Consider the following 131466-nt stretch of genomic DNA (forward strand, 5'->3'; position numbering starts at 1 on the left):
ATGTTCCCCACTTTGAAGGACCAGGAGGCATTTCCCAGCAGGATGGGGGGTTGGGTGTGGGGAGAGAAGCACGCAGCAGTGTCTGTGAGCAGCATCAAGGAGGGACTGATTGACGTCTTGTCTTGGCCCTAGAATTGTGGGTGGAGTCAGACTCACTGGGTGGACTTGGAGTCGGGTGGGGAGGTTCTCAGCGAGTTTCCTGGTCATGGGGAACCACCACTGAAGGTTTTTGAGCAAGGGCAGGACTCGATTTTAGAAAATCTCCTTTTTTTTTTTTTTGGAAAGTTCTAGAGGTTTAGCTTTCTCCCTTCCTTCCTTGGAACCCCCAGAGAATGAGGGGAGCCCACCCTGGATAGCAGCCTCAACATACATGGAACTCTTGCTAATGTGCTGAACACTTCATTCATTGGGTCCCTTCACCTAAGCAAGGCACCTCTTTATAAATGGGGAAACTGAGGCATAATGTAGGACCTCAACTAAGGTCCCATGGGTAGGAAGTAGAAGCACTGGGTTAGAAACTGGGCTTCTCTGGTTTTTAACCCCATCTTCTAAATTGCCCCATGGCCCTGTTTCTCAGAGATTGGAGGGCTCCAGGGGCCACCTTCTCTCCCCAGCACAGCCAGGGGATGGAGGCAGAGAAGGGGCAAGCAGCCCAAGTCACAGCCAGGGACAGAGGTAAGTGTGGCTTCTTCAGGGAAATTAGAGAACAAGAGGGTTATTCTGGGCTAGGAAGGCAAACAGGTTTAATCTTGGCTCTAATACTCAGTAGCTATGTGATCTGTGGCAAGTCACATCCTTTCTCTGTGACTCAACTTACTATCTTTGCTTTCCATTGCTATAACAAGATACTGGAGACTAGGTAATTTTTAAAGAAGAGAGGTTTATTGACTCCTGGTTCTGGAGGCTGGGAAGTCCAAGGTCACAGTGCAGGCATCATGAGGGCTTCCTCCGGGCAGAAAGCAGAAAAGCAAATAGGCAGGTACAGAAGAGGCAAACGTAAGGGGCTGTGTCACATGGCAATCTGCTCTCTTGGTAACTCATCTAGTGCTATGAGAGTGAGAACATGCAGCCAGGAGGATTGACCCAGTCCTGTGGGAAAAGCATTAATTTTTTTTTTTAATGATCAAATCACTTCCTTTATTTTCTATTTTTAAAAAATTTTTGGTACTGGGAATCAACCCCAGGGGTTCTCTGCTGTTAAGCTATAGCCCTTGCCCTTTTTATTTTTTATTTTGATATGGGTTCTCACTAAGTTGCCAAGGCTGGCCTCAAACTTGCAATCCTCCTGCCTCAACCTTAAGTCATCCTCAAACTTTTTTATTTTTTGCAGTGGTGGGGGTCAAACCCAGGGCCAAGCTCCACGACTGAGCTACATCTCCAGCCCCTCCAATCACTTCTCAAAGTCCTCATCCCCCACCCCCTGTCCCCCGACAGCATGCGATGGCAGTCAGATGTCAGCATGGGTTTCAGAGGGGACAAACCATGTTCAAACCCTAGCACCCACCCATTTGTAAAATGGAGCCCCCTCGTCATCTCCATTGTATAAGGTAATTCTAAAGATTGGCCTCATCAAAGACTGAAGTTCTCAGTACACCATGGGGCACAGGGGAAAGGCTCCAAGGGTCTCCCCACTTATAGAGGAAGTGGGGCAAAGCACAATCTCTGGGCTCAAATCCCCAGCCTATCAGTGACCAGCCCATTTGTGACTAGGGTCACAGGACTTCACCTTTCCACGTCTCAATTTGCTCATCTGTAAAATGGGATCGTGACGGTACTCCTTCCTCATTGGATTGTTGTGAAGGGTAAAGAGGACTGCATATGGAAGTGCCCAGCAAGGCGCTCTTCTAGTGGTCTCTGTTGGTGTCCCTCTTGTTATTGGGTACCTACTGCATGCAATGGCCCCACACAGGGAAGCCAGCCTTCATAGCCCACTCAGTCCTGGCGTCACCCAACAAATGAGGTAGGCACTTTCACGCCTTCATTCCATTGATGTGCAAACGGAGGTTCAGCAAGGTTTGGAGGCTGCCCAGAGTGTGACAGCTGGTAGGGGTGGTGCTGGGATTGGAACCCCGGCCAGGCTGACTCAGACATCCCCAGAGTTGACAAGGCAGCTGTGACTCAAGTTTGCAGGAAGAGGAGGAGGTTAGGGTGAGCTGAGGGGAAGCCATGACTTCCATTTTCTCAGAAATGGGAGTGAGGCCTGTCTTCGTCGTGGTTGGGGCTGGCCGAACCGAGAAGCAGTCGGTGACGGAGCCTAGAAATTTTTTTTTCACACAGCACATTAACAAGGTCCCACGGAATCTTCTGCCCTCTGCATCAACAACTGGATGGCTGCTGGGGTTCTGATGCCTTGGCTTAGACACAGCTGCAATTTGGAGGTCAACCCCAGGGCACATAGGGACACCCCTGACGGTATAGGAGTTCCAAGTCCTCTCCAGCTCTGCCCCAACTTGCTGTGTAACTTCAGGCCCAGTCATGGACCTCTCTGGGCTCTGGTACTAAAGAAGAGACAAGTTACTTGGGTGAGTAGGCCTCTCCTGGTCCTTTACTGCCCAGAGACCTGTCAGTGGATTCAGATTTTGGAGGGCTCTGGGGAGAAACCAGAGGACTTGGGCTACCAGTTAGCAGGGCATCCTGTAACTATCAGCAAAGGAATGCAAGATATAACCACACTCTCCTATGAGAGCTAGAGGCTCATCCCTAAACCCAGCCCTGCATACCACGAGCAAAGGGTAGTTAGTTGTCTTGGTCCATCTGTCCTATGGATGGGGCATTTTGCTGCTCCAGGTCCTGACTCTATCCAGCAGCCAGAACCTAGACTCCTGAAGAATACAGTCTCAGTGGGGAGGCTGAGAATGCAGTTCCTGAGCTCCTCTCTGGGCCATTCACTTACTGAATTGCTCGCTAAATTTTGAGTGAGCACCCACTGTATACTGAGCCTTCATTTAGGTTTTGGGGGACACCACCAGGAATAAGACAAATCAAGCCCCTGCCTCCTGGAGAGGAGAAAGTGAAAAGATCCGTATATGACAGGATATGGGGTGTGGATGGATGCTCTAATGCAAGGGAGGGGCTGGAGGGGGGGGCAGGCTGGGATGTGGCGACACTGTCTTAGTGGTCATGGCCTGAAGGGTGGAGGATGGGCACTGAGATGTCTAAGAGAAAGGCATTTCAAGCAGAGGGTCATGTAGGGGAAATAGTTTGCAAGGGGAAGAAGGGAGGAGAGAGCGTGAGGTGGGAAGGACAGGGAGTTTTCTGGCCATGGAAGGGAGGTGGGTCTGATTCTGACTGCCATCAGGGATTGGGAGGGGCCAACATGATCTCATTTGCTCTTTCTTGTAAGCCCTGCCAGCCAGAGAGGGGGGCCCCAGATTCAAAACGAGGAAACTGAGGCTCAGAGCACATTCCAGCTCTTGTGCCTGAGATTCAGCGTCACTAGCAGTGAGGCTGAGACTGGAACTCAGTTCTGGAATCCCTCTGTCTCCAGCCTGCAGTGACAGGCTGTGGGGTGCCAGGTGCAGCCCCCAACTACATCCAGTTAACCTGTGGCTCACAGAGTAGCTCCCACCGGGGCTGTCTTGTCCTCTCCCTTGACTCCACACACATACTCAGGCATTATTCTCAGTGACCAGAAATCTGCAGGGCTCAGAAAGGCAGATAAGTAAGAGCCAGCCGCCACCCTCCCTCACAGACCTTCTAGATCCCAGGGTGACAGAATCTAAACAGCGTGTCACCATTGGGGGGTGGGGGTGAGGCTCCCTGGGCGGGATGCCTGCCTGAACCCTAAACCCTGTTAGCCATCACCCAGGTCAAATGAGGGAGTAGAGAGGTTGTTCCAGGCAGAGGGACTAGCACACATGAGAGCTCAGAGGTGGGCTGTCTCAGGGGTCCTAGGACTGGTGCAGAACATCCGGGAAACAGATGAGCCAGAGAGGCTCACCCTGGAGCTCGGTTTCCCCATCTATTCAATGGGTAGTCGTGAGGAACACTTGAAACCAGGGATTGGAAGGGGCTGGCGGGGGAGGGGGGGGACAGGTGCCAGCTGGCTGGCCTGTCCCTTCTGCCTTTGCCTGGGTGTGTGGGAGGCTCATATCTAGCAGCCCAGATGGAGAGGATGGAGGTGTAATTTCGTTCTTATCTTTCTGCTCAGAGCCTCTCAGCGAAGCACTTTTACAAAAAATTAATAACAGCATTTGCTTTATGTGTCTTCAACTTGGATTTCTTTTGGATTAAAGAAAGAAATGAAGATAAGGGAAGAAGAAAGGGAGACGAGTAGGGAAGGAGAAAGGGAGGGAGAGAAGAAATCAGAAAGGGGACCAAGAGGCAAAAGAAAGGAAAAGATCTGGTTTAAAAAAAAATTGTCTAGGTTGAAATAGTCCCAATAGGTGCATTTTCTCACCTCGTGACTCATTGGCCTCCTGCCCTCTTTCTGGACTCCTAAATGTTAGTCTTTAAGCATCCATGTTTGTCTCAAGCTTTCCTAAAGCCTGATGGCCCCTGGGACAGACCTGTGGCTTCAGCTCCAGGTCCCCAGCATTGAAGAAAAGAAGCTCAGGTAGGGGTGGTTGCATACATGAGCAGAGACACAAAGGAAGCAGGGAGGGCTGGCCTGGAGAAATGTTTCATGGCTTCTGGCTTGACTGGTAGTCTGACACTCCACTCTACCAGCCTTTTTCTCGAGCCTCTTGCAGCACAAAAAGTCTAGCCCTCTTGGCAAACCTCTTACCACCCTGACTCATAAATTTATAAGTGCCTTCTCTGCATTGATTCTCTGTCCATCATCTCAGTGGAGTGAAAAGGGTAGCTCGAGGCTCAGAGGGGAACGATGACCTGTGTGATCTTGGTCACACAGCTGGGAAGTGGGTGACACTAGTCTAGATCTGAACCCAGAGACCTCTTGGTTCTGAGGACCCGAATGTTCAACCATCTATAAGGAACCAGATTACGGCAGTGTCTGCATAGATAAGCATCCAAATCAGGAGGCTGGAGAACTCAAGAATTTTTTTTTTTAATATTTATTTTTTAGGTGTAGATGGACACAACACAATGTCTTTATTTTTATGTGGTGCTGAGGATCGAACCCGGGTCCCGCCCGTGCTAGGCGAGTGCTCCACTGCTGAGCCACAATCCCAGCCCCTGTCAAGCAATTTTTCCCAACATATCAGACAATATTCTTCCTATTTTCCTTCAAAGATATCTTGGATTCGTGCTGGGTGTAGTGGTACATACACACCTGTGATCCTTGTTACTCAGGAAGCTGAAGCAGGAGGATTACAAATTCAAGCCCAGTTTGGAAAATTTAGTGAGACCCTGTCTCAAAATTTAAAAAGGGTTTGTCGTGTAGCTCATTGGTAAAGTGCTCCTGGGTTCAATCCCAGGACAAAAATAAATAAATAAAAGGAAGAAAGAAAGAAGTCTTCAGTGACACTAGCCTGACCCTGCTGGCTCTAGTCCCCTGGTTCCTGGGCTTATTTGAACAGGAGGTGTGGAGAATTATTTCTGTGCAGTGATGAAGAGGATTGCTGGTAGCTCCAGGCGTCCAGGGTCTTTGTTGCCCACAATCTCAGAAGCAGAAAGGGCCTCTTTCCCAATGATTTTTGCTAATATCTTAGAGAAAGCTCTTATTGGCTGGCCTTTGGTCACATGCCCATCCCCAGACCACTATAGCCAGAGAGATGGGGCATTCTCTGCCAGGACTATGTCCACCTGGGAATGATAAAAAGAAAGGTGCCCTCAAAAGCTGCAACTTCAGTCCATCTCTCCTGAGTTTCACTTCCTTCTCCTATCCATCCCACAGTCCCCTACACTGCATCACTGGTTCATGATTTTGTGCCTCCTGGTCTCCCGCTCAGCCTGTTCCCTCTGCCTAAATTGCTTCCTCCTCTCTGCTTAGCTAATAATTAGCCACCCTTAAAGGCTCAGCTCAAATCCTTTTTTTTTTTTTTTTTAAGGTACTGGGGTTTGAACCCAGTGGCACTCTACCACTGAATCACACCTCCAGCCTGTTATTACTTTTCATTTTGAGACAGGGTCTCACTAAATTGCTGAGGCTGGCTTCTAACTTGAGCTCCTCCTGCCTCAGCCTCTCCAGTGATTGGGATTAGAGTCATGCACCACCATACTTGGCTTCCAACCTACTCTTCTGAGAAGACTTCTTTGGGTCATAGTTTTGGGTGGCTATGTTTTAACTCTACCCAAACTGGAAGCTTTAAGAAGTGTGTTCAGTTTGTCTGCAAATTTTCTGAGAAAGCACGCACAGTACCTTTCTGAAGCCAGAAAGGAACTATGGTCTTCTCAGATCATACCTCGAGTCTCTAGCAGATAGTTCCCATGTATGTGCGTTTCCAAAGAAGGGGTTCACAATAGTGCATATTGGGGAGAAATTCAAACTGACTTTTTAAAAATACCTTTATTTTATTTATTTATTTTTATATGGTGCTGAGGATCGAACCCATTTCCTCACACTTGCTAGGCATGCTTCCTACCACTGAGCCACAACCCCAGCCCCTTGAACTGACTTTTGTGAAAATCTCAACCTCGCAATCATTAGCAGGGCCACCAGCTAATGGCCCCTGTCTGCATCTCACTTTGCTCATCTGTAATATGGGGTAAGTGTGCCTTTTCCATAGGGTGTTTGTGAAATAATGGTCATAAGATGTTTAGTCCATGTAATAGTTCAAGGTAGATCTTGGAAAAAAAAAAGTTTAAAAAATGATCTGTCTTGTTTGGAATCTTCTCTGTAGGGAAAAAAAGCCTGAAGATTAATGGTCAGAAAGAAACAGAAAAGGTGCACCATGAAATCAGAAAGTATGTCTTATGTGGATGCTATTTTTATAATTACACATTACACTCTAGGGAGGAAAACTGATGAAGATCATTGACACTTGTTTATCAGGTGTGATGAATGCTCTGGAAAAAAAGCATTGTGTAAATTCAAGCAGAATTATGGGTTTAGTGGGCCTAGGAATGTAGCTCAGTGGTAAAGCAGGTGGTTAGCATGGTCTTGGCCCTGGGTTCAGTCTCCCACACTTAAAAAAAAAATCATTTATTTATTTATTGGTGCTGAGGACTGAACCCAGAGGCATTTTGCCACAAAATATCCTTTTTTTTTTTTTTGAGACAAGGTCTCACTAAGATGCCCAGGCTGCCCTTGAACTTGCAGTCCTCCTGCCTCAGGTTCTAAGTGGCTGGAATTACACTTCCACACCGGGGTTGAGACCCCCTGCTTCACCAGGCAATGCTTTCCGCTGGGCAAGCAGCCTTTCCCTGCTGTCTGCCAATCTTTCTTCCAAGTCTCTCCCTCCTTGAAGTCCTCCCTCCTTAATCTCAGAGAAATCTCTGGCCTATATCTTCTTCTTCACCCCTCTGGCCAGTCCCAGCCATTCCACCTCATTCTTCATCTGAACAAACCTCCAAATTCTTGAAAGCCCTTGTAGGCTTGAATGTTTTAGGCACAGGCAAAACATCTGGCTTATCCCGTACCCTTATCTCCAAGAATGCTTCTACTCTCTGGACTTGGCAGAAACTGAATTTGAATCCCAGGACTGTCATGTGCTGCCTCAGTTTTCTCACCTGGCCAAAAGGCTATTAACCTCAAGGAATTTTTATGGGGATGAATTGAGAAAGGGAACAAGAGGAAAGGTGATGTGCTTCCAATGGGGGATTGGGAAAGGGGAATGACTTGGAGGAATGTAGGAATGTTGCCTCTGACCTTGTGGGAGGGTGGTGGCCTTCTGGCTGGATGCAGGAATCCCTCCCCTCACCTCCTCAGGCTGGCCCAATCCTTTTCTCTCCAACTCACTTTCCTATCCTGTATGTTAGTCCATCACCTCTTTATCTGTATCCAGCTCTGTTTCCAAAGCACACAGCTTATCTTTGTGGCTACACACACTTGCTACTTGCTTGCCGGGGGTGGTGTATAGAGAAAAATCTATCCCTGTGGCCAACAGCTCTTCAAACACCCTCCCCCTCCCTTTTTTTTTTTTTGGTTTCTTAAAATGTGGACAATAAGAATGTGCACCTTGTAGAATCCCATAAGGTTTTTTTTTTTTTTCCACCAGCATTGTTCAGTATGATAGCATTTAGCTACAGGTGACTAATTTAAATGTAAATGAATGAAAATTAACTAAAGTTTAAAAAAAACTCAGCTTAATCACACATGACAAATTCGGTGCTTATTTGATCACCCCACTGGATGGCACAGAGAGGGTATAGTTTCATCATGGAAGGATGTTCTAGGGATGGGGTGTGGCTCTGTGGTATAGCCTCTGCCTAGCGTGTGCAGGGGGCCCTGGGTTTCATCCCCAACACTACCAAGTTGGCTGGTGGGGGAGCTCTGTCATACAGATCACAGAGTGCTGGTTTGGGATAATACATGTGGACTCCGGACCACACATCAGTTATGTGTTATAACTCATTCAAAGTTGTAAAATGAGGCAGCTCTGTGATTTCTGTGCACAGTTCTGCACTCCTTGAAGTTCTAGCAAAGACCAGGGGCTCATAAGGAATGTTGGGCTGGATGGGGGCATTCTTCCTGCATATGGGTTTTGGGGGCTTAGAAAGTGATACCCTGAAGGATGGCACTTTGGCATCCTGAGTACTTTGAACTGAAGGATATTGGAGAGACTCATAAGCAGTCTCTCTCTCTCTCTGAACTTTTTCTGCCTTTCTTTCACCAGCTCCTTCCTCTTCCACCCTCCAAGGCAGGTCATAGGAATTAGTACCCCTCTCCACCAAAGCCAGCCATAAACCCCAGACCCACTACTCTAACTTTCTCTTTCGTGTGTAAGAGCTGGCTATTGAGAAATTTTCTAACCTATCTTATCTGACAGTAGGTCATAAAACCCTCATTCTAGAGGGCATCCTGTCCTATACCTTGGAGGAAGGAATGCTACTCAGAGACCAAGAAGAACCTGGACAGCCTTTGCTACTTGCTGCACTCAGTCGATTACATTAGGTCATTTCTACAGGGTCACATTTTTACAGGGCTGCTCATTCTTTATCAAACTTAAGCATAAAAATAAACAGCTTTCCCTGGGCCTTGCAGTTTTTATTCTGAAGGCTATCATGTCACGTAAGACATTGATTAAATAAATTTGTTATACTTTTCTCTTGTTAACCTGTCTTTTGGAGCATTGACTATGAACTTATGATGGGGAGGGAAAGCCATGTATACTTCTCTGTCCTTACCTGGTAGATCAAGTTTAAAATGGAGTGACAGTTCCCACTGCAAGGCAGTGATATGAAGTGTGATTCACTGTTCTGGTGAAGAAGGGACACTGAACAGTGGGAGCCACAGCTAATCCTAGGGAGGGATGTCTAGCATCTAAAACTTCCCAGTGTTGGGATTTTTCAAAGGAAAAGTGGTCATGTGGGTTTGCAGATGTGTTAGGATCCCTCCATCCCCATTTTTTTTATTGTATTTTTGCTAAAGAAAATATTTCTAAATCTCAACTTATAAGACCCATAAGGGGTACAATTGTCCATTTGACTTCTTTATAGGAAAAATAAGTGTGTCGCTCAGAGAAGTCCAGTGACTTGCCTTAGTGAGCAAGGGCAGAATGAGCCTTCTGGGCACAGTTTCCCTTTAGTCTGAGCTTGGTAAAGTGTGATGTCACCTTGGTAGCAGGGATGGTGTCCTCTACTCCCTTAAAAGCCCTGATTCATGTCCCAGATCCGCCTGAGAGGGGGTCTCTGCTGACTCCCACCTAGGCTGGAGCAGGTTAGTCAGCTTTAAAGTGCAGCCTCCAGCTCCACCCCTCTATGAGCCTCCCCCCAGTAGCCTTTCTCAGGCTCCCTCTCATTCCAGGCATTTGAGGTTGTCCCTTCCTGTGTCCCAGTACACTGGTTGGGCACGTAGCAGGAGCCTTGTTGGGTGCTGGTGGAACCAAGGAGGAAAGGTGATTTGCTGTTCTTGTGCACCCGTGTGTACGTGTACACACACAGACACACACACACACACAGACACACACACAAACCCCAGGCGGGCCTGCAAGAGGGGTGTCTGTAAACCTCTGGGAAACCCCTTTGGCAGTCTACTGAAGCCTATGGACCCCTTCCCAGAGTAGTTTTTAGTATATTTTATTGAAATATGAGACACGTTTAGAAGTATACAAATCGAAAGGGCCGATGAGTGAATTTTCACAAAGCGAACACAACTTGTAAACTCAAGAAATCATCCATGACCAGGGTGCCCTGGGAGGCTCCCCTTTCAGTCTCCGCCTCCCCAGAGAAGGCTGAACCCTTACAATACTTTCAATTGCAAGGATAAGAAGAGTTTTTAAGAGTATTTGGTGGGGCAAGGGTCTATGCGTGTGGGTGTCGGTCATGCGTGTGGGGCGTTGAGGGGACCTACCGGGGCGGCGGGACTTACAAGGTTCTCAGTGAAGACTGCAGAAGATTTAGGTCTGGGTAGGAATTTGCCGGGGCTTGCGTGCGAGTCAGGGTTTGGGGGGGGGGTCGTCTATGGGATTCGGGCGAAAGTAGTGGGGCGCCGTGGGAGTGTGGGGCGGGCCGTGGTGGGTTCTGTGAGCACAAAACAAGGGGTGGCGCGTGAGTGGGCGGGACCTCCGCCCCGGCTCTGGCACGCCCGGCCACACGTGGGCTTCGCCCTCGGAGCGAGCGGGTGGGGCCTCTCGGTGGGGACGCCGGCGGGGTCTCAGGGGCGGGGCCTCGGCGGGCTCGGAGGGGCGGGGCCGCCGGGCGGGGGCGCGCACGCCGCCGGCGCGCCCCCTCCCGGCCGCCATGTTGGCTGGTGTGTGGGTGTCAAACGGAGCGAGACGCGGCGGCAGCGGTGGCTCCGCGGGTTCCGGTGGTTCCCGCCTCTCCAGCGCTGCCACAGCTCCAGCCGCGTATTCGCAGCGGCCGGGAAGAGCGGAGGTGAGTGGGACCTGAGGGACTCGTGAGCTGGAGGGGGACCACAGGGTACGGGCCCTCCCCCGCCCAGGGCGCGGACGCCCCCAGAGCGCAGGCTCTCCTTAAGCTAGCAAGACCCCCTCGAAGCATGCACCGCTGCCGCCGCCCCGGCTTCTTGACACCACTTCGGGCGGGACCGTCTTCTTTCTAAGTAGGCCCGCCCCACAGGCTGGAGCGTGGACCCCTCCTCATCTGGATCCCTCTTTCCGCTGCAGCCCCCCCCCCCTCCCCTCCACCCCGGTTCCCTATCTGGAAGCTCTTCCTTTTATATTCTTGGGAGTCCGGGGCTTCCTTCCCTTCTCTTCAGATCTGGGAGCTCCCTTGGGTTTGGAACAACCCCGCCCCTCTCCCCAGAGCACATTCCTCTCCTCTCTGGGGCCAGGCAAGTCCCTTCCTCCGGAGCCCAGCCAGGTCTCCCTCCCGCCCCCAGGCAGAGCACAGCCCGGCCTCCCTCTAGGAATCGGGGGAGGGTCCCCTTCTCTGTCCAGGATCCCGGCTCATATCCTTCTCTTGCAGGCTGGAGCGGGGGGGCCCCCTTTCCTTCCCGGAGGACTAGGTTCCCCCCACCCCAGCCCCCACTCGCACGGCACAGAGGGGACGGGGGCGGCAGAGCCAAGCTCCAGCTGCCTTTTGTTCCGCGTGGGATGGCAGAGACCTGGCCTTGGCGGTCTTACTCGGCTAATCAGGGTGGGTGAATGGTGGTGCGTGGGGGCCAGCCATCTCTTTTCCCTTGGGGCGGCTCCCTGGGAGCAGGAGTCCAGTGCGTTGGGAGAGGCAGGCCTTTCCTAGAGGAGTCCATGCCAACAGGTTTTTGTTTGCGACCTGAAGTTGGCCCAGTGGCTTTGCAGGGGGGGAGCTTAAGCTCCCTAGATACCCCAGCGGAGCCTGTGAAAGTTCATTCCGTGACCCGTGACTGAGTCCGGCAGGTCCCTTCACTGTGTGCTGCCTTGGGGACGCATTTGAAATCTGTGTTTTAAAAGAAGAGAGGGCTTAAAAACCCTCACTGGGTTTCTGATAGAAGAAACTGAGGCCCAGATATACAGTGATTTGCCCAGGGGCACACAGCGATGCTGTGTCAGTGCCAGAGCTCGAAGCTAGCTCCTCATGACAATTAAGAAAATTTTAGAGATGTTTAGACTCCCCCCCCCCCCCCCCCCCCCCGCATCCCACCACCTGCCTTTTATTTTTAACATTCACACAAGAAAATGTGCAGGAAAAGACAGAGAGGTATGAATGCTTTCTTTCCACTTGCAGAAAATACCCTGTGAAAGAAGAGATTGGAAGAGGGGATTGAAATGTTTGAAAAAGGTGAATTTTAATTATCTACACCCCTCCATTATATAATGTAATGAAGATTTGGCATCTTGTAGTTCTAGAGATGGAATGATAGGTACTGACAGAATCGTATACTGAATCCTGCACAGTAGTGATTGAGTTTGCACTGATAATTAAGTTTTCATCTGTATTTAAATAAACATCAAAACGAACTACAATTTGTTTCTGAATGGTACTTGTACAGTTGCTTGTGTTTGGGACAAATGATTGTGTTGGTGAAATACAACTAGATGTCAGCTTTTACTTGTCAGCATTTTTACTTTGACATTGTCAAAGTTTGTTTCCTTATTTTAAAAGTGGGCTGGTTATCTTTATCAGTCTGCCTGGGCATTGGCTATTAAAAAGTTTGGTAAGCTGGGCAAATTGATGTACACCTGCTACTGGGGAGGCTGAGGTAGTAAGGATCACAAGTTTGAGGCCAGCCTCAGCAATTTAGCAAGACCTTGTCTCAAAATAAAAAAATTAAGAAGGGGTGGGGATGTAGCTAGTGGGAGAGAGTGCCTCTGGGTTTAATCCCCAGAACAACAACAACAACTACAATCTATGAAGAGTTTGGTAAAGTATAAATTATTCTAAGGCATGATTCAGGCTGCCTGCATCCTACAAGTCCCTGGATCCAGAGCAAGTCCTATGGGATGTACCTGTCTCTCCTGAGGCTTTTTGCCTCCCTGAACCCTGAGCTGGAGGGATGAGTAGCTCTGTGGGCACTCTCTTCCACCAAGCATTTGAGGTGTGAGGAAATGTGAAACTTTTATGTGATAATACCTAGCATGGTTAGCAGTCTTGAAAAGTGACCCATCCTTTAGAAAGTGTAGAAATATGGTTGCCTCTTATGTAACTTTCTTTCATAAGGAGACATGGATTTCCCAAGAATGAAGATTCCTGCAAAAGTAGTTGAAAAGTTGTTGGGACACTGATTTATTTTGATGTTTTGGCTTTTCTGAAGTTAAAGGGTCTTTTGTTTTTTTTTTTTGAAAATATATTAGGAGGACTTGTAACTTTCAGTTCTTTGTGGACTAAAGTGCTAAGAGAGTGAATTCCATGAAGAACCATGGAATTGTCATTGTCATGCTTTTGGGATGCGCCAGAAATGTTTCTAAGTGTTTTGGCAGTTGTTCTCACTCCTTCCCAGAGCCTTTCTCTCATGTTGATGGGGTATGAATAATTATTTAGTGCCATCAATACCTGGTGATCCTGAGCCTTGGGGAAGTCAAAGAGCGTGGATTTAGCGGTTTGAGATTGGAGAGGATGTGAGGAATTGTAGTTCTACTCCCATTTGTCTGTTGAACTTTTAACTCATACGTTCAGTTCAAACAAACCTCTCTGTCAAGCCTTTGCCAGTGAACTCCACTGGTGTTTGGGTCTCTCTCCTCTGCTCTCCTAGATTCCTCACCCCACATAGTGTTGGAGCACTTTGCACCTTTGTGTCTGAGGCATTTGTGATACTGTGACATCTTTGAAGCCAGTGGTTGCCCTCTCTTTCCTTACTTCTCTAGGGTCTGGATCAGCCTGTGACATATGGCAAGTGCTTAGTAAAAGTCTGTTACAAGTAGTCCTTGGGGCAGGGGAACACATTTTTATTAATCCCTTCTGCAGGCTCCACTGTTGTTTTGCTTTTGCATAAACCACTACAGTTGGTCCAGCAGTCATGTATCAGTCACACATTCTCCTTCTACAGATGAGTTAACTGAGACCCAGTGGGCTTAAGTCATGTGCCCTAGATCACATGGCCAGTGACAGGACTGGCATTCGAACAGGTGTGTTGGACTCAAGAATATTATTATACCTGTGCCCTCAATTGAGAAACCCAGTCTCAGGGAAGAAGAGATGTACTGCAAGTAATGCAGGATGTTATAATTGAAATTCTCACATTTTGTTTTTGTCAGATGCATTCGTGAAATGACCATGTCCATCTGTTGTGTTTTTAAAAATTGACAAGCTTTTTGATAGTCTGTGGAGTTTTCTTTCTTTCTTTCTCTCTCTCTCTCTTTTTTTCCTTTTTCTTTTTTTGGTACTGAGGATAAAGCCCAGGGTGCTGTACTGCTGAGCTATATCTCTAGCCCTTTTTATTTTTATTTTTTGAGACAGTAGTTGCTGAGACTGGCCTCAAACTTGTGATCCTTCTGCCTCACTCCTGAGTTGTGGAGATTGCAGACATTTATGTGCCACTGTGCCCAGCAGAATTTTATTTCTTAAATAGCTTGTTCCATGGTGTCTAAAAGAGAAATTTAGAAAAACAAATACTTTGACATGAGTGTATGTGAAAGTAAGTGTGTATTGAATATTGCTTCCATCTATGGATGTGTTTGCTCATACTTATTTCCAGATAAGTGATTAAGTCTTCTTGCATTGTAAAAGTCTTCAAAGCTGTTTCAGCAGCCTTTAAAAGAAAGCAACAGCAAAACAAACAAAAAAACTACCTATGATTTCACATCAGCATTTAGCATAGATATTACCATCCATCTTTGAGTGGCAAAACTGAGACTCAGAAAGATTAAGTAATGTAGGAAGACCTGCTGGGCATAACCAAGGATTCAAATGAGGTCTGTATGATTCCCAGACCTGGGTCCCTTCTATTCTAGTAGTTCCTGTAGAAACTGCCATAGAATAATGACTGTTCATTTATATTATAGGGTAAATCTGTGATCTGGAAATCACCATCATATTTTCTCAGAAGATTGGGAATTGTGAATGAGATTTCTGGCTTTCTCCTAACGTTAGGATATATGAAAGCACTGCAGTTTGAATGTCAGTAATTTAATGGGCCACTTTATCAGACAGACTCTAGATTAGAATTTGATTGGGGGGGGGAGCCTCCTTTTTTGAACCAGATTTGCAGCATTGTTACAATGTTCTCTATATGCATTGGATTCTTTGGGTGACTCATCCCCAGTGCTTCCAGGTACTGGAGCCTGCTTTGTTGCTGGGCGCAAAGGCCTTTAGCTGTTTCCATTTCCTGTTGGTCCTGGTCTAGGCAGTGTGTATAGCAGCACTTTTAAGCCTATTCTAGACACAGAACAGGTAACTTAATTCTATTCAAAGCAGTGTAAGGAATTGGGCACACAGAGGGCTAAAATATAAGGGACTCCTATCTCCTGTTCATGTAGCCCAGTTGATCAATAGAACAGGGAAAAATAGGCTCATCCTGGCGAATGGCTGGCCATCTAGGGCTAATGCATGGTGTAGATTTAAAGTCATTTATAATTAATCGCTTCTAAGTGCAAGACTGCATCTTTCCTCTTGCTCCCACTGCTTTTTGGTATTGTCATTGTCACAACGTGGCAGTTTTGTATCTGAGAGCACCAAATGGCACCCATAGTTTGTCTACAAAGGCCAATTTGGCAGATGGCTTTGAAATCAGATATGGGTACTAGGGGGCCTCTTGGCTAGGTGACTTGTGGCACTTCGATCATTGAGCTTTGGTTTCCTCATCTGTAAAGTGAGGCTGGGAATGACCACTTCATGGAATAGACATGCTATGTTTCTCAGACTGTAGTGTGCATCAGAATCACCCAAAGGCTGGCTGGGTCAACACATTGCTGGGCTCTACTGCAGTGTTTCCATATAGTATGTGATGCCTTGGAGTGTGTGTTTTTAACTAGTTTCCAAGTGCTTCTGATCCTTGGAAAGGATCAGACTTGGGAACTCTGGCCTGAGGACTGACGAAGCAGGCACGTTAGGTGTCTAGCACCAACTAGTAGTGCAGAGGAAATGCAAAATGACACTTTTCTACTTCTGAAATGCTTCTAAATATTCACTCTGAAGATGGTGGTAAGGAAATTTGGGTTCTCAGAGAGATGTTTTCACTTTGTTATTTCTTGATTGTAACTTGGGACTGTGGTCACAGGCATTATTAAGCATTATGTACATTAGTTGGAACGTTTTCCTTAAAGAAGGGAATGTTGGTGGCCTACCAAAAGGCAGTTAGCCTTTCTGTTGGAAAAGCAGGTTCATCAAACCTACACATCAGGCAAGATGTTCGCTATTGAGGCTTTTTAGAAATGCAGCTTGGAGAGAGGTTGGGGAAAATGGTGGTGGTGATGCTTCTGAGCAGAATCTCATGGGGCCATTAGTGATGGGCTATTGGTGTTTAATGGAAAGTCACTCCTCCTAACAATTCAGATTGATTTCATATTTTTTGATGTTTAGAGTTTGGGAAAAAATATACCTTTTGCCTAGTAGTAGTTAGCTTATCCTTCAAAAACAAACATTGGGGGTGGTATGCGTGTGAGCTCTGTTGGTTTTTTAATGTCTTCTGTGTGCTAGGCCCTAGTTATGCCTTTTATGCACAGTATCTGATTTAATTATCCCTGCCTGTCCTGTAAAGCCTATCAAGTTTCTCTTTTTGCATTTGTGGCCCCAGGCCACACAGCCTTTGAGTGCTCCAGTTAGTATCAGTGCCCTACCTGTGTCAGACTCATAACCACATCATTTCCACTCCTTCACTCTGTATTGTGCTCCCATTATCTCACTTCACCCTCATAGCAGCCTTCATAAGTAGGAATTTCACAGGTGAGCCTGCTGAGATTTCGAGGGGGTGAGTTTGGCCATGTGCACCTACCCAAGTGACTCACAGGACCTGAATTCAGTCCTATACCTGTCTCATTTTGGAGCTTTATGAAGTCATTTCTATGACAACAGCTCACCTCCCTGTCTAGGATCACAGAAGTAAATTCAGAGATGCTCAGCAGCCTGGATGTGTGCAACAGGGACCTGGGGGTAATCCAGCTGGGTTGACTGGGAGGAACTCTGTGTGGGCTGGTAAGGGTTTTATGTTTGCAAAGCTGTGTTAAAGTAATTGTCTAAATTGCTGTTTGAGGGAAGGGGACTTTTCTTTTTTCTTGGTAAGCCTGAAGCTCTGTACACTGGTTCTGTAAACATTACACATGGGTACCAAAGGACTAAAATAATGCTTTGGTAATGCTGTTGTTAAAAAGGTGATCAAATTCATGCAGAAGAACTTGGTGTGCTTAAAAAGTTCCATGTAAATAAAAATATAAAGAATCCCCTTCCTTGGTAGGTAGTTACCACGTGTGTTCTAGCCAGTGGGTAGTTTTCTCAGCAGTGTCCTAAGGAGGCTGTGGTGTGGGCACTTTTCCAAGATTTGAAAACTGCCTGCAGCTCTTGATCCAAGGATGGTAAATAGCTTTATGTTGGTGCCTGTCCTGCACTTGTGAGAGGCTCTGGAGATTTGGATTAGTTTGTTTTGTAAACTCTTTAGGACTCTGAAGTGAATAAATCAGTGTGAGCAGAATGTTGCTGTTAAATGATAGCCCCATCCCCCACTCCAGCAGTCATAGCAGTGAAGGAATGCTGACAAGCTAAATGCGATTCACATTTTTTTCTTGAAAGCAGGTCCTCCCTGTGGTGTGCCTGTTTGATACCAGAGCTGTCCTGGGATATAGTGACTCTACTTTGGATCAAAAATTTGGGAAACCATGTCAGAGAAAGAATTTTTATACTACTTTACAAGAGGTAGCCAGGAGACGTAGAAGTATAGGCATTTCAAAGACAGTTTTGTGACAATAGGGCAGGATATCTGAGGTCAGTGTAATACATGGCCTTTGGAGTCAAATTGCTGGGTGTAAATGAAGAACCATGTTTCTGGCCACTAGGAGCTTAGTCTAATTGAGAAGACAAAATTAACATTTGTGAGACAGAAACTAGCAATGTGTTGAGCTGTGAGTTTGATTCTTTGTCAGGAGGCCAAGAAAGGAGAAAAAATCTGGAAGAGTAAGGGAGAAGGTAGGATTTAAGTTGAGTCTTGAGGGACAAGGAAAGGGAAAGAGTCAGATAGGAAGGCATTTCAGATCCAGGAACAGCAGGAGGCAAAGCTTGAGGTGAGTCTGCGCATGGTGCAGGTGGTGGTGTGTTTCTCTATCCATCCACCTGCATGTGTGCAAGCTCCTGAAGCAGCTCTGCCTGGTAGTATGCCTTCTGAGTGCAGTGAAGACTGACTGAGATGGCCACCAGCTCTGATGAGGCAGCAGCCTTGGGGGTTTTGTTTTGTTGGCAGTAGATAGTTTGGTAGTTCTTGAGTGTGTGCCACCTCTAGTGTTTGAGGAAGGGTCCTCTGGCAGGCCCAGTGGAGTGGAATACTTCCTGAGTGAGAGTCTGGCTATATTCAGATTCCAAGATAGGGTGTGCAGGGAGGCCAGAATCCAGCTTTGTTTGGGGAGAGGTGAGGGCCTCAGTGCAGGCTGGGAAATTTGGATTTGACACATTGGGAGCCTGTAGATCTTATCTCTGATTTGCACCTGCAAACCACATGGCCTGGAAAGCTTTTTAAAAATGCCCCATGGAGCCCCACCCCAGACCAATCAAGGTGGAGCCAGTAATTTTTAGAAGTGCCCCAGACAAATCTAATGGTCTGTGTGGGTTGAGAAGCAGATCTGTGTGCTCAGGGGAGCCTCTGGGAATGTCAGAGATTGGAATGTGGGAGTAAATGGAGCCAGAGAGGAGGAAGCTTTTGCAGTAATGAGTTGTGGGTGCTGGGGCTCTGAGTTGTCTTGGAGTAACTGTGATGGGTCCAGAAAGGAGGAGGGAAGGCCACCAAGGAGGTGGGATCTGGCTAGAGCCAGACTTTGAGCCAACTTTGAGGGATTGAACCCAGGGGAGCTTAACCACTGAGCCATATCCCTAGCCCTTTTCATTTTTAAAAAATTTACTTGTAGATGGACATAATACCTTTATTTTGTTTATTTCCACAGTGCCTCACACATGCTAGGCAAACGCTCTACTACTGAGCTGCAACCCCAGCCCTCATTTTTTTTATTTTGAGACAGGTTCTTACTAAATTGCTTAGGGCCTCCTTAAACTACTGAGACTGGCCTTGAACTTGCAGTCAAATCCCAGACTTTGAGCCAACTCTGAGCCAGCTTTGGAGGAGGGGGTTAGTTTAGTGGTGTGTAAAGAAGGCGAGAGAGAGCAGGAGGAGAGATTGTGAGCCATCTGTTTGGTAATCCTTTCTACCTGAGCCCTAGGCATGGAGCAGGCAGAGCAGGTTCTTATCTGTTCCTTCAAGCTTGCCAGCCAGGTTCCTTCCCACACCCTGAATTATAATGACCATAGCAAGCAATGCTTATAAAATTAAAAAACTGTGTTTCTTTAAGGTAATTTTATTAAAGATGGTTGTATTATAGAGTTCTTTTTTTTTTTTAAGAGAGAGAGAGAATTTTAATATTATTTTTTAGTTTTTGGCAGACACAACATCTTTGTTTGTATGTGGTGCTGAGGATCGAACCCGGGCCGCACGCATAGCCAGGCGAGCGCGCTACCGCTTGAGCCACATCCCCAGCCCTATTATAGAGTTCTTAATTCAGATAGATTCACTTTACTAGATAAAGGTTGGAAGTGAGGTTCTACCTGGTACATTTAATACATGTAATAAGGTCATGCATAGGATTTTTTGGGGAAAAAAATCATTCATAGTCCAATTCAGGTTATTCACTATTTCATGCTTATTGAGCACATATATATTATGTGTACCAGGTTGGGATATGTGAATGAATAAGATGTAAATACTGCCTTCAGATAGCTTTGGGTCTGTAAGAGGGTGTCTCCTGATGTAGGGCAGGTAACATTATCCCTAGCTTGTAGAGAAGTTTAGGAACTGGTATCTGACACTAAGGATGGAGTCTGGGAATCAGAGAAGGCTTCAGGGGAAATGATCTGGAAGTTGAATCTTGAAGGAAAGCTATGCGCAGTGGTGCATGCCTGTAATCCCAGGGACTGTGAGGCTGAGGCAGGAGCATTGTAAATTCGAGGCCAGTTTCAGCAATTTAACAAGGCCCTAAGCAATTTAGTAAGAACCTGTCTCAAAATAAAAAAAATGAAAAGGGCTGGGGATATTGCTCAGTGGTTAAGCTCCCCTGGGTTCAATCCCTCATACATCCCTGCCCTCCCCCCGCAAAAAAAAAATCTTGAAGGAAAAGTGGAGGAGAAATTTGAAATGAGAATAGAGGAACCCAGGTCATTGGTGTTGTGTGGTGCAGAGACCTGGAGGCCTGCTATCCAGCCTGGGCTGATTTAGGAGGAGAAAGGGCTGGACATGTGACAGAGGCCCAGGTGTGGGCTGACCAGGCTGTTCAGGCAGGACTGGTGAGAGCTGGGTGAGATTTGACTTGTGGGCCATGTTTTCACACGGTCATTTTGTGGTGAACGGGCAGAGTTGCAGGTCCTCCACCCGACTCCTAAGCAGAGCAGCTCTCCTCTGATGAAAGTGGGGAACTCAAAAGAGCTTTGGAAAGTGTTTCTGTATGGTTTGAAAACAGCCAAAGTGGCCTCCTTGCTGAGGGTACTGGGGAGCCAGGATGAGCAGAGTGCCCTTTGGGTGGCTGGGAGGGAGGTGCTGAGGCTTCTTTCAGAAGACCTGAACAGTGCTTGTGCAGTGAGAAGGGTGGAGTTGAGAGAAGTTCCTGTCCCACCCTCTCCTCGGGGCCAGTTTCTCTGGGCCAGGTGACGCCTCTGTGATTTGCTGGTGCTTCAGTGAACCAGACCCTTGGGACTAAAACTCCTGTGGTTAAACAGCTCTGTTTTCCAGAACTCCCTGGAGAATTTTGTGACTAAGGTAAAGATAAGGGAAAGCATGTCAGAGAGCCACTGTTCCTGCTTGTGCTGAGGAGATGGTCCCAGCCCTTAACTTTCCTCTGTCTGGATTGGAAAAAAAGGTGTCTTTTGGTGAATCTAGACCACAGAGGTGTCTTGTTTGCCTGTATGTACTGTATCTCTTTTTAAACATTAACCCTGGGTGCTATATTCATTTCCTATGGCTACTGTAACATGCTTTTGTATAGGGTAGAGGAAGCTAAGATCATGCTGTCATCAATGGCTGCATTCCTTCTGGAGGTTCTAGGGGAGAATCTATCTCCTTGCCTTTTCCAGCTTCTAGGCCTTCTGTGTTTCTTGGTTTATGCCCCTTTTGTCCTCACAGCTCATTTTTACTGTCCTGTCTTTCTCATGGCATCACTCTGATTCTTCTGTCTCCCAATTCCACTTTGAAATTCTCTCGGGATTACATTGGGTCCACTGGGTTATCCAGGATACTTTCCCTATTTTCAAGTCAGCTGATTAGAAATTTGTAATTCTGTCTGCTACCTTAGTTCCTCCTTTGCCTTGTAACCTAAAATATCCTCAGCTTCCAGGATTAGGATGTGGACATCTTTGAGAGGTCATCATTTGCCTACTGTACTTGCCAACATGAAAATCAGGAGATCTCGAATAGCTATCCACACTTGCGGTTTCATAGACAAATCAGAACACTTGGCAGCTGGGGGCTGCACTGTTGCCTAGTAACAGTGGGTTGGAGCCAGTGTTGGCGCCATTTCTAGATGGGTCTATATGTGTGCTAGTTCTCTGTGGGCCCCAACTCTCCTCCTGGTGCCCACTCATTTCCTTTAGTTTTCTGGTCTTCACTCTGGGGATAAAGGAACTTATAGAGTTCAGTTGTGGTAGGGTTCCATGTTCAGGACAATTGAGTTCTCCACCTTCCTGTTTTGTGCCCTCCTTCTCTCCCCCAGTATCTCATCCCCACTGATGCCCCTTCTTCTGCCTCTGCCTGGCAATACCATCTCCTCTCTTGACCAAGGGCTTTATGCTCCACAGCATCTCTGATGCTATTTTAGGTAGTATTGTTTGTGCCATGACTCCTGGTCTCCTGGTTCTCTCCTTTTTTGGCATCCAACTCTAGTACATTCTGGTACCTTCTGCTCTGTCTTGCATTGGAGTTTGTAACAAGCAAGTCTTTAAATTAACTTTAGAGCCAAATCCATCAAAAGAATGACATAACAAGCATGTAGTTGAACATCTCTCTGCATGCACTCTCCTGGACACTGGGAATGCAACAGAAAACAAGGTAGAGACTCCCTGTCTGGCTCCTCTGCAAGTCTGGTCCTACTAGAGGGATAGGGAGAACCAAGTGAAATGGCAAGTACATTGTCTACTTCCTGTTGCATCTAGGAGTCTCTGCTTCTTTCAGTCCTGAGTCTGGAGGTAAACTCTGTTTGCACTGGGTTAAAGATATTTTGTTGAAAGATCCAATGTCCTTTCTAGACATTGCCTGGACCCAGCTGATAGTTGAATTTTCAGCAGGCATCTCAGAGGCCTGGGTATCAGGTTAGTTTGCAGTGTGAAGTTCCAAGCCAAACTCTCAGAACTGCTGTTTGGTGGTATGAACTAGGGTTCTGGTTATAAGGAACCCTTTGTATGATCTCCTGTGGAGGGATCTGCATCGAGTGAGCCAAACTCTTTGGCTTTTCACTTTTCTTGTCTGGCCAGCTTCAACAGTTTAGGGTTTCTTGCCCCAATTCTCATCACTCCCCCCTTAAAAAAAATCCACGTTCATTAGTTATTCCCCAGTTCAGTCTTCCCCGACCCCTGGTAACTAATCTACTTTTTATCTCTATGGGTTTGTCTAATCTGGACATTCATATACATGGAATCTCATTGTAGCCTTTTAGTTTCCTCTTTTAAAATAATTTATTTATTTATTTAAAAATTTTTAGTTATGGGCTGGGGATGTGGCTCAAGCGGTAGCACGCTCGCCTGGCATGCGCAGGGCGCTGAGTTCGATCCTTAGCACCACATAAAAATAAAATAAAGATGTTGTATCCACCGAAAACTAAAAAATAAATATAAAAAAATTGTAGAGCTTTTAAAAAAATTTTTAGTTATACACGGTTAAATTTTTAGTTATCTTTATTTTGTGTATTTATTTTTATGTGGTGCTGAGGATCAAACCCAGTGCCTCACATGTGTCAGGCAAGTGCTCTGCCACTGAGCCACAACCCCAGCCCCTAATATTTTGTTTTAGTTGTGGTTAGACACCATACCTTTATTTTTATTTATTTTTATGTGGTGCTGAGGATCAAACCCAGAGCCTTGCACCTGCTAGGAGAACGTTCTCCCACTGAGCCACAACCCCAGCCCTTGGTTACCTTTTACCACGTAATCATCATTTTATTTCTATTTATGGACCACAGTTTTTTTTTTTTTTAATCCATCTGTTGGTGGTCATTTGGGTTGTTTTTACCTGTGGCTATTGTGAATAGTTGCTATTTTAACTTAACTATTCATTGCTTATTTTGAAATTGGTGATGGGGTGTGGATCATAAAGAAAATGTAATGTGTGAAAAGGCAGGAGAGCAGTTTTCCATTTATTTAAGCAATCACATTTACAAAGAACTAGTTTAGTGTATGTGACAGAAAAGTCCACTCCTGGATACGTAACATCAGTATCTAAGAGACTCAGGCTTTTTTTTTTTTTTTTTTTTTAAGGTACTAGGAATTGAACCCAGAGATGCTTAACCACTGAGCTAAGTCCCCAGCCCTTTTTATTTTTTATTGTGAGACAGGAGCTCATTTAGTTGCTGAGGCTGGTTTTGAACTTGTAGTCCTCCTGCTGCAGCCACCTGAGCTGCTGGGATTACAGGCATGTGCCTGGTTCAGAGGCCTCTTCTGTCTTTTTGTTGTTTAATTTGGTGACCATTAGGCCTGCTTGTCTGATACACAAGTCCTACCCTTCTTGGTGACTTGAGCAGCCATAGCTGCAGGTGTGAGGGTGGACAGTGGCCCTCATGGGCAGTGGTGTAGAGGAAATGCTTGTCAGTCTCTGGGACTTTGCCTTCCTCCTGAGTTATGGGAATAGATTTGTGTTTTCAGAAGAGCCATTGATAGAAGAGCTTGTTTTCCTGGATATGGAGTCAGTGCTGTTAGTCATCTAACAGGCACTGCAGTAAAATAGTCATTGTCTGCCTGAAGTTTGAGTTTTCATTACATACCGGAGTCCAGGAGGGATTGTTACCGTCATGGAACAGAACTGGGTTTGGTGTTTTCTATTCAGGGCATTGATTTCAGGAGAGTTAGTGGGCGGCTGTTAATAGTAGCTGGATGCTGACAGGTGGATACCCTTCTCAAGGCTGGTTTTGTGGAACCATCTATATTTTGAGAGACATGGTAAAAGTGGCCCATGCCACAACTTTGGTAGTTATAGTTATGGAACTGGGGTGGGGCATACTCTGCTATACCATGCTGTATGTTCTCTTTTTGGAGGGCCTGAGGGAGCATTCATCTATGGTCCCAGACAAGGGAAATCTCTTGAATCTGGTTTATCCGTTGTAGACAAAGTGAATCCTTTTCACTTTAAATACCAGGAACCTCAACTCCGAACCAGTCATTTATTTATTCCAGCTGTAGTGTGACCTGCAGTTTGGCTTTCTGGCCCAACTTTTGTCTTTTCCCCACTTCCCTGTTGCTTGGGTTCTTCATTTACTTGCTTATGTTCTCTGAATTTCTTTAAGCCAGTGATTGCCAACTATGGTTGTATTTTAATCAGCATGACCTGGGGAGTTTTTTTTTTTTTTTTTTTTTTTTTTTTAAAGCACCAGTGACTAATGCTTGGTCCCTACCTCCTCCTGTTTTGATCATTCTAGAATGGGGGCTGAGTATAAGTATGCTTCCAAAGTTCTCAAAGTTCACTCATCTGGCCTTGTTTTGAACTGTTCCTTTTAGGTTATTTTGAAAAGGGTGGAGTCTGGGAGAATAGCCAAACCAAAGGATAGTAGTCTGAGCCTCAGAGATGCTGAATAAAGAGGATTATATAATTTCCAGTGGTGTCCTGCCTATGGCACTGCAGGACAATGCTGAGATACTCTTCTCCTTGTCTATAACTGCTGGAGGCTCAGCTCACAGCATATTGGGTAGGAGCAATTCTTGAGATTCAGCTCCAAAGCCTTTGGGCCTGTCTTCCAGTGGTATGGCTTTTTAAACAAGATCTTTTGGGCCATTCAGGACCCACTTCCCTTGCTTGGAGCCTAATTTATGCTTTATATCATTTAGTATAGGTTGTAATTATAAAGAAGACCTTTTAAAGAGAACATTTAAAACACGGTCTTTGCATCTAATCTAATTCCTCCTATGCTTTAAAAAAGGAAGAAAAAAAATCCTGTTATCCCTCTTTTAAAGAAAAATAAGAAATTATGAAATAATGTGTTTTTTCTTTGTTCATTTAAAAGAATGTATTTTATCAGTATAAAAAAAAGGCAGGTAGCACAACAAATTACTATGTAACCTGATTGCAAAGTATTGAGTAGGTGTTCTTTAAACAAACTAAGTCCCTAATTCCTCTCTCCTCCAATCTCCATTTTCATTTAGTTCTTTTGCCTTTGAAGAAACATCTTGCTAACTTTATTTCTTCCCCACCATCTTATAATCACTAGTTTCTAAAGACTAGTTAAAGTCAGCTGTACTAAAATAGATGATATGCAGTATAGTATTTCTAGGCAGATTTCATTTTTTTTGTGCTAAATGCCCTGAGATTGTTAAGGATATCTGTTTTAATGGTGGAGAGGCAGAGAGGAGCTTTAGCTTCCCTCCTTATCATAAGGGTCACTACTGTCATGCCATAACAAAAGACAGGCTTACAAGAGAAAAACAACTCCTTTCTATAATCATTGTTTTAAGTGACAAGGGAGCCTTCATAATGACCGGGGGGAAATGGGGAAAATGTCTTTTTCATGCATAGGTTCTGTGAAGCAGAAACAGCTATGAGAAATGTGATTGGACAAAAAGGGTAGATCCCAATAGTAATAGATTGAGCTGGGAAACCTGACAAGATTCAGATTATTCTTGTCCTCTCAGTTGTAGTATTCCTTCCTTCACGTTTGGGATGAGACCTTTGGAATAAGGGTGTTGTGATCTATTACTGGACAAAATAGGTCAGAGAATTTCTCTCCCCCCATCTACCACAAGGAATTGAATGTAAGGGCACTCTATCCCTGAGCTGCATCCTCAAGTACCCCTGCTTTTAAAAATTTTTTTATATTTTTAAATTTTGATTCTGCTAAGTTGTGCAGGCTGGCCTAGAACTTGTGGTTCTCTGTTTCAGCCTTCTGAGTTGCTGGGATTACAGGTGTGTGCCATTATTTCTGGCCAGATAATTCTTTATGGCCAGCATCTTATAATCACTAGACAGAGGGATGTGTTCACTGGGGAGGAGGCTAATCTTTCTAGTTTTTATGGCTGGCTTTGGGGAAAAAGGCTCTCTAGTTTCTGCAACCTGACTTGGGGAAGAGGAATCCTGATTTCCATAACTCACTCTGGGGGAAAAAGTGTCCAACCAACAGCACCACCTCTACAGGAGACTGCTACTAACACTAAATCAGAGAGATTTTGGTTCTGAGGCTTTCCAGTGTCTTTTGGTTCAAAGTACCCAGCATGCCAAAGTGCTATATTTTGGGGGTATCATTCTTTGAGCCCAGTGATGGTCACCAGAAAATTTAGAAGTACATGTAAGTAGAAAGGACTAAACTACAACTTGATCTTATCACTGTAATTACTATTGCTATTTTGGTTTATTTCCTTTACATTATTGGTGTTTGTTTTTTACTACCCCGAGGTCTTTGTGATCTGTTTAACTGTCATGGCAAGGCTCAGAGTTTCCCTTGAATGGCCATGCTGGGAGAGGTCTGTCATCTTTTGTGATTTGTGTTCTTTCCAAGGAAGCTATTGCTCCCCACCTCCCATGCTCCAGGTGCTGGGGGATCTGCATTCTTCTTCAGGAGGCCTGGGGGAAGCTGTCTAGTAGGGGTGAGGCTTTGCTGGACTGAGAGAGTTTGATAAGTACCTGCATGCAGGTGGGGGAGGGTGGAGGAATAAACACTGACCTGGGTGGGTGTTGGTACTGTGCAGAGACAGGGAGTGTGGAGGAAGAGCCTGTCTGGTGGAGAAGATGATTTCAGGGCTGGACAGTGGAACCAAAAAAGTGCCAGCACTGTCTGCACTTTGAAGGCTTTCAGAATGGGGCAGACCAACTCCTTGGTCAAAGTCATTTAATGTTCTCTGGGCCTCAGTTTACCCATATTTGATATAAAAGAATGAATAGTCCTTCCCACATCCTTCTCAGTACCAACAGGCTGTGGTCTATGTCTCTGAAGACCTTCCATTCCTAGATAAGGGCAGCATTCCAGCTGACAGCTATCTGGTTTCTGGCAGTATCTTTTCACTTTGTTAAGGTTGGATTGGATTGATGATGAGATGTTGATGATGGATCAGCATGTTCTTTCCACACAGTTTATTGTCTCACTGTTCAGGAGCCTGCAGAAGAGAAAACAGGCTAGTTTCTCAGAAAATGTGTTTGCTTGGGGCTCAACAGATAAGTCTGAGGCAACCCAGAGAGCAGGAGCAGAACCTTAGTCAACCAGGTCACTTCAGAGAGACCTGTGATATGCTCTCATCTAGAAATTTTCTTTTGGAGCCCTTGGCATTGACACTGTATGTGGGTAGTTGAACAGATTGAGAGTCCCTGCAAGCAGGTCTTCCATATTGGAAAGGGTAGGTGCACTGCCCAAAGGGGTCAGGCCTACCTTGCCAATGAGTCACAGAGCCAATCCCATTAGAAGATATGAATCTTTCCAAAAGGCTGTGGCCACCAGGAGGGTGGCAGCAAGCTCTTCTGTGTGCTTTGTGTTTAGCACAAGTGTGCATTTATTTGTATGCCACATTACATGACCAACTGGTGGAGATTTAAGAATTTTTTTTTTTTTTTTTTTTTTACAAGGCTGGGGGTATAGCTCAGTGGTAGAGTATTTGCTAAAGCATGTGTGAGTCACTGGATTCTGACCCCAGCACCATGGAAGGAAAGGGAAGGGGCATTCTACCACTGAGCTACATCTCCAGCCCTTTTTATTTTTTATTTTGAGTTGAGGGGTCTCATTGAGTTGCTAAGATTGGTTTTAAATTTCTGATTTTTTCTGAGATTGTAGACGGGTACCACCATGCTTTACTTTTTTTTTTTTTTTTTAAATTAGAAGAAAATCAGTTTAAAACTTGGAAAGGAGTGGGAAAAATGTTGTCTATCTTAAAAGAAAAACAATCTGTAACACACTGGCTAGTGAATCAAGCTCTTAGAAATTTGAGATTTTAAAAACTGCCCTTTTTGTGAGGCCCATGGAAATACAATTTGGAATTGGTTGGTCTGAGGTTTTCTCCTTCTGGTGGATGATGTGGAAATACAGTTTTGCTGTTGTTTTTGTTGAATGTGAAAAGTAGTTACTGGCTGATCTGGTATCTTGGAGCCTTGGGTCATTTCAGAGAGAAAGTTCCAGAAAATCTCATTCCAAGGGCCAACCAAAGCCTTTTATCTTTACAGCTTTTGTTTTTCCTCTTCTGCACTTTTCTTATTACCTGATTTAATGAAGGCCAGGTTTGCAAGGCTCTGGGGGAAAAACTGAGTCAGAGGGGTGGGAAAATCATGGAATGGTGACCCCTCATCCCTGCATACCCAGGGGAAAGGCCCAAGTCCTCTGTCATAGGCATTCAGGGCTTATTCTGATTTGATCTCTCTTCCCTTTCAGCTTTACCTCTTGCTGCCTTTTTCTTTTCACTCTTTCCCCAGCCAAGCCATGTCCTGAGCCACCTATTTTGTTTGGAATGTGCTTTGCCCATGGCTCACCTACATTGTTGGGCTCCTCAAATGCTCCACACAAATGCTGGCCAGCTGCTGTCCCATGTCCTTGTTATCATCTGTTTCACTTGCTGTGTGTGGTGTCACTTGAGCTCTTCAGATATAGGCTGTGTCTCATGAATCTGCATCCTCCAGCATCATGCCCAGAGCCTGGCAGGACTGGTGCTGGGGAAGGGACTGCTGCATGAGTGGCTTCTTGGAGGGCTTTATTGCCTGGCTTGACCTTGCCACCTTATGGTGGAGGCACAGACTTGCTCAGGGCCACACTGGGTGGCCCATGGGAGAGGAAAAGCTCATATCAGAGTGGATGGTAGGTTGGATGTGGATGTTGATAGTGGGGGAAGTCACTGAGATGGGAAACATGGAGGGGAGTCCTAGAAAGAAAGGGACAGCTGCAGGAAAACCTGGGGTCTTTCTCCTCTGGTCTTTCTCCAGTGGTTGGTTTCTTGGCTGTCACACAGGTGAATACAGAAGGATACAGGTGGGCTTTGGCTGGTGTTCACTCGTGGGCTGCTGTTGGCCAAAAAAGCTTTCATGATTTTGTGATTCTGGAATAGATATAAATATAAATATTTATATTTATGTATTTATATATAAATATGTATATTTATACTATATAAATATAAATATATAATATATATACATATAAATAAATAAATAAATAAATAAATAAATAAATAAATATATAGTAAGGATTGATTTTTTTTTAAAGATGAAAAGCTCATTTGAATAGGCAAGATATTAGGCTTGGTACGCATATCCATAACCTTAGCTCCTTGGGTGGCTGAGACAGGAGGATGGAAAGTTCAAGGCCAGTCTGGACAACTTAATGAGACCCTGTTTCAAAAAAACAGGGGAGTGGGCTGGGGCTGTAGCTCAGTGGCAGACACTTGCCTCTCATGTGTGAGGCACTGGGTTCTCTTCCTAGCACCACATAAAAATAAACAAATGAAGGCATCCTATCCATTTACAACTACAAAAAAATTTTTTAAAAAAGAGGAGGGGGAGGCCAGGGTTGTGGCTCAGAGGGCAGAGTGCTTGCCTAGCATGCATGAGGCCCTGAGTTCGATCCCCGGCACCACATAAAAATACACAAATAAAATAAATGTATTAAAAAAAAAAGAGGAGGGGAGTGCTGGGGTTGTGGCCAAGCGGTAGAGCACTTGCCTAGCGCGTGCGAGGCCCTGGGTTTGATCCTCAGCACCACATAAAAATAAATAAATAAAACAAAGGTTTTGTGTCCAACTAAAAAATACATATAAAAAAAAAAAAAGAGGAGAGGGAAGGATCTGGGGAGGTAGCTCAGTGGTAGAGCACCCCTGGGTTCAATCTCTAATAAATCAAAAAATTAAGTAAAATGAAAGGATCTTAAAATTTACATTGGAAAATATTGCCCTTCACCTTTATGTGTGTGTGTGTGTGTGTGTACACACACACACATATATTTTGGTTATAGGTGAACACAATACCTTTATTTTAATGTGGTGCTGAGGATCGCACCCAGTGCCTCACGCATGCTAGGCAAGTGCTCTACCACTGAGTCATAACCCAGCCCCCCCTTGCCCTTCACTCTTGATCTTGTCTGCTCTGTCTCCCTTTCTTCTTAATAATCATCTTTGCAGTTTGAATATCCTTCCAGTGTTTCTTTGCTAATACAAATGCAAACATAAGATAGCTTTTATTTAATAAATAAAATACAGGCTCACCTATATATAGTGCATACACTTCTATGTTTTTTTTTTAAATATTTTCTCTGAATACTACAGATTTTCTCATCAGAATATGAAGGATCATTGTCATTCTCTTCAATATAATATCATGAAGTTGTTTCTTTTTGAAATTTTAAAAAAGTTAATATAAATAAATAAAGGTGTCCGGGTCATTTTCAGCATGCTGTTTCATGACATACCTGCAGTGCATTGTCTTCCCATGTACAGTCATTTCTCATGTGTATAGGTGTTCCACAGGGACATTAAAGAGTCAGAGGGAAGACAGTTTGTCATTTTGGCAGATTTTCCCCTCCATAGCGCTCCATGTTGCCCTCTTACCAGCAATGTAGATGACTGTCTCCCCACAGTCTTGCTAACAGCAGGTGTACTCAAATGTTTGGATTCCTGCTAATCTGACAGGTAAATAGTATCTCAATATAATTTTAATTTGCATTTTCTTAAGTGTGAACTGATCATGCTGTCATGTGTTTAAGGACCATTTATATTTTTTTGTGAACAGCTCTGTTCCCATTTTTCTCTTGGGTTCTCTTTATAATTTTGGAAGGTTGGTTCATTGTATTATGAGTTGTAAATATTTTTTCGGGCTTGAGCCAAAATTCTTTTTGTAATACCTTCCTCCCCATCTCCTTGGGTTTAAATCAGACCATGGCTTTGGGACAGAGCCTAGTTGGTTCCTATTGGGACAGAACCACAATCTTGGCTTCCTTCCAGAAATTTATGTTAATCAGCTACAGGCTCATTTTGAATATGAACATATGATAGTATAGGCATGCTTGAGTCAGGTCTGGCTGGATTTCATAACCCTGAGAGAAAGAATATCAGTTTCTAGTTGTGGGACATGGTGGTGCATGACTAGTTCCAGCCACTGTGGAGGCTGAGGCAGGAGGATCACAAATTCAGGATCACAAGTTTGAGGCCAGCCTCAGCAATTTAGTGAGACCCTGTCACAAAATCAAAAAAATAAAAAAAAAACCTGGGGCTGTTACTCAGTTGTAGGGCACTCCTGTGTTTAATCTCCAATATGTGAAACAAGCAAACTAACTAGTGGCCTGGCACAGTATGGATCATTTCTCCCTGGTGCCGTGTGTTTAGGATACTTTGCTCTATGATGATGGAGATGTAAGCTTCTTTCATTCTGTTTTTTCTTTTTTTGGTTAAGTGTTTTATTGGTACATGATTTATGTTTCATGCAATAAAGTTCACCCATTTGAAGCGTGCAAATGGTATTTAGTAGTGTAAATGGTTCAGTGGTTTTAGTATAGAGTTGTGCAACCATTAGCATAATATTATTGTAGAATATTTCATCACCCCAAAAAAGAAACCTTGTATCTCGTAAGCAGTCATTCTTCCTTCTACCTCTTCCTGTCTCTTGGCAACTGTCAGGCTACTTTGTGTTCCTGTGGATTTGTCTTTTCTGAATGTTCCATGTAAGTAGACTCATAATATGTGGCCTTTCAGGTTTGACTTCTTCTACTCAGCATCACATTTCAGCGTTCATCCATGTTGTAGCAGGTGTCAGGACTTCATTCCTTTCTTAAAGCTAAATAGTAATCCACCATAAGGCTAGACCACTTTTGTTTATTCATTCCTCTGTGGGTAGACAAAGTTGTCTCCATTCTGGCTATTGTGAGTTGTATAGTTGTATATGTACATGGTGAACAAGTCTGTGTGTGGTTGTGCCTTCCTTTCTCTGGCCAGATGAGGAAGCTCCATGTTGACACAGGCATCCGCTGTCACCTCCATGGTGGGAAGGGAATGTGGAGAATGGCACCTTGCTTTTTATGTTTGATAGAGAATGACACACCTTACTTCTCTCTCGTCTTATTGTCTAGTCCAGTGCCATGACTGACTTCAGAGGGGTTGGGAAAACTGTTGATGGCCCTAAAGGAAGTGAGCTGGAAATTCATGGTAAAGAGAACTAATACAGGCTGGGGCTGTAGCTCAGTGGTAGAGCACACGCCTCCCATATGTGAGGCCCCGAGTTTGAACCTCAGCACCACATCAAAATAAATAAATAAAAATAAAGATATTGTGTCCATCTACAACTAAAAAAAAAAAAAAAAAAAAAAAAAAAAACTAATACTTGGGGCTGGGGTTGTGGCTTGGGTAGGGTCCTTACCTAGCGCTGGTGAAGCACTGGGTTTGATCCTCAGCATAAAAAATAAATAAATAAATAAAAAGGCATTGTGTCCACCTACCACTAAAAATATATATATGTATACGTATACACACACACACACACAGTCCCCCAAAAAGAAAGAGAACTAATATTCTAGAAGAGAAGGGACATTTCCAGGCCCAGAATGACTTGTTCTGTGTACACAGGTCACTCTGAAAAAGGTTCATTAGTAAAATTGGGGTTCCAGGACAGATATTACATGGGTTGACTGACCTTGAAAGCTGCTTGGTGAGAAGACTTTATATCTGCCAAGGTTCATCCTAGGTGAGTATGATGATTTGGGAGCAGAGAAGGGCAGCTACATGGAAGTAATACTATACTGGACTGAGGTTGAGGATTGGGCCATTTTGCATTTTTATTGGAGGCCATGTGACTTAGTGGAGCCCAGAACCTCATCCTAGCTCTGTAGTTTGTCTCTTCTCTCTTCACTTATAAAATGCTTCACCAACAGAACTATAGCAAGACTGATGCTGTGAGCCACCTGGGCCAGTGCTGACCACTCAGAGGATTACAGCTCTAATCTTGGTATATTTCACCAGCCACAGTGGAGCCTTTGGGCACTGCATGACTAGGCCTGGACAGTCTGGTTCTTTTGGCCTGGTTATCTCCTTGGTGGCCGAAGGAGGAGGGGACAGCTGGAGGTGCCTGAGGTGGGGTGGGGTGTTGTGTTGGTGGCAGCCATGTGGCCAGTGCATATTTCAAGGGCAAATGAACAGTTCTTCCTCAACCTCTCAGCACAAGAAGTTTCTAAAGGAGAACATTTTCTGGGCATGGGAACAACTGGGCAGATCCCCATGATGTACTCAGTTGTCAGTGTTGGAAATGCACCCCTCAATTATTATTTTCCAAACAAAGCAGGACAATGGCAGTGAAAACACTGATTGAATAAAAGCATTTGGCTAATGGAGATAAAACCAGAAGGAAAATAACAACTTTCATTTCCTTTTGTTTTTTGTGTTTTGACATTTGGCAGCATACTTCTAATCTTTTAAGAATTAAAAAAATTATATGGTATGCAAACTTCTGTTTGTTTATGCTTGTTAAATTTAGTGTGAAATAGACTAAAAAATTCCTCTCCTGTTCCATGTCAGCTTGCTCTGTTTTGTTTTTCTTGTAAAGCTGTGTGGTCAAGGGACTAGTGGGATGTAAGAGACCAATCAAAAACCTGTGGGGGCACATGGGAACCCCTATAGCAGAAGTAAAAACATTTAGCCTTATTTCCTACAGCTCTCTCTGGTCCTTTATCTTGATGATGCTCACAGGCTGCCATTCCTACTTTACGGATGAGGACACTGAGGTTCATGGAGGTGACTAAAAAAGTGGTGGTGGGCAGACCTGTGATCTTTCCACTGATTTGTTTTTTTAGGGCTATAACAGTGTTGATAGCACATGTCTTATATTTAGTGTGGGCACTCGAAGGGTCCTTGCTTTGGAGGTTTGGTGAAGGTGTGGAGGCTCAGAGAGCTCAGAGGAGGGAGAGTGAAGTGAGGAGGTAAGGGCTTTGGGCACTGCAGAGTCATTCATTCCTATAGCAGATGTGTGCCAGGCATTGTGCTAGGCCCAGCATGTAGCGGTGAGGAGATAGTCGGGGACGCTGTCCCCCAGGAGCCTGCAGTTCACAGGTTGTGGAAGGAAGGAGGGAGTGTGGATGGAGAGCCAGAAGTTCAGGCTAGCTCCAAGGCTTCTGACTCTGTCAGCTGGACAGCAGATGGTGGATTCTGGGCCCCCTAGAGGGATAGGAAATGGGTGGATGGGCTGTATAGTAGTCAGGGGGTGGTGGGTTCAGTTTCCTTCTGAGACTTGCATGACGCAGAGATGTGTACAATGGCATCTGAACCATTCTTGGTGGTCATTAGTAGGAGAAGGCATGGTCCTCCGGAGCCTTGCACTACTCTGCACAGGTGCAAAAAGCGGTGATCCTCTTGCCTTCTGCTTCCCTGGCCATGAATGGATCTCCTGTGTCCACCTTGTTCCTGTCCCTTCTTGGGCTTTGCTATCACTCACTCTTTCCTGATTTGTTTCCTATGCTCCCTCCCCTGGCCCTCAACATGATCCACTTGGATAAACATGCTGGCCCCATTTCCCCTCCTGCACCTCTTAGGTGCCAGCTGTCTTCATTCTCCTTGTCTGTTTTGCCAGCACCTCCAGCTACATTTGTCTGAAATAAAACGCTAAATAGTCTGCCTCTTCCCTTCCCCTGAAACCTCTCCACCTTTACTTTCTGTTAAGGGAAATTTTTGTCCTCCTTGCCACTCCCTTCCCTTCACTCCACCCATCCTGACTTTTGGTTGTCAGTGCTCTTTCTCCTACTCTGTGTTTTTGGCTATCTCCTGCTCTTTCTCATTCCTTTGCCACACCCAGATTCAGGCCCCAGTGTCTTCTCTTTCTGTTCTGGCGACTAAGTGTCTTCCTGACTTCACTCCTCCCCCTGTCCTTTCTCCCCCATTGCTTGATGAGGATTTCAGAAATACCGTTCTGACCACGTCAGTTCCCTGCTCCCAAACAAAACAAAAACCAGCTTTAGTAGCTTTGCCTTCAGCAGTATTTCCCAACATAATTTTAAGTGGCATGCAATTGAATGTTGTTAGTTTTAGTAGTTCTTTATCTTAAAAATGCCAAGGTACTTTGGCAATTCCTCAAAGAATTACACATCTAGTTAACATAGAATACAGCAATTGCAGTATATGTATATACCCAGGATTGCTGAAAACACATATATCCATCCTCAGCACCACCAAAACAGATAAAAAACTGGAAATAACCCAGTGTCCATCAACTAAAGAATGGATGAACAAAATGTGATATATCCATGCAATGGAAAATTATTTTGTCATTAAAAGAAATATGGAGTACTGATACATAATGCTACATGGATGAACCTTTAAAAGATGATTCCAGAGGCTTGGAATGTAACTCAGCAGTGGAGTGTTTGCCTGGCATGTGTGAGGCCTTGAGTTCAATCATTAACACCAATAACAAAAAACAAATAACGAAACATGATACTAAGTGAAAGAAGCTGCACACAGAAGACCATATATTATTTGATTCCATTTATATAAATGAAATATTCAGAATAGGCAAATCCATAGTTTCAGAAAGTAGACTTGTAGTTGCCAGGGAATCTGGGAGTGGGCAGTGACTAGTGCCTGATAAAGCACATGGGTTTCTATTGGGGATGATGAAAATGTTCTGGAATTAGTAATGATGGTCATGCATGCTGTAATCCCAGCGACTTGGGAGGCTGAGGCAGAAGGATAGCAAGTTTGAGCCAACCTGAGCAATTCAGTGAGACCTTGTCTCAAAAAAATAAAAAAAGGGCTGGGAGTACAGTTCAGTGGTAAAGTGCCCCTGTGTTCAATCCCCAGTACCACAAGGAGAATTAAAAAATCAAAAAGTCATGATGCTTGCACAACATTGTGGATATACTAAAGAGAGGGGAGGGTGTGGAGGGAGAAAGAGAGGGAAAACACTGAATTGTGCACACCTTTATTGAATTTTATGCAGGGTTATGTCTCAATAAAAACAAAAAGATACCTCCTAATATCATAGTAGTGATACCTGATGTCAGATGTTGTCATTCAAATGAGTATTTAAATTTAAAAGCATATTAACTTAAAAATATTCAGCAGACAGTGGTATGGCTTGTAGTAATGATTCACTGACAATGATTCCCAAGAGTGTAGGGCATGCAGTAAATGCTTTATCAATGGTAGCTGTTTAATTCTCTGGAGGAGAGGCAAGAATCTTTTTTTTGTGTGTGAATTTTTTAGTCGTAGTTGGACACAATACCTTTATTTCACTTATTTATTTTTATGTGGTGCTGAGGATTGAACCTAGGGTCTTGCACATGCCAGGCGAGTGCTCTACTGCTGAGCCCCAGCTCAGCCCAGAAGGCAAGAATCTTGAAGGTGAATAACCAGAGTTGGCAAGTCTACATTTCTTAGCATCTCTGGTGAGGAGGCCCTGGCCATGCAACCTTGGCCTATATCTTGGTGTGTCTGTCCCATTCTGCTTTCTCTGTGTCACTCCCTGAGGGCTTCTGCTCTGCCTCCTCTTTTATTCTTCTCATTCGTCCATAGTATTGCCACAGGTGCACTTGATGGCCCCATGTCTATCCAGGTCTTCTCATGAGCTGCCTGGAGCACCCAGTTTGGAGTCTCTTTTTGTTGTCCTTTGAGGGGTTGCTGTTCCCTACCCAAATTGGAGTTCACATCTTGTGCTTCTGTAAATACCCTGAGCCTGCTGATGTTGCCTTCTTAACACACTTCTTTGAGTGTGTGTAAAGTCGTATCTAGTATCATCTTAACTATTGATACATCTTTGTGATGACAAAACAATGTTATAAAATAGGACTGCAAAGATAATTTGAAGATAGGGTGCAGGGGCTGAAGCTATGATAGTGGTGGAGCGCTTGCCTACCATGGGTGAGGCACTGAGTTCCATCCTCAGCACCACGTTAAAAAATAAAAAACAACCCCCCCCCCAAATAAACAAAAAATAAAGGTTAAAAATCTATTTTAAAAAGATGCAGTGCAGAGCCTTGTGGGGTGGTGTAATCCCCCCAGTGACTGCTAGGGTGTAGCTCAGTGGTAGAGCACTTTTGGGCTCAATTCCTAATACCCAGAAGAAAAAGATAACAGTATAGAGAGCATTTGTCCTCTGTGAATGAGCAGTTCTCCTCTTAGGAACATACTCCTAGAAAACCTTGTTACAGGTATCCCAGGAGACACACCTGTATATTACAGAGGTATTTGTGATTGTAAAAATCTGTAGGTAACGGAGATGTCATCCATAGTAGCAGGAGAGGCACATCATTAAATAGTAACACAGTCATATTCTACAGCGTGAAAGTGGATGAGCTGCAGCTTCTATATGGAGCAATAGGGAAGAAACACAAGAAAGTGGTGAAAGACCATATGATGTTTAGGTTTATAATGTTTGTGATCCGGTTATTCTTTTCTTTTCTTTCTTTGGTACTGGGGATTGAGCCCAGGGGTGCCTATATCCCCAGCCCTTTTTGTTTTAACACGGGGTCTTGCTAAGTTACTTAAGGCCTCAGTAAGTTGCCGAGGCTGACTTTGAACTCGTGATAGTCCTGCCTCAGCCTCCGGAGTTGCTGGAATTACAGGAGTGTGCCACCACCCCCAGCTTTTTTTTTTTCCTTAAAAGCAAAGGACTAACTGGGCATGGTTGCGCATGCCTCTAGTTCCAGCTATTCAGGAGGCTGAGACAGGAACCATCTTGGGCAACATAGCTAGACTCCCACCTCAAAATAATAAAAATAATAAGTAAATAGCAAGAGTGAAAACCTAGAACTCAGACTGTTTGCTCTCTGCCCCCCAGAGGAGGTGAGGAGAGAAGGGGGCCCCATGTGAACGCTGGTTGGTATTCTAGATCTTGAGGGGTTGTGGGCTCTTTTCATTTGTGCTTCATATGTGGCTTGCACTTATTCTCTCTCTCCCTCTCTTTTTCCGTGTTGGGGGTTAAGTACTCCCACTGAGCTACATCCCCAGCCCCACCTCCTCTCTTTTAAAAATTTTGAGACAGGGTCTTGATCTCCTGCTCCAGCCTCCTGAGAAGTTGGGATTATAGGCATGCGACATTGTGCCTGGCTTCACATATGCTCTTAAATTACCCAATAGTACCTAGTAAAACATTTAAGCAAACAGAAGAGCAACAAGAAAACATTAGGGCTGACTCCCGCCTTTTCTGGGGCCAACTCTGACGTTTAAGACTTAGGAAGGAACATTTCCTCCCAATGTAGCCAGTCAGTGTTGCAGAGTAAATAAAACACTGGGAATGTCTCCAGCAGCAGAGGAATGAGGGAAGTAATATTTTTATCCTGTACCAAAAAAGGAAGTTTACCTTGTAGCATAAAAAGGACCATTTTTTTTTTTCTTTTTTTCTTTTTATTCTGAGTGACAAGGACCATTTCAAAGGAGTAATGCAGACTTCTTAGGTCACTAAATTTGATGTGCCTGATCTAGTAGAAGACATTATTATAGCCAAAGGGACATAATTTATTGAAGAATGGAAGCTTAGAGAAATACATTTTTAAGAACCATTTTGGAGTCTGTATGGTGGTGTCTCAGACTCTTCCTAACTGAGACCACAGTATTGCCAGTCTATAGACCTTACGTATTTTGAGGGAGAGCCTTCTTTGAAGAATGTCACAGCCCCTTCACCTTTGCAGCTGCCCTGGAAGGAGCTGGGAATGCCAGGTTCTGATCCTGGTCTGGCACTAATCAGCCCTGGGCCTTGTTGTCTGTACACGGTGAGTCCTGAGGCCCAGCCCACTGCAGAGGTTTGCTTCTGTTTTCTGGACTTGGTGAGCTAGCTGGGGAAAGAATCTCCTGTGGCTTGTTGAACAGACTAGGAAAACTTTATGCTTCCCTGACATCTTCTGGCTCCAAACATCTAGATAAGAGGGGCCTTTTCAGGCTTGAAGATTTAGCAAGGAAAAATTTGTTGTTTTTTGCGACTTTTTTTTTTTCTTTTTTTGGGTACTGGGCATTGAATCCTGGGGCACCAGGGTCTCACTAATGTGGCCTCAATCTTCTGATCTCCTGCCTTAGCTGCTTGAATTGCTGGGATTACAAATGTGCTCCATTCTATCTGGCTCTTACAGTTTTCATTGCCGGATTTATTTAAAGCCAGAAAGAATAAGAATAGGATTTGGGCTGGGGATATTGTTCAGTGGTAGCCTGTTTTCCTAGTATATGCCCTGGATTCAATTTCCAGTACTGGAAACAAACAAACAAAAACTAAAAAAGAAAAAAGAATAAGGGTTAAGAGGGTGAGACCAGAAGCCACAGAGGTGGGATCAGATCCTGGTCCACCATTTGCTGGCAGTGCAGCCTTGGGCCAGTTGCTTAACCTTTCTGTTAATTTCCTTTTCTGTAAAATGCAGATAAGAATAACTTCCTGTAGAATTGTTATGAAGAGCCAAAGAGTAAATACCTGTGAAGTGCATAGTAAGGGTTTAGTTAGAATTTGCTTGCTGCTGCTTTTTTTTTTTTTTTTTGTACTAAGTGTTGAACCCAGGATGCTTTACCACTGAGCCATATCCCCAGCCCTTTTTTTATGTTTTATTTTGAGACAGGTCTCTCTACGTTGCTGAGGCTGGCTTAGAACTCATGATCCTCCTTTTTAGCCTTCCAAGCCACTAGGATTATAGGTGTGTCCTGCCACAGCCAGAGAATTTGCTATTTCTACTTGGAGAACCCCTTCTATTTTCTAGTACTCTTCTAGTTCTGATCTGTTACTAATATCAGAGAGCTAGCACACTTGAGACTTTGGGAATGCCAGCTGCAGAGAAGACCAGGCAGGAGCACTGAGGGTGGTTAGCAGGTTGCGTGCATGTCTGGAAGGAGAGACTTGCATGGTAAATCTACTGTGCTGCCAGGCCAGTTCCACCTTGCTTCTTGTCAGGGAGAAGCCTCTGTGGGCTTCAAGTCCTGCCAAATTGGCCTCAGGGACCTGCTGAGAAGCAACCCTATAGACATATGTACCTGGACAGGCCAGGGAAGAGGAAGCAGATATTTGGATGCCTATCATTTGTCAGTCCCACAGCATCTGGCACAGCAGCTGATGTTCATTGCTTCTGCTTTCCAGATGTAGAGATAGAAGCTCAGAAGAGTGCATCCTCTAGCCTCAGGCCACACAGCTGGAAAGGCAGGATGCTGGTCCCTGTAGTGGGAGGAAAGACTACCCATTTGAGTCCTTGGATGCTGTCCAGGCCAGCTGGTGTTGCTTCCGAGTGCAGGCTGGGAAGGGCAGTGGGTGGCTGCTCCTTGGTGCCCCAACCTTGTTGGGTGCAGGCTTCAGCAGCTGTTTATTTTGTAGTCAGCACTTATTAAGTACCAGGTGTGACCATGCCTGTTTCCTGGTGGTGTATTACTGGGCAGGCATTATAGCAGCTATTTTCTTACTTGAGAGAGAGAGACCAAAGGAAAGCAGAACTAGGAGCATAGCATCAAGGTGTACCTGAGTAGGTGGGATAATGTATTTTTTTTTTTTTAATCTTTGGCTACTGTGTCATTCATATGGTAGGTGCTTATTGAGCACTTACTGTGTGCCAGATGCTCTTCTAGGCATTGGAGAGACAGTGGTAAAGAGGCAGGTGGGGCTCTGCCCTCATGAAGGCAGGTAGAGCCAGAGTGACATGAACAGATAAATAGGCACATAAGCAAGAAAATGTCAGATAGAGGAGGGGCTCTGCTGAAAATGTGAACTGGTGAATACGACTGCCTCTGAGGAGGCAGTGTTTAAGCTGACATCTGAGTGACAAGGAGCCAGGCCGTGACAGTCCCAGGAAGGACAAGGACTGGCAGAAGAAAAAGGAGGTGTGGTAGAAGTCAAGACAGAAACCTGACTGGCAGGCAGGTTTCTTTGGAGCGACAGCAGCATATTGTTCCAATAATAAGAAAAGTGACTGGAGCAGGGTGAGTGGCACACACCCTGTGATCCCAGCAACTTGGGAGGCGGAGGCAGGAGAATCACAAGTTTGATACCAGCCTCAACAATTTAGCAAGGCCCTAAGCAACTTAGCAAGATCCTGTTTCAAAATAAAAAGGGCTTGGGATGTGGTTCAGTGGTAAAGCACCCCTGGGTTTAATTCTCAGTACCAAAAAAAAAAAAAAAAAAGTAAAGTGACTGGAAAAGAGAGTATAGCACACAGGTGGCACAGAAAGAGTTAACTTTCAGGACCAGCCCTTCCTCAGGGAACCCCAGGGGCCCAAAGTTAGGATGGTTTGGCTCATTTGAGCATATCTGAGATGAGCCTGTACTTTTGATCTCTGAGGTTCTGGCTCATCCCTCCAGCCCCAGTGATGGTGAGATGAGTTGGGAACCAAGGTCAGCTTGTGAGACATTAGCCATCATTACCAGAAGTCTGAGGAAGTAGCTCCCTTTGCTGCCTGCAGAAATCTACCTGGCTCCTTCTGGCTTCTCCACAGCTGCTGTGGGGAATCCAAGCCCTTCCCATAAGTACTGGTTGCAGGGTAGAGGTGAGCTGACCATTCACTTTTCTTGAGCTGTGGTCTTGTGCACACAGGGTGAAAACACCTGCTCCTTGGCAGATTCCTTCTTGGCTCGAATCCTGTGCTCCCTCTGAGAAGAGTGAAGTCACAGTGTTGTTGGAAACCCAGAGACAGTGGACGTCTGGCTGAGGGCCCTGTGGCTCACCCCCTTGTACTTCCACATTCTCTGGCTTCTGGAGATGGTGACAGCCCAGCACTTAGCACCACCACAACCACTAGCCAGGTCTAAATTAAGCACAAAATCATGGGAACTTGAAAATTTCCCATGCAGCTTGTCATTTTTTTTTCAAACATCTCAGGCTGGAAAGTTGTACTGCCTAGCAATGGTAATCCATAGCATGGCCTGCTTTGGGGAGGGGACCCAGTCTCTGGGTGTGTGTGGCCCCATTGTCTTCCATCAGTGATGTTTCCAGTGGCAGAGTCACTGTGTATTAAAAACGGAAATTTCTTTGGGGGTCGCATGCTGCTTTCCTGGGAGAGGAGAGGAATTCTGAGGGCTGCTCTTCACACTTCCAAAGCCCAAAGGGAAGCCCTCCTTTGCCCTCCCACGGAGCCCTGTAGGCCTACAGAAACATCTGTCTGATTGGCTCGTGGCCTGAGTTTTAGTCCCTTAGACTATGACTTGTGGCTGAGCTCCCCATGATACCATGGAGATGGCAGGGAACAGGGCCACTGGTCAGAACCGTGGCTTTTAGAACTGAAAGGTTTGGGAAGAACATCTGGTTTACCTCTGTCATTTTAGAAGCAAGGACCTGGTCACTGGCTTCCTTGATGCTGCAGAGCAGTTATAGCATCGCATCTTGGTCCGCATATTTCCCTGTTTCTCCTAAATCTGGTCTCTGTACCACTGCATATCATTTGCTTTTTTGCATGATTTATTCTCCCCTCCCAGTGCTGGGGAGAACCTAGGGTGTCCTTCATGCTAGACAAGCACTCTGCCACTAAGCTTCACCCCTAGCACCTTTTTCATGATTTTAAAAGAATATTGTCCTTGATTTGGTCATTTGTAAAACTATTGAATAAGGGTGAAGGGTGGAAGGGAGGTAGAGGAATATTAAAAGTTTGCTTGTTTTCCTTGAATGTCTGCTTTAGGTGTCCCCTTTGTGCAGTTGTCAGGGTGTTTGATCTTCGACTCAGGAGGTTGCAGCTCATCATGCCCCATTCCCTGGGTCAGCAGCAACAACCAGAACCAGGTCTCTTGACCCTGCCCTTGCTTCACACAGTCTTTAAAAATAACCACATTTTGCAGAGCACGGTGGTGCATGCCTGTAATCGCAGTAGCTCGGGAGGCTGAGACAGGAGGATCGTGAGTTCAAAGCCATCCTCAGCAATGTCGAGGCGCTAAGCAACTCAGTGAGACCCTGTCTCTAAATAAAATACAAAATAGGGCTAGGGGTGTGGCTCAGTGGTTGAGTGCCCCGAGTTCAGGCCTTAGTACCAAAACAAACAAACAAACAAACAAACAAACAAACAAACAAAAAAACCTCCAGAAAAACAAAAAAACAAAACAAAAAACCCCCACATTTCACCACTAATATAATCTGTATTCATGGGTGGCTCTTCCCAGAGACAAAACGGTTGGTAAAGAACAGTGAAATTCTTTGGCATGTTTTTTGGCACTTGATTGCTGCTTTTAGGAAAATTAAGGTCACTTAAAGTTTCAGGAGGCCATCTGATATATACTTGAGCTCTCTTGTGCTTGTTGGAATGACTGACGGATCTTGGGAGAAGCTGCCCAGGTGGCTTCTTGTTAGAAGGCCTTCTACTTACCTGAAAGATGATGTTGATTAGCATGGGGCTTGGCTGTCCCTACACAGTCAGCCCTTTACATCTCCACCTTGATATAGGTGGACTTATACTCCAGAGAAATGAGTGTGGGCAGTTTAACTTTACCTGGCCTACCATATAGAAGGCAAAGTCAAATGTTTGTTTTCCCTCAAAAATTTTTAAGTATATGAATGCAAAGGTTTTTTTTTTTTGTTGTTCCAATTAGTTATATATGACAGTAGAATGCATTTTTGACACATCATACATAAATGCAGTATAACTTCTTATTCTTTTGGTTGCTCATGATGTAGAGTCACACTGGTTATGTAGTCATATATGTACATAGATTGATAAAGTCTGATTCATTGTACTATCCTTCCTACTCCACACCCCCTTCCCTCCCTTCTCTTCATTCCCCTCTACCTAATCCATTCCCTATCTAATATTATTCCCTAGCACACATACCCCCTTATTGTGAATTGACATCTGCATATCAGAGAAAACATTTGGCCTTTGGTTTTTTAGGATTGACTTATTTCACTTAGCATGATATTCTCTAGCTCCATGCATTTACCAGCAAATGCCATCATTTCATTCTTCTTTAAGGCTGAGTAATATTCCATTTTGTATATATGTCACATTTTTTTTCTTCATTCTTCTGTTGAAGGGCACCTAGGTTGCTTCCATAGTTTAGCTATTGTGAGTTGAGCTGTTATAAATATTGATGTTGTTGTGTCACTATAGTGTGCTGGTTTTAAGTCCTTTGGGTATAAACCAAGGAGTGGGATAGCTGGGGCAAATGGTGTGGTTCCATTCCAATTTTCGGATACTAATATAAAGTTTGGTTTTGGTTTCTCTAATCAACATAAAGCCATTGGAATGAAGATGCTCAGGTTCCATTAGTGAAGAAGGTGTTGCATTTGGGCTGAAGCTCATTGTTTTTCCTGGTGAGGGAAATAAAGGAATTTCTCCCTGCTTCTACATGAGCCACAGTTCTTAGGCTTTAAGTTAATGCTAATGTGGCTGAAGCAGAACCATAATAGTCCTTTCTCTTTAGGCTGAAATGATTACTGTTGAAAAGAATGTGGTACTGTCCATATTGTCCTGACTGGGCTGTTGTCTTCTGGAGGGTCTGTCATGTGAGCTGCTGTCTCAGCTACCCCTGACTGGGCCTCCTTATAAAGGGCCTTGTACCCTTTTCCCCAGGAGGAAGATGGAAGTGTTTGCTTTCTCATAGATGGCACATAAAGGGATCAGAGCCAGTTAATCAAGGATTGCAGAGTGTCACCCACATTTCCGGTTCCTGTGCATCATACCCCGGACCCCTAGCCCCGCTTCAGTGTGCCTAAAATCATCTGGGGAGCTTGTTAAGAATGCAGCATCCTCTTGGTTCTACCTCTTTTCTATCTCTGGATTTTCAAACAGGCTCCTAGGGTGTTCTGATAAATATGGGCTGTGGACTATACAGATGTGACACTGGGGGAAACATGGACATGTCCGTTCTCAAGCTCACTCTCATCTGCTTTTAGAAGGATGAAGTATGTGTGAAGTCATAGGAGCTGCCATCTGATGTGGGATGTTCAGTCAATCCACTCAATCATATGTATTGATTGGGACTGATTTGCTACAGTCACTGTTGAGTCCTGTAACTGTTAGGTTTAGGGAGAGGGTATTGAGGGACAGATGTTGCTATTTCTTCACAGCAGGGCTTTATCCTTGATAATGGAACTGAAAAGTAACTGCCCAGAATTTCCTTAGGAAGCACAGGTGAAGTCACCATGTTTTGACAGTGTCCTACCTGGGTGATTCAGAACCTAGAAGAATCTGTCCCTCATGATCAGGAGTATCAGATTTGAAAGGAATTTCCCTATTCAACTCTACATGTCCTTGGAGCACATTTTTATAGACTTCTTGCCTCCAGGGGCATATCAGCCTTGGGTTGTTATTCCCCTATTAGTTGTTTAATTCAGTTACTTTATGGTTCCCATCATACATTGCTCTCGTGAAAAAGTAGATGATCCCAGACTTTGGGGATGCTTCATCACTGGGGAGTGCTGAGAATCCCTGGGAATACACAGCCCTCTATGTCAGTCTGCTGCCGGGGAGCCTGGCATTGTCTTTACACTTCTGCTTGAAGCCCACTGGGAGCTGAAGGAACAACCATGCTCTCTTTGGCTGTTGCTGGCTTTCCTCCTCTTGTCCTCTCAAGCACTTGTTGCATAGGACATGCAGTTGCAAGTGACAAAAACCCCACTGAAAGTTACAAATGACTTCTCAGTTACATGAGAAGGGATGAATGGCTTCAGATATAGATGAACCTAGAGGTACAAATGATGTGATGTCTTTCACCCTTTCTTTCACCCTCTTCTTGCTTTCTCCTGTACTTATTTCAGTTTTAGGTAACCTCTGACCCTGGCCTTGTGGTGGCTTCTAGCAGCTTAGCAACCTCCTGGCTTCCCATTTGTCTCAGGTCCCATCCAGAGAGGGTTCCAGGTGGCCTAATCTGGATTGTCAATATACCACCAGGCTGGGGTACTTTGGTGCTTTAATTGACCCTGCCTGAGACCAGAGCCTCCTTCTGGCCAATCCCTGAGAATGACTGAGGCACCCTTTCCAAGACAATTGGAGATGTTTGTTGCACAGGTAAAACCAGCAGATTCCATTAACAGGCTGAAAATTAAATATTTGGCTTAGAAGAAGGCTTTTAGTTCTGGAGACAAAATGTAGAGAAATGAGTCTTTCTTTCCATACTGAAAATATTGTGGATTTTGATGATGGAGTCCTTAAAACTCTCAAGGACTTCCAAAAAGGCTAACAAATCATTCTTTGTGTTTGTTTGTGGTGCTAGGAATTAAATGCAGGGCCACCCAGTACACCAGGCAGATGCTCTGCCAGTGATCTTTACCACCAGCTCTGGGCCAAATTCTAACTTATCTCCCCCTGCAACATCCCCAGGCCAGCTAGGATGTTCAGTTTCTTTGCTGTTGGTTGGAATTTTATTGACTCACAGTGATTAAGAGTGGCTATCTCAGCCTGGTATGGTGGCACACGCCTGTAATCCCAGCTACTTGGAAGTCAGAGGCAGGAGGATCACAAGTTTGAGGCTAGCCTGGGCAACTTAATGAGGCCTTATCTCAAAATAAAAAAATAAACAGGACTGGGAATATAGTGCAGTATTAGAGTGCCCCTGAATTCAGTCCCTGGTACCATAAATAAATGTATGTATGTATAACAGAATTGTACAAATTCACACAGTGACATTGTCCCTTTACTTTTCAGTATGTAATTTATAAAAAGAAGTTCTCCCACCTTTCAGTGGGGGAGTTCTCTTTTATGTGAATTTTTAACAAAGTTTATTTTTCTCCCGTTTTCACAACTCCTCCTTGTCCTGCTGTCTTCCCCATATCTGGCCTGGAGTCCTGAAGATGTGGTTCACATTTGTGAACTGGTCATAATTCCTAGGTTTAAATCAAATAAGGATCCCAGGAGGTAACAAATTCCTGTTCTAGTGGCTTTTGCATGTGCTCAGCAGGCTGGAAATGGAAGAACTGGCAAACTGGGAAGGCAAGTTTGGAAAGTAGAGCAAGCAAACTATTGAGAAGAGAGAACAAAACCAAAAACTCAGGTTTTGGAATAATAGGATATGTCCTTGGGAGGTAGAGGAACACGTGTTGGAGGGTGGGAGCTTGCTTTTGGGAAGGTGTCTTGGCAGATATTTGCTGAAGAAGAACCACTAAGTATTTACAATACAGTCCTGGGGTTGAAGAGGAGAAGTTTGAAATGGGAAAATTAGAGTCTGGGGTGTACATGGCTCAGTTTGCCAAAGTCATGGAGGTTCAGGTGTTCTGTGCCTGTGGTCATTGCCAGGGTCCTGCAGCTTGGCTTAGGTCACCCTAAGTTGGAATTGGAAGTTTCAGTTTGCAGCATCTTGCTTGGATAAGGTGCATAGCCCTGTTGACCTGGAAACACGGTCCCTGAGGCACCTCTGGTGTCTTTTCAACTAGTGGGCATTTCTTATCCCCAGATCTCTCCCTTCTTAGCATCTGCTAATTCTGAAGGCTGCTCTTTCTATAAGCTTTAAGAAGATAGCAGAAAGTTGTGTCAATTATATGGTCTTTATTTTTCAGACTGCAGTGCATATTTTATTAGCTTTTTCCTTAGGAAGCTTGAATATTTCAGAGACCACCAACAGGTGTCTGTGCAATTTGAACCTGTTAAAGAAAGACCCCCACCTTGGTCAACAGACCTGACATCTGAATTGTTCAGCATTCCTTCCTTGGTCAGTGTCAAGGAAACAGGCACTCTGGCTCTTGCTCACAGGAGTCACTGTCTTTTCTTTGTCACAGGCTTACTAGGCCCAGTGGAAGCCCTGATGGGGCTTCACAGTTTACCCCAGTCTGCTGGAGGATGCTGGGCCCAGCTGTTAGACTTCTGCCACGTGGCACTCTGTAAGATGGTGGGACTAGAGGAGGGTAGCAGAACCCAGGGTTGTTTCTCCCTTGGGGAAGTATTCTTTTTTCCTAAGATATTCTCAACCATTCAAGGTCTTTTTACCAACATTATTTGCTCTAGTGCTTAATTGAATTATGGAGAGAGGTGTTGAGGCCTCTGCAAGGGAGAATCCCAGGTCGGCCCACTTCTCTTGGAGTGGAGGCAGTCATCCCGCCCAGCTGAGAAGTGTTAGGGTCCCTTGCATATAGTAGGGCCCCTATAAGTGCATCTGAACATTACTACTGATTTTGACACATAGCTATCACCCCTCCCCCCACCCCTTTTGTTGATACTGGGGACTGAACCTAGGGGCAGGGACATTTTACCACTGAGCTACATCCCCAGTCCTTTTAATTTTTATTTTGAGACAGGATCTTGTTAAGTTGCTGAGGCTGGCCTCAAACTAGCCATCCTCCTGCCTCAGCCTCTCCAGTTGCTGGAATTACAGGTATGTGTTACCATACTCATCAACACAATATGTACTCTGTAAGCTGGGAGATACTCACTATAAATCAGAGTGTTCTTTTTCCCTTTGTCAGACCCGTCCCATTTCTGCCAGCAGTATATGTTGCCCTATGAATGAAAAGCCTACTTAAAGCAAATATGCAGGTCACTATAAAAAAATATTTTTATCTCTGGTTCTCTGATAGGCTTTGGAGGATTCACAAGAGCTGGCCAAGTGGGCAGAGAGGCAGAACATGCCTGCCTTCAACCAAAGCCAGTTCTGTGGCCATAGACAGAGTCAGAGACAGAGTCAGAGACAGAATCCTGAGCGTACTTGAGGTCATGAGATGGTGGATGAAACTTTGTGAGCTGTCCCTTTCTTGTGTGGTGAGATGAAAAGTGGCCATTATATTTCCTGTGCCATCCTTTTGTTTACTTGTTTATTTTGATAGGTTCATTGCCCATCTGAGCTTTAGATGAGAACGGAGACTGTCTTTGTTTCTCTAGTAGAAATAGCACAGCAGCATGGTGGAGAGGAAAGGCCATTTCAAGAGGAGGTGGCAGGTCCTGGACTACACAGGGGATATATCTAGAGAAGGATGCTGGCCCAGCTGGGTGACTTTTTCTGCCAGACAGTTGACAGTGATTTTCTTTTTCTTTTTTTTTTTTTTTTTGTTATAGAAACAGATTATTTATGAGACAGTAGTTTTCACAAGCTTGATAAGCAAGACAGAGATCCTGGCCTGAAGGAACCCAAATGGCCAAGAAAGTGGTAGTGATGATTGGAGCCCCTCACTTTCTGTCTAGTCTCCAGCTGTTCTGCTTAATCTGTGGCCATCTCTGAAGTCTTCTGGGCCTTAGAATCCTCATTTTGTAGATGAGGAACCTTTATCCTCTGCAGGATTATGGCCTTCTTGAGGATAAGGACACTTTCTAATCTCTAATATTATTTATTCAACAGTGTTATTTCGTGTTGGGCACAGTGCTTGCTAGGTGCTGGGTACTCACTGTGAACGAGGCAGATGGGGGTCACCAAACTTGAGGACCAGAGCCTTGTGTCGGAGATGTGGACCCCGCTTTAACTCCGTAAGTGTTTCTCATCTGGAGGAAGAGGGGATGAATGTGTTTGGAGTTAATGGAATGCATATCTCTGGGCCTCAGTTTTCTCCTCTATTGAGTTGAGGGGGTTGGGCTCCAACTAAGAAGTTTTAAGGCTGTGTTAGCTGGGTCAGATGCCTAGGGTCTTGAAAGTGGCGGAGGGAAAGTTGGTTGTCATCCTTGCTCTAGAAGACCAGAGATAACCCTCATTAGTTCTCGAGCAGGGAAGGTCAGAAAAGAAGTAGCTCTTGAGGAAGAAGGCCAGGGGACCAAGGCCAAATGTTCAGCAGTTTTAGAGGTATAAACGAGCATTTTGGATTAAGATAGCCCTAAATTGAGAGGCTACATATAATTTTAAAACTATCAGAATTGAGCTTGGGGTATAACTCAGTGGTAACTGAATGTGAGGCCCTGTATTAAAGCCCCAGTGTAAAATATAAAATACACATATCAGGACCAATTTCCCCAGCATCCTGATTCTTTCACAGTACCCAGCAGTGAAAATAGAACCCACCAAATAGCCATTTTAGTGGAAGACTTTCTTGGAAATGGAACAATAGTTACAATGTTTACTTGAGTTTAGGTTTTACTCATTATTAGCTGACATTATCAATTTTACTTATTATTACTGGCACTATTGATTTTATCTGTTTTGAAAGCAAAATGGACTCTCTCACATCGTAAGGAGGCAAGAATATGTTAACTATATACACAACCTGCCCATTCTTACCTAATACCTGCAGTTTATAGAAGTGTCTGGGCAAGGATCTCCCACCGTCACAGGGTGCTCATATCAGCAACCAGATCACCGTCACAGGGTGCTTTTTCTGTCTCTCTAGGTCATGGCTTCCAGCTTCTTGGACCTGAGGCTCCAGAGGAGGAAATGACTGTTCCGGGCTCTTGCTCCAGCTCAGTTACGGAAACTGGACCTTCATAGGGTGTGGACTTACAGAGAGAACAGGAAAGTTTCTCTTTGAAGGGCTTTAAATTTGTAACAAAGAAAATAAAAATGACGACTTCATCTATCAGACGACAGATGAAAAACATTGTGAACAATTACTCAGAGGCTGAAATCAAAGTCCGGGAAGCCACCTCCAATGACCCATGGGGACCATCCAGCTCTCTGATGACCGAGATTGCTGACCTGACTTATAACGTGGTTGCCTTCTCGGAGATCATGAGTATGGTGTGGAAACGGCTTAATGACCATGGCAAGAACTGGAGGCACGTGTATAAGGCACTGACCCTGCTGGACTACCTCATTAAGACAGGCTCTGAGCGTGTGGCCCAGCAGTGCCGTGAGAACATCTTTGCAATCCAGACCTTGAAGGACTTCCAGTATATTGACCGTGACGGCAAGGACCAGGGTATCAATGTGCGTGAAAAGTCTAAGCAGCTGGTGGCCCTTCTCAAGGATGAGGAGCGACTGAAGGCTGAGAGGGCCCAGGCTCTCAAAACCAAAGAGCGCATGGCCCAGGTGGCCACTGGCATGGGCAGCAACCAGATCACCTTTGGCCGCGGCTCCAGCCAGCCCAATCTCTCCACCAGCTACTCAGAGCAGGAGTATGGCAAGGCTGGGGGGTCACCAGCCTCCTATCATGGCTGTGAGTAATCTAAGCCCTTCCTACCCTGACTCAAATGGGCACCTTATGTAGATGCAGTACCCAGGGCAGCAGGTAGCCTGGGTTGCCTGGGGCTGAGGATGTGGCAGCCACTCTAGGTCTTGATTCTGTCCTCAGTTCTCAGCTTTTGCATACTAGACAACAGTGCCCTAGTCTGGGTTGAGTTATGCTCACAAAAGGGCTTTCAGTCCCTTGGCTGCTCTGTGGGTTTCATTCTGTGCATCTGGGCAGGGTGGCTCCTGTGGCTTCCTGGGTTCTCAGGAGAAGATGGGCACCAAGGCAGGTCTCATTAGCTTTTTCTTCTGAGAAGGTTTGCCAGCATAGGAATTGCCTACTACTACTCAAGTAATGGGGAGCTGATTGGTAACTAGGAGGAAATGAATGCTCTTTTTTGGTAATCTTGTTTCCTTAATCTGTATTAAATTTTTTTTTCTGTTGACTGAGCTGTAGGTCTCTTGAGTGGCTCAGTGTATTCTACTTCAGCATCACAGAGCATGGAAATTGGGTGTTTCTGTTTTGTGTAGAGAGGGAAAATTGCTAAAAAACCTCCACAGGTTGTTAATGTGAGCAAGGCTTCTTTTCCAAACATGCAAAAGGAGTGCTCTGTGATTTGGTTTTGTGGTTGGCTCTGCACTGGACAGGGCTGGTCTTTTTTCTGGTTTTGCTTGTCAGTTCACTTTGGGTATTTGTCCTGTGTTCGGAAGTGATTTCAGGGAGCAGAAGTAGAGTTTAAGGCCTGTTAGAAGCTAATGTCCTGAACCACGTTTGGCATCCTGGCCAAGGTCTTAGGAATAGTGCCCCTTCTCCACCCTTCCAGTGCTCTGTGGCCATGGTGCGAACCCCACATCGAGATAGTTGGCTTTGGTGGCTTTATATAAGGATAGGGAGGTATAGAGCTGGGGGAGTGCAGAAATTGTATTTTCTGACTACAAAAACAAAAATGCAGATTTTTATGCCCATGCTTTCTGGAATTAGTAACACTATATCAGCATAACAGTAAACATTTTTTTTGAAGAGTTATTTGTAGTTTGGCAAGCCGGTCAACTCTTGCTTAGTCAGTGGTTCTGTCATCAGACCACTTGCCAACATTTCCTGCTTTTGCAGGTTTCAATTTGACTTTGTCCCCTTACCACAGCATTTTAAGAAATGTGTCAAATGAGAAATTTGCATATCAAAGTCAGATTTTTCTGCCTCTAGGAATTCTAAGTTATCATCAAACTTGGAGCAGTTAGAGTTTTCTTGTCCCATTTTTAGTTATTGTCATTTTCTCTTGGTTTAAACTGTTCTTTTTAAGCAATGGTTGTAACCTTCATGAAACCACTAGAAAATAAATGGTTTATAATGTACAGAAGTTTCCTTTCGGGTTAAATTTGCACGTATATACAAAAATAAATAAATAAAAAGAAAGTCCTTTGGTTTCCTCTGTCAAAAGAGGTTGTGGTTGAGATGCATGACCGAGGGGCAATGGCCCTCTTCTTTTCTGTGCCTCTCACAGCCAGTATTCTTAAGAAGCCAAAGGATACAAAGCAGAGCTGAAACAGTGTCACGTTTAATGAACAGTTTGTGGAACATTCCACGGGCAGGGGTGAGATGGCAGCATAGGAGCCTGGTCATTTGATTGGGCCTCTCCTTAAACTAAACCCTGGGTCTCCAACCACAGGCCCTACCAAACTAAATAATGTTCCAGGTCTAAATTTTTCCTGTTTCCTCAAACCTTGAGCTTCAGCTGCATATGTAGGGTTAGAATGTGGTCAGTGGGCTCTTCACAGCTTCTGAGCAGAGGGGACCACCGTGTGGTGATTGGGACCCTGGATGGTCTTGTCTTACACCCCCTGCAGGGCTGCTGCGCATCCTCTAATGGTGTGTCTCTCTCTGTGTGTATGTGTGTGTGTCCCTGCCCAACAGCGCCTGAGGCCTCGCTGTGCCCCCAGCACCGCACAGCGGCCCCGCTGGGTCAGAGTGAGGAGCTGCAGCCACTGAGCCAGCGCCACCCTTTCCTGCCGCACCTGGGGCTGGCCTCCCGCCCAAATGGCGACTGGTCCCAGCCCTGCCTCACTTGTGACCGCGCAGCCCGAGGTGGGACGGCGGTTTGCTTTTCTCCTTCCTAGAAATGCCGGGGGGGGGGGTGCTTGTTGATCCAGTACAGCCAACTCTCTCTTGACTCCTGTCCTGCCTGTCTCCTCAGGAGCTCATGCTTCACCTCATCTGCTCACATGTCACTCACTTAGGAGGGGTAGGCATGGGGTGATGGCTCCTGTTCTCCCTGCACCCCACACTCTGACAAACTGGATGGCCACTAGTAGTGGTGGATCAAACCACTTGGTTTATTGATGTGGAAATGTATGATTTAAACCTCACAGTGCTGAGAAATACCAGATCCTCACTTGATGGTATTGGAAGCATCTTTAATGTGCTAAAAGATGCCTTGCTAAGCATCCAGTGGGCTTGTTCTTGCTTCCCAGTGAACTGCTGTCATTCCTGAAATCCCCATTATCATGGTAAACAGAGAGTTAGCTGTACTGTCAATTCTAGGTCAAGGTATTTGAAGATACTGAATTCAATGGGTAACTAAAAATGGGGCTTCTCTTTTGATTGATTAATAATGTATCCTGGTCAGAGCTCACCCTGTTGTGGGTTAAACTGGAAAGAGATTTGCATTGTCATCCACAAGAAAATGCTCTGTCTGAGCTCTCTTTACTCCCGACGGGGGTTCCCACTTGGAAAAAAAAAAAATCTCTTCTACTTAGTAGAGGGTACTGATAGCAAGCCTTTATGCACCTTCCCTGATAAGGTGGCCATGCTTTATTTAGCCCTGGAGATAGTTACTGTTCCTTCATGCCTCATTAATGCAATAGCTTGTTTGACTTGGATTGTGTGATCACTGTATTTAATTCTGGAATGTTTTCCTTCATGCCCCTGGCTTCCCCTAACAGTTTATATAGGAGTTTGGCTTTGCCATGATTTTGGCTTCTCTTAAAATGATGTTAGACAATGTAAGGAGGACTAGGTTTGTACCATCAAGAATGTCAGGATCAAAGCTTGTTTGGAAGAGTTACTCAAAGGCCCATGGGTTATAGGTCCATTTCTTCCTTATTGATTAAGGGACTGTTCTGGCAGATTCCCGCAGAACTCCATGGAGCTCCTCTGATTTTCTATGTTCTACCCATTCAATAATCAATAAGGTCTGTTTTGAGCCCTGATGATTAGTTTTTGGTTCAGCTGCCCTCTGGCTTTCCCTTTGGTCAGCTGGCTTTCTTGGGACATTTGCATACTAAGATCAGGCCTGCTGTCTCCTCTTCTGGGTACCTCCAGTCTCCTGTGTGGTTCTCTGTGTTTGGATAGTCACCCCCCAAATTTGGTGAGTTGCTCAAGGTATATAGCCCATGGGACGTCTCCTCTTCTTCATCTCTGGTATGAATTAAAGATAAAAATGAGCATGTTTTTCTTTTTCATGCACCAGATGAATTTTGGGTAAAAAGTGTTATGTGGAATTGCAGTCCATCCTTAACTGTTTGGTTCTGTCCACATCTGTCACCTACCTTGTCACGGGTGGGGGATGGGGCCTTGTCCCATGTTTCTTTTCTGTTCTCTTTTGGAGCCTCCTAAAGTGTTGAGAGTAAGGTAGGTGCTTAAGATATGTGTACTTATGAATTTCCTTGGAGCACATCCACTTGAGAAGTGGAGAAGTCAGAGTAATACAAACTATTCAGAAAAAGGTCTTATGAAAAACAGGGGATTTGACTCTGGATTTGTGAGGGGTATAGGAGCAGAGGAGGCAGATTGCTGAGAAGCCCACCTTGTACTACAGCCACAGCTGGAAGGCCTCTCAAGCCTTGGATTGTTACCCTAATGGACGGTGATGTGGTGGTGTTTGAGGACAGCTTTCTTTAGCCAGATCTCATTTCATCCTCCCTGTCCTTCACTGCCCTCACACATCTGTAGATCTGACCTTGGAAATCTCTCAAATTCTGTCCCTCAATCTCATTCCTTGGCCTCAGTCCAGTGTAGCCTTCTAAGTGGTTTCCTTGCCCCCCTTCCCCCCAATCCATCCCTCATTTTTATAAATGATACTCTGAGGTTGTGTGGTTGTGCATGCCTATAAAGCCAGGAGCTTGGGAGACTGAGACAAGAGGATTGAAAGTTTGAGGCCAATCTCAGCAACTTAATGAGACCCTGTCTCAAAAAAGGAAAAAGAAAAAAAGGACTGGGGATGAAACTCAGTGTAAAATGCTCTAAGTTCAGTCCCCAGTACCAAAAATAAGCAAACAAGCAAGCAAATAAATAAATACTACTCTGGCCCTGGGGCCAGATGCCCCTTTACATGCTGGGTTCCCTGCAGGATCATCTCTAAGCTTTTGCTGTGGCAGACAAAGCCTTCCCTGGTAAACTGCGGTCACTGTCCTTCAGCTCTGCCTATTCAACTCCCCAAGTCTGTGCAGGTCCTTGTCTTCCCACAGAAGCACCTCAGACCTCAGGTTTACTTGAACACAAGGCTTTGTGTTCTGTCTTTCTGCTGGCCAACCCTACACTCTGGCCCCAACATTCTTTCATTGCAATGTTTATTGCATTTCCATTCTGCCAGGCACCATGTGCCAAGCACAGAGCAGAGCCCCTAGCCCCTAATGGCACTTACATGGTAATGGAAAAGAAAACACAACATAAATAAATTAAATAGCCTATTACATGATGATGCATGCTTGGAAAATAGCAAAAGCAAACAAACACACACACCCCCCCCCCCAAACAAACAAAAAACAGCAATAAAAAAACTCTGGGAATGTTTTAAAGTTTTTATGGGGAGCAGGGAAGATAGTTTGCAGTATGCACAAGCATCGAAGGAGGAGGAGTTAGCTTTGTGGAAGAACATTGGGGAAGGGGGGGCAGCAGTGCAAAAGCCTTGAGGCAGAAGTGTACTCAGGGTATTTGAAGAACAGGAAAGTAGCCATGGAGACAAGCTGAGTAAGGGAGAGTGGTGGATTGGTGGTGGATTGGGTCAGGATAGACCCTGGCCCTCAGGCCTGCAGGGAGTGTAGTAGGGTGGGGCCTCTCTAACTACCACTGCAGTGCTTACCAAGTGATTACATTGGTAGGAAACATTCCGTAAATTCTCAGTCCATTTCAGCTTAGGATTTTTTTTTGTGTGTGTGTTATTGTTTGTATATTGTAGCAATGTCAAGTGGCTATAAAATTGCTAAATACTTTCACTGTACTTTCCTTGTCACAGACCACATAGTCCAGCTTGGTGGACTGATATGGGGCCTTTAAGAGTCTACTACATCAGGAGCCAGGGGAGGGCTTTGAAACTCAGGGAGGCTTGGTCTGAATTGAGTGACAAGGTTTAGGAGTGTCCCTCTAGCGGGGTGTGTGGCAGGGCAACTGTAGGAGATTGGTAAGGAGGTCACTGGCCTCATCCATGTGGGAGATGATGGTGCCTATAGTCCAGTGGATGGCAGAAGTCTGGGAAGTGTTCAGGCCTTGGGTATGTTATAAAGAATATCCAAGAGGACTTGCTGGGGGCAGCTCTGAGACCCTTGGACAGAGTGTCTGGGAGTAAAGATGGCTGTGGTTGTGGCAGTTTTTTTTGTGGGGGAGGGGGGCTGGCATAGGGAGAAATATGCTGAAGTGTCTTCTTCTTCTTCTTCTTTTTTTAAGAATTTATTTTAGTTGTAGATGGGCACAATACCTTTATTGTATTTATTTATATTTTATATGGTGCTGAGGATTGAACCAGTGCCTCACACGTGCTAGGCAAGCACTTTACCACTGAGTCACCACCCCAGTCCCTTGAAGTATCTTCTTAAGATGCAAGAGGAGATGGCAGGAGGCTTAGGGTTTGGTAGAAAATTCTGGGATGGAGATGCAGGTAGGGAGTTATTGGTACTTGAATGGTGTTTCTGGTCTTTAGCTCTTTGGCCACTTCTGGCACTCATGTTTACTTGAAGGCTTAGGGTACACTGGCCTCAGCTTGCCTATGTTGGCTGCCCCTCACACATGATTCTGGTATGCAGTTGGTTTTTCAGGATGTGTGCAGAGGAGGCTACTCAGGCCTAGAGAGTTGAAGGGATTTGTCCAAGATCACAGAGATGGCATCTGGCTTGAACTGGAGCCTGGCTGTGAACAATACACCTGTTCCCCACCCATGGTTCTGGCTACCCTCTCATGTTCTGTAGGACTGGCCATAGCACTCAGCAGGCCATGAAGAAGTTGTGGAAGTTCTTGTGGTAGTAGGAACCTACCTCAAAGACGGTAGAGCTGAATGGAGGAATCTTTCCTGTGAGTCAAGATGAAGGCTTGGGGAGAAAAAAGATCTCTGCTATTTCTGATTAAGAATGCTGTCAAGTCAGAGATCGCTTCCTCCTCCTGCCTGTCTTGGCTTCTGCTAAAAACTGGTAGAATGAAGCAGAGCCCAGCTTGATAATTGCATCCCCCTTTGGCTGGGCTCCCTGAGTCATTCTCTGGAGCCAAGAGCCACAGTTGTCCGGATGCATCAGGAACCAGCCTAATGCTTTGGAGTTTTTGGTGGGAGTTTTAACCTCCAGCATTCCTGTTCTTTAAAAGGGTAAAGAAAAGATAAAGGCCAGGTGTGGTGGTACTTGCTTATAATCTCAGTGACTCCAGAGGCTGAGTTATGGGCACAAATTGGAGACCTCAGCAACTTGGAAAGGCCTTAAGCAACTTAGCAAGAAGCAAAATAAAAAGGACTAGCTGGTCATGGTGGCACATGCCTGTAATCCCAGAGGCTTGGGAGCCTGAGGCAAGAGGATCTCAAGTTCAAAGCCAGCCTCAGCAACTTGGAGGCACTAAGCAACTCAGTGAGACTCTGTCTGTAGATTAAAAAAAAAAATTTATATATATATATAAAATAGGGCTGGGGATGTGGCTCAGTGGTCGAGTGTCCCCTGAGTTCAGTCTCCAGCCACCCCCCTTCCCAAAAACAACAAACAAATAGGACTGAGGATGTAGCTCAGTGGTAAAGCACCTCTGGATTTGTACCAGGTACCCAAAAAAAAAAAAAAAAAAGTAGAAATCCTTATTGTCCTAGAGTGAACCAGAACAGCTTGACATCCTACAATCAAAGTGATGATGGTGGGCTTTGCCCCATGTGGGAATTGCCACCTGCTTCTTGTCATCTGGAAATTGTGTGACAGCCCCTTCTGTCTGGGGTGATGCTTTTGGCACTCTAGCTGGTGCATTCAGCCAGCTGCGTGTTTCTGGTGTTGTAGGGAAATGTCAGGGAATCTTTCAGACCCTCGGGCTCCTCATGCCAAGGCTGCACCCCTCACACCTCCCGGCAGTACTTACCAAGTGATTACTGGAGATTATGGTCATTTAATGTATTTGCCCTGCTTCACTTCAGAAAGATTTGAGTTGGCTTATAAAACACATTCAGTGCCATAGGATTAAATACATACCAGAAGAAAGTGGGGCAAAAGATAAAAAAAATGTATATATAATAGGGCTGGGGATGTGGCTCAGTGGTCGAGTGCCCCCTGAGTTCAGTCTCCAGCCACCTCCCTCCCCCAAAACAAACCGATAGGACTGAGGATGTAGCTCAGTGGTAAAGCACCTCTGGATTTGTTCCCTGGTACAAAAAAAAAAAAAAAAAAAGAAAGAAAGAAAGAAAAAGAAATCCTTATTGTCCTAACAGCCTGAAACAAGGTGAGAAAATAAAACAGCTAGAGTCATACACAGTTGTTAGAAATGGATCCAAATTTGACTTTGAACTTCTTAGCCACAAACACCAAAGAGGACATATTCTCTGTGGTTTCTGGACAAGTGTTCAGGGTCTAGATGGAGGTATAGGAGGGCAGGTGTTTACTGTGCAGGTGGGAGGGGCAGGGTCTGAGCAGCCCCTCAGGACAGCATGCATAGCGGCTGTGATGGGTATTTTCCTCTGGTTGCCCCAAATCTGCTGCCCTTGCATCCAGACCTGAGCCTGGAGTCTTGCAGTCTGTGTCTTACTCTTTGGTGGCTTGATAGGAATGCCAAGGGGATTTCCACATCTCTCTCAGAGTGGAAGGGTGGCATGGCCATTGTGTTTCTTCCATGGTGAACAGCTGTTCTTAAACCCCATAGGAAGTACCTTTGGAGAATCTGAAGGCTTCTTGTACAGTGTTTTGTGTGTGTGTATGGCAAGTCTCCAGGGGCAGCAGGTCCTCTGACATCCTGGTATCTACCTGTTGGTGAAACTCTGGGAGTAGAGCTGGAGCTTGTTCACATACAAGAGTGCTCAGTAAGTAGGTATATGAGAAAGGAAGTCTTATATAGGCCTGTTGTTGAAAAACCTGAGGATATGGGAAAAAAAGCATAGTCATTGTTAGAAAAACCCAGCCAGCATATCCCTCAGATGTGCTCCCGAGGTGGATCTTGGAAGGAGTCTGGGCCAGTCCAGGGATCGGAGGAGAGAGGAAGGGTGGATAGAGAAGCTCCAAGGTAAGGGCTGAGGGTAGAGAGGAACATGGAACTGAGAAGCAGTAGGTGGTACCAGCCAGGAAGAGGGACAGCTGCCAGTGGGAAAGGTACCTAGACTTCAGGGTCCTTTGGGAATGGACCAGAAATATGGTGGGAATTGAGACTCATTTGACATTCATTTTGTTGGAATAAATGTGCTGGGAGTCCTGCATCTTCTGGAGCAGGTAGTCCTGGGGTAGAGGCAGGGGCAGGGCATCATTGTGCTATAAAGATTTGATCTCTTCAAGTGGAAAATGGAATCACAGAGGATGCTGGTCAGTAACATGTATATGCCCTTGAGGTAATGGTTTTATTGATACATCTATCCATACATCAGATACAAAATGCTAATTTTTACCACAAGGGCTTGGGCCTTAAGTGGGACTTGAATGTGTGATGTTGTGAGTTGCTGAGTCATCATTTCCTGAGAGCCAGAAGGCCCTTGGATCACCTTTGCCTGGGCCTCTCTTTTCCCTCAGGAAGAGTCCATTCACACCCTTCCTTAAGGAGGCAGAGAGAGCAGGTGTGGTTAATGCAGAAACTCAGATGAAATCACTTCCATAACCACTAAGTCTAAAGTGATAAAAGCCAGAATTTCAGCTGGGGTTTTGGAGAATACCAGTTCCCTTTCCTTTAATTACATTTTAAAAAATTCTACAAAATAGGGAGATTAATATATATCTGTTAAAATTTCAGGATTGTGGGCTGGGGATGTGGCTCAACTGGTGGCGCGCTCGCCTCGCGTGCGTGCGGCCCGTGTTCGATCCTCAGCACCACATACCAACAAAGATGTTGTGTCCGCTGAGAACTAAAAAATAAATATTAAAAAAATTCTCTCTCTCTCTCTCTCTCTCTTTAAAAAAAAAGAAAAAAAAATTCAGGATTGTGGTCTATCTCATGTAATGCTTTTATTTCTTGTTTTTATAGTTTTTTAAGAGCTGGAGTACAATTTAAACTGCTTCTTAATCTGGACCTAGAGTTTATGGTGCTCTCTAATGGTCAGAGGATGGCATTATTTTCAGTTAAAACATGGCCATCAAAATTGCAGATTGGGTATTATTAATAATATGATTGACATTGACTTGTTCCATGGAAAATTGAAATCATTGATATAATATTCATCTACATTTCTTCTAAGCATTCTTTGTAGTATAGGTAACAAACCATTGTTAATAAACTGAATAAGTATGGTAGGGAATAAGGAAGTATTTTTAGCCAGTGGACAACATGGTCACACAGCCCCTGACTGCCATGGACTTGGTAGAGTAGCAGTTTTGCTAGTAGTAAATTTAAAAAAAAAAAAAATTTTTTTTTAGATGTAGATGGACACAATAACTTTATTTATTTTTATGTAGTACCGAGGATCGAACCCAGTGCCTCATAGCGCAAGTCTTGCACTCTACCACTGAGCCACAACCCCAGCCCCAGCTAGAAGTAAATTTTAAGAGAATATTTACAGTTATGTGAATAAAAATAGGAGGGAAATTGTAAAGACAGATTTCTTTTTGCATGCATAGGTAGGTCATATTTTGAATATAATAAAATAAAATTTGAATATAATCTCTCATGTTTTCCTCTGTTAATGTCTTCAGAGTGCTTTTCACTGTTTTAAATTCTCTCGTTAATTTTGTTTTCTGTCTCCTGCACAAGCTGACTGTTGAAGTGGGACCCTGCATGCCCATGCTGTACCTTTAGCATCCCAGCATCGTGCCTGAGCCAGAGAGGTGCTTAGTAAATACATCCTGAATGATGACTGCAAATAAATCTTAGTTGTTTTCTTTTTTTGTGGTGATCCTTTTATATGCTATGCTTATTTCTGTTGCTGTAAGTCCCAGGCATGAGTGTTATTCTTTTGAAAATGCATTTAAGAGCTTTTCCAGAAATACAGAAACATTTTCTATACAGACATATACTGGTTAATGACAGACCACATATATGATAGTGGACCTGTAGATTATAATGGAGCTGAAAAATTTCTGTCATCTAGTATATTTTGTTTCTTTTTAACTTTGTGCTGGAGATTGAATCCAGTGCCCTGCACCTGCTAAGCATGCACCCTGCTACTGAGGTATACCCTGCCCTCACCTAGTGTCTTTGCCAGGTCCTTTCTATACTTAGGTATGTTTAGGTGTACAAATACTTATGCTGCGTTTCAGTTGCCTACAGTGTTCAGTACAGAAACATACTGTACAGGTTTGTTGCTGAGGAACAGTAGCCCATGTAGCTGAGGTGTGGATAGGGCTGTACCATCCATCCGGGTTTGTGTAAGTTCACTCTGTGATGCCAACATGGGGATACATCTCTCAGAAGGTGTTCCCATAGTTGAGTAGTACACTGCCATATTTGTGTGGTTTTTAAGTGCTTTAAGTTTGAGTGCAGCACCCCTGCACGTTTTGTACTTATTATCATTTAGGAATAAAAATACTGTTCTTTATTTTGCCCTTCCTTTTTTCCCTATACTACTGGCTCTCAAGTTGGCTGCCCAGGAGCTTTTAAATGGTTCCAAAGCATGAACCTCACCTCTGGCTACACCTTTCAAATCAGACTTACCTCCCACGCCCATCACAGTGGCAGGTGACTACAGTGTTCCACTGAGGCTTTGGAAAATAGCTCCAGAGATAGAGTCCATGTCATGCCATATTTAGTTGGAGCAGTCTTCCTCGCCTCTCACTTCAGCTTAGGACCATTTCAAAAAGTTTTAGGCTGCAGACAATATTCAATTCTCAGCAGCTTGGAGATTGGCATTACAAATTGGAGTCAGCCCTCTTGCTGACTCCTAATGAGAGCTCAGCCCAGCACCCTTAAAATGTATTCACCCAGTTACCACCTCTTCATTTCTAACTGGTAAGCCTGGTGTGGACATGAAGTAATTCTCACTTTTCATTATAAAATTAATGTACGTGCATTCATGATAGTGTAGAAAAATCAGGGAAAAAATACAAAGTATCCTTGTAATCTTATTACATAGGCAGCTGCTATTACTTGTTGGTGTATTTTTTTCTAAGCATATTCTTTTTTTTTTTTTTTTTTTGTACCAGGGATTGAATTCAGGGGCACTAACCACTGAACAGCCCCAGTCCTTTTTTGTATTTTATTTAGAGACAGGGTCTTACTGAGTTGCCTAGTGCCTTGCTTTTTGCTGAGGTTTGCTTTGAACTCGTGATCCCCCCTGCTTCAGCCTCCTGAGAGGCTGGGATTACAGGAGAGCACAACCACACCCAGCTTTTGTATTTTATTTAAAGACAGGGTCTCACTGAGTTGCTTAACACATCACTTTTGCTAAGGTTGGCTTTGAACTCACCATCCTCTGGCCTCAGCCTCCCGAGTGAGCTGCTGGGATTACAGGTGTGTGCCACGGTGTCTGCGCCAGGCCTGAGCCTGTTCTTTTCTACCCTTGCTGTTGCACTGTGAGTGTAACTTTGCATCCCTGCTTTTTGTCTCATGACATTGTAACAGAAGCATTTTTTTTTCTGTTTCCTACATAACCCTGTAAACATTTTTTCCCCATATTCTATTATGTGTTCAATTTGATGATATTGCATTTCTTTATTGCAATTTTTAAAATTTGTTCTAATTAGTTATACATGACAGTAGAATCCACTTTGACACATCATACATAAATGGAGCATAACTTCTCATTCTTCTGGTTGTATGTGATGTAGAATCACACTGGTCAACTTACAGTAGCTGAACTATGGAACTAACCTAGGTGTCCCTCAATAGATGAATGGATAAAGAAAATGTGGTATATATACACAATGGAATATTACTCAGCCTTGAAGAAGAATGAAATGATGGCATCTGCTGGTAAATGGATGGAGCTTGACAATATCATGTTATGTGAAATAAGCCATCCCCCAAAAAACCCAAAGGCCAAAAAATGTTTTCTCTGATATGTGGATGTTAATTCACAATAGTGGGGGTGGCTAGGGAAGAATTGAGTTACTTTGGATTTGGAAAGGAGTGAAGGGAGGGGAGGGGGTCTGGGGATAGGAAAGACAGTAGAATGAATCCAACATCATTACCCTGTGAACATTTTACAGCTGCACACAATGTATATACAAGCACATCATTTTTGCTAAGGTTGGCTTATCCACCCCCAGTGGACACCAAAACCTATAGATGCTTAAGTCCCTTATATAAATGGCATAGTATTTGCATGTAACCTATGCACATACTTCCGTGTACTTCAAATCAACTCCAGATGACTTATAACACCTAATAGGATATAAATGTTATTTATATAGTTGTTTTACTTTATTGTTTAGAGAATTATGACAAGAAAGAAAGTCTGTACAATTTCTTTTTCCGAAATTTCCAATCTAAGTTTGGTTGAATCCACTGATGGGGAACCTGTGGATGCAGAATGCCAGCTGTATTCCACTGGGTGAAGGTTCCTAACTTGTCCTTGCTCTGATGTGCAAATGTTGGTCACTCCTCATGTTCATACTAGACAGAAGGTTTCAGTGATAGGGTCCCAGGTGCCTGAACTGTAACCCAGGGCTTTTGGGAGGTTCCAGGTTGCAGGTTTTTTTTTTTTTTTTTAAATACTGGGGATTGAACCTAAGGACATTAATCACTGAGCCACATCCCCAGCCCTTTTTATTTTATTTTCACACAGGTTCTCACTGTGTTACTTAGAGCTTCACTAAGTTTCTGAGACTGGCCTTGAACTTTTGATCCTCTTGCCTTAGTCTGCTGAGCTGCTGGGATTACAGGTGTGTGCCTCCATGTCCGGACTAGGCTGTGCAGTTTTGTCATACCCATCAGCTAGCAGGTCCTGAATATGGAGAAGAACCAAAGGCCAGGTCAGGGTCTGCACCCCTAAAATCAGCTGTACTGACCCATCTGAACAACAGTTTGGAAGAGTGTTCTACAAAAACAAATCTAAAATGTATATTACACAGATAAAATGACAGTATTTGTGTTATTTTTAAAGGACATTTCCCAAAATATTAATTTGGGTTTTTCAGGGCCACCCCTAAGCTTTTTAAAAATTTTATTGTTTCATTTTTGTGGAACTGGGGATTGGACCCAGGGAGTATTCTATCACTGAGGTACATCCCCCAGCTTTCTATTTCAAGATACAGTCTTACTATGTTGCCCAGGCTGGCCTCAAACTTGCAGTCTTTCTGCCTCAACCTCCTGAGTAACTGGGATTACAGGTGTGTTCCACTATGCTTGGCTCCAGCTCTAAGCTTTGAGGGGCTTGCAGCTGGTAATTGAAATCTTACCTTGGGGTTTGCAGCGGGTAACAGATCTTGCCTTGGGTGGACTCAGTGTAGGACAGGCAGGCAATCAATAGTGTACTCAGGTGCCCAGGGCTACTGGAAGACACCTGCCAGAGCTCAGCCCCAGCCCAGGTCAGCCTTTGGTTCTTCTCCAGATTCAGCCTAGGGCTGTGTGGGATATTGGGACAGGTGGTGCAGAATGTCTGCAACCACTGAGCTGTTCTCACCCTTGTCTCTGTGTGTGTGTGTGTGTGTGTGTGTGTGTGTGTGTGTAAGTGGGGGATCAAATCCAAGGCCTCATGTATGCTAGGCAAGTACTCTATCACTGAGCTACCCAGCCTTTTTTATTTTGTTTTGAGATGGAGTCTTCCTAAATTGCCTGGGCTGGCCTTGGACTTGAAATTCTCCTGCCTCTGTTTCCTGAGTAGTTGGGAATATAGACATGCACCACAACATCTAGCTTTAAGGATTCTTCTAATTATTTCTTTTATGTAGAATTCTTATCAGTGAAATTAATGGGAGAAGTATATAAACAAAATTCTTTCTTGAAATATTGCAAATGCTTTCTTAGTAGATTATGTCTCCAGTAGCAGATGGGAGTGCTTGTTGACTGTCCCAGAACCCACAGTGGATACTATAATTTTTAATAATTTTTAAAATTTTAATTAATTACTTAATTTTGGTATTGGGAATTGAACCCAGGATTGCTTCACCACTGAGCTACATCCCCAGTTCTTCTTATTTTTTATTTTGAAATAGGGTCTCACAAGGTTGCTGAGGGTCTCACTGCGTTGCTGAGGCTGACCTTGAACTTGTGATCCTCCTGCTTCAGCCTCCTGTGTCACTGAGATTACAGGTGTGTGTCACCATGCCTGGCTAAGTACTATAATTTTAAAAATGATTACCATTTTAATAGATGGAAATTATTATCAAAATAAAAAAACCCTGATTTTAAAAAATGAATTTCCTGTTTTGAAGTCCAGGTTGAATATCCCTTATCCAAATGCATCAGACCTAACTCTAAACATGAAACTCATTTATAAAAATATTTCATAGACACCTTATATACATAGCCCAAAGGTAATTCTGTACAGTATTTTTTGTGCACCTGTGTTTTTGACCAGGACCTGTCTGTCTCCTATGAGGTCAGATGTGAAAATTTCCACTTGGGGCCTAATGTCAGTGCTCAGAATGTTTTGGATTTTAGAGTTTTGGATTTGGAACGCTCAACCTATATTACTCTAAGAAAGTGCTATAGGCATTTAATTTCTTTAAGATTATGATTGTAGTTAAAAAAAAAAAAAAAGATAAGTTGTGTTGTTGAAGTTCTTGCTGCACCTGATGTGTGTTCATAAGCTTGGGTGCCTATTCTTGCTTAGTGCTGAATATGCCCAGTGACCCTTTTCCCACCCTGGCTCCTATCAGGAGAGCTGGGCCCCTAAGGCAAGGCATGAGGGGTCTCTTTTCCCTGCCACTGGTTCCCAGCCACCATGAGGCCCATATCCCAGCGCGCCACCCAAGGAGGTACACACTGTGCCTTTGTTACTTTTACTGTGGACAGAAGCCATAGCATAGAGACCCTTGGGTAATGAGCACTGAGAAAAAGTGCTTGATGTTTTGGACAAGCCCTTCCTTTCCTACCCAACAAGCTGGTGATCTGTAAGGGAGAGAGTTTAATCTGTAGCTCAGAGAGAACAGCACAGACTTGCTTTTTATTCAGACTGAGGATGGGTTTTGAATCATGCAGACATTAGGATTGCCTTTTGTCTCTGGTCTCCCCTCCCCCGTCTCCCTCACACTGGGGACTAAACGTGGCCATTGTTTGGGATCTGCCTTTTTTCTCCTGGGGTTTCAGCTTTCTTGTCTATAAACTGAGGTGGCAGTGCCAACATCCCAGGGTAGTAATGCGAAAGTAACAGCCATTATTAGTTTTCAGCAGAAACTAAACTTGAAGTTCAGCTGATAGACAGTTGGGTGCTGCTCTGTGCAGGAACGAGTCAGTGCAGCCCCTGCCTTCTCAGAGCTGACAGTCACGTGGGAAGGTGGGTGTCTGGGGGCAGTGTGAAATGCACAGTTGGAAATGAAGACTACAGAGCTATCACTGCATGGGCACCAGCCAGCCAACCCTCCAAGCCCACCCGGGCCTATGCCAGTGGTGACTACAGCTGATGACCTCCTGCCCTGTGGAGGCCCTGGTCTGGTGAGAGACCATCTTAGTAGCACAGCCAGAGAAGGTAACAATGGAGGTGGCATTTAGGGATTTTAGGGATGAGGATGTGCTTCTCTTTCCCATTGTGGGACCATCATGAGAATATATAGTCTTAAGGAAGCGGCCCAGGCAGGCACAGGGCTCAAGGCAGGAAAGAGCATAGTGTGACAGGTGTTTGGGGAGCATGGGAAGGTAACCATGAGGTGAGCAGCTATAGTTCTTTTTTTTTTTTTTTTTGATATTTATTTATTTTTTAGTTTTCAGCGGACACAACATCTTTGTTTGTATGTGGTGCTGAGGATCGAACCTGGGCCGCACGCATGCCAGGCGAGCGCACTACCGCTTGAGCCACATCCCCAACCCCATGGGCAGCTATAGTTCTGGCGCCAGGGGACAAGACAGTCTGTTCCCTGCATGTCAAGGATGCTCATATCAGTATGAGACAGTGGGAACGCCTTGAGATGAATATTGGAAAGGACTTTGGTTGCCTTCTTAGGTCTGCTTTGACAAAATTCCACTTAAGTGTAGCCTGATATAACAGAAATGGATTATCTCACTGTTCTGGAGGCTGGAAGTCCAAGATCAAGGTATCAGCAGGGTCACCCCTTCTTTCCTTCCTAGCTTCTGGTGGTGGCTGGTGCATCACTCCTGTCTCTGCCTTCATCGCCTGTGGCATCCTCCCCTCATTGTCTGCACCTCTGTGTCTCTTATAAGGATACCAATCATACAGAATATAGGATCTACTCTGCTTCATTGTAGCCTCATTTTAACTAATTACACTGGCAACAACCCTGTTTACAAATTGGTTCATGTTCTGAGGTACTGGGAGTCAGGACTTCAACATATTTTCCGTGGGAGACCCAGTTCTGCCCCCCAAAACATGGTCAGAAGCAAGCGCTTTAAGTGCTGAGTCGGCTCCATACAGTAGCACCACATGGAGCAGACTACTGGACCAAGAACTGAGCTGGACCAGGCAGGACTCTGGACAGTCTCTTGTGGGCTTGCTCGACCATTGTTCAGACCATTTGCAGGTATTGGGGGAATCTCAATTAAATGTATCCAGCTTCCTGTTGCAACTCCTTAAAAGCCACTTCTGGCCCAGGCTCTCATCACTGCCCCCAAAACTAGTCAGATGGCATTGCTGCTCTGCTTAGAGCCTCCAACAGCCCCTCTGAAGGTGGAAGCTCCCAGACTCTTCCCTCATGTGCCCTGGGGATCCCTCTGCTTACACCAGAGTCAGAGCAGAAGTACCCCTACCCCTTGACCCCCAGGTCTCTGTCTCGGAATCTTCTCCTAGACTTTCTCCCCGGCTGCTGCTGCTTCTCTTTTGCTTTGTTTTTTGTTTGTTTCTGATCTTGCCTTACTGGAACACAAACCTCATGGGAACAGGGCCTTTCTTCAGGCTTGAGGAGGGTCTGGCATGGTGTAGTATACCTCAGTGGCACCAACTTGAGGGCCTTAAATCTCCTTCAGGGTGCTGGAAACAGGTGTGGGATTCAGGTCTTAAAATTTGGCTTTGAGTTCTTATTCTGCCACTGGTCAGCTATGTGCAAGCCATTTTATCCTTTTGAACCCTAGTTTCTTCATCTGTAAAAAGGGTTGATAGGGGGTAGGGCTGGGGGTGTTGCTCAGTGGTAGAGCATGTACTTAGCGTGCATGAGGCCCAGGGTTCTATTCCTAAAACTACCAAAGAAGACAAAAACAAAACACAACAAAAAACCCCAAGAGTGAGCCTTTCAGGGTCAGACTCCATTGCTCCCCAGCTGGGTAACTTTGGGCAAGTCACTGGCCCCTAAGCCTCAGCCCTGGTCTGTATAGAGTGAGAGTTCAGTAAGAGAACCATGAACATTGTAGGAATGTCACTTGCTTTTCACATAGTAATTTATTTGATCCTCACAATAACCCCAGGAGATGGGTACTCTGTCTCCATTCTGCAGATGAGAAAACTGAGGCACAGAGAATTTAATCTCCTAGACCAAATGTTAAGAAGTAGCAGAGCCCAGATCCAAACCCAGGTGTTGGGGCCTGAGCATCCCCACTCAACTACCATGCTAATAAGTACTATCTCTGACAGTGCTCAGCCTAGGTCAGATCTGAGGAGGAAATGCAGAACACAGACAAGGGAATCACATCTATGGCCTGGATTATAGTCATTTCTGCACTTCACTGGAACAGTCCTAAAGCAGTGTTGTGATATCTCCTGATTGGCAGCTCTCCTACCACTGAAGAATAGATGCAGTTCCTTCTATGTGAGTGAATGTCAGGAATGGAAGTGCACCCCACCCATCCACATACAGAGCATGTGGTAAAAAGCTGTTCTGGAATCACAGGAAAATGAATAGATGCTTCCTGTGGGCAGCGCTGTGGGTGCAGGGTGAGAGGAGCGGCCCTCATTGCCTTTTATGCTGAAGTATTAAAAAATAAGTTATGGGCATCGTCACTCCCCACCCATAAAATTTGAGGATGTGTCTATTCCAGAAGAGTCACAAAATCACTTCACACCTCAAAAAGTCAGGAATTGGTAATATCCTACTCCCCAGGCCAAATTTAGATCTCGTAGTTGTCCTTAAAGTGTCTTGCCACTGGTTTGCCCAAAGCAAGAACACCTAGGGGTATGAGTTTCTCGGTTGTCCTGCCTCTTCAGCTCATCCTAGTTTTTTCAGGGCCCTGACAGGCTTATGGTCTAGTCCTGGCCTGAGTCTCTGTCTGCTGCCTCTTGCCTTGCTTAGTTTGATTCTCACCCTGAACTTCCTGTGATCTGGAAATCAGATATAGAGCCTTAATTCCACTCACATCAGCATTTTGCTGGGGCAGCCCTAGGTGGTGATGTGACATCACCTGATAGGCAGCCATCCTACCACTGGGGGTCCTGGGTTGGCCACATGGCAGGAGGCGGTCATGGCCTGTCCCTTTGTTGTAACTTACATCTGCCCTACGGCTAGACACTGATCTGGCTGGGTCCAGCTTTAGGGTGCTTCTCATTTTATACCTCCTTGGTTTTTCCCCATGTATTTATATTCCTCCTCCTCCTTTTTCTTTCTTTTTTTTTTTTTTTTTAATTTAATGTTACTGGGGGTAGGCAGTAACATTATTTTCTCATATCTCTTTTAATTAAAAGCAATCCTTTCCGCTCCTCCCTGTGATTAGACAAAGTGAGGGCTCTGGAAGATCCCCTGTGTTTAGAAGCCTCAGCTCAGGCAAGAGCTGCTGGATGGGAGTATCCTCAGTGGCTGAAGTCATCACTGACTTAGGAGTAACATGGGGATCACAGGAAGATGTCACAACATTGAGGAAGACTGAGTATGGATTCCCCTGCAGTTCAGTAATGAGGAAGGAATTTGGACTGGAGACTGGTTCATCCAATGGAGGAAGCTGGTCCTGGGTTCAATATGGGCTCCTCCTTCCCTTCCTCTAAGGGACACCATCCACGCAGAAAGAGAAGGTCAGAGACCAGCCAGGCTAGAGCCCAAATTGTTCCCATAGAGGCCAGGAAGGCAGGTTTTCTGCTGTGTGAGGTGGAATATGTGGGTGCCTGACAGTGCTCTGGATCCTGGGTTGGAGAAGAGGGTACCAGCTTGGGGTAAACTTCAGATCCTGGGGAAAGGTCTAGCTGGGTCCTGAGTACTCCTAACCCCTCCCATAAACAGTGTTGGTCTCTATTTCACAGAAGTAGGAGCAGAAGCTCAGAGAGGTCAGCCATTTGGATGTGGTTCCACTGTTGGTCAATGGTAGAAACAAGATTTGTCCAGATAGTACTCTTTCTACTAGCTGGTCTTTCCCCAGCTAACATGCATGGGGGCAGAAGGGATTTCAGCATCACTTGGACACACATGGATCTTCTTGGGTCTTTGAGGCCTGACAACCTTGCAGTCTTGCCCCAAACACCTGTGTGCCTACCATCACCAGACCAAACCCAGAACACACAGGGTCAGGTCCCTTCCTCTGCCTCCCCTGGGGTCTGTGTGAGGCTCACAGAGTCATGCTGGGGACCTCACAGCTCCTGTCCCACACACAGTATCTGTTCCCTTTATTTAATATTATGTGAGTGGCTTCAGTACTTTCTAGGAAAATTGCAAAATATAGCTGATAAGAAGCGATTTCCTGTTTTTTTTTTTTTTCAATCAATTTGACTTCACTTCTTTCAAAAGTACCTGAAGTTAGCCAACTGAATCATCTTTAGTACGAAATCTCTTGACTTCAGTTTTAGGAGCACATGAGGGAAAGGAAAACCTTCCCACAGCACAGGGTACAGGCACCCAGGTCCCACCTGGGTATCCTGGGATTAGGCAGGGTGGAATTGAATCTGGGAGATCCTGGCCCATCTGAACAGGGCGTTTCTTGTATCTTCCTTACCAGACTGAATTTTGAGGAAAATATTCTGTAACAGACTGGAAAAAAATAAAAGTGGTCCCACCCGTGGTTACAATTCTTGGCCACATTGAAGCTATTCCAGGTGGAGCTGGTAATACAGAAGCCTGTCTTAGATGGGAGAAGGTCCATGATGCATTTGGTGGTATGATTAACATAAACTAACAATTCCTGTTCTTCCCTCCAAAGAGTGATGGGGAGGAAGCAGTCAGCATATAGAGAGTGGCTCTTGCTCTTTCCTTGGGTCCCTGTGAGTTGTGAGCCTTCAGATCCTCATAGCAGGGCCAGGCTCAGGTGGTCAGAAGGGTCCATTCAGGCCTGTTTCACAATGACATCTGTGTTCCCTGTCATGTGCCCAGGCACAAGAGGCTCTTTGTGGACTGAGATGCTGTCACTAAGGCAGTGGCATCTCTGCTGGAGACCCGCTGTGTGCAGCTGATATTTAGGGTTTGGTGGCTGTGAATTCTGCCACCTGTGGAGCTGAGAGCTCTGCATCCGTTTATAAAAACCACAGTGTGGAGGGGGAATACCCTTTGTCTTGATTCTCCACATTGATGTGGTGAACTATTTCCGAATTTGCCGGCTTTGCATTATGCTCACTGCTCCAGTGGTGGTGATGGTAGAAACCAGCTTAGACATTTGCATTTGAATCTGGCCTTGCAGGTGTGCTTCACAGCTCAGGGGCAAGGGAGGCCTCCTTGCTGGACCAGGTCTTGCTCAGAACCACAAGCTGACTCTGACCATGTGGGCAAGGAGCAGCTTTTCCTGCCAGGGTGATGCTAATTTTCCACAGTACTCTTTCTGGGTTGTAGGTTGGTAAGGGGCATTCTCCTTTATTCACTCATGATCTTCATTTGTTCAAAAATGGGACATGTCAGATGCTGTGTCTTATATAAATCTAGGGTTTTGTGAATCACACTTTAGATTCTTTATCATCAGAGAGGCCGCCAAGAAGCTGCTGGGTATGAAGGACATGAACAGAGCTTAGTGGATGGGAGTCCCCCCAGAAGTATCCCCAGCACATCTGGCTGCCTTTTCCCTTCAGTCAAGGTGGCAGCATCTTTGTTTCTTGAACATAGGAAAGCCAATACCTGAGCTGGCATTGCGACTTTGGAAACAAAATGAACCCAAACTGTTTCAGTGTATTGTTAAGAAATCTAATTATTTAGATGTATTCAAAGGACTTTCCAGAACTATCTAGCTGTTTTCTAAAGAAGAACAGTGGAAAATATAATTGAAGTAATGTACTAGGATGGGGTTTGACTTTATTTTATTTAGAGAAATAACTTTTTTTTTTTTTAAACTGCCCCTTCTTGCTTTTTTGCCTATTTATTTATTTATTTATTTATTTATTTGCTTGTTGGTACTGATTAGTGGAGACATGAGGTAATTGCTTGCTGACATTTTTTTGGGGGGTCCAGGGGATGACAATAAATCACAACAAATACACCATGCTTCATGCCCAGTATTATTCCATGTTAAATCTTATTGATGTATGTTTTTAAAAAATTCACAACAAAGTAAAATTGCTTAGCAATATTACAGTAGAGAAAAGTTTACAGTCTCCCATCCCACCCCAGCCCTCTGCCTGAGGCATTCTCTGGCTACCTGGCCTGGTCATTCTGTGGATTAACTCTGTGGCCCAAACTGCATTTAGGCCTCTTCTCCTGTTTCATTCACTATAGCCAGGGCCTGGCCATCTAGAAACTGTCTTTGTCATGAGTCATTCCTGACCCTTTACTTTCCCCCAAAGAAAGCAGATCCTAGGAAGCACGTTTAGAATGGAAATGTAGAAGCAATATTTAGGTTAGCAAATCCTGATGGTTAGGTTTGCTGGTATGCATATTATGAAAGAGGGAAGTAAACTAATACACAATTACAACATTTTCAACTAACTACCCCTAAGCCATGAAATTGAATTCTTTGTCCATCCGCCTATCATTCAGCAGGTAGGTATTTGCCAGTCTGGGGTAAGTGCACTGAGGGATGGAGAGAGTTTGCCCAGCCTGAGGGCTGATATATCCTGGAGGGAGGCTAAATCTGCAAACCCAGGAGTAGGAGGTGGAGGTGGGTACACTGAGCTACACAGAATCCAGGGGAGGCCAGAGCCAGGAACCTGCTGAGCCAGTAGCTCCATCACACTTCCAGTCCCACATTGTCTCAGGCCTTGCTCTGAGAACTTTAGAAGAGCTGGGATGGAGCAGAGGATGGAACACTTAGACTCATGTTCCCTAAGCTCTACATCAGTTCCTGGAGGCATCTACATTCCCTGATCCACAAGCATCCTGTGGAGTGCGGGCATGTTCCCAGGGAGTCCCTGCCTGGGTCTTGTGATTGTAAAGACTCCTTCATTGGGGGTTTGTTATATCTGCTAGAAATTCACATCTCATCCCTTTAGTAAAAACTGTCTTTCCAGAGCTGCTTATAAGTGTTCAAACTAGCTGAGTACCTTCCACAAAAATGCCTGCACCTGTGTTCATTTCTAGTCTGTGTACAGTGTTTCAAAACAAAAATGTTCAGGGTCACCACAGAAATAGGTGGGCTGTATTTTCACCAGTCCTTAAGACTATAAGATGGGAAGTACAGCTCTCAAACCTTGTTACAACTCGAAGGGAGCCTTAGTGCCCAGTGCCCAGTTCCTGACTGCAGGAGATTTTTAAGGTCAGCACTTCCAGAATACTATCGTGGTCTCTGTTTGAGTTAGTCCCTCTCTTTGGAGCAGTGAAGACCGAAGTTCTGATTTTCCTGAGACCTGACTGCCAGCTGGGGCTTACAGCCCAGAGCCTCTTCTCTCCATGGGTGCTGTGTGGCTTGAGTAGTTGTGATGCCAGTTTTGATGATGATCACTTGATTTTAACCTTGGAATATCTGTAGTCCATTTCTATCCTCCTCCTGTATCATTGGGCTCTTGCCAAACCATGAAGGTTTGAGAATGGGATGTGCTCTGAATAGGGGACTGCTAGGCTTGAGAGGGACAGCCCTGTCTTTGCTTGTGGTAACTCTGCCTTCTTCCACAGCCACCTCCCCCCGGGTGTCTTCTGAGCTGGAGCAGGCTCGACCACAGACGAGTGGAGAAGAGGAGCTGCAGCTGCAGCTGGCACTTGCCATGAGCAGAGAAGTGGCTGAGCAGGTTAGTGCCCCAGGTGTGCCTTCACTGCAGTGATTTCTGGACAGGGGATGGGGCATGGACTCCTGGTGGTTCCCAGGGAGTCCTTCTTCAAGACTTTCTGATGTGCTTGGTGAGTTTACTTCATATGGCTACAAGTGTGTTCCTGTTATCCACTGACCCCAGTGCAGAAAGAGGCCTGTGCAAAGTTACATTTAGGAAAGGTTTTCAGGAATGACATTGCCAAAGGAGAAAATAAGAAAAAGTGCTTCCCAAACTCACATATGCAGACACAGTCAGTGTCCAGGGTCCCTTGAGTGAACATAGCCTCCAGGGTCGTGCAGGTCAGGCGCGGAGATGCAGGCTGTAGAGAAAGGAAGGCCTAGCCCCTGTGGAGGCAGTTAGGCAAATGGCAGGTGCCCGGCGGGGTGGGGGGAAGGCTAGAAGTAAGTTTTCCTGGAAATGAAAGTGCTCATATTTTCAATGACAGAAATATGTATTATTTATTTATTGTTGTTGTTTGGTGGTATTGGGGATGGAACCCAAATCCTTTCATATGTTAGGCAAACGGTCTACCTCTGAGGCATACTTCCAGTCCCATGTTGTAGTTTTAGGATTTTTTTTTTCCCCCAGTACCCCTTTTTCTTTAATAAGCATGCATTACTTTAAGATGGGGGAAAAGGGGAAGAAGCAGTTAAAGTAACATTAGAAGTTATCACTTTGGTTGCAGTTTTCAAAAAAGTGTAGATAGAGCCTGGGTAGCTCAGGGATACCTCTCATTTAGAAGCTGGCTTTCAGAGAAAATGTTGGGATGGTTGTCTGGCCTTTTTTGTGTGTCTGTAACTGAAATATCCTCAAGCTCAACAACAATAGACCTTTTCATTCATGGCCTGTGTCCTCACAGTGGTCTATCCATGTAGAGGCACGTGGCTCTCTAGCCCACACCCTGGAAGAAAGGTGCTCAGAAGTGCTCACTGAGAAGCACAGGGATGGGCAGATAGTTGGATCCATTTTTAGTTACTATTTTAACAAGTAAAATATAGGGAATATGATAGAATTAATGATTATAATATATAAAAGCAAAGGCAAGCTGGATGTAGTGGTGTATGCCTATAATCCCAGCAACTCAGGAGGCTGAAGCAGGAGAATAGCAAGTGAGACCAGTCTCATTAACTATTAAAAAGGACTGGAAATGTAGCTTAGTGGCAAAATATCCCTGGGTTCAATCTCCAATACTGAAAACAAACAAATAAAGCTAGGGCAACCCTGTCTTATGCATGTAATGACTTTTCCTTAAATAAATATAGTGAATCATTTCTGTTAAAATTAGTCACAGAATTATGCACTAATTTTCTGGGAGCATCTGCAGTGGGAAATGGAATGATGTATGATTTTCATTCTCTTTCTGACTCATTCCTGGGTAGTCAGATGTATGGCTTATAAGAAGACCTACTGCTTCTGTAAGTATTAAGAATTATAAAGCCGTTTTCATTTTGAGAAAAAATATTTTAGATTAAGCCTTCTTTTTCCCCAGTTTGATGGGACCTCAAGGAGGTTGAAGTCACACTGGTACAGTAATGGAAGAGCCTGCTAAGTACAAACACTTGGGATTGGAAAGTAATTATGTTTTACCGGTTGATTTTACATAGTCCTTTGAAATGACACAGACTACAGTATGCATTTCCTGTTGCTGGCCAGGGTGGCTTTGTTCTCTCTTGTGATGTTATTATCATTACCATCAACTTCAAGGTCTCATTGTCCCTCTACAGGAAGAACGCCTCAGACGGGGTGATGACCTCAGATTACAGATGGCCCTAGAAGAAAGCCGAAGAGACACAGTCAAAGTTCCAAAAAAAAAAGAGGTAAAAGCTTGCTGGGAGATAAATATTTGAGATGTGCAAGTTGTTGCCCTAAATATCCCTGAACCCTGCAGGTGAGTGGGACGCACAGTGGGTTCTCCAGATTCCACAAATAACCTGCATGTCTGTGGCAGGCAAGAGCAAAGTAAGAGATACTGAAAATACCCAAATTAAGAGAAGACATTTAGTGTCCCAGTGCCTGAGTACTCTCATCTATAAAATGAGGATGACAATGGTGCCTGCCTCCTGAAGTTAAGGTAGCTGTTAAATTAATTTAATGGCAGTACTTTGGGGCACTCCTGGGCCAGGATAAGCCCTGGAGTAGTGCTGGTCTCCATCATTGCCACTATGATGGTCTGTGCCAGGCTTCCACACTTTGACATAGAGATGACCAGGACATGGCTTTGCTTTTGACAAGCTCATCATCAATGTTGTCCAGTAAGGATACAGACCCCACCACTGCCACCACAAGGATGGGGGCTCTAGTGGCCTTCCCTGTCATAACAGGGATGGGGATGATGGATGTGGTACTCATGGGAGTGGGGGGAGCATCCCCTCCCCCCAGGAGAGAGGGTCATTGGGCCACTGTGGTGGCTGGCAACGGAGACGCAAGTTGAGCAGAGAGGGATGTTATTCTTGGGGTAGGTCAAAGCCCTGGAAAAAGCCACTGCCATCTTGGGGGGAAGTTTTCAGAGCCCCTAGGACCCTGAAAGCCTGTGAGGAATTTGGCAAACAGGAAATAGTTTGGTGTGTCTGGAACCGAGCTGTCCTAGGAAGTAGTAATATTGAAGAGCTGGTGAGGATGGGGCAGGAGAAGAAATGGCTTAATTTCCCAATCCTGCTGGGCCCCTCTTGAAGGGGCTCTACTATATATAGTAAGAGGGACTGGTGAGATTTATGGCTAATGCATGGGTACTTGATGTGACTGTAACAAAATAAAACTGTCCCCTTCTTTTTGTCTCAAAAGCACGGCTCCCACCCACTGCAGACCACGCTGTTGGATTTAATGGATGCTCTCCCCAGTTCAGGCCCTGTTGCCCAGAAAGCAGAGCCCTGGGGCCCAGCAGCCTCTGCTAACCAGACCAACCCCTGGGGTGGTTCGGCGGCTCCCTCGAGCACTTCGGACCCCTGGCCATCATTTGGTAAAGACTCCATCCTTGGTCTCCTGTGTTTGCCTGCTGGATGGGTGAGGGGAACAGGCAGGGCTTTGTGCTGTCTTTCACCTGTCCCAGTCCATTGTGGTGGGGGTACAGGCTGTACAGTTCCTAGCAGTGATGCCCAGGAAGCCCTTGCCCTCTTCCCTGGGGATCAAGGCACTGCACTCTTTCTTGGTGTTTTGAATGGTTTTCTGCTTGGGTACAAGAAATGCTGGCTTCTTCCCTGCCTCACACACACTAGAAGTGACTTGTCCCTACTGTGGGACACATATCAGCTCTCTCTGCTTCAGAATCACACCTAGCACCCAGCTTAAGAAGCAGCAATACAGAGCATGAACCATCTAGATCAAGTTGCTGTAAGTAAAACTGCTGCTAATGAAGAGGGGATACATTTGCTATAGCTCTTACTTGTTATTTAAGGGAATAGTGAATCAATATAATAGAGTAAGTGAATTTCTAAGTTTTGCTTAATGTTAAGTATAAGAGAATATCTGGCAGGAGATTTTAAACAGGAACATGACAGAATTAGTTTGCTCTCGGTGATGATTCTGGCACATGAATTTTTTAATTGCTGGGCAGGGGCTTGGCCTTGCAGGCTTCAAGGGGGTTTCCTAGCCTGGTGTTCTGGGAACTTCCTGGTGCTCTGAACTGTGCTGGCCACAGCTGATCTGGGGGCTTTCTTTCTAGGAACCCTGAACTGCATATTTTGTGGCATCTTGCCTGTATCTCTTGAGAGTCCTTGTTTTCCCAAACTAGAACCATCTTTTGTATTCAGCTCAGTTCCCTGGATGTTTGCTAAAGTGTGCCAAGTGCCAGGCTCTGTCTTGCCATGTGACGACCCTGAGACGAACAGGTAATGAATGGTCCCTTCTTTCAGGTTCCAGTCAGGTGCGGGTAGAATGGAAACACAGCAGAAGAGCTGTTCTGTGGAGTCAGGCTTCCACAGAGGTTTTTTGAGGGCATTCAGGTGTGGGAGGCATCCCAGAAGGCCTGAGGGTGTGCAGCAGCAAAGATCTTGGAGGAGGGCTGTTTCCAAGAGTCTCCAGTAAAGAACAGGTGACAGGTGGTAAGAGACAGCTGTTTTCTGTTCATCAGAAGGCCCGAGGCAAGGTATGTTAGAGTCTTACAGGTGCAGGAACCTATGCTGTATGAAGTGGGCAGCAGGGGAGGTTTGAGGGGAGAGGGGGGCATCTAGGTCACTCAGACCTCAGCCTTGCTGAGTGCTTGAATTTGGTCCAGAAGGTGGTGTCAGCCCTTTGGCATTGCTGTTGGTCCTGGTGACCACACAGAGCCCCACACCCACTTTGGTAGGCAGAATTATCCAGAGTTCTCACTCACTGAACCAATTCCAGGGCTGCTTAGAAGTTGGTTTTCACAGTCCGTGGCCTGTGTGCTTGTGCACTAGGGAGCCTGTGGTGGTTGTGGTCTTGCTGAGCACACATGACAGTGTGAGGCAGGTCAGCTGGAGCTATACACAATGTGTCCCAGGGACAGTAGGCCCTTCCAGAGAGTTTCTTTGACTTTCTTTATAAATTTGAAAAATGATTCTTCTGTCAAACAATGGCCACTTTGTCATGGATGGGATGTTTTGGGGAAAGACTCTGCAGTATCTTTCAGGGTTGTGTGATGGCTCATTGAGGAGGAGCTTATCGGCCTGGAAGAAAGTACGGCGACCAAGAGCCAGGGAGGTTGAGGAAGGTTGCACTCCATGGTGGTGGAGTAGGAGGGAGACTTGGCTTTCACACTTTACTTGTGCATTCTGTTGATTTGTTTACCAGGGATGAGTTCTACTGGTCGGGGGAGACAGAACAATAGTAATTTTTAAAGGACCAATTTATGTCGTGTCCTTTTGTTGGCTGGTGAAGAGGTCTGGGTCCTGGACTGGATCCTTGAGGTCCAACTGTGGAGTCTCCCTGGTGGGTGTGGACAGTACCACCTCCAGGGTGGGAAGCTAGAAGAATGTTAGGCTGCCATATGCTGGAGGAGGACGGGCCACTGAGGAGAGGCACTGAGTATCCTGTGGGAATGTACCTGGGGCTTGCTTTTCAGTTTCTCAAAAATAGAGATAAAATTCACCATTTAAATCATTTTAAAGTAGACAACCCAGTAGCTTTTAATACACTCACAATGTTGAATACTTACCACTACTCTCTAATTCTAGAATGTTCATATCACCAGAAAGAAACCTCATATCCAGCCTCTGTCAGCCAGCAAACTGGTTTCTGTCTTTATGGATTTGCCTCTTCTGGACATTTCATATGAATAGAATCATACAACATGTGCTCTTTTGTGACTTGCTTCTTTTATTTAGCATGCTTTTGAGGTTCATCCATGTTGTAGCAGATGGTAGTTCTTTATTCCTTTTTGTGGTTGAATAATATTCCATGGGATGACTGTGCCACTTTTTGTTGAACCATTCAGGAACTGATGGATATTTGGGCTGCTTCTGCTGTCTGGTAATTGTGAATCCAGATTTGAAAGAGAAGATTGAAATCCAAAATTTTGGAATCTATTAATATTTCAATGTTGTCAGTGATTTTAAAAAATCAGCTGGTTGGTTAATCAAAATCTCTCTGAGTATGGCCTCATGGGGCTTTTGTCTGCTTGTTTGCCATTTCTTGCTACTTGCCCACTCAGGGCCTTCTTGGTTCTGATATACTTGGCATTCTAACCAGTGACTGGAAAAGGAAACAGACCATCAAAGCCCAGAAAGGCTATTCATTTCTCCAGGGTCCACAGTAAATTAGATGCAGGCTAAATGCTTATGGTATCACATCCTGGCCCTATCACCTCATCCTGGATTGCCACAAAGTCCTTCTGTGGCCCTGGCATGTCCTGGAAAAGTCACCCCCAATTCCAGCATCAAGAGAGAGCCATGGTTAGAATGTGAGCTTATTTGCTTCCTGTTTTTTTTTTTTCTGGTATTATGTTTATACACAGCTGAGGCCATGTTGTCAGTATGATTTTGCATGTGTGCGTGTATATATTTATGCACACATGTATTTTTCTACAGCTTGTGCTGTGTGTCGTGAGCATTTCCAGGCCTTTAGAAAAATCCAAATAATGTGACACTAATAAGGCATTTCATAGCTGTGCCATCATTCTCTCAGTGTTGTGCAGAGCCGGTTTTACAGTCCCAACTCTCTGCTTTCAACAGGAAAAGATACTATAACACAGCATTCTTGGAGGACTTCTCAGAGGCAGTGCTACCAGAGCAGAACAGCCTCAGCCAGCTCCAGGTTCAGGGCTGCATGTTCTCAGGCACTTTGCTCCTTATGCCATCTCCCCAGCTCCAGAGCAGAAGTGTGGTTGGATTTACCATTCACCTTCTGGTAAAATCCAGTCGTGTACCTTTTCATGGCCACCCCTCAGTCCTGAGATGCATTCATAAATTAGAAAGATTAGATTCTTGTTCCCATAGCACTGTGAGCCGCACCCTCAGCATGAAAGAAACACTTTTAAAATCACCACTTGTCCATCTTTTTTTTTGTTTTTCCTTTCCTTTGCTGTACTAGGGATCAAAACCAGAGCCTCGTGTATGCCAGGCAGGCACTGTACCACTGAGCTAGCTCCCTGGCCCCTTCAAAGCCACCATTTGTAGTTGGCCCTGTCATTACCAGTTTTTTCCAAAAGCAGTACAGGGGGCTGCTGGGCCAAGTGGCCTTGGGAGGAAATGCTAATGGCCAAGAGGAGGGAAATTGGAGCCTGCCAGGTCAGCAGGGCACTTCCTCCTTTCTTCTAGACACACAAAGCAGCCACCTGGTCTGAGGAGGCCTCACAGCCTGGTGATTCAGAAGGCTTGGCCAGCCCGGGCCTCCTCTCTGCCCACCCCACTGCCCACCATCCTGACTAGGACAGAGCCCTGTCTTCCGCCCCAGCAGCAGCAGGTGGTGCTGCTGGCTTCTTGGTGACCTCTGCATGGCTATAACTGCCTCCCTGTGCACATGAATATTCATCTGCGAGATGCACCGGGCTGGTGGGATGTTGCTCCTGTGAATGGACCCCACAGAGGAGGAGGCCGGAAACAGCTTGATCTTTCAGACCTGTGTTCCATCCTCCTTTCATTCACTGGAGCTTTCAACAAGCATTTATTTATTGGGTGTGTGGCATTGCCTGAACCCCATGGAGGCTGTGAGGCTGAGAGCACAGAGGAGCCTTGCAATGGCTCTACTGTCCATTCATGGAGGAGGAGCCTCCCCAAGCCAGCAGTGTTCCCTGGGGACCAGCTGAACCCTGGCCTCCATGCTGGCTGCTTTCCCTTGGAAGGAGGAGGGTGTGTTATCTGTCCCCTTGCCACCTTTGAAGAAAGTCTGTGTGGCCACAGAACCATTTACCTGTGTCATCTGTACTTTGTTCATTTTGTATAAATTCAACCCAGAAACTTTCATAGAATTCAGTACTTCTGTGTCTCTTGTGTCATTTGCAGAATGGAAGCCTGATAGAGCTCATCCAGGCTAAGCAGCTTATCCATGGTGATCTGGTGATTTGGGGGTGGCCAGGATCTGAACTGAGCACATATATCATTCTGTGTCTGAAACTCTCTGACTTATGACAGACTTTGTTCCTGCAAGCAGTGGAGTGGGAGTTCCTTCTGAGGCTGAGCTTGTTGAATTCAACAGTATGCATTGCACAGGTTACTGAACCTTAAAATTTGGCCATTTCAGCAGTAGGTTCTAAAGCAGACCAAGCCATGAGAACTAACTGCAAGTGTCAGAGGAGGCTCTAGAAAAATTACAACGTGGACTGCATGGCAGAGTGGGCCTTCCACGTGGAAGCCTTGCCTCTGAGTCCAGGTGGGCAGGGGCTCCACATCCTGCTGACTCATGGAGAGAGCACAACGTCCTTTTGGTGCAGCTATGCATCATAGCATTCAGGGTGGAAAGAGTTTTTCTAGAAATGTTAAAACACTTTGTTTTAACTCTTAAAGATACAAGCCTATCAGTTTGGGGGAAACTGTATGTTCATATCATCATTGTGCAAGAGTATGTCCAGATGGAAAAAAAAAAATCCTACTTTTGCACATGCATACCTGCTGAGGGCTCAAGGTGGAACTAAGGGCCCAGGCTGGTGGACATGGCCTAGGAGAGTTGCAAGGCCAGTCTGGGCCTAGCAACAGTCTGGGTCCCTCACTGCTTAATCTTTGTCTCATTGTCTGCCTGGAAAACTTCTGTTTATTCTTGAAGATGTGGCTTAGGTGTTCCTCCCCAGGAAGACAGGGTCACCTTGTCTTCTGGCCCGCTTCTGTCCTGTTCACTGGTTACGGGCTGCCCAGGGTCTGCAGGCTGGTGCAATGGCTTGTGTCTGTTATTTCTCTCACAGACAGGACTGTCCTGGGGCTGGGCTGGGGCTGGGGTTGGGGAATGCTGAACAAATATGGCTTGAATAGAACAGTTCACTATTTGGGGAGGGGACTAAAGTCCCCCAAAAGATTCTCGAGGACAGCCATGGTTGAGAAACACTGGTTTAGTGCCCCCAAGCACCATGTTAGTGAACGTCACTCAATCTGAGACCTTTGTTAACTCCCCATGTAGACTGGCAGGACAGAGATGAGGAGCAGCTCTCATCAGGTATATAATCAGAACCTGCTAGAAGTAGTCACTGTTGGTCACTGATGGGTTAGAGCAGATGAACTGCTGAGACCCTGACTTTTCTCAGTTCTTTGTTATTTCCCTCCAAATCTTGATAGACCTGGTGTTCACACAGTTCTGAGTGTATGCAAAGCAGCCCCAGCCCCTGTTCTTGTGGAGTGCACATTCTAAGGCAGACAGTAGCACCCTTCTCTAAGCAGGAATGAGTGTTGGGGTGGGGATATAGCTCTGTGGTAGAGCTCTTGCCTAGCATGAATGAGGTCCTGGGTTCCATCCTCAGTACTGAACATATACACACAAAAAGAGGGCTCCAGATGTTTAGGGTGGCATGTGATGGGATGGCATGGAGGCTGCGTGGTGGTGCCCTGCCTTCCTTGCCAGTTACCCACTTGGTATGTGTCAGGAGAGGCAGTCAGCTTTAGGAGACAGGAGCCAGGTGGCTGTGTCTTCAGGCCGTCATGCTCATCCAGATTCAGATCCGCTTGACTCCGCTGTCCCCCAAAACCCACTTTTCTCCTCTGCCCATATGTGGCCTTAGGAGCTCAAGTTCTGCTCTGCTGCAAGCATAGTGGCCATCTTGAGTGCCCTCTTGGCCACACAGCATAGAAAATAAAGATCTCTCTGCAGCTCATGTACTACTTACGGGATTGGGGTTAACTTGAGCCCCCAAGAACCCTCCCCAGTTGCCAGTGTAGTGTGTCTTCCCCTCAGACTGGGAGTAGGTGAGGGAAAGTTCTCCCAAGGATTATTAGGGTCTCCTCACAGGAGATGAGGGTGTGGGGGCTAGAAGTAATCTGGGCACATCCCCTGACAGGCAAGAATAAGGGAAGGACAGCAACTGTCTGGTTGCACAGGGGATGTGCCCAGTGTGGTCAGGGCTGCAGGGGCAGCTGAGGCTCTCACCTATGATCTCCATTGGCAGCCCAGCTGAGAGAATGTGGGGCTCACAGCAGGCTCTCTCCTGCTCCTGTGGTTCTTTAGGTGCCGGTGAGCAATGAAGAGGAGCAAGTCGTGCTGATGTTCCCATGGCTCACAGGTGGCATTCTTTGTCCTCTCCGTTGTATCACAGGCAGTTCTGAAGACACTTCACACAGCTCTTCTGGCTTGCATCCCAACTCTCTCCTCAGTGAGCCCTTTCTACCACATTACCTCTCTCCAGTCAGTAAGGAGAGCCACGGTAGAGCTAGTTGCCTTCTTTGGGAGTAGAGTGAGGGCCAGTCCCATCAGTGTGGTTCCAGCAAGGGCCAGATTCAGTTTCCTGAAAAGGTGTTCATTATGTGAGGCAGAAGTGGACTTTGGAGAGCAATTTCAGCCCTGGGGGAGGTGGTTCTGCATGACATGCTGGAAGACTTTTTTGTGAAGGTTCAGAAGGAACTTCTAGGGGGGAAACAGGTGTTTCTGGAGCCTCTGGAAAAGGTGATGGGCCCTAGGGCAGGAGCAAGTGAAGCAGGAGTTGGCAGGCAATGAAAAAATGAAAGTTGACCATGGAGTGTTGGGAGGGAAGCTTGCAGATGGAGGTACCCTCCCCTTGGCTGTCTCAAGCTCCTGGGTGTGGTCACGACAGCAAGCCTGGGGAGGAGTGAAGGCAGCATTCTCTTCCTCACTCTCCTTGCACTACTCCGTGGTTTGCCAGTTGATCCAGCCAAAAGTTAAAGAGGCAGTAGGACAGTGTCTTGGGATGGTTTCATAGGCCCAGAGAAAAGCCCCTTGGCATTTTAGAAACTTGAAAACTTGATAAGATGATTAGTAGTGGGTTCATCTTCATGAAAGCCAGGGAGTCTCTTTGCCATGCAGGAGCAGTAATGCTAGGGCTGATAAGGGGCATGTGTAGAGATGGGAGTTCAGGGAGCTCTCTGAGCTCGGGACTATTTCCCTGCTCCTAACACGGGGTGTAGTCTGTGCCTTCTTCTGTTGGCCCTCCCTGAGCCTCAGCTTAGCCAGGTTGTCACAGGCTGGAGTTGCCCTTTACTCCAAGAAGTTCACAGTTGATCGGAGGCCCATAGGTAAATGAGTAGATTTGGTGCTCTGTGATAGTCTAAAAGAAGGAAGTGGAAGATTCCGGAGAAGTCAGGAACACAGGAAGAGAAGGTAGAAGGTGAAGGGCGAGGGAAGACAGAAGAGCAGGCAGAGAGCTGCCTTTATTATCTTGGGGAGCAGTGGGACTGGGGCAGGCGGTGGAGGAAATGAGGATGTCTAACTTGCATCTGTTTGGAGTTCCATAAGAGATCATGTTTGAGAAGATAATAACTGAGGCTTTCAAGAATTATGGAAAGGGCTACTCAGATTCAGAAAGCCTATTGGATACCCACCTAGCCTTATCATTGGAAACTGTAAGGAAAGAGAGTACCTAAGTTACCCAGAGAGTTGGCCATCTAGTAGGAAGGAGCATAGTTAAATAACAGCCAGACCATGACAGAGACGGAGGACAGTGGAAGTGTCTTCAGTGTGTTTGAATAAAAACACTGTTTACCTAGACATCCATTCCTAGCAAAATCATTGTTCTGAGGATGGTGGTGAAAAAGGCCATTTCTATTTGGAAACAGTTACAAAAAAGTCAGCCTCCAGAATTCTGTATTCGATGAAGGTGAAATGATGGCACCTCCTGGTGACAGAACTCTAAGAAAATTTAGAGTAAATTTCCTACCCTTAGCACAGAGACTCTGAGGAGAGTTCTTCAGGCTAACAGGAAAAAACAAAAACAACAACAACAACAACAAAAAAAAACAACCAGATTAGAAACTCAGATCTTCAGGATAGAATGAAGAGTGTTGGAAACGGGAAATAATGCAGGAGAATATTTCCAAAGTAATAAAAAAATGTGCTGGAAACAGCACACCTGTAATCCCAGCTTCTCAGGAGGCTGGGCAGGAAGATCACAAATTTGAGGCCAGCCTGGGAAACTTGGCAAAACCCTGTCTGAAAATAAAAAGGGAATATAGCTCAGTGGTTGGGCACCACTAGGTTCAATCCCCAGTTCCACTCCCTCACCCCCAAATTGTAGCCAGCACAGTGACACATACCTATAATCTCAGCTACTAGGGAGACTGAAGCAGGAGGTTTACAGCCCCAACAATTTAGCAGGATCCTGTCTCAAAAGGGCTGGGGATGTAGTTCAGTGGTAAAGTATACCTGGGTTCAATCTGCAGTTCCAAAAATAAAGTCAGTACAGTAAAAACAAAAAAAAAAATTTTTGAGTGGCACATCTTATAAATTGATGAATTTGTTGTTCCCCATAATTGGCGAATACATATTTTTTGTAGTTATATGCAAGATAACTTGCAAAAAAAAAAAAGCTAGCTTCAACAAATTTTTGAAAATTGGGATCATGTAAGAAACATTTTTTGATCACAAAGCACTTACATGTTAAAAATTTATAACAAAAAGATAAGTATAGAAAACACCATGTGCTTGAAATTTTAAAAACACTTGTAATTCTTTTTTTTTGAGAAAACTTTATTAACACTGTTCCCCAAATATTAAATTTATACTTCTACTCTACTGATTTTCCTTTCATTAGTCTATTTATTTATTTTTGATTGGTTCTTTCTACTTATACATAAAGGTGCAATTTTCTGTTATATTTATATATGCATATAGCATGATTTTTAAAAACGCACCCCACATTTCCTCCCCTTTTCCATCTCTCCTTTCTTCCTCTCAGTTTTCTATTTTACTGACCTTCCCTATGTCTTTATGATATCTGATCTTCCCCTCCTGCTTTCCTTTATGTTGCTCTAGCTTCCACACATGAGAGAACATTTGAGCCTTGATTTTCTGAGGTTGGCTTATTTCACTTAGCATGATGCTCTCCATTTCCATCCACTTACCAGCAAATGCCATAATTTCATTCTTTCTTTGGCTGAGTAAAACTCCATTGTGTATATACAACCACATTTTTTGCAATACATTCATCTACTGTTAGGCATCTGGGTTGATTCCATAATTTAATTATTGTGATGTGCTGCTATATACATTGAGGGGGCTGTATTGCTCTAGTATGCTGATTTTAGTTCTTTTGGGTAAATACCAAGGAGTGGAACAGCTGGGTTGGATGGTGGTTCTATTCCTGTTTTTTTGAGGAACCTCCATACTGCTTTCCAGAATGGTTGTACTAGTCTGCGGTCCCATCAGCAGTGTATGAGTATACTTTTCTCTTGAGATCCACCAGAATTTATTACTGTCTGGTGTTCTTGATGATTGTCATTCTGACTGCAGTGAGATGAAATCTTAAACACTTCTACATTTTTGACTGAAAGAAGAAACTGTAATGAAAATCAGAAATATTTAGAACCAAATAATTTATATATTTTCATAACAATTTTGGGGACAGTTTAAGAAGTAACAAGAGAAAAAAATTACATCTTTAAGTGTTCACATTAATAATAAAGAAAGTTGCAAAATAAATGAGGATATAGTGACATTGCACCAAAATAAAGCAGAAGGAAGGGGGCTTCAAAGAGAAGAACAGAAATTAATGAAATAGATCATAAACACATAATAGTATCCAGAAATGAGTTGGCAATTGAAGAGTAATAAAATAGGTCAATCTCTGGTAGGATTAATTTTATAAAAATAGAAAAGGCACAAACAGGAATGAAACAACATAACTGCCACTGCCAAAAGTTAATACATAGCAGGAGTCTATCCGATCCAACTCTGTGCTTACAAATCAAAAAACTTAGATATGGATAAAATAGAAAACGTGGCAGAACAGACTGAAGAATAATAGAAAACCTATAAGTAGAAAATAGTCCTATCATCAAGAAAGTAATTGAATCAGTACTTAAAACCCACATCCCCAGATTTAACCAGAGAGCTGTATCTAACATCATGAGAGAACAGGAAAATAAGGAATGTTCCTGCTCATTTTATGAGACTAGCATAACCTTAACAAAACCAGACAAAGACAGTAGTGTGAGAACAAACATTTTAGTCCACTTTCACTTATGAATATTGATGCACAAATTCTAAGGAAAGATTGTGAAACCAGAAAAATGTACAAAAAGATGAAGTATATCATGAAAAACTTGGTTTGTAAGAACTGAGTCAACACTGAGTGTGGTGGTACACACCTCTAATTGGGAGGCTGAGACAGGAGGATTGCAAATTCAAGGACAGCCTCAGCAAATTAGGGAGGCCTTAAGCAATTTAGCAAGACCCTGTCTCAAATAATCAGAAAAGGGTTGCAGTGTGGCTCAATGGTTAAGTGCCCCTGAGTGCTATCCCTGGTACCCAAAAAAGAATTGAGTCATCAGAAAACTTACTGATATGCCATATTAGCAGATTAAAAAAGAAAAATCATGTGATGATCTTAATAGAAGCAGAAACAATGTAACAACATTTTATTAGCTATTCATTGAAAAATTCTTGGCAAACGGAACATTGGGGAGCTTCACAACTTGATTAAGCACTTCTAAAAGGAGAAAAAACTATAACAAACATTATACTTAATGCCAAAATGTTGAAATTGATCCTGTAAGATCAAGAGTAAGACCAAGGATATCAGGGATCTGCCCCTCTACTTTATGTTGTAACTGGTGGTTTCTACTCAGTGCAGTAAAACAAAAAGAAAATTTGTAAAGGACAAGAAAGAAGGTGCTAGACAGTCAAAATTTGCAGGTAATATAAAAAATTTGGCAGATAATTAGGTTAAATTATTAGAATTATTAGAGTTAGAAATTAAAATGGCTTATAAAATTGTTAGAGTTCAGCAAGATTGCTAGATTCAAGGACAAAATTTTAAAAGAGATTACTTCCCAGGGATGATACCAAGTTCCTAGAAATAAATCTTACAAAGATCATATAAACCCCTTATGGAGATAGAGGATAAAAATTTTAAAAAATTAAATTTCATGAAAAGATATTAAAGATTTAAGTAAACAAATCAATCCTGTGATCTTTTAAAAAAAAAAAAAAACCCAGTATTATTATAACACTTCTCCCCAAATTGATCTGTAATTCAGTGCAATTCTGGTCAAAGTCCCAAGCAGATTTTAATCCATGTTGCTGGGATGAGTCAATAAAGCAAAGGAAGGTAGAGGAAAGACTTGAACAAGCACCTTATTAGAGGACTCGTGAATGACACATGAACATATGGATGGATGCACAACTTCATGAAGCAATAAAGAAGCGCAAATCAAAACCACCTTAAGGGCTTGGGATGTAGCTCAGTTTGGGAGAGCACTTTCCTAGTATGCTCGAGGTCCTGGATTCAGTCCCCAGCACCAGCACCACAGAACAAACAGAAAATCCTACTATAAAATATTTCTCATCTACCAGATTAACACAAATGAAAAAATAAGATGATGCTAAGCACCAGAGAGGCTATGAGGCAACTGCCAGGGCAACAAGACTTGCATTCCCTGCTGAGGGGTGTAGATTTGAACAACCATTGTGGAGGTGCCTTCAGCATTACCAAGTGAAGGAGAAGGGACCTGTGGCCCCACAGTCATCGTGTATGCACCTGTTCCAGAGGATGTGAATGAGAACCAAAACAAAATGACCCAGTGGCTTTATTAACAGAATTATTAACTGTGGCTTTTTTTTTTTTTTTAAAGAAAGGGATACTACATAGCACTCAGATGACAAATCCTAGCTACACCTCAACACAGATAAATGTCCTAAATGTGGAATGAACAAAAGCCAGCCACGAAAAAGCATAATCAATTTCTATTTATATAAAGTTTAGAAAGTAGGCACAATTAAGCAGCATAGCATTTAAAAGTATCCCTAATTATAAACTAGAAGGGAAAGAGAGTGGCTAATACACAGTTCACAGTGAGTGAGGTGTGGGTGTAATGCTTTGGTGACAGCAGTGTCTGAATGTTTGTCGTGGTGTTCCAGTATAAGGGGACGCTGGGTCTAGTTCACGTGTGTGCTTGCATGGTGGCTGCACGACAGGACTGATGCTGAGCATTAGATGCACGCCAGGCACTTGTGACCCATTAAATCAGTTTTGTCACTCACAATCTGAAAATGTCTAATGGCTTAAGCTGGTGGTATCTCGCTGTTTTGTTGTTCCTCTTAATTCAGTATTCATACCTTTTAGGAAGCAGAAACCACTCAAAGCACTGGGAGAGGATACCTTCAGGTGTCTTTGGAGAGCCAGGACAGAGTGGGTGGCTCTGGGGCTCTTTGACTGAAGGGGAGCCTGGGTTCTGGGGAGACAGGCTCCTGTGGTTCCCCATAGTCTGTTGAGATTGGCATTGTCTCAGAGAGCCCCTTGCTTGCCCCCGTGTGGCAAGAGAATGTGCAGAGAATCTCTCAGCTGTTTCCTCTCCAATCCTTACCAGAGGGTCTGTCCTAGATTTCCCCACCCAGCACTTTCTCTCTCCAGGTGCTGGGCCCTGGCCGCCAGCCTGGCTAGTCTGAGAGAGCACCCTTTTGGTGGCTACCTCACCTGGCACAGGGCACTGACCCAGTTGTGGCCCACAGTATCCTTTTCCACTTACCCCAGCTGCTCAGAACTTTCTGAAGGTATCTCTGAGTTCTGACCCCACCTTTTTACAGGTGCCAAGCCAGCTGCCTCTGTGGACCCGTGGGGAGTGCCCACCACAGCCAGCACACAAACAGTCCCCAAGACCTCAGATCCCTGGGCAGCTCCGCAACAGCCTGCCCCCAATGCTGGGAAAACAACGGATGCCTGGGGTGTAGCCTCAGCTACCAAGCCCATACCTGCTTCGGGTGAGTGCCTCCCTGCTCGAGCTCTGAAAGCCTCCACCCAGCAGCTCCATCTGGCTCCTTGGCAGCTGCCCATTGGTTTGCTGCATTTGCTTCTCTGCTTGCCCTACACTGACCTCGGGTCCCGATCCCCAGATCCAAACACCCCAGTACGAATGAGAGTTCACAGGCCCCTCTCTGTGCTCCACAGCTTACTCCAGGTGGGCCACCCACGAGGGTGTTGAGAGGTCTGGACTGGTCCCAGCCATGGGTACTCTTGACCCTGGGCACTCCTTCAGGTCACTTCTACAGATCTGCATCCAGCGTCCAGCCACAGCTTAAATGTACCTTTGTCCTTATGTTTGGGGTAAGGACCATCGAGACAGTGGCAAGTGGACAGGCTCCCTTCTCCCTGCTGTCACCTTCCCAGCCAGGTGACTGGAGCCTATCTGCTGTCTTTAGCTCTTAGTTCTAGTTCTGCCCTGTGAGATAGGGTAAAGAGGGAGATGCCCCCCTGGCCTTCCCATCCTCGGGACGTAAACTGGGTGACTGCAGTGCTGCAGGGTCTTGTGAAGTCCCCACAGTCACTGGCTTCTGTCCCCCCAGGATCCTTTGAGCTGTTCAGTAATTTCAATGGTACAATTAAAGACGACTTTTCTGAATTTGACAACCTCCGAACTTCAAAAAAATCAGGTAGGTAAAGGTAGTTTCTGTACTGTTCTGTGCATTTGACTAGCTTCATTATTGCAGAAATAATAGCTCTTGAAACCCAGCAACTTTATGCCTTTTCTCAGTACTTTGATCTTAAGAGCCTGAAGCTTGTAGTTTCATGAACTCATACATTGACGCTGGAAAGTCATGAGAGGTTGAGGTTTTTCTCAACTTTTCCTCAAGGTGAGTCCCGTGTTCTGTGTCTGGTTGCCTTTCTCCCAGGGCTGTGATCCATGTTGGCCAGAGCCCCAGGCTGCATGCAGGTGTTCACTCTGGCCTCCCTGCCAGGGTGGGCTCATCCCAGGTCTGATACATCTTGTTACCTTCCTTCCACCAACCTCCTGCTTCCCAGAGGTGTTTCCGTGGGTATAAATGGGGATGGTCTGTGTCTACTTCCCTCAGATGGCAGTTTCTGCCCAGGAGACCCTGATCCATTCCAGACCCAGCTGGGCTGGGAGGGCATGGGGGTTGAGCTTGGCTGGAAGCTGTAGTAGGGAAGTCCTGGGGTGTACTCTCATGTACCCTGTGTAGACTGAGGACAGAGCTAGGCAGCCTCTGTCCATCTTGGTCCTTATCTCCAAGCTCCATACAGCAACTTCTGTCCTTGGCTTTCCCCTTGTCCTTCCCACTTGCCCATCCTACTCCTTCCTACCCTTCTGAGCCTCTCCCTTCTGTTTAAGCCCCCCTTCAGCTGCAATCCCTGGCCTGATAAAAGGAACAGCAGCCCGATCCTATCCCCATCTTATCCTCTGCCCCTGGGCTCAGGGGCTCCCAGCCAAGGTCCAGAGGCAGCTTTAAAACCCTGCTGCTTGCCAGGCTTGGGGTGGGACATGCCTATATTCCCAGCAGCTTGAGAGGCTGAGGCAGGAGGATCACGAGTTCAAAGCCAACCCCAGCAAAAGTGAGGTGCAAAGCAACTCAGTGAGACCCTATCTCTAAATAAAATACAAAATAGGGCTGGGGATGGGGCTCAGTGGTCGAGTGCCCCTAGATTCAATCCCCGGTACCCAAAAAACAAAACAAAAACAACCCTGCTGTTTTCACCTTTTTTCTTTTGCTACATTAAAACAACAAGATTGTGCTGGGTGTGGTGGCACATGCCTGTAATCCCAGTGGCTTGGGAGGCTGAGGCAGGAAGATTGTGAGTTCAAAGCCAGCCTCAGCAACTTAGGCTCTAAGCAATTCAGCAAGACCCTGTCTCTAAATAAATATTTTAAAAAGAGGGCTGGAGATGTGACTCAGTTGTTAAGCACCCCTGGGTACAATCCATGCAGGTCATAGTGCAACCTAATCTGTCCTTGCCCACCCTCTCCCTCTGAGCTTCTGAAAAGGCAGCTTGGCCATTGTTAAGTGTTGACTTATAAATATTTGTTCCCAATTAGAGAAGTATTCCTATTGTAGAAAATTTGGAAAAATTTATGAAAGAAAATGAAAATTACCTATAAAATCATCTTTTTCTCAGCCACTATATTTCCCTCCAGTATCTTTCTGAACTCTTATTGGTCTTTTTTGTTCAGATCTGCTATCAGAGTTGAGTTCTGCCCCTGCTTTCCTGAGTTTTATGGAATAACCAATTGGAAACATTTTTTCATGACTTTAAAATGTATTAGAAATAGAAATAAAACATATGCATATATGTATATATTTATATATGTTTTTCCCTCTATGGCTCAGCAATATTTTTAGTTATCAATTTGGGGGAGAAAATTTCAGGTTGAGTTCAAATTGTGCTAATGCAAATAATTCTGTGGTGAACACCTGTCTACTTAAGTCCTGGTTCACATTTTGCATTTTTTCCTTGGGCTGGATCCCTACAAGTGGGATGCCTGAGCATGACCATTTTGGAGAACCCAAGCCCTTGGGCAGCAAGCAGTCATGTCCTCTGGCCTGTCTCAGCACACCCTCTTCCGGCTGAATTTCAAAACATAGTTTACTTTCTTCTTGCTATCAAGAACATAATGTTTCACTGTAGAAAATTTAGAAAATGAAAATGTAACATGATATATTAAAAATTAAGTTATCTGGGCCTTATCACTAACCCCAAATAACATCTTAATATTTTTCGAGGATTGTGCTGTATGTACTTTTTTGTATCTTGCTTTTTCCACTTAACCATTTTGATAGTTTTCTTTGTTCCTCGTTATGTATCATTCTGTCCCTATTGGGTTATATGGATATGTGGTTTCTTTAACGGCCTGTGGCTGGCTGTCTCCATTTGGGGATGCTGGAAAGGGACTGCAGGGAACACAGCTGCATGTATCCTGGGAGTCAAGGCATTGGGCATTGATGCTTATGGGGGTGAGAGCATTAGGTGCATGGTCTTAGACCCCTACACTCATTTTGCCACTTGTGTCTCTGTCTTGCAGCTGAGTCTGTGGCCTCTCTGCCATCCCAGAACAATGGAACTGCAAGCCCTGACCCCTTTGAGTCTCAGCCCCTGACTGTTGCCTCAAGCAAGCCCAGCAGTGCCCGGAAAACACCCGAGTCTTTCCTGGGCCCCAACGCGGCCTTGGTGAACTTGGACTCACTGGTGACCAGGCCCGCCCCAGCGGCCCAGTCCCTCAACCCCTTCCTGGCCCCAGGTAGGCACATGTCTGGGCAATATCCAGCTGTTCTGCCTGAGAGTGGGTGTACTGCAGGTCTCTAAACCTGACTCTCCCACCTTGGGGACTCTTCCTGCTGTGCCCCACCTAGGGCTGCATGGCCTGTGGCCAGGAGGAAGTGGAACTCCAGAACCTGTGCTGTCTCCTCTCTCCAGGGCCACATGGGGTGGGGCATGGAAGCTGCTGTTTAAAGCAGGGAGAGTATGGGGGAAACGGCTCCTCCTCTTAGTTTAGAGCACTGAGCAGAAGCTCTTCCTACTCAGTGCCCCTGGCAGAGGACCCTCCGGCAGGGGCCATTATGAGGTCAGATAGAAGTAGGCAGGGTGCTGGGGCAAAGAACAACCAAAGTTTGCTGCACAGTATCCCTCCTTGAGGGGGAACTTAACTTGGCCCTCTAGTATAAGCCAGCCTTGGGATCCAGAGACCCTCACCACAGACCCTGGTGCAGGATTCTGCTCTCGTCCTCTTAGGGGCTCTGCATTAGTTGCAGAACAGGCTTCGAGCTGCTTCATCCAGCATCCAGGGTCACTGAGGTCTGGGCGATGGCCTCCCTAGCCTAGCCCCACCCTCTTTTCTCTTGTGGACCACATGCCCTTGGCTCCACTGAACTCTGTACTAGGACCCCTCATTACCTCCATGCTGTGATTCACCACTCCCTCAGCCTAGATCCTCGTTTCCTCCAGCACCTAGCTCAAATGACTTGCTCTTCTAGGAATTTCTTCCCTGCTGCACAGACTGACCTATACTTGGAGTTCCTGGGACCTACCCAGCTTGAGGTCCTCATGAATGAGGATGTGGTCACAGGGGAGGGTGACCCCTTAGGTGAAGCTAGATTAGGACATGAGCTCCTCAGCCAGCCTGGAGTGTCTCTCTGTCCAGAAAATCTCCTGTCCCCTTCTGCCAGGGAGCCCCTAGAGGCCTAGAGGAGCTGACCATGTCCATCAGTTCTCTGAGAGCACCTTGTTGGGGCCTTGAGGCAGCTTGGCCATCTGAAACCCATCCAGGGTCTGGGAGCTTTCGACAAGATAGACAGGTTTGGGCAGCCCTATTGGAATCCAGGGCCATTCTCCAGGCCCATTATCCAGGCCATGCAGGTAGTCCTGGCTGTCATTTTTGTAGTTACATGGACCAGAGACATGGTCCTGGGCTCTACACTTAGTGAGGGTCTACTGCTCTGCAGTCTTTTGTTTTCTCTACCGTGAATCAGGGTTGACTTACAAAGCCCTCATTGCAGGCTCGAGGAGGAGGAGCTCATCTCCCCCAGTATGGGTCAGAGAGTAGCAGCCTTGTGTCCATGGTGGTGACTCAGGCTGTTCTTTGACAGGCATGCCTTCTGGACACAGACAGGCTGGACACTCAGAGCTGGTAGTGCTATGTCTCTCAGCAAAGAATCACTAGATGTTTTGCTAGCAGCAGAAGAGACTTTCTGGTGTGAGGGAGGTTTGGGGACTTCAGCTTCTTGATGTCAGGACTTCCCTGAGCCTTCAGAGTGCCAGTGGACAGGGCCCACAGTGTCGTGTATTCACTGAAGGTCGTGTGCTGCAGTTCCTGTACTGCTCCCCGCATCTCCCCACCACTCACTCTCCTCTCTCCCAGACATCTGTGGTCACAGCTGGGGAGACAGAATGAGGGAGCAGGCAGCTGTTTACTGCTGATGGTGTCCTGGGTGCCAGCCCTACAGAGGAGCTAGAATCTCTGAGCCTGGTGTGTCCTAGAAGTGCCTTGTTTAGCTTTGTGACCCCAGATAAGTCACAGCTTCTCACAGCTGTCGTCTTCTTACCCTGTGTGATTCCTGTGGTCATCGGATGTTTGTTAGTGCCTCCTTTGGACTCAGCCAGTACTGTAATGGGCATAGCAAGGAACAGAATACAAACCCTGACCTGGAGCTCAAAATCTAGACAAGAGCTGACTGTGGAGGGTGGCTGTGCTGGATAGTATTCTCCGAAAAGCTCAGTCCTTGTTCCTCTTGCTCTCTCTCCAGGTGCAGCTGCTGCCTCGGCCCCAGTCAACCCCTTCCAGGTGAACCAGCCCCAGCCGCTCACATTGAACCAGCTGCGAGGGAGCCCAGTCCTGGGGAGCAGCGCATCCTTTGGGCCTGGCTCAGGAGTAGAGCCCGTGGCTGTGGCCCCTATGACCTCAGCAGCCCCACATCCAGCTGTGGGGGCTGGTGGCTCCTCTTTGACATCACTGGGCCCTGCAGCGATGAACATGGTGGGCAGTGTGGGCATTCCCCCATCAGCAGCTCAGGCCACCGGCACAACCAACCCTTTCCTTCTCTAGTGCCCCAGGCTCCGACCTCCCTGAGTGAATGCCTGGAGTACCAATGTCAGAGGACTCGTAGCAGGGACTCTCGTTTGTGGGGTGGCGGCTGAGAGTGTGGAGTGTTAGGGCTTTTCAGTTCCAGCTTCCTGGTGAAGGGTTGTCCTATGGCCCCGACCCTTAGACTGAGCAGCACATAGCTGTCCACGCTGTGTGGGGTAGGCCTGCCCTTGCCGCCGCCTCCCAAGTGCTCAGCTCCCAAGCTCCTCTGAGGCCTTGGACAAGGAAGCAAAGTTATCAGTGTTGCTCTGGCCCCAGCCTCAGCCCAAGGGTCTCTGGCTTACTGCCTAGCCCCAAACTTGGGACAGTCGCCTCGTCTTTACTCCTACCCCGCAGCCCTAGGGGCACTGTAGGCTGTCCCCAAGGTGGATGGGATGAAGCACCCTTCCCATTCAACAGTGACCTGTGGGAGAGTGATTGTGCATATTTTTCTTTTTCTTTGACTCGTGTGTGAGTTCAAAGTAAACACCACCGTGGACAACTCTTGAATTAAATCCACTAGAGCAAGCTTTAAAACTAACCTGAGCATAACCCTGCCACGTGGCTCTATGCTTGTACACGTTTGCACATATTTTGTTTAGTACAGTTTCATATTTGAGTTTGCAGAATTATCTAATAGTCTTTTTTTGGCTAATATTTTTATAACGTGGTTCTTATTTAACTGTCTAGTTTTGATAGAATTTACCAGGTCAGGCTGACTTAAGATCTTGGCACGTGTCATTTTAGTGGTTTAAATCCTCTTATTTATGGTTTTAACTGTAAGAAAATTTAAAAAGGAAGAGATGTTTGGATGACAAAAATATGCCTTATGGAAAAACTAAAGCAAATTCTTTATAGGGGAAAGTATGAAAATTTGATTACACAAAAAAGATGATGTTTATTTAAAAAAACAAAAAAACAAAAAAACCTCCAACAGCAACAAAAACTCACAGCCTTCAGTTGCCTTTTCCTTTCTCTATTTTGGTGATTTACAAAAACCAGTTGACTCTCAGCCTTTTTGGCTAGTTCATGAGAGAGGCTTTTATTTCTTAACAATATGCCATCTTGAAAATTGAAAAAAACTAACTTATGAATGTGACTCACCAGTTTTTACCAACTAATTCCTTTTTTAATTAATGTCATGCAGGGATTTAGGGACTTCTGTTTACAGTGGGAATCTGAAGTGGTGGAATTTCCCTTAGCCTTTTGTCCATGCTCTCCTCTGACTCGGTCTATGCTCAGGTTAACGACAGGATCGGGTCCCAGAGGTCCCTGGGGGATGGTCCCCAGGCTGAGATAGAGGCAGGCAACCAGGGCTGGCCCTGATCCATCTACCTGCCAGCTCTAGGCACAGGTTGCAGTTTGAGAAGTAATCGTCTCTTATTTTCGAGATGAAAAAAAAAAAAATCATTCTCACATAGGATCGAGTTTTAACATGCACTAATATCTCCCACTCCCAACCTCCTGCTGTTCTTACCCCATCCACCACTGTAAAGAAAAGTATTAAGTCCCAGATTATAAATTAGAAAAGACTTGCTTTTCCCCAGGGAAGGGACAGTCCCCTGAATCCTGTGTCCTGGCAACTTGCCTGGCAGATATTTCTGAAATCGAGTCCCAGCTTGGACTTCTCACCCCCAGCTCTAAAGGCAGCCGACCACCTGCCAGCTCCTCTCTGTTCCAGGAAGAGATCCCACCTCAGCACCAGCATGGGAGGGATCCACAATGGTCTCTGGGCTGCCAGGAGGCCACTCGAGCTCTGAGTGAGGACTGCCTGCTTGGGCCACTCCTCCCAGAACTGGAGGCCTGAGGCCAGCCTTGGTGCATTTGCCGCCCAGGAAGGCAGGTGGCTGGGTTTCTCTTGCTTGGGGAGGGTGGGGGGCACCATGGGATGCCGAGGCAGGGCGCCTGCCCAGGATGGTGCTCTCCCTCAAAAGGTGCAGGGCCTGGGCCAGCGTATAGGGTGGTATATCAGACTGCTTGGGGTCAGTGATTCTTTTGTAATAGACAAGAGTCCTTCCTTATGTGACTGAGGCCCCAACCTAACAAGCCTCTGGGCCACCCAAGAGCAGCCCTCCCTCCGCCCAGCTCCTGTTACAGGTCATCCTGAGTGCACGTTGTCCCTGTTGCCCACTGCACTGATCATGAAGCCACCAGTTGCTGCCACGTGTGTTGCACACATGCTACTGTGCCCCCTCCTGATGAGCATCATGGTGGAGGAAGTCACCCAGCCATTTCCCTGTGGGCGGGTGGCTGGTTTTGAACTTGTGTTGACTGTTGATACTTATTTACTGTATAAATATAATTTATCATTTGTATCATGATGCGGTTTCTGGCTGTGTCCTTCTGCCTTCCATATTGTCCATCCTGTGCCACAGAGGGTTGGGCAGGCTAGGGAGCCCATTCCTGCCCATAAACAGCCTGGCTTACCATCAATGAGGTTATCACCCAGCCCAAGTGTTCTTCGGGGGGAGGCCTGCCATCTTGGGGTGCAGTTAAGTGTGGTCTCAAGTCCTCTGCCCCTTCCTTTGCCTGCCCCTTTGCAGTGGTGTTCCAGTGGAGGCCTGTTTTGAAGGAGACGGCAGCAAGTGTGCCTTTTCCAAGGCCTGGCTTCCGTCTACCTTAGAGGCCTCCCAGAAGAAGCTGCTACCTCATCATTTGGGGTAGACTTGTTTTGAGCCCAGGGGAGTGGGGAACTGGTTTGGTTAATGTGTCATCAAATACTTTACTCTTTTTCCCATACATAGACCAGAAGGTTCCCTCCATCTCTGCATCCAGCTCAGAAGTCAAGGATCTCTGGGGGGTGGAGCACATTCTCCAGCAAGGCAGGACTGTCACTGTGCCCTCCCCGCTGTCAGCAGCAAATGGTGCAGCAGGGGTAAGTGACCATAGTAGGCTCCAGTTGGACACTGGCAGCTGCTGGTCCTTGGCAGTGACCTGTGAGGTCACCTGTCTAGAAGACAGGAAAGGACCTGATAAAGTTGTGTCTCTTTTGGCAGGGAGGTAGTAGGGGAAGAGTCTCCTGACCAGTTTCCTCCGTGACTCCAGGCTCTGTCCTCTAGGAATAGCCCATCCTTTTTGTACTCCGCCTGCTATAGCCAAGGTGGGCATCAGTGTGTGCTGCTGGGGGGCTTGGCTCCCTGCCTGCGGGTAGACATTCCTGGTCAAGACCTGTCATGTCAAAGGTAGTGTACCAGGCTCGTGGGTCTTGCTTGGCAGTGTTCTGAGCTCTTTGCTTCCCATCAGTTCCACATACAAATAATTGCATTATTTTGGTTAGAGAATTACTTTTGATCCTCCAGTGGTTGCGTCTCCCAGTATGGTCTTCTCCTACACAGACTTGGAGTGGCCAGTGGGACATGAGAGCAGGCAAGAGGTAAGCAGGGCCTGCGTGTGGCTGGTCCTCATGGTATGACCTACTGGCAGCCTGGCTAGTGGGCTATGAGAAGTTCAAATGCATGGAGAGGCCAAGTGGTGGAGAACTGAGGTGCTCTGGGCAGTGACCCCAGATAAGCTGTCAGATAATAGCACCTAGGAGTGAGCACAGTACCGCTATGAACAACAATAATAAGTTGTCTTAAATTGCAGAGTTTGGGGGTAATTTGTTAACACAGCAATAGATTACAGGAGCATACGAAGTTCTTTCTCAGGAGCTGCCAAATCCCCTTGCTGCCCTTCCCCCTCTCTTCCCTCAACTTAATGGTAGTCCTCACGGGTCTATGGGATCACCATGGGAGGGCCACCCCCTCATCCAACTGAATGAAAGACTAGTTATTTTGTTCAAATGAGTAGTAATTTTTATTAGGAATTTATTATTCAGAGCAATTTTCAATCTTGCCTCCTCATTGGTTCTAGATACAGTCTCCTTTTTCAACATTTTGACCCAAAACTTGAGATTGTTTTTGTTCCCTTTCACTTCTGCTTGCTAAGTGGTCAGTTCTTTCCTGAGTACAAACATCATTGACAGCAGCTAGCTCCCACTGTATATTCTACTATCTGTCTCTGTCTCCTAGAGTTGTTGATTTGGCACAAACCGACTTTCATCTTGGGTGACATCATCTGCTTGTGTGGTATGAGTTTCCTGCTGTCCATCCAGTTATCTGTGCTCAGTTCCTGACTGCCCAATTGGTGCCCCTTAAAGTAGTTTTTGTTTTGGGTTACAGCAGAAATCTACCCCTAATAGCAATTATCATGCCTAGGCTATGTAGGAACAAACACATCTCAAACTGCTTGAGGCTAAACACAATAAAAGTGTTTTTCTCACAAAATGCCCAACAGCTGGGAACTGTGAGATTCGTGTTTTTGTTTGTTTGCACCGGGGATTGAACCCACAGGCACTTAACTACTGAGCCACATCCCCAGCCCTTTTTTGTATTTTATTGAGACAGAGTCTCATTGATTTGCTTAGGGCCTCACTAAATTGCTGAGGTTTGCTTTGAAATAGCAATCTCCTGCCTTAGCCTCCAGAGCCACAGGTTACTACACGCAGCTCTCCTTCATGATGCTGCCATCTTCAACACATAGTTCAAAGGGCTCACTCTGTTGACAGGAACAAGAAGGATTACTCAGGCAGTTAAGTAGGTCAGACCTCTAAGAAGTGAGCATTTTTTTGGTCAGAACCACTTGTTTGGATCTACAAGGGGCCTGGGCAATGTCTTCCAAAGTGTGCCCAGGAGAAAATGGAAATGGTCTGGTGAGCACATCATTGTGACAGGAGTGAACCAAGGAGCCATATGCCTCAACTGCTCTTCGTGTAGATGGTTACTCATCCATCTTGCTTCCCATGTCCCAGGCACATATTCAAGCTGTCAGTCTCCAAAGTTCCCCATTGCATAGTTCTCAGTGACTAGCAGGGGCACAAGGGACTCTCCTAGCTGATGGTGATGTTCTTTGCCTCAGCACCGGGGTATGCATTTGTAAAAACTCAGATGTAGCACACTTAGGATTTATGTATTTTGTTGGATATAAATCTTCAAAAGAAAGAACAAAATGGGCTGGGGCTGTAGCTCAGTGGTAGAGCACTTGCCTAGCATGTGTGAGGCACTGGGTTTGATCCTCAGCACCACATAAAAAAATAAAATAAAGGTATTGTGTCAACTAAAAATTTTTTTTAAGAAAGAAAGAACAAGGGCTGGGGCTGTAGCTCAGTGGTAAATTGCCTGCCTCCTATGTGTGAGGTACTGGGTTCAATCCTCAGCAACACATAAAAATAAATTAAGATACTGTGTGTTCATCAATAACCAAATAAACATTTTAAAAAGAAAGAACAATATTGAACTCTAGTTAATGATAAGCATGCTAAAATAGAAAGCAGCTGGTATACTGAAGTCTGCAGTTTATTTTGAAGTACACTAAAACCAAGATGGACTGAAGACGAACAGTTGGACAGATAAGAAAATTCAAGTATAGTCATTGCCCCTCAGTATCCGTGGAGGATGTGTTCCAGCCACTCCCTAACCCACAAATACTCTTACATAAGTGGTTTAGTAATCGCACATTATCCCATATTCTTTAAATCATGTCTAGATTATTTATTATATATGTAGATGATGTACAAATAGTTGTTATGGGGCTGGGGTTGTGGCTCAATGATAGAGTGCTTACCTTGCATGTGTGAGGCACTGGGTTCGATCCTCAGCATCACATAGAAAGTAAATAAATAAAGGTATTGTGTTCATTTACAACTAAAAAATATTTTAAAAATAGTTGTTATACTGTATTATTTAGGAAATGATGAAAGAAAAAAGTCTATCTGTTCAGGACAGACATGATTTGTTTTTCTGATTTTTTTTTGATCTGTGGTAAGTGCAACCTACAGATAGAGAGTAGGAAAATGGTCCTGGTAGAATCTAGGTGGTGGGTATGAGGTATTCACTATAAAGTTATAACTTTTCTTTGTTTAAACAATTTGATAATCTTGGGGGGGGCAGAAATGGACAATTAAACTAACAGTGGCCCACCATGTCAAAGCTGCTGACAGATGGGGCAAACTAGCCTTTAGGATTGAACATGGATTTGAGAGGGTAGAGGTCTCAGGCAATGACAGGAAAAGTTGGCTGGCCTAGGTGGGGGTGAGGCTGTAGTCAGAGGAGACAGCATCTTTAGGAGCTGCAATAAAATAAGGCCAAGAAGTTGGTGGGCAGCTGGCAGTGTCCCAGGGACTTGTGAGCTGAGGCAGGAAGAATGCATGTTGGAGGCCAGCTTTAGCAGCTTGGCAAGATACTCAGCAACTTATCAAGACCCTGTCTCAAAATACAAAATAAAAGGACCAGGAATGTAGCTTAGTGATAAAGTGCCCTGGGTTCAATCCCCACTATGAAAAAAAGAAAAAAGAAATGAGGTAGAGGGGCCTGGGGTTTTGTTTCTTGTGGTTTCTCTGAGTCGTTCTTGAGTGGAGGCTGAGGGGAATCATTGTGTCGAGGATGGAGGAGAGCCCCCTTGTGGATATGACACCTGTGAAAAACCAGAGGGCACAGGCTTTTGTGTGTTCCCAAGGGGCAGCCTCTGGAAGGACTACGAAGATCGTGTCTCTGGGAGTGTGGGATGCTGTGGCAGGACCAGGAGGAAACTATTTGGTGGAAGGGACGGAGAGGGTCCTGGAAGTTTGGAGACAGAAGGTATGAAAGAGTTTTCTCAGAGACTGCAAGAGGGAGTGGTCTGAGGAAATACAGTGGGTCTCTGGGCACAGTGAGCACTGTGGAGGGCTGAGTTGTGGGCAGAGGTGGGCAGTCAATAGGCTCCATGATTGGGTGGATGGATGGGGAGCCCCCACTGGGGCTGAGGTTTTGTTGGGTGAGTGTACAGAAAGGAAGAAGGGGCACAGGTGTTGAGGGGAAATACGGTGAGTGTATGTAAGTGATGACCACAAGTTCTGTAGTGGATAGGACAGACAAAAGGAAAGAGGGGCTGACAGCTGGCAAAAGGCAGCTGGCTGGCAAGTGGCTTGGAGGTCCTGAATGGGATGAAGGGCTGTTGGCTTGAGAGCCCCAGGGAAGGACCACGATAGAAACAGTTGTCTAAGAAAGGGAAGCTCAGATCCAGGTTTTGCAGGTGATGTAGTTGTTGGTACCAAGCAGCTCTGACCACAGAAATGGGAACTGAGGCATAGAGGAAAAGATCACTGTAAGTGAGGAGGTTGAGGAAGTGGCCAAAAGTGTTTGAGGGATCATCCTCAAAGACCATGATGCCACTAAGAATAGCTGCAGAGTAAGTGATCCATGTAGGCACACCTTGGTGGACACTGATGGTGATGTGGTCTGATGGCTTGGCCTTCAGGAAGGAGGTGGTGGTCTGGAATGCTGAAGAGCAAAGACACATTCTATCTCTGGGCCAGTGGTGAAAAGAGAAAGATACCGTTCAGGGGGGCTATGGGGGCAGGACAGGTTTTGGAAGGCAGGACGCTTTCCATTCAGAGATGATGTTTGGTGCCAGGAATATTTGTTGACAGATACGGAGTTCCAGAATGCACAGTGAGTTGGGGGAAGGAGACAGGTGTGTCCTGAGAGAGAAAGGGTCGGGGAAGAGGGTCTTTGGGCAAGTGCCAATGATGGTCCGGGGCCACATGCAGCTGTGAGTCTCGCAGTCTGCAGGTGGGGAGATGGGAGCTGTCCTACATCCTGCTGAGGGTAGTATCCAGGCCAGAGCAGTGTGCATGCTAAGGAGAGCTCAGGGACTGGGCAGGGACAGTTCTACTGCTCATCTCTGGAGGCTCACCTGAGGCGGCAGGAGATGCTGCCTCATGATATGCCAGGACATGCGCGTGGGGGTGAGGAGGCTCAGTCTTTGGCATTCCTGCTATGGTCACAGAGACCTGTTGCAGGTGGCCCAGGACCCCATGGATGCCAGGGGTGTTGGGCTGCGGGATTTGCCAGAAAGTTGCATTTCAGTGAGCAGCCTCCCACCTTTGGAAGGTTTCCAGACTCTGTCCTCAGGCTGTGTGGGGGAGGCAGGAAGAGGGCAGGCTGGGGGTCACTGTCCTCAGGGTATCTTGCCATCAAACTCCTGCCAACAGGACTTTCTCCTTGCCCAAGGAGGCAGGTAGTCATGGGGTGCAATTGGCACAGCGTCAGGCATTGAGCAAGTGACTCTACTTCATACCTGAGGTGGGTGACGTGTCCATTTTAGAGATGAGTACTGAGGTGTCAAAAAGGCCACACCCTGGCTGTAAGCAGCAGAGCCAGTGTTACATCAAAGCTCTGGTCCTGACTGGCCATCCTGGTGTGCAGTCCCCTGCAGTTTTCACCTCTCACAGTGCCCTGAAGGACTGGGGAGGAGAGAGGTCTGGAGGCCACAGCCCAGTGACCTACTCCCATGGCAGGAGGTACTAAAAGGGAGAGAAGGCAGCTAGGCTTTCTGAAAATGTAATACTTTATTATACAAAACAATCTTATTGTCCCCAAACCCCCGACAGCACCAGGCTGCACTTTAGGCTGTGGCTAACTCTGAAAAGAAGCTCTTGGTCATTTGAGGGCCGACCAGGCCAGACTTGGGGTGGGCAGGTGGAAGATGCCTTCTCCAGGGGATGTCCTATGGCAGGCTGGGCCCCTGTGTGTCCACAGGTCCAGTGTCGTAGCCCAGCTTTCTCATGTCCTTGGTCACCACATTGAAGAGGAGGGTAACAAAGCCCTGAGAACGGACCCGGGTCACTGGAAACAGAGGGGCAGCATCAACCAGGCTGGGCTGGGGCAGACAAGCCCAGGATACTTTGAGTTTCTCTCTCAGCCTTAATATTCTCTTCTGTAAAATGAGGATGGCAGTGCTCATGGGGATTCAAAGGGCTGCAGTGGGGTAAATGACATGGCAAGCCCTCTGCTCCAACGAGGCGCTCATCTGGGAGGTGCTCTTGGAAAATTCTCAGGCTAGCTCCTGCAAGTACCAGGTTGCAGGTGCCTGGAAGATCCCTGGCCTTCACCCCCAATCTCTTTCCAAGTATCCTGGGCTCGAGACCCACCTAGTCCCTCCCCAGGCTCCAACCTGCCTCCGGGCTGGGGATGGGGGTGGAGGGCACCAAGCTTTACCTTCCCGGCCTTCACCCTGAGCCACCACCTTGGGGTCTGTGTATTCGGGTCGCCGTCCCATGAACCAGCTGGGAACACAGGAAAACATGGGTGAGCAGGGCCCTGCCTGGGAATTCTGGTCTCAGATACTGGCAATGGGCTCTCTAGGCTTCAAAACCCAGTATCTCTCCTCCAATGTATCCCCTATGAGCCAGGACCTGGGCAGAATCTCCCTGGGCCCAACCTCCCTCTGTCCAACTGGACACCAAGAGTGGTGGTGTCTCTTGTCTGGGCCGCAGGGCCACTGGAAGCCTACTAGGGCTTCTGCCAGGTCTCAGGTGTTCTGCAGCCCCATGCCTGGTGTTAGGCTTTTCTGGCTCAGTCTTCCGTGGGTCTAAGTCACAGTCACGAGGGACGAAAGCTGAGGGGTGAGGCTGGGCTGGGCTAGGTAGAGCCTGAACCCAGGTGGAAATCCCTGAAAGCTGACAGCTAACTTTGGGGGAGAGGACAGCATAACTCCAGTATCCCTGGGAAGGAGGGCCCCACTTGAAAGAGGGGCCAGATCTACTCCTCAGTTTCATCCCTGAGTAGTGTGGGATCCTAGGACAAGTCACTTTTCATCTCAATTTCGTCAAGTGTAAAATGAGGATAATATTGGTACCTTCCTCTTGGGGTTGTGAGGTGAGGGCACTCTGTCAACTGCCATCTGAACATTACCCTTCCTTGGTAGGAACTGGCCCTGGGATGCTCTGAGCGGCAGCCGTGGTAGTGACTCCGCAGGCAGGCCCTGCTAAGGGCAGCACTCAGCCACAGGTTCTGGCCCCGGCAGTCAAGTTTCCCCTCACAGGAGCTTTGCTCTACAAATGCCCGGTGACTCTCCAGGCCACAGTTCTGCAGTGGCAGGGCAGGGACAGGGTAGCTAGGAACCACCTGCCTCTCCCCTGGCAGCTCCAGGGCCTCAGGACCAAGCATGAAGGCTGCACCTCGGACACAGACACACCCACTCAGCCAAACAAGGTGCATTATTCCCAGCTGGGTGGGTCAGGCAGACGCAGATTCTTCCCAGCTTGGTCACCCGAGAACAACTCACGTGCCTTCGAGCCTCTGTCCTCACCATGAGCAGTGCCAGGCAGGCCCCCTGGTAACGGTGACGAGCCACACCACTGCCCACCCCCTCCCCTGGTGCCAGCATGGCTCTGTTCTTGGGGCTCAGAGCTCTGTCTGCAGGTTCTACAAGGCTGCAGGACAGGAGGCTGTGTGGAGACCAGAGCAAGGGAGCGTTGCTCACTGACTCCAGGCTCTGAGGAGAGGGACAGAGTGGTACAGGGAAGCCAGAGTTCCTGCCGGCAGCTGTCCATTCCAGGAGACTGGATGGGTGGGGCCCCACCCCTCTGTGCCTATCTTCATCACAGAACAAGGCTCTAACAGCATGCACCTCACAGGTGGCTGAGGGCTGAGCCAGGGGGACCAGTCCCACCCTGAGGACCAATCAGCAGCTGAAGGAAGCTGGATGGGGGAGGGTAGTAGAACAGCAGAGAAGGGAGCTTCTGGAGGATGCTCCTGAGGGACCGACCGATGGACTGCATCTCCATGGATACTACATCCAAGAAGATTCTGTCATCATACTTCACTAACCAGAACCTCCTGTTTATGTAAATTTTTTTAAAAAAAATTTTGTCACTGGGGATTGAACCCAGAGGTGCTTAACCACTGAGCCGCATCCCAGCCCCTTTTATTTTGAGACAGGGTCTTGCTCCGTTGCTTACAGCCTCACTAAGTTGCTGAGGTTGACTTCAGACCTGCGATCCTCCTGCCAAGCTGCTGGGTTACAGGCATGTGCCCCTATACTGCACTGTTTTCGTAATGCAGCACGCACTGCCTTGTGCAAAGGGCAGGAAATGGCACTGCACTGAGCTGCCATCCCTCAGGTAGAGGCAAGATGATCACTTGCTCTGCTGGCTGTCAGGCCTCCCTCCTCAGCATGGAACACATTCCTCAGGGACCTCATCAGGAGGCCCAAACTCTCCCTTTGGAGGCTGCGGAGCAGAGCAACACTGTGGCAGGATGGCTATGAGGACTCTCAAAGCCCTTCCCCAAGCCTGATGACATTCCCAGGTTTTCTGGACACCCCTGGGGGTGGGTATTGCACCTCCAACTGACACTGACCCAGGGCATCTAGCTAAGCAGCCCTTTCCCACCTGGTGGACTCCCAGAGGGGATCCTAGGGGCAGTGGGCTCCCAATCCTTGACCTGAGGCTAGTGGAGAACATTGTTCCTCCTCCCTACAGACCTCAAAGCTCAGCATGGCTTCCTCTGCTCTGAGCTGTCCCTCTTCCCGGCAGGGTTTGACCAGGTCCCACTCAACTCCTGGCCAGGTTGCAGGAGGCCACTTGCTGGTTGCTGCTTGGGGACCCTGGTGGTCCTTCATTTCTTGTCAACCTGCCGGGAAGCAGTGGAGGCTTGCACCCATGTGAGCAGAGGGGCACTTCCATCTGCAATCCCCAGGCAGTCAGCTGAGGCCTGGTTCGCCTTCTAAGTGCCTACCTACATGTGGTAGGGGATAAGAGTCTTTCCCACTGGGCTTCCTCCAGCATCTGTCCCCTGGGCTCTCTCCACAAGACCCTCCCTGCCTTCCTGATGTCTCCCCAACACTCCGCCACCTTGACACTTACTGGCCATAGCAACCTGGCTGCTCCTAATGCACTAAGCCCACGCTCTCCTCAGGGAACAGCCAGTGCTTGCTGTTCCTTGTGCCTGAAACATTCTGCCCCCATGTCTTCCCAGGGTGGCCGCTTGGCTCCACTTGTCTTTGCTCAAATGCTTCCTTCTCCCTGAGGCTCCCACACATAAAGGATTTAGTAGCTGACTGATAAAAGCTTCCGGGGATTATTGTTACTGTTTTAGGAAGGCAGACTCCCACTGCTGGATTGTACCTGGTGTCACACTCTGGAGTGAGCATTTTCCCTTCAGACACGAGTTTTTCCTCTGCTCCATCTGACACAAAGTTTTAACAGAGCACAGAGTAAAAATGCACTGCTTGCCACTGTGGTGGCACATGCCTGTGATCCCAGCTATGAGGGAGGCTGAGGCAGGGAGGTTTGCAAGTTGCAGGCTAGCCTCAGCAATTTAGTGAGAACCTGTCTCAAAGTTAAAAGGCCTGGGATGCTGCTCAGTGGAAGAACGCTCCTGGGTTCAATTCCCAGTACCAAAAAATAAAATAAACAGCAAAACAAACAACATCAAAGTGCACAGCCTTATGCTGCCAAAAAAGTTATTGGTAACTGAGCAGCCCCCAAATCCTGGGGACCTGTACCCATTTGTCCCCAGTATATGGGGCGGCCCGAAGGCCTGGCAGGTTTCCAGGCACATCACCAGGGATGGATTATGACAGCCACTGACCCACTAGAACAGGAGGTGATCTAACTACAGGTAGAGAACTCACCTTGTGAACTTCTGCAGTTTAGACGTAGACTCTGGCACAAACATGGGGATGGTCCTTTTGTGCCTGTAACGAATATGTTCCCACACGGATATATTGAGGAACAGGAAAGTAAAGGCCCTTCCAGAGCCTCCACCAGGCCGTGAGTGGGAATCCTCACAGATCAGGCTGCGTGGCTACAGCCTTATAGAGGTCAGAGTCCTTTTCTTTTCAGGACCCATTTCCTCCCCTCCCCACCTGTGTCTGCTGACAGTGCGAGCCTCACACTATGGCCTCTTTCCAGAAAGGCCACACCAACCACATTCCATGCTGAGCTGCCCAGGCGCTGGAGACCCAGTCTGAGCTCAAGATGGAAAAGGCAGGGATGGCTGCCTCAGGACAAACCTGAAGAGTAGGAATGAAGGACCCATGAGGTACAGGCTGTGGCCCAGGGATTCTAGGACCTACCGGCCAGGAGAGAAAGGCACGTGTACCGCCCCATAGCCACGGACCACATCATTCCCGAACACGTCTGGTCCATACACACTGAGCACGATCTGAGGCCCTTGGGAAAGACAAGACCAGGGTCAGCAGGTGGGAATCAGGAGAGATGCAAGGCAGGCAACAGAGTGTGTCCAGCTGAGTCAGAGGATGGCACTCAAAGCCTTGGGGACAGGAGATTGCTTGAGGAAGGGATATGAAAACCTCAACTGCACTGAGGGCTTCTGCCCACCCTGCTATTTCCCGTGCCTCTGCTGGTACTTGGGCATGGGGAGATGAAGCCAAAATGCTGTCCCAGCTCTGACACTTGATGGATACAGAAATGCTTCAGAACCCAGGAGCCCATTAGATTATACCTGAGTGTGACCACCTCCATCAGAGATGAAGCTCCCAGCGTAAGAGAAACTGGCCCTCTGTTGCTCTGATTGGCCCTGGTGGAGGGTGCTCTCTTGGAGATGTCTAAGACAGAGGACTTGCAAGTATCTCCCTTTATACTAAGTTACACCTAGAATGTTCTTTCCTCTGTATCCTGTTGACACCAAAGAAGGTCCATCAAGTGCCTTCACCTAATTAGTTCCTCTGTCCCTATGTGTATGGGCTGGCCAAGTTTACAACCTGCAGCTACTACTGAGCAACCTCAGGCAAGTTATCTAACCTCTCAGCTCCTTGGCTTATCTCTAAATCATTGGTAGCTGGGACTGGTGGCACGTGCCTGTAATCTCAGCTACTCAGAAGGCTAGAACAGGGGGATAGCAAGTTGGAGGCAACTTAGTGAGACCCTGTCTCTATAAAATGAAAAGGGAGGTAGCTCAGTGGTAGAATGCCCCTGACTTTAGTCCCCAGTACAGCCACAACAACAAATCCCTTGGAATAGTTTCTAGTGCATAGAAAGCCCTCGATTATTATTACAGAGGTGTTTGTTCTCTTCCTATCATTGCTCCTGCACCAAAGATGACTGCAATTCTGAACTTTATGAAACCACACCTTCACTTTTCTTTAAGCTTTCCCTGCCAAAGAATGTATTCCAAACACAGTACTTCAGTTTTACCCACTGTTTAATTTTATATAAAAAGAATCATACAGTATATACATTTTTATACCCAGACTCCTTAATTCAAGGTTATATTTGTGAGATTCACCCAATGGTTTCATTTACAGGGGTTTGTTCATTTCTGATGCTGTATAATATTCCACCACTGGAATATAAGGCATTAACTGTTCATGCTAGTTCTTCTTTGGGGGCTGTTATAAGCAGTGAGGTGCTAACCATCTTTGCACAGGCTCTGTGCACCCTTCTGTTGGGTATAAACCCAAGAAGGGAATTACACAGAGCAGGCCTGCATATCTGTTTTCCAACAGGATGGTGTCAACATGCCCCGCTCACCAGCAGTGCTTGCTGAGTCCTTACTACTCAACACCTTCACTGGTCTTGGCATATCTTTCTTTAAACTTTAGCTACTCTGGGGAGTGAACAGTGGGAGGTCACTGTGGCTTTAATTTACATTTTCTTTCTTTCTTTTTTGTTATCTCTTCTTGCTCATGGGATTACAGGCATTAATTAAGAGCTTCTGTTCGTCAGAAGACATTAAAAGTGCAAAGACAAGTCACAGGATTCACATGCATCCATAGTATAATCAGCAAGAAAGTGGCCGTCCACCTGGGATCAAACCCAGGGCCCCACAGGTAAGGCAAGTGCTCTAATAGTGAGCTACATTTCCTGCCCCCAAGTATTTTAAAGATTTTCTTAATAAGGTTGAGACTTTCCCCTGTTTCTTGTTCACTTGAATGTCTTCTTTTGTAAAGAACCTGCTTTTTGTAGTTTGGATATCTGGTGGATCCCAAAGCTCCTGTGTTAATGCAGAAATATTCCCAGGTAAGATGGATGGACTGGGAGAGCTGTAACCTAATCAGTGCATCCTAGTTTGAAATGGACTGTGGGTGGTAAATGTAGGCACGTGGGGCGTGGCTGGAGGGGGTAGATGACTAGGGGCATCTCCTGGAAAGGGGCATCTTCCCTGTGGCCCTTTTGGGTCCAGAGCAATTGAGTTTAATTAATCCCATGCATGTGAGTTCAACATAAACTTTTTGTTCTCAAAGTTGTTCTTGTCAGGTATTTTGGTCACAACAACAAAAAAGCTAACCCTGTTCAAATCTCTTGCCCAGTTTTCTACTAGATGGCCACTTTCTTACTGATTTATAGTACGGATGTGTGTGAGTCCTAATTCTATTTATTTATTTATCTATCTATTTATTTATTTTTATATGGTGCTGAGGATTGAACCCAGGGCCTTACACGTGCTAGGTGAGCGCCCTACCGCTGAGAGTGGTAGAAACCACACCTTTACTTTTACCTATGCACTTTTAATGTTTTTTGATGAACAGAAGCTCTTAATTTTAATATGGTCAACTTCATTGATTCCTCCATTACAGAATGCTCCTGGAACACCTTCCCTTACTTTAGTATCATGGCCACTGGCTATCCTCCCAAAGCTTGTTTTGCTTTCATGGTTAGATTCACCTGAGGTCAGTATTCATCTTTTCTATGTGTATCCAACTGTCTTACCACCATTTATTGAAAAGGTCCTCTTTTCCTTCCCACTCTGCAATGCCACCTTAGTTGTGAATCAACTCTACATAAACTTAAGTCTGTCCTGGTGCTCTCTAGGAATATGCTTATGTCTTCCCATGCCCAAACCATTTACACTATCTTATTATTGTAATAGTATAACTGCTTTATAGTTGACGTTTGATATCTGGTAGAACCAGTTAACTTTGATATTATTATAAATTACATAATCTTTATTGTTTTTGGTATGTACTGGGGAGTAAACCCAGGGCCTCATGCATGCTATGCAGGCATGCTATCACTGAGTTACATCCCCAGCCCTGTAAAGAATATATTTTTTAAATACCATTTTAAAATTTATTGCTAGCACACAGAAATCAAATTTTGGGGGGGTGGGGGGCGTACCGGGTATTGAACCCAGGGGCACTTAACCATTGAGCCACATTCCCAGTGTCTTTGTATTTTATTAGAGACAGGGTCTCGCTGAGTTGCTTAGGGCCTTGCTAAGTTGCTGAGGCTGGCTTTGAACTCACAATCTTCTGGCCTCAGCCTCCCTAGCCTCTGGGATTTTCAATTCTCTTGTATGAGTTTGTGTAAAACAGTCTGGGTGTGGTGGCACATGACTGTAATCACAGGAACTCAGGGGGCTGCAGTCATAGGAGGATCACAAATTCAAGGCTAGCTTTGGCAGTTAGTGAGACCCTGTCTGAAAATAAAATAAGCCAGGTGCAGTGGCGCATGCCTATAATCCCAGTGGCTTGGGAATCTAAAGCAGGAGGATCAAGAGTTCAAAGCTAGCTGCAGCAATTTAGCAAGGCCCTAAGCAACTCAGTGAGACCCTGTCTGTAAATAAGATACAAGAGGACTGGAGATATGGCTCAATGGTTGAGTGCCTCTGGGTTCATCACCCAGTATCAAAATAATAATAATAATAATAATAATAATAATAATAATAATAATAATAATTAAAAAAAGGGCTGGGGATGTAGCTCAGGGGTAAAGTGTCCCTGGATCCAATTAAAAAAAAAGTCTAAACATAGAAAAGGTACAGTAAAAATACTAGGCAAAGTTTTACAGCTTCAATGTAATCTTCTGGGACCACCATCATTTAAGCAGTCCATTGCTGACAGAAGTATCATTATGCAGAGCATGAAAGTACTGTGTTTTATCTCTTTTGATCATGTTAAGAATGTACTTGACCTTCCAGTATCTGGAGATACTATCTTATTTTTGCTAGTTATCATTCATATTGTCTTGATTCCTGTGTGCCTCTTTATTGAATACCAAAAACTATTTTTGAAAAAAAAAAAAAACAACAACAACATGGAAGTAATTTCCAAAGAGATTTCTTATTTGCTTTTTCTAGGTGCTGGGCTGTAATAGTCTTGAACTTTAATCCCAAATCAGGGGCTGCAATCCTGAGGTAGCTCAGTTTCCATCTTTCCTTACAACAGGGCAGCTCTTTAAGGTTTCCTCTCAAGTTGGCCTAACCTGACCCACCTCTGAACTTTCAGAAGTCACAGCACAACATGCAGCAAATAAACTCAGAAGGGGGAGTAAGGAAGAAGTGGCACTAAATGGGCAAGTGCATCAAAAGCTGGTGCCCAGATGACAGGAGTGAGGATCTGACGTGGACAGTGGTGTGCAAGATGACGCAGAGGCTGTCCTGGGGCAACGTGTAACAGCTCCAGCCACCACCACCCCACCCCACCCCGTCACTGCAGGGCCCCCCAGACTCACAGCCATAGGGGTTGGTGCTCTTAAAGGTGACATCAATGGGGAAGTTCCACACAAGCACTCTCCGCACATCTTGGCTCTTGGATGTGATCTGTGAGATCCCCTCTTCTAGACCCTGTGGGGACAATGACAGTGACAGCTGGCCTGAGATGAAGGCATCACACAGCTCCCACCCCTTATCTCGGGCAGGCAGTCAGAAGGACTGCTTTTTCATCTACCTTCTACCCAAACATGAACCTCCAGAGGGAATGGAGAGCCTCCTAGGCCTGGAAACTTTATGCAGAGTCCCCCATCAGGATGTGGTGACCCCAGAGGCCAGCCCTTCACCAGGTACTCGATCTACTCTTGCTATGGCAGGAAGTGGCAGTGGCAGTGTTTGTACTCTCACTCCTATAGCACTAGTCCTCCTAGGTCATTCCCATATATGTGCATTATTTTTCCACCACAGTCTTTTGACTCTACTTTCCCCTCTACCTACCCATTTTTTGCTTCCCATACAGCAAACTCCTTGAAAGAAAGAGCTGTTGCCCTCACTGGCTGCAGTCTGTCCTCTGCTGGGAGTTACTGGCCATTCTTACAGGAACCTGTTCCAGTCTGGCTCCATCACTGTACCAAAGGGGTTTTTATGAATAACAACAGTGGCCTTGACATTGCTGTCTCCAAGTCATTTTTCTGTCCTCATTCTACTTGACCCATTAGCAGCATTTGACAGAACTAGTGATTCTGGAAGTTGTTGATCTTCTTCCTCTTTCTCTCCTTCTCCTCCATGTTTTTTTTTTTTTTGGTTGTTAGTTTGTTTTTGAGGTGGAGTCTTGCTATGTTGCCCAGAACTGGCCCAAATTCCTGGGCTCAAATGATCCTCCTGCCTCAGTCTTCCGATCATGAGGACTCAGAGGCTGCTTTTGCCAAAAAACACTGGACTCCTCATTTGTGCCTGCAAATGTATCTCTGCCCCCATTTTGCATCTGTCTCCTCCCTGAGTCACCCTGGATTCCAGGAACAGGCCTGGTTGGGAAACATCTTCCAATAAGTACAAACTACTCCCCTGTTAATAGCAACTTTCTTATCCCCACAAGCTTCCCACCCCCAATCCTGAGATAATGATCAACTGGACCACCATTTGACTCAAGCTGCTTGACTAGACCTACTTTTGGCTCCCTTACCTATATAATCTGGAAGCTCATGGCAGTACCCCTGGGTTAAGATGCTTCATCTCACTTATCTCCCCAATATGGCCATATTGAGTCAAGTTTCCTTCCTGCTATTCATCATTACTTTTTGTAACGGGTGAGTGGCCAGGCCTGATTTGTTGGGACCCCCGGAGTCAGACCTTTGGCCTAGGACCTCTAGGAATATTTTGAGTAGTTGGTGTCACCATATGTGTCACCATAACTGACCAATGTGCTTCTTGATATTTTTTCTTCCCTTGGTTTCTGGAGGCACCATAGTGTCATGGGGCTTTGTTTTTTGGCTCTTTCTTTTTTTGTACTGGGGATTAAACCCGGGGTACTTTACCACTGAGCTATATCCCAAGACCTTTTTATTTTTATTTTGAGACAGGGTCTCACTAAGTTGCTGAGGCTGGCCTCAAACTTGCAGTCCTCCTGCATCAGCCCCCTGAGTCATTAGGATTACAGAGTCCATCACTGTGCCATCACCTATAGGGCTTTGTAATTCATGGTGGCTCCTGATCAGTCAACCTGGTGGTCCCTCTATAATGTCACAGTGTCCTGAGCTACATCTTTGACTGCTCCTTTACCTGTACATGGTGATCTCCTTGGTTTAATGGCTTTCACTGTGGTCATATGGTGATGATTCCCAAGAATCATTAGACTTCTATCCATAGTCTTCTTGCAGAAAGACAATGGCTATGCTACTTCTAGGTGCTTAGGCTAAGCCTTGGTCTTATTCTTCACTCCTCTTTATCTCAAACTCTACCTCTGTTCAACAGGACAACTTGGTGGCTCTGTGAAATTGAACCACCTCTCATCACCGCCACTGTTGCCACCATTCTCTCATCTGTGTTACTGTAGCAGTCAACTGGTTTCCCTGCTCTAGTCCTTGCTCCCAGTCTAGTCTTAGCATAGAAGCCAGAGGAACATCTTCTGGGGGGGGGGGGGCGCTAGGGATTGTACCAGGGGTGCTCTACCATTAAGCTATACCCCTAGCCCTTTTTTATAATTTTTTTCTTTAGTTATTGATGGACCTTCATTTTATTTATTTATTTTTATGTGGTGCTTGGAATAGAACGCAGTGCCTCCGGCATGCTAGGCAAGCGCTCTACCACTGAGCCACAGCTCCAGCCCCCACCCCCACCCCCAGCCCTTTTTATTTTGAGACAGGGTCTCACTAAGCTGCGGAGGCTGGCCTCCAACTTGCAATCCTCTGCCTCAGCCTGCAGAGGCAGTGGGATTACAGGTATGTCCCATCACACCCAGCTCCAGAGGGAGCTTTTTCTTCTATTCAAAACTCTGATGGGGTCCCATCTCCCCCTGAGAAAGGTCCTGGTCCCTATCCTGACCCACTGAGCCCTACAAGATCTGTTCCTGTGCCTCCCTACTTCATCTCCAGTTATCTCCTCCTTGCTCACTTGGTTCACTGGCCACACTAGCCTCCGTGCTGTCCTTAAACATGCCAGGAACACTCTGACCTCAGGGCCTTTGTACTCTCTGCTTCTTCCCTCTAGAAAGTATTTTCCACAGAGCTTGTTTCCTTACTTCCTTTTCTGTTTGTAAAACATTGTTTAATCCTCACATCAGTTTAAGAAGTGGAGGCCAACTTATGTAACCTTTCTAAGCCTCACTTTCCTCTTCTGGACAACTGACGTGCAAATATTATTTGCCGGTAGCCATTCACTGAATAACTATTATGGAGTCCTCTGGGTGCTGGGGATACAGTGGTGACCAAAACCAGATCCATCAGATCTTTACTCAAAAGTGATCTCCTTGGTGAGGCCTTTCCTGGCTACCTTGTTCCAGCCTCCCTCTTTTCCTTTATACCTCCTGTGTCCTGACTTCATTTACCCCCTGTGCTTTTCATTAGCTAACACACCACAATATTGTACTAATTATTATCCATCCTCCCCATCCCAAGGATGTATACTCAGGAAGATAGGGACTTTTGTCTGGCTTTGGTTACCACCAAGACAGCTCTCTAGGGCTGAACTGCCTGCACTGTCCAATTTTCCTCTTTGCTGACATGGGTGAACTCACAAGGTAAAGTATGCGGGTAATTGCACACTTCCGGGATGCTCCATGGTAGCTGTGCTCTCTTCTCCAGCTTTACCAGGAACAAATGTTTGGATTCCTTCTGACCTTGTGTCTACCTCTCAGTTGATTCTGGAAGGGAGGGGGAGGGTGTGATGGACACCTTCAGAAACCCTAACAGTCATAAAGCCTGTGAGTAAAGGAGGACCAAGAGTCCAGCTTACCGCCGTGGGGGCCCAGTCCTGTCCGTACACAAAGCAGTACTTGCAGTAGAGGTCGTCATACTCTGGAAACTGCGGAAAAACCACAGTGACTCTGTTTATTGGGGTTCAAGCTGAGTCCTGCACATTGGCTATGCTAGTGAAGATGATAGGAACTGTGAACGTGAGGCACCAGGGGCGGGGTCTAAGAGACAGCTGGGGATGTAGACATGGAGTTCAGCAGAGGCTGGAGACTGAGATGAGAGAGTCTGAGGGAAGAGTCCTGGGCTGTCACTGCCCCTGAACCTCTTTGCTGTTTCTGTCTTCTGTCTGATATGCCCTTCCCATTCCATCATCGGGCAAACTCCTACTCATTCTTCAAAACACCCTTGAGGGAGCCTGCCTTGACTCCCAGTCTGACTTAAGGGTCACTTCTTGGTTCCATCAGCCTCTGTACTTCCCTCCATTAAGGCACTGGATACTTATGCCAATGTCTGTCACTCCATTTACCTGTGAAGAGCCAACAGATTTCATGCCTTTCTGTGTCCCCAGTGCCTGATACAGGGGTGGGCACAGACAAGATCTAAGGGAATGGGGTTGATGCAAAAGGTCTGAAAATCCAGGGAGCCAATCAGATCGCAGAGCATATGTATATGGCTGGAGCTAAGGGCTTGAGGACAGGGAGGGGTTCAAAGAAGAGAAAGAGGAATAATGGGGGGTGGAAAGTTCTGAGAGCACCCAGCCCTGAAAGGGACAGAAGGAAATGGGGATAAGACTGGGCAATAGGCCAAAGTTGGGGTGGACAGGGTAGGCATATGGAGCAATATCCTGATGAAACAGAAAGGCAGACAAAAAAACCTACTGAGCATCAAGCCTGGGAAAGCTATCTCTAAACCATCACCTCCAACAAACAGCTTGGAAGGACAGTGTAGTAAAGCTGTCAGAGAGGCCTGGGATCAAATCTCACCTTTACTCCTGGCAAGTTTTCCCAGCTGTAAAGTGGGGATGTTAGTAATACCTTATTGAGTCTTCTGGGTGCTGGGGACACAATGGTGACCAAAGGACTGTTATGAAGAACAGTGTTGAATGCTGAGTCTGGTACATAGTGAGTACTTGGTGAATGTTGGCCTTTATTTATTTGTAATAAATGGTTCTTATAAAGTGTAGGGGGTGAAGAGTAGCGTCCCTTTGATCTGACAGGCACACGCCCCCTGGATCATTCCAAGCCGTCAAGGTTGAATCTGACTCATCCAAACATCAGATTCTAACCCAAGTTCCAGGATGGGGCGCGGTCCTGACGTCCCAGGCACATTCACTCTGGGAAGCGGCCCTGCGTCCTAGTTGGGCCACCGCAGCTCCCATTATTCCCCGGAGGCTCCTGCCAGTGACTCAACCAAGTGGCCACGATTCAAGCCCGGAGCCACAGGCTTGGCCGCGTGCAGCCTACGGACCAGGTCAACCTCTCGAGGTCTGTTTTCACTCCTGCACGTCGTAGCTAAGGATCCCCAGCAACTTGGCGCCCAGCTTCAAGTTCTGGTTCTCCTCCCCGCGTAACTGAGAGAGATTCCGCGGAATGACACGGCGGCTCTCCAGCCCCGCGGGCTTGCGGAAAGGGTCCTGGGGGGACACTGGGGGCAGGCCCGGGCGGGGGTCCTTGGCTGCTCACCTGGGCGCTCTCCACCTGCCCGTTGACCATGAGTAAGAAGACGCTAGGACTCGCTGCCGCCATCGCAGGGTTCGGGGCTCGTGAGACCCACCCTGGCCGCAAGCGCGGCTAAGAGGCATCCGGGTCGCTGTGGAAACAGACGGCGTGGCGCAAGGGACACGTTTGTTGGCAGCTGCAATTTCGCGAAAGAGTGTCGGGTGTGGAATGCTGCGCAGGCGCAGAGGGTGCTCTCTGGGGGCGGGACTTATGGAGGGCGGGACTAGAGGGGGAGGAGCTTGGCCAAAATTAAGCCTGCCGGAAGCCATGTGTTAAAAAAAACATATGCTCATTAGCCTCTAGGTGTCGCTGTGCACTACCCCGAAGAATGCAAAAGACCCAAGCGGAGGGAGGATGCTGCAGTGCTCAGAGCGACCACAAGCCGTAGGGGTTAAAGCTGAAGGTGGGGTGCTTAGAACCAAGCAGATCCCGGCCTCAGACAAAGGGTATGTGCCTTTATGGCTTTTGAGACCCTCGTCCTGGAAAGTGTTTATTAAACAAACTTGGAAGGGACTTCAAGAGTCCTTCATCCAAGGTCCTTGGTGTGAAACTGATGAAGCTGAGACCCACCGAGGGGCAGCACCTGGCACCGCACTCAGCCAGGGCTCACGGATCTGTCAGGACTCTTCAAATCACAGTTACTCCCTGGCCACCAACACCCCTCCCCAGTAGGGGTGTTGCTGTTAACACAAGGATCCAGCGGCTCTTGGAGCTCACCAGAGTTTGTATTTCCACATTTATTTATTGTTATAATTAGGGCTGATACTTGCCTCTGCTACTAGAATGCTAGCCCCGAGTCCAGAGACCACATCAGTCTTGCATCCTCGTTGCCTGGCACATAGTAAACACCCGGTAACCACTTGTTGAGTGAATGAATAACTGATTTCATCTCCGTTTTAGGAGAGGTGACAATCACAGCAGCACTTCAGTAGCCAATTCATGATTCACACCCATGGGTTCACAAGACTGTCACTCTTCTAATGCCCAGTTCTGGGCTAGATCCAAGGGTGCCTCCTGGTGGAGGTGTCAAAGAGAACATTAGAGATCTTATCTAGGATCCAGGAAATTAGGGGAGGAACAGATGTGTAGATGTCAAGGGAGACCTGGCTGCCATCAGGGACTCCAGTTCATCACACCCTGCAGACCGAGGGAGTCCCAATAGCCACCTGTGTAGGAGAGAGACCGTGTGGTTACATCCCAGCCCTGAACAAATGAAGCCCTCCCCCTGCTAGGTGAGCAAGGATACCTGATAGGGGGGTGCTGTGGGTAACCAGGGGTCACACATCTAATACAAGGAGTTGCCAGATAATTTGGGACCCGAGTGCCACACATGTTCCCAGGGGAAGAACTGTCTAACTCCCCAGGGACTTGCTCATACCCCCTTCCTCTCCTTCTCACATCAAAGCTTGGCAGTTACAATGCTTTCTCCCACAGATTCTACCAGCTTCACTCAACTTTCCTTACTGTGGGCTTTGAGGCTTGGTATTGCACAAAATTTGGCAAAATGCTTGCATTATCAAAAAACTGGGGACAGCCAGTAGTTTGGAACCTGGTTACATAATGGGGGAATCTTACCAATAGGCAGAAGCTTTGGATGACTCTCAGGGGTATAGATAAGTCTGATTCCTGGGTGTTGGGGAATTGGAAACACCAGAGTAGGGTGGGAAGGTGGCTGGTCTGAGGCTAATGGTATTAGAAGGGACTTTGAGCAAGGAGTCTCAGGACTTTCTGGAATCCTTACCACCAGTTCAGGTGGATCTTCAGGAGGCCTTGTGCACTGGGAGCCCTAAGGCAGAACATCATCAAGTATGGGGCAGTTAGATTGGCAAAGAAAGACCCATCTGCAGTCTGTGATGTGCAACAGTTGAATACTGTGCAGCTCGCAGGGTGGGACATAGGAATCTGCATGAGGTGGAGGCAGAACTTCAGCCCAGGCAGACTTTCAGGTTGTGCACCAGTCCAGCTTGGCTGGTTATTAATATATGCCAAACTTTCCTACCCACACCCCCTCCAGCCCTCTGGCTTCCTGCCCCTAGCCACCTTCCTGGGCTCCCTTCGGTCCTCCTTGACACTCCCCATTGCCTCCTCACTCTTAATACAACCCCTCCTCTACTGAACTCTCACATAGTACCATCAGGAAGGCTTGAAGACCATCAGGATGTGGAACGCACTGAGGCTGGCAAGGTAGTGTTCAGTGTAAACTGCTCATACAGAGATGGGGCTGGAAGCAGATTGAGGCAGAGCCGGGTGTCCCTCCCATCCTCTCCCCCTGCATCTCCATATCTGTGGTGCTAACAGGCAGCTGTCCATGACAAGCCCATTCTCTGGGTCTCAGGGACTCTGAGGATTATTACCCCTGAAAACTCCCCAGCTTCATCCTGGCTACCTCCTCCAACCCAGCATTTACCACCACTCTCAACCATCCCCGGCCTCTGCTCCCATCCTTACGAATATCAGGTCCAAACCCTTGGGCGTGGCACTCCCCCCACAGAAGGAAAGATCGAGGCCGGGTGGCCAGAGGGACAGGCTGCACAGAATTGTTGAGAAATAGAAGTTTTGGTATTTGTGCCAGGGCCAGACCACCAAACCCAGAGCCACTGGGGGCTTCTGGGAATAGAAGCAGCTCCTCTGTGCCAGACTTGATCTCACACGTGTCCAACCACAATTGATTTGGACCCAGGGTCATGATGAAGTGAGACTGAGGCCAGCTGTGGAAAAAAGTGGGTAAAGGGGAGGTGGAGGGCCTCCATCCTGGACCAGCTGTCAACCACCCTGAGCTGCCCCTGCCAAAGCAGCTGACACTTGTGAGCACCCAGTCTCGCGAGATGAGGGCTCCCCCACAGGGGTACCTAGAGAACTCTTATTCAACCTTCAAAACCCATCTTTGTGAAATCTTCCTTAAACTTCTTCCCCACCCCCATGGCCCCACAACCTGCTCCCTTCTTCCTACCCAGAGGTGCATAATAGATGAGCTTCTTCTAGGAGTTAACCAGCAGAGGGCGCTTTAGAGAAGCCGGGCAGCCTGGGTTCCAATCCACACTCTGACCTTCAACAGCTGTGTAACTTTGGACTGATTTCTCAACCTCTCTGAATCTTAGTTTCCAGGAAAGAGGGAATCATAAGACTTTCTCTAGCAGAGCTCAGTAAATGAAGGCAAAGGTAGTGGTGCAATTGGGGTCCAGCTTGTAGTGTAGACAGGCAATTTGAATCACTGGCCAAATTCTTAAAAACATTGTATGTCCTTAAAAAAATTTAATCTTTAATCCAATGGATACAAACTCCATGTTGGCCAAAGCCAGGCAGATATGTGAAGCATGCCAGCAATTCACATGCTGGGCACATAATATGGCAGTTAGTCTCAAAGTTCAACAGCATGTAACAGAAAACCCAAATAGGGCTTAAATATATATGGGTCATTTGTCTCAAACATCAAGATGGTCCACAACTTGACCTTCCATTTTCCTCCTTCACCTCCTCTTTAGCATGTATATTTTTGTTTCATGACCACAATGGCTATTTCTGCTCCAGATGTAGTGCCCATGTTCCAGGCAGAAGGAGGGGGTAGCCAGGGGATTCCCAGCAAGACTCCATGTAGGATGGGACATGCACCATTGGTTGGATGAAGACTTCCACACATAGCCCATTAGCCTCATGGAGACCTCTAGCAGCCAGGGAGTCTGGGAACTTGAGTATTTGTCATTCCAGGGTCATAGGATGGGATGGCAAGGGCAGTTAGAATGAAGTGTTGAGTTAGCTGATTCCTCACTTCCATAAAGAACCAGTCTAAAATCACTTTGCATGCTAGGCAAAGTGTTCTACCACTAAGCCACATCCCCAGCCTGCTTCTGTTGAGTTTAAAAAGCTGATCTCCACATCTAGTTTTCATTTTCTTCCTCTAATGAAAGCCAGGACTAACAGAAGTATTTATCTGCTTTAAAAAGACATAACAGTTCAGTTGTAAAAATAACCAGAGGAATAAAAGGGTGTGTTTTAGATCCCAATAATTGTTGAGGTTGGGCGGTATTTAAAATATCGATGGTTAGGCTAATAAATCAGTGGTGGAACATTTGCTTGGCATGCAGAAGGACTTAGGTTTAATTCTTAGCAACACACACACGCGCGTGCACACACACACACACACACACACCCACACACACACAACACAGGCAACAGCCAATCTGATCAGATGCCTGATTGAAACATGCCCAGCCAGTCTGCAGGAATGCCAGTTGATGGGCCATAACTTCATGTACCACTAGGCCACCGCTCCCAGTTGTAGGCCTTGGGGTCCATAGCTGCTTGAACTTCCCATTCTTAAAAGATAGATGTTAAGCCTCCACATTTCTGGAGATCTCCTTATTTCATCATGTTGTAAATTTTTAAAAGTCACTAGGTAAATCAAAGAAGAGTCAGTTTTGGTTATTTTTAATTTCTCACTTTTTTTTTTTTTTTTTTTAGTACCAGGGATGGAAACATTTTATTTAGCACAGGTTCTCTCTGAGTTGCTTAGGGCCTTGCTAAGTTGCTGAGGCTGGCTTTAACTCTCAATCCTCCTGCCTCATCCAACCGAGCCACTGGGATCACAGGCACATGTCAGCATGCCTGGCTAATTTCTCACTTTTGGGGCATGGTATGGCATTGGTGTGGTCTGGGTCATGTAGCTTGTGGGAGGTGGCACTACTGGCTATTCTCTAGGGTCCTGGATGGATGGTTTTCCTTCCTCTGTGATACCATTCCATCTTCTTTCAGGAATTACAGCCAAAGAGAGGTGGTGGAAAGAGTGGGAGAGGCTCTCTGGGAGAAGTCACTGCTGAGAACAAGGAGAACACAGAATAACATAGTTGTTAAATGCTACTGAAGTTGCCCAGGCTGGAATATAGGAAGACAGAAGGATGGTTTTATTTCTTTAAAAAAAAAAAAGCATGTCCCAGATGTGGTAAAATCAATAAAATGTTTCCATATCCATGCAGTAGTCAAGGAGAATCTAAGTGGAAAATCAAAGTGACCCTGTTTTTCTTTTGTACTTGATGAAAATTTTTGATTTTTTATGCAGTTGCAAAATCAACAGAACCATGACTTATGTCTTTTACATCATTGTGGCTGACCATAAGTACCTCTGACAGTTGTAGGAGATTTGGTTCTAATAGTTACACTCCCCACCCCACACCAAGAAATAGTGGAGTATGGTGGGGTGGGGCGGGTTTCTTGTGTTGCTTAGGGACTGCAGAGATTGCCAAGTACTTTCTCGGCTATTTAGCCACATAGTCCCCACTCTAGTCCCCACAGGAGGTGGTGGAAGTTAATAACTCTTGCACAGGAGACCCAACAGGCCCTAACAAGATTGCACAAGCAAGGTGAGAGTAGAGCTGGTCTGGAATCCATGTGTATGTGTGGCTGGCTCTTCCTAAGAAAGTGGGCTGGGAGGCTGGGGAGTTTGGAGCTTCCACTGACTTGGTAGAGACATTTGTGAATCTCTTCCCATCTATGCATTCAGTGATGTTGTGTTGGCAACTAGGAGTCAGCCAAAGAAGGAATATTTACACCATGGAAATTGACCAATGCTAAACTCAGAGTTATTTTTTTAAATATTTTTACTTTATTACTTTTTTTTCATAGAGCCACTTTGTCAGCATACTGCTGGCCTAGAAGATGAGGTCAGAGAACTTGAACACAAGGCCTGAGTTGCTGGAGGGTTTGAGCAGAGGAGGGATGTGAAGTGTCTTTGGGTTTTTATAGCATCCCTTGTGAGGAAAACACCTGGGAGGATGTGGTCATCCAGATAGGGCCATCACATCAAGAAAATGAACATATAGGACACATGCAATACTTAGGATATATATAACTCAAAATTTATTTCTTACTTTTTTAAATGCAAATTTAACTGGGCATCTTGTCTTATATTTTTATCTAGCAACCCCACATCCAGGTGCCTGATGAGAGAAGATAGAGATTCTCAATTGCTTCTGGATGGTCCCTGCTTGACTTTGCCTGCCCAGTCCTTGGGCCATTTCCTCTTCCTGGGATATTCAGAGCAGGGTTCCTAGCTACCCCCACCCTGGTCCACACCCCAACTGCCTTTGGACCTGCCATGCTCCTCAGTCATTTCCTGAAAATCTGAGAGAGGAAACTGGATAGGGAGCAGATCACAGACGGATGGAAGGGATGATCTCACAGGAAGCCAGACAAGCTAGAATTGCCACCACACCCTGGACTCAGGGAATCTTGTCCCTTCACTGACTGACACCGTGAAGTCATCCTCCTTTAATTCTTCATGCACAGGCTCTGTAATAGGGTTTACTTCATGTGATGGGCAAGCTATGGCAGGGAAATGGCTTGTGTTGTTTTTTGAAAGACTGGTGTGTAGAGGAAGCTCTAGAGGTATCCACGGGGAGAAGTCTGGGGAGCATTGGAGGTGGATCTGGAGGAGGGTTAAACATGGTCTGATGGAGAGAGAACAAGCAGAGGGAGGGGAAGAGAGGACACTGGTCTGAATCTGAAGGTGCCACCATGCCAGAGAGATGGGGAGGACCAGGAGGAGAAAGAAAGCCAAGTGGACGGGCGTTTGGCTATGGGTTGACATCTCTGATGACATTTATTGTCTGCGTCCCTCAAAGATTTGGATTCTTTCAGAGGATAGAGAGCAGATATAACTCTCCACCCCCTACACCCAAGGACAGTGTTGGGCAATGTTCTGTGATGGGCAACATCAGCCTCAGGGTCAACCACTGAGGACAGTGGTGCTGCCATGGTTTGGGGTGTGGCCTATCCTCCCAAGGTTCATGTACTGAAGGTGTGGTCCTCAGGGTGGCAAGATTGGGAGGTAATATGGGCCTGGTAAAAGGTGGGGCCTATACAAAGCAATTAAGTCATTGGGGGGGGTATTGCCCTCAGAGGGGATTAATGACACTTGTATTAATCCTTTCTGGGCACTTTATAATGAAAAGAGGTTTATTGAGCTCACAGTTTTGGAGGTCTTAAGAAGTGAGTTAGTTCTCTTGAGAGTGAGTAGTTGTGAAAGAGTGGTCCTGGCCCTTGAATCTCTCTGGCCCTGTCTCACCAGGTGATCTCTTCTCTATGTACTCCTGCCATGATACCACCCACCATGATGGGATGTAGTTTGGGGGCTCTTGACAGAGGCCAAACTGATGAGGCCACCCCATCTTAGACTTCTAGCTTCCAAAACTGTGAGCTAAATAAACCTATTTTCTTTATAAAGTACTTAGCCTCAGGACTGATATAGGCATTCAGGATGGAACGTAAGGCATTGAGACAAAATGAGCTCTATCTCCCCGTCCCCAGACCCTGGTGGCCTGGCTGTGAAGAGCAGTGGAAGCAGGGGGAAGCCCCAGGCTGTGTCTGGAGCCATCAGTTCATGAGGTCACCTCATCCAGTTAGGTCTCTGGAAGTCAGGGACAGATAGTTCCTGGATATTGCTTCTTGCTGTTTCCTCCATCAAAAACATACTCCTCATCATTCTGTCCCTGTAGGGATGGCTGCATGCAAATGCTGCCCACTGGGCTGCTACACATCCTGTGAGCAGATCACCCACAACATAGCCTATGCCCTCATCAAGCCACACTGCTTTGGAGCTGAGCCCCAGGCAGCAGTCTCTAGAACCCCCATTCCATCACCTTCCCGCCAAACAGGCCAAGGGCCCACTGCAGGCTCCCCAGATCTGGGATTTTTATAATCCCTGGCCCTCATAGCAGGCCTTTGCCTCCTTGAAGGAATATGCTTCCATGCCCTATGTGTAAGGCACTTTCAGGCAAATCATTCCCTCCTATTTTCCGGGACACATGGGGGAAAGACAGGTTGTCATGGCCTCTCTGTGTTGAGGCAAAGATAGATCAGGGAGAACTGGAGGAAGGAGGAACGTGTGTGTGGGTCTGTGTGTCCCGTGTATAAGTTTTCCTTGAGTGTTTGTGCAGATTCCTGTGTGTGTACCCAGAGTTTGTCCCAGGTACTTGTGTATCTGTGTGTACAGTCCCTGATGTGAAGGTGTGCTTTTGTGTGTATGTGTATTTATGCAAATTTGTGTGTTCATGCAAATCCCTATGTGTGAGAACATAAATGTATATGTAAGAGCAATGTGTGTCTGTGGGTGTGAATCTGTGAGCAGAGTGCTGTCCCTGTATTTTTGAGGGCATCCCCACGGGGGTCTGAACATGTTCACACTTCTGTGAATGTGGACATGTGGATATATGAGTACATGTGTCATGGTGTGACTGTGTATGTGAGCGTGTTGGGTTTTGTGGTGGGGGGCGTGGAGATCAAGGAGCGGGCTGAATGCTCTTGGCCAGTCTCATAGCCATGCCTGGCCCTACTGCTCGTTTCCCAGGAGACCCTGGGCTCTAGGTAGAGGGAAGCTTCACCTCTCTGCCTGTTGTCAATGGGGGTATTTCAAGCACCAAAAGGACAGGTTGGGGAGGAGAGTTTGGGACCAGGAACTCCTTTTGTGGGCCTTTAAAAAGGACTGAACTGAATCCCACCAGTTGGTGCCCTTGGCAAGCCTCAACCCAGAATGGACAAGTCTGGAGAGGTTTGTTGGGGAACCCAGGCCCACTGACACCCCAGGCTGTCAGCCTGTAAGGCCCACTTGAAGAAGCCTAATTTTGGTCTTGAGCACTTGAGTGCCTCTCACCTACCTTCTTGCTTGTCTCCCTTTGCCTGTGATGTCTATTCTTGACCTCTTCTTTTCTAATAAGCTCTGGTTGGGGCAGCAGTGTTCCTACCTAAATGATTTCTGAGCCTTCCTGCAGCTGAAAGTGGCCATGTGACACAGTTCTGTCTGAGTGAGATCTGCTGGGGGATACCAGGAAGCATTTGCACTCATAATGATAGGGAACAGATGGAGCTACCATGTCCCTCTCCCACCTGATGATAGGAATGCAGCAATCATTTTTTAACCATGAGGCAGGAGAGGCACAGTATCAAGAGAATGATAGCAAAGTGGAAAGATAAGAGTCTAATTCCTGATAAGCATTACTGAGCTGCTAAACCCGGGTCAGCAAAGTCATTTGGACTTCTAATGATGAAATAAAAATGAATCTTCAAGTATTTAAGCCATGGTTGGTGAGTTTCTGTTACTTGGAGCCTGACACAGCCTTCAAGGATCTTCCCATTTTGAGGATAGGGAGACCGGTAGCCCTGGCTTGCCTTGCCTCCAGCCATGGGCTCCTCACTCTGGTCTGCTCAGAGTCTTGCCTAAGACTAGCTGTCACCATTTGCATGATTAACATGATCCATGTTCAAATCAGGCCTGTAATCCTGTTGAAATTCAGACCAATTCACCGTGCTCATGAGGAGATTCCTTTTTGTTTGATAAAGGAAGAGATCACCAATCCCATTATGTAGAAAATGAGAACAAGGCTCAGAGGGTTGAGGCTTGTCAAGGGTACCATCTGATGGGAGTATAGTTCAGTGCTTGCCTCTATGATGGGTTCTAAGGGCCCACAAGGGAAATTACTGGCCCCAAACTCTCTTCCCCAACCTATCCTGCTGGTGCCTGGAATACCCTCCATTGACAAGAGGCAGCATCTTTTGCAGATTCATTCCTTAAAGTGGTCTCCCTTCTTGGAAAGGGACATTTTGCCTGAGACCTCCAAAGACCACCCTGCCAGGCAGGTGATAGCAGGAGCAGGAGAAACCACAGAGAATTCAGGGAAGAGAAGGGGTGGAGTCCTGCAGACTGATGACTATCTGTCCTAGACATCAGGACTTTGGGAGAGGATGTCATCAGCCTGTGCAGGCGAGGTTTCGACCTGTGGTTTCAATACTTGGGCTTCCCCCTATTCCCTGGCTACTCCTACATGCTGCGAGAATGAACCAGATTACTCACAGTTGTCAGTATTGGTCAATGAAGTGTGTGTGTGTGTGTGTGTGTGTGTGTGTGTGTAGAATGGCGCAGGTGATCCTAGAAGCAAAGATGCCCCCCCATGCTTTCTGACTGGGGTTAGTTTTCCCATCTGAGCTCATTTTTTTTTCCAGGTGTAACTGGAGCTAATGATGCATTCCCCAATTCATCCTCTGACACACACATCACAAAGGAGAAAGGATTTATGCCCAAGTGCCATTGATATCAAAGTGTATCTTCTTAAACCTTAGGAGCTTAGGATAGGAGGAAGGTAATAATACTGATAGAGTGGCTTTCCCCAGTGGAGAGTCCCTGGTATGTTCCACAAAGTTGTAAAAACCCACCCCCCTCCAGTGAAAAGAGGGGTGTAATGCCTAGGTCACCTCCATTATTTCCACTGGCCCAGTGTCCATCATACCTTTCTTAAAGCCCAGGTTTCCTTTGAGAAAAGGGTCCTCACTGGCACATAGTCTGAGAAGTTTGGCTGGGCTGAGTACCCTCCACTTCAAGAAGTGGACAGGTGACTCAGGTCTGGCCAACCAGCATACTCTATTTCCTGGCTGAGCCTGTCCAGTGGGAGGAGACACTGGAGCCTGTACTGGGACTACTGACAAAAAGGGATGGCCCACGGCCACCACAGGGTCTTCCAAGATTATGTGAGGGAGTTAAACATTGGGGGCTCTGGGAAGATAAGTAAGGTTATAGAGCTCAGGAAGGTCTAGGGCATGGGATCAGAGATGGGAATCTCCATTTGATATAAAGTGATTAAATAAGCTTGAAACATTTACTGTTGAGTTCATTGTTCATCACTACCCCTTAACCTGCTGCTCTTCCTGAGTCTCCATCTTGATGACATCTCCATTGTCTACCCAGAAGCGCTGACACCATCCACACCTCCCATATTTACCTCCTCCCACATACCTCTGTCATGGAGACATCCTCTGCTTTCCTGCTGCCACTGACTAGTCCAGGCCCCCAATGGGGCTGTAGTCTGGACTGTCCTTGCCTCTTGCCTCTGCCCATCATGTTTATTTTGATGCTGTTTGCCAGAAATGTCTCTCAGGAAGATAGCTCTGCAGGACATTCCCACACTTGAAAATCTTCGGGGTATTTCAGGAGCCTACACCAGGAATCTTGAGCTCAAATGTCCATAGTGGCCAGGTAGGAGATGTGAACCAAGAGAGTTGGATTTTATGTCAACACATCAATAGTCTTCGTTCTCACAAAGAAATATGCTTGGTTTTGCTTTTTTCAAACATATTTCCTCTTTGTTTTATTTTCCTGATTTTAATAAGATACAGAGCATAATGTTTAAGTCCAGTCTTAAGTGGCATCAAACACTATACCAGTTAAGGAGTGATGGGGTGAACTGGAGAGCCCATGCCTTTTCATTGATGGGGTTCCATCCCATCAGTTCAATGTGGAACTGCAAGTCTGATGCTGACAGATCTTCTGATTTTCCAAAAGAAGCCAGAAATCAGAATTTGTAAGGAATGGGATATGCTCCATTTTTAACATAGGCAAATCATTCCATGCTTTGAAAAAGCACCATGTGAGTCATTCTGTATCACTGCTGGTGGGTGTGTACACTGGCATAATCTCTAAGGATAGAAATTGGACATTAGCTATTAAAATTGCAAGTGCAATGTTCTTTGACTTGGCACTCTTGCTCTGGGTATTTTTCCTGCAGATATACTTGTGGTGTACAAAATGCTGTGTTCAAGAAAATTTATTGCAGCATTGCTTGCGATATCAAAGATTTGAATTAATCTAAATGTCTACATATCGGGTCCTGGTTAAATACGTTACATTTGCAAAATAATGCTATTCAGCTGCAAAAAAAATGAGATGGTTTCTTAGATATAACATCCATACCATAAGTGACAAATGACAAAACAGAGAAACCGGACTTCATCCAAATTAAAAACGTGTGCTATGGAGGACACTATCAAGAAAGTGAAAAGATAACCCAAGGAATGGAAATACATATTTGTAAATCATATATCTAATGAGGGACTTATATCAAGAACATACAAAGAACTCTTTTAACTCAACAACAAAAAGGTAAATTACCCAATTAAAAATGGACAAAGTGTTTGAACAGATGATGAATGGGCATTTTCCCAAAGACAAATGGCTGATAAGTCATAAAAAGGTGTTCAACATCCTTAGTCATTAGAGAAATGTAAATCAAAACCACAATGACATACTGCTTCACACCCACTAGGATGGCTGTAATAAACAAAAAGAGAAAAATAACAAGTGTTGGTGAGAATGTTGAGAAACTGAAGCTCTTAAATATTCTGGTGAGATTGCAAAATGATGCAGCTGCTGGGAAAAATGACTTGACAGTTCCTCAAAAGTTAAATATAATTATCCTATGACCCAACAATTCTACTACTCAGTATGTACCCAGAATTAAATACATACATCTTAGCAAAAACTTGTACACAGATCTTCTTTATCAGAATTATTCATAAAAGTAAAAATTTACAAACAACACAAATGTCCATCAATTGATAAATGGGTAAAAAATGGAAAATTATTCATCCAAGAAAGTAATGGAGTACTGATTCATAATGCAACAGAAGTGAACCTTTAAAACACAATGTAAGTGAAGAAATCCAAATACAAAAGGCCATCTATTACATGATTCCATTTATATGCAATGTTCAGAAAAGGGAATTCCACGGAGAAGCAAAGTAGTTCCAGGACTGGGGGAAAGAAGAAGGAGGGTGATTAGTAATGGATTTCTTTTTGGGATGATGAAAATGTTCTACGATTTGGCAGAGGCAATGTTTGTCCATCTCTATGAACATGCTAAAAAACACTGAACTGTACACAATAAAATGGTGAATTTAAAGGAATGTGAATTGTAATCTCTGAAAGCTGTTATTTTCAAAAAAGAGAGTGAGAAGTTATACTCCATTTATGTATGATGTATCAAAATGCATTCTACTGTTATGAATA

At 45.9% G+C, this 131466-nt stretch overlaps 2 protein-coding genes across 7 annotated transcripts; one reads left to right on the forward strand and one right to left on the reverse strand.

Moving 5' to 3' along the window:
• The first annotated feature begins 2248 nt into the window (after positions 1 to 2248).
• Epn2 (epsin 2) lies at positions 2249 to 98641 on the forward strand. Of its 6 annotated transcripts, XM_046420681.2 has the most exons (12): positions 10722 to 10878; positions 12169 to 12222; positions 49322 to 49446; positions 50298 to 51062; positions 52986 to 53156; positions 74357 to 74469; positions 76215 to 76307; positions 77272 to 77446; positions 90559 to 90732; positions 91315 to 91401; positions 93786 to 94001; positions 96004 to 98641. In XM_046420681.2, the coding sequence occupies exons 4-12, from the start codon at positions 50468 to 50470 to the stop codon at positions 96300 to 96302; spliced, it is 1923 nt and encodes a 640-aa protein (XP_046276637.1). In that variant the 5' UTR covers positions 10722 to 10878; positions 12169 to 12222; positions 49322 to 49446; positions 50298 to 50467; the 3' UTR covers positions 96303 to 98641. The 6 variants fall into 6 exon arrangements, with proteins under 6 accessions (XP_058428162.1, XP_046276645.1, XP_046276637.1 ...); XM_058572179.1 differs by lacking the exons at positions 10722 to 10878; positions 12169 to 12222 and adding an exon at positions 2249 to 2522; XM_046420680.2 differs by lacking the exon at positions 12169 to 12222.
• Positions 98642 to 104666: 6025 nt separating this feature from the next.
• On the reverse strand, positions 104667 to 118793 carry B9d1 (B9 domain containing 1). The gene is made up of 7 exons (XM_046420701.1): positions 118608 to 118793; positions 116966 to 117034; positions 113539 to 113650; positions 109200 to 109296; positions 108756 to 108818; positions 105335 to 105402; positions 104667 to 104962 (listed from the first exon to the last, which is right to left on the reverse strand). Exons 1-7 carry the CDS (start codon positions 118668 to 118670, stop codon positions 104844 to 104846), a joined length of 591 nt encoding a protein of 196 aa, XP_046276657.1. The 5' UTR covers positions 118671 to 118793; the 3' UTR covers positions 104667 to 104843.
• Positions 118794 to 131466: the final 12673 nt, after the last annotated feature.

Source organism: Marmota monax, unplaced genomic scaffold, assembly GCF_021218885.2.
Source record: "Marmota monax isolate L192 unplaced genomic scaffold, Marmota_monax_Labrador192_F-V1.1 WCK01_AAM20220418_F8-fsc00397, whole genome shotgun sequence".
In the NCBI taxonomy this organism is placed as follows: domain Eukaryota; kingdom Metazoa; phylum Chordata; class Mammalia; order Rodentia; family Sciuridae; genus Marmota; species Marmota monax.

What these genes read in the sequence shown, in the direction of transcription:
- Epn2 (XM_058572179.1), top strand. Translation starts at nt 50,468, where the DNA reads ATGACGACTTCATCTATCAGACGACAGATGAAAAACATTGTGAACAAT. An exon ending in AAGTTCCAAAAAAAAAAGAG is followed by an intron (nt 76,308 to 77,271) that starts GTAAAAGCTTGC and finishes TTGTCTCAAAAG; the next exon opens with CACGGCTCCCACCCACTGCA. An exon ending in CCGAACTTCAAAAAAATCAG is followed by an intron (nt 91,402 to 93,785) that starts GTAGGTAAAGGT and finishes TCTGTCTTGCAG; the next exon opens with CTGAGTCTGTGGCCTCTCTG.
- B9d1 (XM_046420701.1), bottom strand. Translation starts at nt 118,670, where the DNA reads ATGGCGGCAGCGAGTCCTAGCGTCTTCTTACTCATGGTCAACGGGCAG. An exon ending in AAACTGCAGAAGTTCACAAG is followed by an intron (nt 105,403 to 108,755) that starts GTGAGTTCTCTA and finishes CTGTGTTCCCAG; the next exon opens with CTGGTTCATGGGACGGCGAC. An exon ending in TCAGGGTGAAGGCCGGGAAG is followed by an intron (nt 104,963 to 105,334) that starts GTAAAGCTTGGT and finishes CTCTGTTTCCAG; the next exon opens with TGACCCGGGTCCGTTCTCAG.